General features: G+C 41.5%; 10 protein-coding genes across 11 annotated transcripts; 4 read left to right on the top strand and 6 right to left on the bottom strand.

Annotated features, from left to right (window-relative positions):
- Positions 1-3685: 3685 nt before the first annotated feature.
- Positions 3686-18615, bottom strand: LOC122129263 (E3 ubiquitin-protein ligase RBBP6-like). Its single transcript, XM_042704252.1, is given in 18 exon segments — positions 3686-6063; positions 6307-8250; positions 8341-8460; positions 8646-9065; positions 9149-9221; positions 9312-9426; positions 9514-9592; positions 9730-9853; positions 9856-10105; positions 10229-10332; positions 10446-10618; positions 11251-11393; positions 11574-11670; positions 11752-11840; positions 13922-13969; positions 16148-16184; positions 16351-16450; positions 17300-18615. Coding segments are annotated over 18 exon segments (5748 nt in total). The 5' UTR covers positions 17466-18615; the 3' UTR covers positions 3686-4397.
- Positions 18616-18723: 108 nt separating this feature from the next.
- flii (FLII actin remodeling protein) lies at positions 18724-33362 on the bottom strand. Its single transcript, XM_042704253.1, has 30 exons — positions 33212-33362; positions 32198-32308; positions 32044-32115; positions 31761-31841; positions 31398-31483; positions 31118-31279; positions 30919-31022; positions 30076-30251; positions 29707-29864; positions 29502-29586; positions 27445-27592; positions 27180-27313; positions 25539-25751; positions 25263-25442; positions 24676-24758; positions 24510-24584; positions 24311-24394; positions 23859-24030; positions 23643-23747; positions 23344-23535; positions 22851-23039; positions 22578-22717; positions 22043-22259; positions 21542-21696; positions 21221-21281; positions 20999-21127; positions 20762-20868; positions 20540-20645; positions 20143-20208; positions 18724-20020 (listed from the first exon to the last, which is right to left on the bottom strand). Exons 1-30 carry the CDS (start codon positions 33272-33274, stop codon positions 19886-19888), a joined length of 3789 nt encoding a protein of 1262 aa, XP_042560187.1. The 5' UTR covers positions 33275-33362; the 3' UTR covers positions 18724-19885.
- A 77-nt stretch (positions 33363-33439) lies between these two features.
- top3a (DNA topoisomerase III alpha) lies at positions 33440-41158 on the bottom strand. The gene is made up of 19 exons (XM_042704254.1): positions 40820-41158; positions 40612-40671; positions 40456-40529; positions 40287-40362; positions 40079-40187; positions 39778-39921; positions 39377-39547; positions 38855-38958; positions 38638-38712; positions 38425-38507; positions 38118-38325; positions 37799-37984; positions 37486-37615; positions 37058-37171; positions 36633-36798; positions 36274-36417; positions 35678-35800; positions 34624-35390; positions 33440-34138 (listed from the first exon to the last, which is right to left on the bottom strand). Exons 1-19 carry the CDS (start codon positions 41006-41008, stop codon positions 33987-33989), a joined length of 3075 nt encoding a protein of 1024 aa, XP_042560188.1. The 5' UTR covers positions 41009-41158; the 3' UTR covers positions 33440-33986.
- A 285-nt stretch (positions 41159-41443) lies between these two features.
- Positions 41444-47057, top strand: smcr8a (Smith-Magenis syndrome chromosome region, candidate 8a). Its single transcript, XM_042704255.1, has 2 exons — positions 41444-44326; positions 44529-47057. Exons 1-2 carry the CDS (start codon positions 42081-42083, stop codon positions 44980-44982), a joined length of 2700 nt encoding a protein of 899 aa, XP_042560189.1. The 5' UTR covers positions 41444-42080; the 3' UTR covers positions 44983-47057.
- Positions 47058-47123: 66 nt separating this feature from the next.
- On the bottom strand, positions 47124-53506 carry shmt1 (serine hydroxymethyltransferase 1 (soluble)). Of its 2 annotated transcripts, none has more exons than XM_042704256.1 (12): positions 53353-53506; positions 52350-52455; positions 52045-52190; positions 51671-51786; positions 51407-51567; positions 51206-51287; positions 50481-50693; positions 49636-49752; positions 49369-49491; positions 47951-48067; positions 47702-47812; positions 47124-47579 (listed from the first exon to the last, which is right to left on the bottom strand). In XM_042704256.1, exons 2-12 carry the CDS (start codon positions 52440-52442, stop codon positions 47407-47409), a joined length of 1452 nt encoding a protein of 483 aa, XP_042560190.1. In that variant the 5' UTR covers positions 52443-52455; positions 53353-53506; the 3' UTR covers positions 47124-47406. The 2 variants fall into 2 exon arrangements, with proteins under 2 accessions (XP_042560190.1, XP_042560191.1); XM_042704257.1 differs by having other exon boundaries at positions 52350-52447; positions 53353-53462.
- Positions 53507-56332: 2826 nt separating this feature from the next.
- On the bottom strand, positions 56333-61219 carry pdap1b (pdgfa associated protein 1b). The gene is made up of 6 exons (XM_042704258.1): positions 61054-61219; positions 60590-60681; positions 60407-60499; positions 60183-60301; positions 59842-59993; positions 56333-58058 (listed from the first exon to the last, which is right to left on the bottom strand). The coding sequence occupies exons 1-6, from the start codon at positions 61064-61066 to the stop codon at positions 58003-58005; spliced, it is 525 nt and encodes a 174-aa protein (XP_042560192.1). The 5' UTR covers positions 61067-61219; the 3' UTR covers positions 56333-58002.
- A 374-nt stretch (positions 61220-61593) lies between these two features.
- bud31 (BUD31 homolog) lies at positions 61594-62761 on the top strand. Its single transcript, XM_042704259.1, has 4 exons — positions 61594-61790; positions 61996-62118; positions 62207-62373; positions 62462-62761. The coding sequence occupies exons 1-4, from the start codon at positions 61697-61699 to the stop codon at positions 62510-62512; spliced, it is 435 nt and encodes a 144-aa protein (XP_042560193.1). The 5' UTR covers positions 61594-61696; the 3' UTR covers positions 62513-62761.
- Positions 62762-67410: 4649 nt separating this feature from the next.
- Positions 67411-70147, top strand: cpsf4 (cleavage and polyadenylation specific factor 4). Its single transcript, XM_042704250.1, has 8 exons — positions 67411-67793; positions 68098-68148; positions 68235-68387; positions 68473-68568; positions 68664-68757; positions 68864-68936; positions 69109-69273; positions 69391-70147. Exons 1-8 carry the CDS (start codon positions 67691-67693, stop codon positions 69457-69459), a joined length of 804 nt encoding a protein of 267 aa, XP_042560184.1. The 5' UTR covers positions 67411-67690; the 3' UTR covers positions 69460-70147.
- Positions 70148-70260: 113 nt separating this feature from the next.
- Positions 70261-71848, bottom strand: atp5mf (ATP synthase membrane subunit f). The gene is made up of 4 exons (XM_042704251.1): positions 71744-71848; positions 70733-70840; positions 70530-70646; positions 70261-70425 (listed from the first exon to the last, which is right to left on the bottom strand). Exons 1-4 carry the CDS (start codon positions 71757-71759, stop codon positions 70397-70399), a joined length of 270 nt encoding a protein of 89 aa, XP_042560185.1. The 5' UTR covers positions 71760-71848; the 3' UTR covers positions 70261-70396.
- Positions 71849-84801: 12953 nt separating this feature from the next.
- On the top strand, positions 84802-99344 carry slc29a4a (solute carrier family 29 member 4a). Its single transcript, XM_042704249.1, has 11 exons — positions 84802-84926; positions 87274-87552; positions 89321-89452; positions 89688-89801; positions 91309-91437; positions 91568-91642; positions 93147-93415; positions 95865-95991; positions 96851-97038; positions 98062-98302; positions 98559-99344. Exons 2-11 carry the CDS (start codon positions 87390-87392, stop codon positions 98690-98692), a joined length of 1572 nt encoding a protein of 523 aa, XP_042560183.1. The 5' UTR covers positions 84802-84926; positions 87274-87389; the 3' UTR covers positions 98693-99344.
- Positions 99345-124220: the final 24876 nt, after the last annotated feature.

Genomic DNA, 124220 nt, shown 5'->3' with positions numbered 1-124220 from the left:
TTTTCATGATAGATTAGTATGTACCACTGAATCAAACAGTAATATGGACACACACAACAATATATAAGATATTTTGTAAAGATGACACAATTTGATTCTGTCACACTGACCACACAGTCATATAAGTACCAAAGCTATTGCAACTATTCTCCACTGACGGGTGCCAAACGTAAACACAAACATAACCACGATGACATAATTTATGGAGCTGACCATAAAACAGTGATGGCACAACCTTCCCTCTCCGTTTATGGTCCTACCTGGTGGAACATCTCAGACAGTCATCCGTTAAAAACAACACAAAACAAGTAAACAAACGCAGAGAAAAAAAAGAGTTGTATGAGTTGTTGGATTGCAGTCTTCAAATACTAACACAGACAACGCAGCATCTCTACCCCTCCAGTAAGCAGGCATTTCCCATTATTTATCCATGTGATCACACCAAAACCACCACACTAGCCTACAATCAAAGCTCCAACCACATCCACAGCACAATACCAAACCCAAAGAGATGGCAAAATGTAAGGTGGGGGGGTGGTAGAGGGGATACAATGTCATACCCCTTATTTGTCCTTTGCAGCGACAGGGTCCCACAGTCTGTGCATTGGAAAGGTGCGTAAATGTCCTTACCTGGCAGGCAGCCGACCAGACAAGACTGGCAGAGTGGGGGCAGAGAGAAGGCAGGCTTCAGCTGACTAGCATACTCTGTCAGTCTCAGCATACAGGCAGTGGCACAGAGGAGTGCCCGATACGGCTGAAGGGGGAGGCTGGAAGCAGATGAAAATGTCGATAGGTGGGGAGCAAACATCCTGGGTGTCCTCTCCATTAAAGTGATGCTCTTCTTCTTTTTTTGTCTCTTATGAAACTGAAAGGAACATCTTTTACTTTAAATAGAGAAACATATAGGTCTTTTCAAATAAGGCAAGAATGGCTTAAAATAGGCAGCCTATTATGATGGAATACTATTTCCTTTAACATGGTAAACCCATGTTATGTAAAAGAACAGAATAATTGCCACGCTTTGGCCACCTTTACATGGAAAAATTAAGAGAACCATGCACACATATAATGGATATTTGAATTTAGACAAATGTACAGCTTGTAATTGAAAGTCGTAGCTACCCCTTGCCGACTCCGAATCCAAGTCTGTTCAGTGACATTTTCAGACTATCCGGGTTATGAAGACTACAGCATGTGCATGTAGGATAGCTGCCAACAGTCTAGGCGTTGCTCTCAGGTCACGGGCCCCTCAGTATCTAAGGTAATAAAGCTTAACCTATAAAACCCAAATTTCACCAGATTAAAGCACCACGTTTCGAAGCTGGTTATTAAATCCGTATATATAACGAACTTGAATTGAAGACAAAGAGAAAATAAAACCTTGAAGATAGCTAAAACCTTGCCAGGCTCACCATGCCAACGGTGGTTTCCTCAACAATCCAGCTATGATACTATGCTGCTTTAGGGGACAGGCTACTATGGAAAATGCCTAATCTATTTCCTAGATATTTCCTGAATGCAAGTTAGAACAGTGGTCAACTATTCGATGCATTTATAATTGTTGGTTAAAATGTCGGTCAAACGAAATTACGACTGCTTTATGTAGAATCGAAACATGTGCTGATATTGCCTAGTACATTAATGGCGCATTTCGATAATATTACTGATTTGTACAAAAACGAAAACTTGTTCTATACCGTTTTTAAAACGTCACTAAAAGCATGTCTGTGGTTTTCACCCTATCCAAGTGGTAGCCACACACCCTCTCGTGGTAAGAGGAAAAATGACCAGTCAAGTGACAGACTTCCACAGGATAGCGCTCAGAAAAGTTTAATTTTTTTTAAGGATTTTTAAGTTTAGTTTTACTTTTTGTAATTCTCTTCTTCAACTATGATGTTTCGTAAACCTTACATGTTGACTTGCTGTTAGTGTGTTCGTATTGCCGTTGTGGTGGTAACCTAGCTTATGTTTCAAGTGTTTCTGGGGTTTTATTACATGGCCGATTGACCTGGCTTAAACTAGTGTGAAGACTAATTTTGAAATAACTAGATCAACATTAAGGTTTCGTACATATGGTAGTCGAAAATGAAAATACTTTTGGAGTCATGATAAACAATAGCCTACCCCCCAGGGGAAAAAACACCTTAAATAGAGTATCAACATACAAGACGTCACGGTAATAATTGCCAACTATTATCCTTCAGATAAATGTTGTAGAACTAGGTCTAAGCATTTAAATATTCTTCACAACAAAATACCTACTGCACTTTTTAAAAAGTAGGCCACGGTACAATTACATTTATTTGAGCTGCAAACTAAATGATGTAACTGTAGGCTACTGTGATGCAACACATCACTGCTGGTGTTCATACTGACAAAATTACCACTTTCTGGAATTGTATTGGTTTAAAATTGCTCAACGCGCCATCTACTGTTTAAAGTCATCCTTAACCTTGCAGGACCGATGTTGACGTAGAATCGACCGTCTCGAATTCAACGCAAACTGATCAATTTACCCTATGTTTTTGCGACGCTGCATTTTCTTACCTATAAAGTTTCAGAAAGTTTATGCCAAAGTTATGCAGTGTCTCCAGCCACTGCCAGTGCTTAATGCCGCAGTCGTTTGGTGTCAGGTGTGTGATGGACTGACGACCACTGTAGTTAGCTTGGTATTACGAAAAAAATGTATTGACGTTCACTACATAGCTGGGTCTATAACCGTTATCTCATTAAAGGTTAAATTAACTACTCACATATTTTTTATGACTTGTATTCAGTTGTGGAACTGCAAACGGTGTTCAAACCTGATATTAAACTTAACGCACATTGTTGCGTCCAACTGTTTATTTATCCGTTAGCCTTGAAAAGACAGCATTTCAAAACAAGAGCCCGTTTCTAAATGTATGTATAGGTGAAGGGTAACTTGAGTGAATACAATCTCAAAATAGGCCAGGAATGCTCAACAAATTCTGAATGATCATGTGCTCTGTTCAGTTTCCTTTCCTTTGAGCAATAGTGCAGAATTACTCATGATTACTGTTTTGAATATATTCACAAGAACATGTGGTTTTGGGTTCAGTTTCAAGCCAAGACATTTTACTTCAATTAATTTCAGTAACATTCCAGCATGGATGAAATGGCCATTAGCATGGTTGTGAAAGTTCTCAGAAATTGTGCAATCAGGTGACGTGTCTAAAATGTTTTTATGTCTCCACTGCACTCCACTGTCTGGGATCTGTTTATTTTATTTTCTCACATTAATGTTTTTTTTAGAATATGTTGGGTTTAAGAGGGGTCATTCTGTTGACAAATCAATCTCACACACACACATTACATAATCCTGGAGGGACTGGTTTGGGACTTCTCTACTTCATGTAATCGGTGGTCCACCACCCTAGTGTGAGAGTCTCATTTGTAGTTGCTGATCGAGAATAATCCAGAGGAGTTTATGCACCCTTTCCTTTGCTCCTTACCCAATTTTTGTGGATACACTTTAATTCAACAAAAATATTGGCTTGTTTTTGGAAATACATTAATGCATACTTATTACTTTAACTCAATCTTTTCTCCTAGTAGTTTCAATTGATATCATTTGTTTAACCATTTTAGACAATTTTGGATGTAGACTCAAATGAAATTGGAGGCTCTATTGTGTAGTACATAAATAAATTGACACAAAGGGAAGTTTTAATTTGCTGCAAAAAAACTTTATTACCTTCAAAACTGAAAAAAAAGAAAGATCCCTCAAAAACATCAACAGCTAAATTAAATTAAATGTGAAGGCTATGTAAAATAAAATAATTTTTTGTTTTCAGAGTAGAGGAAATATTCACAGTGCAAAAATCAGCCCACACCCTTATCATTATGTGCCCGATGCGAAAAGATCACTATCCAGTTACGCAAGTATGAATGCATTCATAATGGCATAATTATGATACAATTTCTATTTCAAATAGACTATGCAAGATATGAGGTACAAAAGGGCAAGGATATCTGCTGCACCAAGGCAGTAACATTCATTTTTCACATCTCTAAAGTGCTTCCTCTACAACATATTGTTCTAAACGTTTGATGGTGTTTGGGATTGGAACCAAATTCATTGAAAATTGAGGAAAACAAAATAAATACATAAAACAAAATAAAAACAGTCATTTGTAGGGAGCCCTAGGTGTCTAAGAGAACGCATCATTCTTAATCATTCAAGTAGTAATCTTCTTAATAACTGCATTCAAGATGAGCATGGTCAAAGATTAAGTTGGTGATCCCCCAAGTCCTGAAAAAAATGTTGAGCAGAGCAGTAGTCCTTGCAAGAGGGAAAAATAGTCTGCATATTTACACCCACATTTAAGGGGGAAAAAAATTATGTTGATAATGTCCAAGGCTCAACCTGAATATTCTCATACAGATACTTTATCCTCCTTCTGGTCATCTGCTCTCTCTTTCTCATCTTTGTCTTTGTCCTTGCTCTTTTTAGACTTCTTTTTCTTATGCTTATGTTTCTGTCCCTTCTGCTCCAAGTCCAACTCGTTGTCGCCGTGCTTCTTATGCTTTTTGTGTTTCTTGTGTTTCTTATGCTTCTTCTTCTCTTTCTTCTCTTTCTCCTTCTTGTCCTTTTTCTTTTTGTTGTCCTGGCTGCCGGTGGAGCTTGCACTGCTGCTGCGTGCGTTGCTGCCGGCTGGGCTCTGGCTCTGACTGTGGCTGGGTGAGGCACTGCTGTCGCCGTCACGGTCTCTTCCCCTGGCCTCGGCCCTGCTCTCGGTGTCCGAGGCCTCGCTTTCACTCTCACTGTAGTCCGGCACAAAAGCCGCCTCGTCCGTTTCACGGCCTAGGTCGGACGGAAGACGTGCGGAGCGGGCCGACAGGGGCTTGACTTTGGGGTGGTCCCTCTCCACACGTGACGTGGCGGCACCTCTTCCACCATCAGCCCGGGCTTCGGGTGAAGACATCTTGTTTTCAGGGGTCCGGTGTCCACTGTGCTCCCGTTCCCGGTTGGGCCGACTGTCCACGTGCCTTGCGACCCCCTCTCTACTCACTGGACGCTCTGTTCTGTGTTCCTCAGGCGCGGCGCGCTTTGAATCAGGCGCACTCTGGTGCTGCCGTCTATCCGTCGGCTCAAAACTGTGAGCCTCATTGGTGGAGGGGCGCTTGGCCGCATCAGTGTGAGCCTCCCGATCCCTTCCTTTTGAAGTGGGAGGTGGGGACTCCCTCCTCCTAATGGGCTCTCTGGGCTTGCCGTCTTTGGGTTTGGTATCGGAGTGGTCCCTACCACTGGACCGGTGGTCAGGCCTGCGTTCAGCGGAGGAGGCAGTGCTGTGGTCCCTGCTGGTAAGCTTGCGGGAGGCTGGATCAGGCCTCTCTGACTGTCGGTCCCGGAAGGAAGACTGGGTAGAAGAGGATGAGCCCTTTTCACTGCCATGGTCACTGCTTCGCTCCTGGGTGCGTTCTCGGTCACCGTTGGACCCGACGGGTTTTCTTTTCTCTGAAGGCTCACGGTCAGAGGCAGGGCGCTCTCTCTCCCTCTCTCGCTCACGCCCTCGTTCCCAATCTTTCTCTCGCTCTCTTTCCCGCTCCCTGTCCCTTTCCCGTTCACGGTCTCTTTCCCGCTCTTTGTCTTTTTCCCTGTCTTTATCTTTGTCTTTGTCTTTTTCCCTCTCCCTTTCTTTCTCAGTTTCCTTTTTCTCCTCTCTCTCCTTGTCTGAAGGTGTGGAGTCTTTACCAGGCTTGACTTCCATCTGGCCTTCCTTAGAAGAGGTGGAAGCCTTCTCTGCAGGGGGAGATGCCTGATCATTTACCTTCACAGTGGTACTAGCGAGTGCCTTCTGTGGGGCATCCGATCCAGAATGGCTGCCATTGCGGTTCAATTCTGTTCCCTTGGACTCATCTTCCTCTGATTCGTAGTCTTCCTTCTCCCACTTGGAGCGTGGCACTTGGATCAAGACAATCTCATCCTCTGCAGCCGTGGTGCTATCATTGGTGTATTCTTCAAGGGTCTTGACTACAGTCTTTCTCAAATCAGCCTTCTCCTCCAGCCTCTTGATGGGACTACCTCCAGTTGAGCTAGTGCTGTGAATGACACACAAAACCTGATGTTAGGACAAAAAAAAAAATCTTTCCTCAAAATTAATTTTGTCTTTGTCTTAAAGTTCCAAGACACTATAGGATTCAAATTTGATTCAGCACATTTCAAGTCGTTTTTATATATCAGCAGAAAAGCAATGACTTCATAAGCTGTTGATTTAATAAGCAAATGACAAAGTAGTCATTCACAGAATTCAGATATATGATCATTTTTTTTTGTTTCCTTACCTTGTGTAGTCCACCAGGATTGAACCTGAGCCGTCAGTAGCCTGAACTCTTCGGCGCATCTTTCCCCTCGTCTTATCGGGTCGGCTCTTTGGGGCTTCATCTCTGTGTTCAGGCGAGGGCGCCGTGTCTGTGCTGATCCTTTTGCCAATCTCACGGTTGATCTTGATCTTTCTCAGAGGCCCTGGTTTAATGTCCATCAGAGGTGGGATAGCAGGCTTTAGCTTCTCTGGTGGCTTCTCAGTCTCTGCTTTAATTTTAGGTTTTGGGGACCCCTTGGCCATCTCAGGAACATCTACTCTTGGGGACTTAATCGTGGGCAAATCAAGCTCTTTCCCTGCACTTGAATCATCTTTTCTCCTCCTCTTTTCTTGCTTGATATCCGCTGCCTTGATAAATGGCTTCTCCTCAGTCTTGATGGCTTTTTCAACATCCCTCTTTGACTTAACCTCTTTGGTAAGACCTTTCTCTGGTTTAGCTGAGTCTTTTACCAGATCCTTCTTGGCTTTTGGTTCCTCTTTGACCTGTTTAGTCTCTTGATGGTGCTTTGCTTGTCTTGGCACTTTGCGAGCCAACATTGCCTTCTCTTCTTTCAGAGGGGTGGATGGCTTAATGGCCTCTGCCTTATGAGACAGGTCTTCCTTGGTTCGTTTGAAAGGAGGCTCAAGCGAAGAGGTCTTGGCATCACGCTCCGTGTCTACCTCCCTGTCTCTGGAGGACTTGGTAGTCTTTCCGCTTGTTTCTTTCTTTGAGGCACTGTTGTCAGCCTTACGCTTCACCTTCTCAACTTTTCCCTTTGTCTTCTCTTTCCTCTCCTTGTCTGAGGTGCTTTTGTAAGGAACTGCAGCGCCGTCCATGGGTTCGTCTCTGACTGGAGTGGCATCATCGCGACTGGAGGCCATCAGGGGACCATCCCCTTTGCGATCATCTTTTCTATTGTCGTCCATGGAGTCAGAGTGGCCAAACAGATCACAGTCGTCACCCTTCCTCTTCTTCCTGTGCTTCTTGTGTTTTAGGCCTTTGGGGTCGGCAGCTGAACTGCTGTTGGAAGGCTCTCTTTCTTTGGGTGCTTTTAGGGGATCTTTGCTACTGCTTCCTCTGCTGGGTCCAGGTCCAGGAATGCTCGGACCACCAGCTACTCCATATTTCTCAGCACACCTCTCCTGGTATGTGAGCGCTGGGTTGCGACTTCTAGAACTTCCACCGCTTCCATGGCTCTGGGGAGGGGGAGAATAGTCATCTCTACGCCCCCGTGTATAGGGAGAAGTGTCTCTTTGACGCATCAAGGGCAAACGCTCAGGGGTGTATGGCTCCCTGGTAACTAAGGGTGCCCGGCCTCGGGGCTCTCGGGGTTCTCGGGGTTCTCGGGGCTCTCTGGGTTCTCGGGGCTCTCGGGGCTGGTCAGCTGGGGCATTATGGTAGGACTTACCATACTTTTCATACCACTCACGATATTCCCTCTCCCACTGCTTATACCTTTCCCGCTCATAGGGGTCAGACATATCTACCTCTCGGCCGTAGAAGGCTTTGAGGTCAAATGGGACCGGGTCTCTGTACCGTCCTGTGAATTTGCGCTCACGGTCAAGGTCAAGGAGTGGGGGAGGACCCTGTTTCTTGTTTGGGCTGTGGCTCCTGTATGGAGGTGACCTGGAGCGTGAGCGGTAGGGTGCACTACTCACTGGCCCACTGTCTCGACCTTTGAAAGAGGGGGAACGGGATCGGGAGCGGCGGTAGCCATGTGATCGAGACCTGGAGCGATAGCTACGGCTACGGGCCCTTGCACGGCGGGGGTAAGGCGAACGGGAATAAGAGCGAGAGCGTGAACGAGAGCGGGAGCGGCTGATTGATCTCGAGTACGATCGAGACCTGGAACGGGACCGAGAGCGGGACTTTGAATAGCTGTAGGAAGAGCCGCTGTAGGATGAGCCTCTATAAGGAGACCTGGACCTGTGAAGAGAAGAAAGTGATCAAAATGTGTCCTATGATACTCGACAATCATAGCATAGCACACAATAATGCTTAAATTGACATACTAACCTAGAATAGGACCGTCTCCTCTCCTTTTGAATCTTTCTATATTCCAGCAGCTCCTTGGCAAAGTCGTTGGTGAATTTTTCCAATTTTGACTTCTCCCTGGTAGGGAATCGACATTGCGTACTATTCACCAAAAACAGGGACGAGAAAACTTGACGGTTAAAATACAGGAAAAGCATTTGCAACAACAAATCAACAAGCCAAGTCACGAAGGTCACAAAATAGAGATGAATTTCAGAAATTAATTTTAACTAAAGATATTTGACACATCACTCTTCATATGGCAGGTTCATTAAAAATGCACTCACTCCTCTTTAAGCCTACGCTGCTGCCTGTAGAACTCCTCCCTGGACAGGAATGGTGTTGGTGGCACAGGGTTGGCTACAGGAGGCTGGGTGCCAGGTGGCACCCAGGGAGCGACAACATTAGGCAAAGCTGGAGGATACCCAGGAGGGGGCACATTGAAACTGGGTGCAGGCTGCGGGCTGGCGTTGTACGGCAAGGAGTATGGCGGAGGGACCACATTTGGTGGCTGAGGGATGGGATGCTGTGGTGGGGCATAGAGGGCTGGAGGAGCAACCCCATACACATGAGGACCCACAGGAGGAGGCTGCAGTGGTGGCTGCTGATGATGCTGCGGTGGTGGCTGCTGCACAGGTGGGGGCTGCAGAGGTGGTCCCTGAGAGCGTGGGGGACGGTCACCGTGCATCCTTCCTCTGCCAGAAGAGCTGTAAGACATACAATGGATTAGCGTGATACTGGAATAATTTGCAGAGCGATAAAGTTATAAATAAATGACATCTTCACTTACGGATCCCATCCTGGTCGACCACTGGGTCTCGGACCACTAGATCTACCCGGTGGTCCTGGGTGGGGTGGGTGGCCTGTGAGAAGATCAGTGTTGAATGTCAGACTAATATTTCAAGTTCTTAATAATCATTATTATGTATGTATGGGCCGTGTTGTAATCTCACCTGATCTCTGCATAGAGTGGCCAAGCTGGTGTGGTGGTCCAAGCTGGTGTGGTTGACCAAGCTGGTGTGGTGGACCAAGCTGGTGTGGTGGTCCAAGCACTTGAACCTGGAATCCCTACAGACAGAACATGGGAGTTATCAATCAACAAGATCGAGTTAACAGAATCATCCTATACCAACATGGTGTAGTACAGACACTCACCTTCGGAATGAGAGGCGGTGGACCTGATTGATCTGTTGAGACAGTCACAGATGGGCCTGGTGCCGTAGGGTCTGACTCCCTGGAAAATGAAAAAATCCAATTACTTTCACAACGAAGTAAAAAAAAAAAAAGGAGAATAATTGTCAAGTCTACACAACCTAAACATTACTTATTGGCAAGACCGAAGTGGGTAAAGGAAGTCTGAACTATACTTACTTTGGTGCTTGGTTGTCCTCCAGCTTGACGGCACGCGGTGGAGAGGACACTGTTGGGCTGTAGCTGCCTGTTCTAGGTGGCGCGCTACTGCTCTCTAAGGGGTTGGTACTGGATGGAGGGGGGGGTCGGAAGCCTGCTGGGTGACAGCCGAGGGTGCGGGTGCAGTGGCCGCTGGTGGAGCTTGGGGAGGGGTAATAGCTGCTGCGGGCCGGGGCATGTTGGCCATCAGGGGGTCCTGCTGACGGGAGGCGGGGGGCCGGACAGCCTGGACGGGGCGCTGAAGACGGGGCTGGGGAGCCTGTGCCATGGCAGATGCCTGATTGGCCTTACGGATCCGCTTGGTGTAACCAGTCTCATTTTTGAAGTTGTTCACCGCCTAGCGAGGGAAAACGTGACAAGTCATGTAAAATGTTAATAATCTTACGTTTTTGCCGACCCAACTGTGAAAGATATTGATGATTTGATATATTCAGCTGCCTGATTCACTCAAGCGTCTTACTTGGCGTAAGAACTTGTTGGCAATTAAGGCATCTGGGGAGACGTCAGACTGGTTACAAGTAGGACACGTGTGCTCTTCTGACTCCAGCAAGGAAGTACGGATACCTGGCCGTAGCAGCAGCAGAGGAACACAAAAAGAGAAGTATTCAATCAATACATTAACAGAACACGCACAACCTTATCACGTGGTTAAGCAAAGCTGAACTGAGGGGACTCACAATCGTCACAGTAGCTGTTTCCGCAGCAGGGGATTACGACTGCATCGGTCATGAGGTCTTTGCAGAGGAGGCACAGCAGTTCATCAGGAACAGGGTCCTCTTCCTCTGAGGATGAGGACTGCTCCTGAGGGAGGAATGGAGGCTTCTCCTTCTTCCCAATAGCATAGGCCTCCCTAGAGTACAGTGACAGAAGAATGATTAAAAACAGACAGCTACAATTGTCTTGTACCTTGTACACAGATATCAATGCCCAGACTACAGGCAAATCGGATTTGTTTCTCAAAATCAGATCTTGAGACAAACTGACGCACTGTTATTTGCAAGTGATCAGATTGGATGCGTGTCAAGACATCACCAATCAATCTGCATGGGTTGCTGTGGTAACGACGACACTACATAGCATCGCACTCTCAAATAGAAGCAATGAAACCATATAAGTTTTTAGGCGCTCTGCTAGTAGCAGCAGGAATTCCACTATTCCAGTCACTCAGGATTTGACATTCAGTGACATTGTCATTGTGTGTCGCGTTGTGAGTCCAGACAGTAGACATCTGATTGGAAACCCTTTTCGAACCTCCAAATGTGGTGGATCAGATTTGCAAAAACAGATGTGCTTTTTTTGTTGTCCAAACAATCAAAAAAATCAATCTGGCCACAATCTGGATATGGCAAAAAAAAAAACTGATTTGGGTTGGCAATGTGAACAAGTTCTTAGATACACCCCCACTTCAGTGTTTTGTGGTATTTAAAATAAACATGAAAACATGAAATAACCAAAGGGGTCACAATTTAAATATTCTCTTACGCATCTATGGTGGGGATAGCATAGCGTCCTGTGTTGGTTAGCATAGCTCCCTTCATGCTCGGGTCATCCACCTCCATCATAAAGCTTCGAGGTATTCCTGTGCTCTTTTTGATCCTTTGTGGAGCCTCAAAGCTTTTGTCCTGCTGGCACAATGACAAGATAAATGATTACTTCCCAGGGTAAGCTGAAACATGGGACACACTGCAGCATTTAGGGGTAACACAGACATGGTTTAGAACATGCACAGCACTACCTAACTCAATATTACTGAGAGAGACAGGATGGTGACGAGATAAAAGGGAATGTAAAGAAAACCCACTTACCCCGTTTGTCGGACAGTTCCGTATGTAGTGTCCATTTTTCCCACATCTAAAACAGGTGTAGTTTGGAGGCGGAGGTCCCACAAGCTTCTTCATGTAACTGGTCGAACAAAGTTTATGTTATACTGTCTGCTTGTCATATGCAAACCAGTTGAACGTTTCTGAGAAAAAAAATACTTACTGTATAGGATCATAGTCATGATTGGACTGTGACATCATAGCTCTAATTTTGTCTTCCTCGGATGCATTCGCCTCAGCAAGATTGGCGGTCTGTTTAACAGGTAATGTTTTTATAGACAAAATGGTCATGGCATTAAGAATCTACAGGCACAGAAGCCCTGAAATGCACGCCTTGCATATCCTGTAAAGAGTAGCGGGTTGCCATTTCCATGAACGTTGCTCTCCAAAGGTAAGTGGATGGGGAGTACCTTAAGCCTTCAATTTGGTTTGTCAAAGACAGCAATCATGCATGTCAGTGTTGTCTGTTAGCCCGTTCAAACTAGCAGATTATGTGCACTTACATAAAGTTTCCATTAAAAGTACATCTTTGGTTAGTTACAACACCTACACTAGAGAGTAACTGTGGGGTTCAACAACTGCAACACTATAAGGAATGAGTGACAATTTTACATTAAGCCTAAAATGTGCTGTTTACAGACTTTTTTTGGCAAAGCCAATGGTGTGACAAAACGAAGGACCGCCATTGGTTGCATCCAAATGAACAGTTGGCACACTCATGTCAGGAATGCACACTTTCTTCATAAGGCACTCACTATGCTCATCCCACCCAGTATTGCCCAGGGTCTAAGAGATCTGGCATTTAACAGACTTCTGCAGACTTCCACGCATACATGAAAGGAGCAAAATGGTCAAGCTGTTTATTCACCAACACACCAAATAACTTATGTATAAAAATAAATAAATAATAATAATAAAAAAAAAATGTCATTACAGGAGCTTAAGTATGTATTGATAATTTTCCCCCAAAAGGTTCTACACTGAGCAAATAAAAATCACAATTGTTAAAAATACAAAATAAGCCCATGATGCAATGATGTTAGACATATCTATAATAAGTAACACAAATAATCCATTTCAATATGGCACTGATAGAAGGACAAGAGGACAGTGATGTGATCTAAAACGTCCATGATACAAAGCGAAAAGAAGTAGACGTCTGTCAAATGTATGCTGAATTATTCAGATAAAGTAAACATTTTGTTACGCAATCAAAATGATCAGTAGTGATGCAAGTCCTTTACGTAAGGCTCAACTTGGTCTTGGTAAAAAAAAAAAGATGGAGGAAAAAAATATAAAAATGCTCCGGAAAAAAAGTCTGCTTCACACCAAGAAATACAACTGTAGGGGCGAATCTCAAACATCTTGAAGGAGGGACAATGGAATAAAAATATACATATGAAAACGGGGGGGGGCGGGGGCAGGGGCAGGGGGCCGTTGGAATTAGAAAAATAAGCTCCCATCTTCTAGCCCCAGGACTTGGCTTGGTAAATGCAAGGCTTTAAGGGTACTCCCCTCCATAGCAGCAGGCACATGAGCTGACTCTTTACAGGACAAGGCATGCACAAAGGCAAAACACTGACTGATAATTAACACAGCATTTCAATGGAAACTGATCAGCAACAGGAGGCAACCCATTTTTCACCTGTTAAATGAGCAAATGTGGTCAAACTATTGGAGTTACTGTGGAATAAAATTATACACACTCTTGCTGATCAGTTTCCTTTTCACATTTACAGAGGCACAAACATTCTACGGGTGTGCTTTCAATCATTGTGAAATATTTTGTTAGTGAAGTTCCTTAAAAAGCACACCGGCACAGTTGGATGCATGATTACAACAGCTTGTAGCAGAAGAAATGGTTCCACATATTTCAACTTCAGTGCATAATTAGTCCAACATTTTGGCAAAAAGATGCCTTTATCATCTGATTTTAAGTTTGCTGCTACATTTCCTCCGCTACATTAGGCTTTGACCGGCACCTCTCTACTGCAGGTATACATTCACCCTACTTCAAGTCAAAGATATGGTCACTACAATGTTACCACATTACATGTTGAACCACACAAGTAGAGATTCGACACAAAAAACATTGTATGGAACACAGTGAATTGCCACACATATTGTTAACAGAACACTTTAGGGGGATATGCCCAACCATGAAACCTTTAAGCAAATTTCACAAATTGCAATTAGTATAAAATCAACACACAAATCAAAACAAAATTGATATTTTAGAAAATTAATTGAAATAACTCATGGGCAGACATATCCAAAAAATACTGCATTAGATAGAATTTTAAAGACAGTGACAAAGGACAGTGTTGGTATACCTTTGAGAGCTGGGCCAATGAAATGCTGCCAGGAGAATCATCAATCATCTGTTTGTGGAAAAATTAGAAGACAAAACAAGTTTACTGCTGCAATAAGGAACTAGGTTGAATGTCGCCCCACTAGCAGACACTGGCCATCCAAAACTGAGGCAGAAAAGAACACACTCTAAGAGGTATTCAAGTGACCTTAGCACCTAAAATGTAACAGTGGTATAGAGTGTGTATGTTACAGGAAAAAAAAAAAAAGGACAAAAAAAAACAGTTAACGTTGAAGACGAACACATATTTCTGTCTGGCAGAGAAACTACCTGAATTTTTCCAAACTCTTACTCTTCTATGGTCATACAGAGGCTGATTAATCAATGTTAAACATTACATTGGCATTAGTTAGGACCAGCTGCTTGATAAATACTGGAGTATCTAAACAGAACTTTCCATTGAACTGGTTACAAGAAAACTAACATGGTTGCCTGCCAGACATTATAGTGAATATGCTGCCAGATCAGATAAGGCTCTCACCAGTGAACACACAGGGCCTTGCAAGAGGTATCCAGTTATGTTACAGAGGTATTTTATTGACAAAAGTTGTGTTCATCATCATACACAGCACTGAAACCGATCAGCTTGTGTAAACAGTACACTTGTCAAATACCCATGGTACAAAAATCCATAGCTCAGCAAGTTATTAACTGCGATGCATCAGCTATGTGAGCAAGGTTATGTCAGTAAAAAAATCAGACCATCCCTTTATCAGGGATCAAGTATAAATGTCCCACAAGTAAACCAACAGTGCGACAACGGCAGATATATTAGTGGCATATGGTTTTGAAAAAAAACATATTTTGTTAAATTACAAGCACCCAGTCAAGTGCAGTTTTAAATCAAGAGCAAGAAAATGCAAATATAGACCACCCCTGCAATTAAAATTGTTGGCAAAATTCCTCTCAAATATGCAATATTTCAAAACTAAGGGGCTTGTGCTATATGTAAAATCCTATTTAAATCTTTTCAGAAAGAAGAAATGACTACCAAATCATTTAACTTCCACAATGTACCAAGACATACACATTTTCACAACATCTGCATTACTTATCAGTCAGGTCTACTGTCAGAATCAACGTCTAACTACAAGTGGTGTGCTTTGACACACAGTAATATAACACTACATGCACACAAACAAAATTATACCGGAGGATTAGGCATCTTCCTGATTCTAAAAGTATACCACACCCATATGCAGATCATTTAACATGTTAGTATGTGTCTTTGTCCAATGGTTAATAAGCACTACTGCTGCAAGATACAGAATAAAATCAGCATCCTTTAAGGACAAATAAATAGGGGAATTAAGATTATGAATGAACACATTTGAACAGGATTTAGGAAAAGAAGACACTAATTAATTATTTTTATGATGAACAACTAATGTTGGTCCTTTCCTATGAACTAAGAAATAAATGATTCCAGTTTCAAGTGTGATTTCGTGTTGAGAAAAAAAGATTGAATTTCAATCAATGCTTCAACAATAAGCGCACAATGCTTAGTCATCACCCTAGTTGTTTGAGATTAAGGAAACAACGTCAAGCGTTTTAGGAGGTGTGAGCCTTTGTTGCTCCTAATCCATTTAGCATACAGTTGAGAACAGAAACAGGCATATGAAAGATATTTGTCCCTTATCATAATCAAAGTCTTCAAACATGGAAAGTCAGACATTGAGCTATGTAATACAAAGAGAAATTAAAGGCAAAACACAACTTTTATTTAAAACGGGGGGGGGGGGGGGGGGGGGGAGAACTAAAAAAAATAAAGTTTTACAAATGTAGCACTTCAAAGACAGACAGACTGAACATGCCATGTTCAATAACCATCAGAATTTGAATGATCAAATACATAATTCTGTACAACAGAATTCAATTAAACCTGGGTTTCAATGTGAAATACAGTGCAATGACATGCACTTTAACACTTTACATATTACTGGATTATGTTCAAAAAATGATAAAAAACATCATTTCAAAACATTACAATGTTATAAAACCCTACCACCACACACCACATCGTGGTACTGGGTTAAAATGGGCTAAGTTTATACTGTCAATGAAACTAGTGTATTATTTGTTCAAGAACAACAGTGTGTGTGTGTGTGTGTATGTGTGTGTGTGTGTGTGCGCGTGTGTGTAAAGTGCAGTTTGTGAATTGAACAAAAGGGAGTGTTTTTTTACATACTGCTTTTGATGGTCCACTTGGAGGTTCTGATCGATCACTATGGTGAGAACAAACAAAAAAACAAATGACTAACTTTGCATTCATAAAGAGAAAAATATACCACAGCTTCCAGTAGCATTTTTAACACCACTTACAGTGAAGTGTTCGCAAAATACTTAATATGTGTGACATTATGAGGTAGGTGTGTTGACGTTTAAACTTACATAACAAAAGTTTTGCTTGTTGCTTTGACACCACCAATTGGGATTCGTCTAATGATGACTGAAGAATTTTTTGATATGAATGCTCCATCATCCGTGTACTCTGAAAAATAAGGATTTAATAAAAAAACAATTCAATATAGCTGTGAGATATGTAGTAAAGCAACATACAATTAGGCTGTTCTTAGTTAACGATAAGGTACATGAAGGTTTAACTACGATAAAAAACGACTGTTCATGATATGGAGAGGGCCACCTGTGTTACCATTACATTATAGCTGAAGCCACCTGTCAGGGCCTAACACCCAAAAGTATTTCTACTAGGGGTCTAGGAGTTCATTGGCGTTCGTTAGCAACCAGATTATAAAGTCTTGATAGTTCATATTAAACTGAACAAATGGAAAGCCATTGTGCACTGTCATCTCTATATGTTTTGTTTATATAGAACACGTGGCATTATTCAAGATCAAATCGAGTAACTGAGTTCTCAATCAAGATGACGTTTCATATTTAGCTAGCACACTCTGTAATGGCGGTCAGAGTATATTGCCTTGTCTGAACATAGCCAGTTAGCAAGCTAGCAGTAGCCATTACAGCTAGCTGGCAGAGCTAGTTCAGACTGATGTAACTACACCCACGTGCCATCACATTACCGCTGATTCAACCCTTTTTAAATGTCATTTTATTCACGGAAGGATAATGTGATCAGCTTATACCGACACCAATTAATGCAGCTAGCTAAATCCTGACACTTTGGAAGAAGATAGTCAACCTTTGCCATCAGAGGTTGCGTTGAGACCGAAAATGTAAATGTAGGTCCAAGCTGTTGTCACCATTAGCTAACGCTGGTTAGCCAAGTACAGGCTAGCGATGATGTCAATGGCAGCGTTAGCGAGCTTGTTTATGCCAAATGTAACAATTAGTTTATCATTTCTTTGATTCAGTATCTTACCTTCTTTCGTCTGCGCGTTGGTAATCTGTAAGTCGCAGTCAGCAGCCTTCAGTTTTTCCCGACCCATGATCTGTCTTTTCAAATCACTCAACGTGATATGAAGGCCATCAAATGTGACCGTGTCATAGTTAAGCTTTGATGAAAATTTGTAATGAACACACGACATGTTGGAAGAGTTCCTCGCTATCGATTTACCAAACAAAAACAGATGTCACTTATTTCCCGAAGATGGAGTTTGTTTGAATGGTCCTAATAACTTGCTAAACAACCTGCATTCAATGCTAAAAGCACACAAAACCTGTCGATTAGCTATGCAAGCTAATGCACTAGCAACCAACCCTTACGGGTTCCCCATTTCGCTAACTGCTAATCTCGGCCTCAAACATGGCCAAAATATGAGGGTGGCAAGGTAATGCTAGCTTGCTACCCGCAGTTAGCTCTCTACCCAGCCAACAATAAACAAAACTGGTGTAAAATCAACAAATGCAAAGAAAAATATTAGCGTGTGTATTCACCACTGATATGTTCAACTACCTATCTAACGCAATGGCCAAGACACCTTGTCATTTGTATCTTGGATAAATTCTTTTTCAGTTCGTCACAATCAATGCCATGACAACAAATTATCTTCCAGAAGCATTCGTGACCAAAGTCCATACGATGCTTTCAGGATGAAGCACCGCAAAGTAAAAATGTCCCAATTTTTTATACAATGAAATGTCGTTGCTCAACTGTCCGTCACGTTAACAGTTCCAAGAAAGCAATTGTAGAGAGCTCAGTTGGCGTCAGGTTTCGTTTAAAGTCCCTTGAACGAATGACAGAAAAGTCCAAATGGTCAATGACCAATAACCATGTATCGGTCACCAGGCAATCCAGTCCAATGATAATGCAACCGAAGTCCAGATATCCAACTTACACGCTCCTCGAAGAGAAAAATACAAAAAGATGTCACTGAAAAGGAAAGAACAGACGTGAAGTACTCGTTGATTTCACAAGGCCTCAAAATGGCCTCCTAGCTTACCAAAACAAAAAAAAAACGACGTACGCCAAGTTAACATTGGCTAGCAAGCTATTTAGCTAGCTGATTAGCTAGCAAGCGGACTGATTCACGTAGACAAAACAAAACGAACGCCTAGGGAACTTATTTTATTAAAATATATTTACAAAAGCAGCTGAACTCCTTTATTCCAACTGTTCAAACGTGAAATCGATTCCGCCATTCGTCTTCATCCCCAACGACAAAAATAACTCAGTTTAGTATCATTTGGGGTTTCCGCAACGGTCGCAGGGGCTACTTGTATGCGTAAAGGAGAGAAACTGCGCTTGCGCACAACATCGACGTATTCAAATCAATCCTATTTTAAAGATTGTTTGCCTTATTTGTTTGTACCACTAGAGAAGTAAATAAAATACTTGAAATCAAATATTTGAGAGAAAACTTTATTTCCATATAAAATACATAAATAGAGCATCTGCAGGTGGGTCTACAGGCAAGAAATATTTTACAGTGACAATGAAAGTACATAATCATTTAGAGGTCAAAGAGTGTGGGACAAAATTAGGCAGTTTACAGTGGCTTGTGAGCATATTTTGTGTCATTATATATATTTATAATATATATAAATTGTTGGTTAAAATATTAAATGCACACTAAAACTGTTACGTTTCTAAATAGCAGAAATATCTCTACATGTAATCTCTTGGCAAGACCACAACACTTCTGACTGTATTTTGGACATGATAAACTTGATAGTGGCAATTTCTTGAGGAATTTGTAGGGACAGCCAGCTTTTAAACGAGTTACAAAATGTTCCTTTTACAACAATATATATTGGGGAAGACAGCACCTTACAAACCTAGCTTTTTCATCTTCAGTCATTCTTGGCACAGTAAATTCCCCATACAGTGGCGTAAGCTCTTACATAATTGCTAGGACGGCATTCTTATGCAAAAGAACCAAAACCATATCAGCTGTCAATGGCACAAACCACGTAGAGGAATGCATGAACCAACAAAAACTGACAGGTTCTTTGTGCTTTTCATTCTACATAGGCATTGTCTTTCATGTGTCCATGGTATGGACTAAAGCCTCTGAATCATTTGTATTTGATATGGAACTCTTCAAATACTGAAAAATAAGAAAACGTTCAACAGAAATATATGCACAGTAGTTTGAACAAGCTAATCTGCCAACATAGAAGCATCCATACACATTTTCCATTTGTCATTATAAATTCTTTATGTACTTGTTTGTTAATGGATATGTGATGGGAAAAAAAAAAAAAAAAAAGAGTAATCCCTTGATGAAGATATCACTGAAAAATATATGAGTTATAACATATTGCATATGACCTCTGAAACGAACTCTAAGACCCTTCTCAAGCTAACCACCAAACACTTAAAAATAAATTCTATTGTTGAAATCCATAGCAAACGTACCATACATGTATACAAGCTTTGTAAGGAAAGGTGATGATAATATATTGCAGTGTCCTACGGAAACAGAGGGCTTCTTGCAGTGTAAATGTCTAAGGTTTGTGGAGCAAGGTGGCTGTAGGGTTGGCGGTAAAAGGCCTCATGAAGGCTCTATGCAAGAGCCGTCTTGAAGGTGCTCCAAGCATGGAAGCAACGCGTGAAGCAGTGAGGCTCATTGCCCTTGCGTACTAGTCTGAGCTTCCTCGGGGTCTCTGCCTCCTTGGACCTCATGTGCTGGATGTAGACCTGAAACAAAGGATTGGTAGATGAACATGTAATACTTCCAGTGTAGTTGTAAAGAGGACTTGTTTTCAGTGTAAACTACGGAAGATTAGCTCTGGTGATGCAACAATGTCATTTGGTTTTACCTGACAAGCTTTCAGACTTAGTTTGATTTCCACCTGGCTGGTTTGAGTGCCCACCCACATGTAAACCTGGGAGCAAACAAGAAACCCAAAATATTATTATTCACGTTAAAGCATTGAAATTAATACTATTATCATGCACCTTTTTTGTATTTACACTGAAAGAAACACAAAACAAACACACACACACACACACACACACACACACACACACACACACACACACACACAAACAAACAAACAGACAGATAGACTGAAAGGTAGATAAACAACATCTACTGCAAGCACACAGAGAGACATCTGGCACAAAACATCCTCTTTCTTAAGAAACTTTATGCAATGCAGAAGAATTCTCTAACAGCTACATTACACCCAGATAGACAGATAGACAGATCCTCACTTCTTTCCCATTGTCCAGAAGCATAATGTCATCATCAGCCAGGTCATCTTGACAAAAGTCTGAACACTTCTCGGATACAGCAAAGTAACCCTTTTCATTGGAACACCTAAAAAATGCAAGTAAACAAACTTAAAAAAATGAAAGCCAGTCCCTTTCTCTCAATTTCATTTAAAACCACAATCCCTGAATTATGAAAAAAGGGATTATGAATAAGATACCAACCTGAAGAGTCTAGCATATTTCATGTAGTCAGCGTCCTCATCATAAGGCTTTTGTGAGCCAATGCCAACCCAGAAGAAGTTTTCAGGCTCTTCTCCTTCGTTTATAACCTAGTAATGGTAATAATGGTGGCTGGTCAGCTCTGGTCTCCAACTTCTCTTTAAGATTTTCTATTCAATGTCTTTTTTAAACAGATGTTTCCTACATTCGATTTGCCATGCAAGCGATTATTTCTTTTACCTGCTTACTGTAGGTGTCATCAAACATGCAGTTCATGATGTCCTCAGCGAGTTTGGCTTCGTCTGGGTCTGCTGCTCGGCCCACCCACGTGTACACTATTCCCTGGTTGTCTGTGCTTTCAAAGGGCACCTACAGGATGGAGCACAAACAGCTATGGGACACTGGTCATGGTTTTGAAAAGCTACTTTCCATGTAACAGGGCAAAAGCACAAATCACGTTACCTTCAATATGAAGCAGAATTCCGAGTTGAGGTTACTTGAATCTGTGGCTATCTGAATCGTCCTGAAAGTCAAGAATAGGATATTAATATTGTCCATTCGTAACAGCGGGGAGGGAAAGTATGGCAAACATTTGCCCCTTCAACCAAGACTTCCACCACCAGATCAATTATTTTAGATACCTTTACTGCTAAACCTCCATTAGTAACTAACCAGTTCGTAACATTTGTTTTAAAAACCCCTTGTACACAAACACAGAACAAAACTGATGAAACATAGGTATTCCTCCTCTCAGCACTGACATAAGGAGTAGCTTATGGTTACCTAGTACACAGGGCACTGCCATTTGTCCTGATGTGGTACAGACTTGGCTGAACGTTGTCCACCTTCAACTTCCTCTTCCCTTTATGGATGATGAACTTCCTCTTAAAGTGGGAAAGAAACTTGAGGTTTTCTTGCTGCTGGGTCATTCTGACCACCTAGACCAGACAGAGATGTATATTATTACACCTGAAATGAACAAACCTATCTATGAAAGTCCACGAGTATTTTAATTTGTAATATTTTAGGATGATAAAGGCATTCAACTTTTGCTATGATGTGGAAAACCGTAAACTACTACCTAAACATTAAATTAAAGTGTTAAAGCACTAAACATTATAGCATATTTCAAACCCCTTATTCAAGGTTTGCACAAAGATTTGTCGTCAAAATAAATATATTACAATTGCAGCAGGAGGCTACATCAAAAAACACCTTTGTGCACAGGAAATAACATTAGCTGTTCGTGTGAATTTCTGATTGATCTAGCCACTGTATGAATACCTCAAGTTTGCCTGGAAACAAACTCTCAAATTTCTTCTGCAGGCTGAAGGTGAACGTCAGCCAACCCATGTTGGAGGCCTCCCTGCCCTGCCAGAAGTACACGACACACTGGAAGTCCTCCTCCGGCTGTTTCTCGTCGTCATCAGCATCCTCTCCCCCTTTCCCTCTGCCCTTTCCTTTCTCTGGATCATCCTCGTACTCGACAGGCACCCAGTACCTGAGCATCACAACAATCAAACATCAAATGACCAGTGACAAAATTTCAAGATTTTACAAGCCAGTGCAATGTCCAAATTATGCTATCAAAAAATGAAAATGTTGTTAGATGTTATGTTTTTATGCATTTTTTTGTCAGGACAACACAAATACACAAGAATACTGGAAAAAACTGTATTAAAGCATATTTTCTGAATCACCTGGTTGGTTTATTTTCTAGAATGTATTTTTGATGACCAAAAACTACATATTGTAACTTTAAGAAAGATTCTGCAAAACAGACAGCATGGGCAAGAGACCACACACCACCCATGCTTACCTGCACAGGAATACATAACAGTCCTGAGTATGGAAGTGACCAAACTCTTCCTCTGGCAAGCGGGCAAACTTCTTTCCTTCCAGAACAAATCCTTCCATTCCATCCAAATCTTCATTCCATTCTTCCATCATCTGCTCCGCCTGAGTGAAGAGGTAAGAGTTAAAACCAAAGCAAAACACCAACTGTCGGAATGTGTGTGGTGCAGATGGGATAGGATTAATGCGCTAAAATGTCAGAAACAGCACTACAGAATACTGGCCCTTGATTGGTTACCTCAGTGAGTGGCATAGGGGGTTGCCTGGGAAGGAAGAGGGCCGTCAGGTCTGCCTTCATCTGGTCCTTCTTCTCTGCATCCTTCTTCACCTTACCAGACAGGTTATCTTTCTGTTGGACGCTTTCAGCATTCCTAGTATAGTCCACCTTGAGCACATCATCCCAGTTCTTGAACTTGGACTTGAAGACCTTTTTTCAAATGGGGTTCAAGGCAACAAAAACATTCAGAATGAACCATGACAAAGAACTCAGTGACAGTGTTCCAGACAAAAACTGAAAAAATGACATTACAATGCACATAATGTCTTATGTTACTTGAACTGTTTAATTACAAAGCTTAACCAAAACATATTTTGCCTAAATACAACACACTTTTTTCATGTCTTATTGTGTGAACCCATGAAATAGTTGAAATGTACAGACAACATCTCATATCATTATAAATCCCAATGGAATGAGTTTATAATCTGGGTGTTCTTTCTGCAGGGTTTACCTGGAGCTCCGTCCCCTCCAGGTTGCGGGTGACCACAGCGTGTTTGGGCCGGTGCAGCATACTGCACAACTCCTGTCCCAGTTTCAGGGCAGCTGCTCTGACCAGCCTTGGAGACTTGCGTCCAATCCAGATGAACACATCAGACCAGCAATCCAGGATGTAGACCCCTTTGGTGTCCAAAAGGCTTTGAAGCTAGAGAAAAACAAGAGCAGAGTGGTTCAGGACAATTCCAAACAGAAACAGGGAGATATGCTTAACTACACCGACAGGAAACTATAGTCCAGTTAGTAGATGTTTACCAGTCTGAGCTCAGGAATGACATCCAGCTTGAGCTTGTTCTTGTGTTCCACAGACAGCTTGTAGTTGATCTGGGGAAGCTCCAAGTATCCCAGGCCCAGTCCAACCTAATAGAATAACAATTGTTTTAAATTAACCTAAGAGTTCACCAGAACTGAACTAGTTTCGCTGGACCAAAACAAGGTGTTAGTCCCAAGAGAAATAGCTGTAGTCCAAACCTTGTAAAGCTTGGGTCGAATTGGTGCAAAGTCATCGGGAACATGCTTCTTGATCTCCTCAGGTTGACCTCCAAGTGCTTCCCAGAACTCAGGGGGCTCTGAATTCTGCATTAATGATGTGATCTCAGCTTTGCTCTTTCTCTCATTCTTGTTGATCTTCTCTGCAAATAATCTGTTGGATACAGCAATGATATAACTTAACACTGATGGAAAACCAAGCAAAACTATTTGTTTCAGTGATTTGATGTGCTTATCTAGGCTTACTGTCTACAAAACGAGATGGACTTAATTGGTGGTTTAGATATTAGTGGTACATGGAAATCTGTTGTAGACAGGGGTGTATGATATTTTAGTAGTGTTTGCACTAGTATTATGGACCACTGTTGGTGGCAGTATTGAAGACCCTAGCACAGAAGAATTTTCATGGCACAAAGCTTAGTCCGGTGCCATACCTGGCTTTCGTGGTGCCACTGAGTGTGGCATTTGCACCTCTCCACACAAACAGTTCCAGACCACTGTCCATCAAGAAGACAAACCTGAGACACACAAAAGATAAGGCATGAGATATGCACCACAAGGACCTCAAAACCACCTTAGCCAAAGTACACTCTTATTTACAGAGGGGGGAATTAGAGACTGTCAGGGGCTTACCGTGGGTCAAGTGAAGATGCCTTAACGGGGACAGATTCCAATCTGATATTCTTCTTTCCATACACTCGGTACAGCCTGTAGTCAAAACAGAGATTAGGGTGAGCAACATTGGAGCCTGTTGTACACCTGTTCTATCTTAAGATTTCAAGCAACGTTTCCTCCTCACCTTGCTGGATACTGGTTGTCCTCAACTGTGTAGAATCCACTGGCAGTTCCTCCCTCAATGTATGAGATTTCATTCTCAAATACCTAAGGGTTACAAGCATACGTAAGAATTCAGTTTACTCAACCAAGACAGTAAATCACCCCAACGACCCATGAACGCCAGTTGGCTTTTTTAATTCAAAAATACTGCATTACTTGAACGCTCTACAGCCAGAAATAACAAGGCAAAACCCCATTCCATTACTCCCTGGGATATTGTACTAGAACGGTTGTCTCAAAAACTGAAGAAAACGTCATGATTCAAGAATGCACTATTTGTTAACATGATTTCATGAGCTTACTTTCCCTGTTGCAAATAGTTTAATTATTTTTAGTACTTGTAAAAAATTATCCCTTAAAAATGCTTCACAAATGGTGTTCCTGCTGGGGAATCAGGTGGCAATTTATAGTCAAGGTCCCTACAATACAAACTCCATTACACACTAAGACATTAACAAATCATCTGAAAAATAGCTAGAAGTACTCCTCCTTTAGGATTTACTGGTATTGTTACTGTAGTGAAATAGGGAGTCACTGTATTGCACTAACCGCACTGAACTCCTCACTCTCCTCTCCCATTTCCTCACGGATTGTCCTGCACTCCGCCCCCAGGTTGTTCCGCAGATTGACAGCGTGGATGGCAGCGCCTGCCTTTTTGTCCAAAGTAGCCTCCTGCCCAATCCAGTAGAAGATCTGCCAGTTCAACGCTCCATTGTCATCCAAACTTGTCTGGAAAATAAAGCAGAAAACATGAAAACATGTTTCCCATTTTGAGGAATAAATGATAAAGTAGGACTTTTTGTTTCTAATGGTGGTGGGTCCAACCTTGAGCACAATGTAGCAGTCAGCTTCATAGAACTTCCCCTGAAAGGCCTCTTCCACCTGCATGGGCACAAAGTTCTCAATCTGCCATACAGTAACACCTGGGATCTGGCCGACATCCTCTGTGAAGAACTCAGAATAGTCCAGAGAAGGCTTCTCCAGGTTCTTATCCCAGCGCTTCGTTTTCAGGTCAGCGTATTTCAGATCCCCGTTTTCCTGGCAAAGCACAAGAGACCAAGGTCAGACTTTAACAGAAATTAATTTGGCGTAGTTATGTTTTACACACAGACACACACATTAAACATGCTTGTTTCTTCATTCATACAAAAATAGTCCCATACTTTGTGAGCACATTTATTCCAGAATTAATCGCACAAGTCATCTACACTCCCTGAAAGATGAACAAATATGACCTTGGTGTTATACGTGCTGACCAACCACATTCTTAATATATATATATATATATATATATATATATATATATATATATATATTAGGGCTGTCAGCGTTAACGCGTTGATCTATGCGATTAATGCGGCCGCGATTAACGCGATAAAATATTTTAAGTTTAATTTATTTATTTTTTTTATCTTTATTTGGATAGTTATGAAGTTATGACAGGAAGCGATGCGGAGAAGAGGAGGGGAGAGGATTGGGAAATTACATCAGGCCAGACTTGAACCTGTGTCCCCTCGGGCAATGTAAGTAGGGGGCTTGGCCTACCAATAGCCCCCCTTGTTCAAAGTGGGGAATGACAGAAAAAGTTTGAGAACCACTGCGGTAGTTGAAGATGGAGAGAGCTGAGGGATTGTTGGGCGGAAAGTTTCTGTTTAATAGGCAAAATTACGGAACAATCGACAAAACTAAAGTTGTATGTAGCATTTGTCAAATTGAATTTAGCTATCACAGAAGCAGCTCGTCTTTAAGTTATCACCTTAATGCAAAGCACCCGACAGAAAGCAGTCCCAGGTTAGATGGTCGCCAACCCACACTCTATGACTTCTCTAGTAAAATAACTAGACCAGTCCGTGAAAAGGTTACCAACGCTTTAGCAGTGACTGTCGGACCATCAACATAGTTAAGGACGTTGGGCTGACTGAGGTGATTCAAATTGCTTCAGGAGACAACTCTTACGATTTACCGTCGAGGGGCACCATTGTGTCTCGCATACATTCCTTTTATGACGGCGAGAGAGCATGAAAAATTCAGCTCCTCGAGCAAGCTGCCACCGTCACCCTTACTGGTGACCACTGGACATCAGTCAGCAATGACAATTACTTGGGTGTCACAGCTCATTTGATTGACAATGTATGGAAATTGAGATCTTTTTCATTGGAAGTAAAAAAAAAAAAAAAAACAGACAAACAAACTTTTAATCGCGATTAATCTAGATTAATGAATTTCAAAATGTGAGATTAATTAGTTAATTTTTTTTAATCTATTGACAGCCCTAATATATATATATATATATATATATATAACTGTAGAGGCCTAATAAAGTGTACTTGCATCAGCAAAGTTCTACATCACCTTTCATATCTCAAGATACACAAAAGATAGACATATGCACTGTGTGTGTGTGTGTGTGTGTGTGTGTGTGTGTGTGTGTGTGTGTGTGTGTGTGTGTGTGTTGAATGTCCTCACCTCCATGGACTTGTTCTTTTCCTGGGCCACATCCGACATGCCCTTCAGCACCTGTTTGGCCTGGTCGTCCTGGGCCGAGTCCTTGCGTCGCCTCAGTCTCATCTTCCTGGCGAGGGGGTCTCTCTGATTTGTTCCTATATGACAGGAATAAGAGAGCAGCAGAGTCAGACAACTGGAAAAACGCTGTAAGGAGGAGAAAAACAAAAACAAGTCCTTAATTACGATAATCATAGCAGGGATGCACTGTACTGTGGGTAAACAATACCTCCTCCAGCAGCAGCCACAGTGGCAGGAGAGGCACCAGCCAAACGTAGCTGGTTCTGCAGGGAAAAGTCAATGTTGTACCACTCAGCTGTCCGATCCACTGGCTTTGGGGGCATAACCAGATTAGGATTCTCTCGAACATCCAGAACCTGCAAAACAAGTTTAAGTTAAATTACATACTCCATGGAACACAAGGAATGGAGTACTTCTAAACATCATTTTCCACTTTTTGTTTGCTTTAATGTAATATGCGGTATACAATTTAGGATGGGATAAACAACTTCATTCAAAATGACACTGGCATTTAGCATGTACAGTGGGGAAAATAAGTATTTGAACCCCTGCCGATTTAGCAAGTTTGGCCACTTGCAAAGAAATGTGTGATCTATAATTGTAATGGTAGGTGTATTTTAACAGTGAGAAATCGAATATCAACAAACAAATCCAGAAAACTGCATTTTATAACATTTATGACTTTATTTGTATTTGATGCAGAAAATAAGTATTTGAACCCCCAAGCAAACAGCAAGAATTCTGGCTCCCAATGACCAGTTATGTGCCCAAGAAGCACACAGATTAGTCCTCATTAGGCCTAACAAGGTACACCTGATCTCAACTGGTGACGTGTATAAAAGAAACCCGTCCAAAGAATCATACTTCACACCTTCAACCTCACCACCATGGGCAAGACCAAAGAGTTGACCAAGGACGTCAGAGATAAGATTGTAGACCTGCACAAGGCTGGAATGGGTTACAAAACCATCGGCAAGCAGCTTGGTGAGAAGCAGACAACTATTGGTGCGATTATTCGTAAATGGAAGCAACACCAAACAACTGTCCATCGCTCTAGGTCTGGGGCTCCATGCAAGATATCCCCTCATGCGGTATCGGTGATCATCCGAAAGGTGCAGAATAACCCCAGAACTACACAGGGGGAGCTTGTGAATGATCTCAAGGCAGCTGGGACCACAGTCACCAAGAAAACCATTGGCAACACACTACGCCGTAATGGTTTGAAGTACTGCAGAATTCGCAAGGTCCCCCTGCTCAAGGAAGCACATGTACAGGGCCGTCTGAAGTTTGCCAATGAACACTTGAATGATTCTAAGGAGGATTGGGAGACAGGATGTGGTCAGATGAGACCAAAATCAAGCTCTTTGGCATCAACTCGACTTGCCGCGTTTGGAGGGGGAAGAATGCTGAATATGACACCATCCCCACCGTCAAGCATGGAGGTGGAAACATTATGCTTTGGGGCTGTTTCTCTGCCAAGGGTACAGGACGACTCCACTGCATCGAGGGGACTATGGATGGGGCCATGTAATGTGGAATATTGGGCTTGAACCTCATTCCTTGATTCCCTCCCATTGAAAACGCAACCTTAAGGATTTGGAGAGGATCTGCAAAGAGGAGTGGACCAAAATCCCTCCTGAGATGTGTGTAAACCTGGTGACCAACTACAAGAAAAGTCTGACGTCTGTGCTTGCCAACAAGGGTTATTCCACCAAGTACTAAGTCATGTTTTGCTAAGGGTTCAAATACTTATTGTCTGCATCAAATGCAAATAAAGTCATAAATGTTATAAAATGCAGTTTTCTGGATTTTTTTGTTGATATTCTGTTTCTCACTGTTAAAATAAACCTACTATTACAATTATAGATCACTCATTTCTTTGCAAGTGGCCAAACTTGGGAAATCGGCAGGGGTTCAAATACTTATTTTCCCCACTGTATATATATATCCCTCACAATAATCTCACTTTCTATGCATACAATGCATTTAATTGGCTTTGTACCGGTACTCTGCACAATGACAATAAGGTTTAATTCAAAAAGGTAACATACAAAGAGCTCTCTTTCAAGCAGAAATAACACAACTCCCTCCCCTGAGATTTAATCAAGTCAGAGGTCAAATTGAGAGGTAGCAACAGCTCTTGATATTCATGAGGCAGGTGATCTAATTACTGGGCTAGAGAAGAAAAAAAAACACAGATATGGGCCACTAAGGTCTACCTCCAAGAGCCCTTAGAAACTGTTTCAGAGTCTATTTGATACTTACTTCTAATTCTGTGAGGAAATGGATAGCCTCTGGCAACGTCACAAGGCGATTCTTGTTCAACACAAGTTTCTTCAGCTTCCCACACCTATCGCAGACATCAGTGAAGTATCAGCACAGGAAAATACATCACGTTTAACTTACATTTAAAAAGTACATATGTTTAACGTCACAACATCTCCTCTGACAAACCATCTGAAACACACACCTGCATAAGCCTTCAGGTACGAGCTCCAAGTTATTATTAGCGGCCATGAATTCCACCAGGTTCGACAGCTTCCCAACTCCAGATGGCAAGCCATCAAAGTCAAGTTTATTAGAGTTCAAATACAGCTTCTTCAACTTGGCCAACTTACAGATGGCAGACTGTGAACAAAGCAGACAAAGAGAATAATCAACATCTCTGTTCAGCAAGTGGAATAGACTCTCAACAAACCTGACTTTGTTCACTTTGTATACATCAATAGTAGCCCTTACAGCATTGTAATCTGGCCACCACAACATTAATAACTGCAAATTATTTCTGACAAATAATAACCTGCTTCAAAAACACAAATCCATCAAGGACGGCTCTTACCGGAAGAGACGTGAGCTGATTTCTGGAGAGGTTCAGTGTCTCTAGCTGTGTCCACTGATCAATGCATAAGGAGAGCTCAGAAATCTGGTTGCTGCTCAGGTTAAGGCGCTTCAGACTGGCCAAGGTATACAGGCATTCTGGCACCCTGGTCAGATCATTACAGGACAGATCCACATCTGGAAAAAGAGGAGACACAGGAGTCACTGGCAGGTACCATATCTATTCTTCATGAAATGTAAGTGGAATGCCACCACTTATTCACTAATGACTACGCAGCTGTAGCATTCCAGTGGTCATCACCATAAGTGGGTTGGTCATAATGGTCCACTTTAGCGTATTCCCATTGTTCAATTGTGAACAATTCATCCAATCATTACAGATGTATGCAAATGTTGATAACCCAATCAGTCACTGCTGCTGTAATGCAATCTACAATCACTGGATGATCCAAAATTATAAACAAGGGTTAGAGATCAGTATTAAAAAGTCCTAATTCTTGAGCTCAGGTGGCAAAATGATAACCAACTCTGACCAGTAATGAGGATTACTTGAGAATGACTTGTAATCAGAGGACATTCCTATGAAACTATAAAGAGGCGACTTATATGTATGATAATTCTATTAGCTTGTGAAGGCCTGGTTACATGGAAATTACGGACAGTTTCATATATATCTTGGTGGGTTCTTGTCACAAGATCAGGTTCCTATTGCAACCACTGAGAAGAGTTATGATTCAGCAAATTTCAAAATAATGGTCAGCAGACTACTCTGAAGTTTTGCAAATGGGTGATGTTCCCCGTCTTCAGATCTCCAGACTCTGAAAAGAACGTAGCGGGCATGTACCTGCTAGATTAGCAAGGCCTTCTAAACTGGTGGGCATGTTACTTTGAGTGCGTTGCGTGTTTCTCAAATGTAGGGTTTGAAGAGCAACCATGGCTGGCAATTGTCTATTAATAAAAATAAGAAAAAGGGTCATTAACCAGGATAACATGTGCTTTTATAGCATTTAGAGTATGCTTGCATGCCAATAGCTCTTATTTACCTTAACTGGGCATGCATGAGAGGATTGTTGTTCAGTATCAATGTCTGTAAGTGAACCAAACGTCTCATCTGGGGAGGCAGGCTGTCTAATTTATTGTCACTTAGGTCCAGGTACAGCAGATCAGTTAGGTTAATGAACAGCTGGTTTGGTATGTTATCAACGCTAGAGTAGGGGGCAAAAAGAGGAGACATTTTAGTACATACATCAAAATACAGGCTAATTATGGCTGTAAGCATCCATCCATGTCTGTCGGATGTGATGTGATGTGGTTGAGGCTCACCCATTGTGACTGAGATTGAGAACCAGCATATTCCTGGAATTCTCCAGATCCCTTGGAATCTCAGTCAACTGGTTGTAGCTCAAGTCCTGTTGAGATAATAGAACAGCTTAATCCTTGGGCCCAGGCTCCAAACTAAACAGACCAATACACAGCACCTCTGTGATAAATGGACTGGGTAATACATCTAGCTATTCCTCCCCACGCACAGAAGCGTCCTGATAACATGAAATGAGTTACAGGATCAGATGGCGCCACAAGGGCAAAGAAAACAAGCAACTGAGAGGTTGCACACTTCACAGATCATGTGGTGTTCCTAATGGCAATCCTTAGATGCACTCAGGGAAAGGGGGAATGTTTACATACCAGTACTGAGAGTTCATCCAGCTGAAATATGTCGTCTGGAACTCCGGAGTTCTTTAGGTTGTTTGCTCTTGCCACAACCGCCTTGGGTGGCAAAAAAAAAGAAAGAAGAAGAACGTTTTTGCATTTACATTTAATAATCTATAGGTACATGAAAGCTTGGATTATGTCTCCACGAGATCACAAATTACATATGAAGTCTTGGTACCAGCATAAAACAGTACATTTGTTTTTGTAAACAAAATAATCTTTATGTAAGCTTAGACAAAATGTTTCTTTCTATTACCCTTAGGTTGGGAAGACTGGAGAGCTCTCCATGTAAGGTTGTCAGGCTGTTGTGACTCACTGATAAATGTTCCTAGAAAAAAAGAACCCAAACGCTACAAAAACAGTCAAGAAAATGGTCATACAGTAAAGATAGTTAAAAATAGTGTAATTACCAGTTTTTGGAGGGAGGCCAGCTCCTCTGGAAGATAGCAAAGTCCTGTTCTGTTTAACTTCAGCCATCGCAGGCTGGACATAGATTTGACATGCTCTGGAAAGTAGCCCCCCTGGAATCAAGATATCATGGTCATGGTGGAAAGAAACACAGGGGGGGCCAGTGGTGAAGTTATTGTGGCGGACATAAGACTAACCAATGCATTACCACATAAAAAGAAGTGATGTCATACGGCTTCCTGATTCATTTGTGGGTGTGCCTCTAAAGCAATGCTATTTCTTCTATTAACACAGATACAATTTACCGATTAGGACTTTGGCAGTATAATGGTAGTGTTGGAATCTGTTTAAAATGTACACCACACATACTACGAGTTGCATTACTACAAAAACTGAACATCCACCAGAGACAATATGAACACAACATACAGTCAGTTGGCTAACACCAACTTGAAAACATGTTGAGAAACGCACCAATTCACAGCTATAATGTTAAAAAGCCACAAACTCTTGGTACATAAACCTACTTTGTACCTCATCTCTAGCTTAGAGCATAGCTGATTATTCGAATTACAGAATTAATTTATAACAGCTGAGACAGGGGGGAATCAAAGCGCTAACGTCAGCTAACCAGCCAACTTTTGGTGAGCTGTGTCCGTCTTCGCCGACACTACGAGGCAGAAGCTAACACAATTCATGTTCCAATAACAGCAGTTGTTTATTTGGCTATATATCCTTAGATGGTCAAAGTTACTTTAAACTGAGAACACTTGTTTTGTCATGTCAAATTTTGACAGTGGATAGCTATCGCCCTGTATTGCTGCCAGCTAGCAAGAAAGCTAGGTTACATGTTTTCTGCTTACATTAGTCTAGCTCACGTTAGCCATCAAGCCAGGCACTGATCTGGCTAGCAAGCTAAGGCTAACTAACATTCACGAGAATACAAAACGTTACCCGACCTAAATACAACATGTTATTTTCTAACCAACCGTTATACATCGATATGAGTGCCTTACTTTAAAATCGTTCCCACTTAGGTCTACCCCCCTGATAAAAGGGAGAACTCCAGTAGCAGCCATGACGAATTCAGGTTGACAGACTTTCAGGTTATTTCTGGTCGTGTTCAAGAATTTGATCAGACCCTGCAAAGACAGCAGCTGCCGGAAAAGATACACCCGCTGTTCAAAATGGTACAGTCCGCTTCACCCAAAGTCCTATAATGATGTGACTCCACCTAATCGGACCGTTTGCAGTATATTATTGTTAGGACATACTATTTAGGGGTTGGCATTAACTTTAAGTTTCTGTGAAACAAGACGGCCTAAATGTTTTTTTTAATGCAAGTATATTTGCATTAATATAACTTCCTGAAACTACACAACATCGCCTCGACAGCTACACTTATTTTTCCCTTTTATTCAGTCCCTGTCCAAATGTAATCAATGTCCCAGTTCAAACATAGGCTTTTCAACATGTATAGGAACTTAATTGTGGATTTTGTGTTTCCTGGTGTCCACATCATTCATAAAGAAGCAGGGATATCATTGTGCCTACAGAAAATGTGCCAAAAAAACATCAAACACACTGACAAATTTATTTACATTTATTTACCAACTCAACTGATTTTTTTACTAAAAATACTGCTTGATAATTAAAAAAAAGAGTCAGAGTTTAATAACATAAGGATTCATAGGCACAGACTATAACCTTGATTTGAATTCAATATTCTGTCATCATTCATCATACTCTGCCATCATTTTTGATCATTTCTGAGGTTCCCCGCAGTCCTGTTTAATTGCCCTGTGGGCATGTTGTCCGTGTGTGTCCAGGCTGATGGCATATCCCACAAGTCCTTGGTCTCTTGGCTGCCGGAGCTTTTGTTGAGGAAGGTCCCGTCTTTCTCCCTCTTCTTTCTGTTTCTTCATTGTTGAAACCTCTTGAGACTGATAGAGAGATTGAGAAGAAGAAAAACAATACAATACATGCTGCAGTCAAATCATTTAGAAATGCAAAAACGTTCAGTATGATTTCATATTGATGTTTCTAACACATTGTAGAAGCAAACATTTTTCCACAAGAAATGCCAGAATTGTCATAAAGTAACAGAGAATTCTTTGAAATATATTTATATTTACAATCATATAATATTTATACAGCTGCGGAAAAAATTAAGAGACCACTTCAAAATTATCAGTTTCTCTGGTGTTACTATTTATTGGTAAGTGTTTGAGTAAAATTTAATTTTTTCTTGTATTCTTAAAACAAAAATGTAAATTTTACTCAAACACTTACCAATAAATAGTAAAACCAGAGAAACTGATCATTTTGAAGTGGTCTCTTAATTTTTTCCGCAGCTGTATGTATAAACAGTTCATAGGTCAGACAGATAAGTGTTTTTTATCAAGGGTTGAAAACATAAGCATCATACCTGGTGGGACGTTCTCGTCGGCCCACTGGAAGAACCCACACTGCTGCTCTCGCGGTTTCCCGCAGGTGTGAAACGTGCGCCCTTTATTGGGCCCATCCTTCATGACGCTTCTGGTGACAGCCGGTTCATTACAGTTACACATGGTCTCCCCTTCATTTCCACCAGCAGGCCCGCCGTTACCGAACCCTTGGTTTGTGTTACCAAACCCAAGGGATGGCCTGGGAGGTTGAGGGGTTTGTCGAGGAGGCTGGTTTCTCTCTGCGGTCTGCCCTGCCCCCTGGTCGTTCTGCTGGTCGGCCCACAAGAAGAAAGTACAGTTCCCAGTGTTGCACTTGTAGAACTGCCGACCCTGATTTGGACCTTCCTTGCGCACGGTAAGGAGAAGCGCATCCTGGCTGCAGTTGCACACCGTGGTGTTGTTGTGGGCAGCAGCAGGTGGCTGACTCGACCAGCCAGGTGCAGGAGGTGGAGCAGAGGGCCTGCCACTCTCAGATCGAGGCCTTGGGGCGGGTGGTCTACTGCTGTCAGCCCTGGGCCTCGCCGCTGGGTTTGCTCTGGTCTGACTCTGCTGGCGTGGGGCGGCGTTGTAACTGGATTGACTGCCTGGTCTTCCTCCTCCTCCTCCTCCTTCACCTCCACCTACCCCTGGCCTCAGGTACTTCAGATTCAGCACCTCTCTCAAAGTCTCATCACATCCACCGATGCAACCCACAAACTCTAAAGGCATCATGGGAGGTAGGCTTCCCCTCTTGAATTTCAACTTCAGCCTGCAAACACATATAACATATTGTTCTGTACAGTCTGATCAAATTCATAGACTCCATAGATTTTTATTGAATTATGACTGAAAATGAACTGCGATTTTATACAACTGATACATAACATCACAATTCATATTAATTCATAATTCAATTAATCATTTTGAACTGTACCCTACTTAATTTTGTTCTGTACACCTCTCTGAATAAGTCAGCTGAATGCATACAAGTAAACAGATATACAGTACATAAATAAATGTGAATATAAAGGTTTACACATAAATGTTAGCTCATACATGTGCACAGGATGAGGTTGGCATGTTGGACAAATACTGTCGTCTCGGCTGACCTCCAGCACAGACTCGGGGAACCACACAGCTGCCTTACAGGCCGGGTATCCCGTACACGACAGAAATTTCCTGCAAAAGGAAGTGATTGTGGGAGAGAGATAAATACATGCAGAATGTAAAGGGAAAACACAAAGGATCCCAATAGAGAATAGAGGGCAGTAACGTGACATTTCCAGGCTAATACAGCCTGTGCATATCAGAATACTCCTTTAGTCAAACAAAAAACCCTCGCAGAATCCAGTGTTGGGAAGCTGCTTTCGAAAGCTGAGCTTTGCATGCGACCAATTACTTCACACTGGAAGAAGTTGAATTACAGCCAAGTAGCCCTGGGGAGAAATCTTGCTTGGTTGACAAAAAAACTGCCAAAAAAACCTACTTAGAAAAGAGTTGGGGTATTGCACCAAGTAGGATTACCCAGTTAGCCAGGTAACCTAAAATTGCATTCAACAGCTTCTCTGAACAGTTGCTAATAAATAGCAATGATCAATTTGCACAGGCACTACACAAAGGTCAAGTTTTCACCCACTGAACTCTGGTCTTACATGGTGCTGTCCTTTTTCTGTCTCAAAACCATGTCTCGGTTACAGCTGGGGCACTTCCGCACTGGCATGGGAAACTCCATCGCCTGCTCCTGCTCTGTGTACTCCTGAGCCTGGCCTAGATAGTTGGACAGAGCCTCATCCAACCTGTCAGGACAAGGTAGTATATATATATAAGTCCTTATAGGCACACTGTGCATCCTATAATGCCTCTGGTAATAGCAAGAAGAAAAAAGAAAATCACTGACAGAAAAATGCACATCTTGAATTCACACACATTCATTATTTTAGATTAAATTTTTTTGAAAAAAAAAAAACATAATTATGGAGCCAAATAGATTATACATTGACAAATAACTCACTTCTTTGCCTTCCTTACAGACTCAATAAAGACAGCCTTGTATTTGGCCACATGGTGCGGCAGGACAGAGGCTTTATCCTTTCTCCCCTCAGAGACCAGTTTGAGGTCAGCTTCCAGCTCTGCTCTCAGGTCCGGCTTGGACATCTCATAGCCCATGGAGTTGTAACCTGCATGTTATGAATGAAATGCCATAAATCCGTTTACAAGGGAGGGGTAAAACACACTGACATAACAAAATGAGGTTACATGCTCTAATAAGAGGTATTTTGTAAAACAGTGTTTATCAAAGCTTTAAAACACTCTAATATTCAGTGTGACTATTTTCCATAGTATACAAAGCTGCAGAACTAACTACTATAGGGCTAGAAATAGTAATTCCTTATGTGTTTAAAAAAATAAACAATACACAGAAAATAAACTACTGACCCTCCACAAGGCCCATTCCAAGTTCTCCTGGGAGAAACCTCTGGTCTGCAGTCAGCCCAACGTACATTCGGCTCTTGATGGTCTCTATGTGGTCTGCATGTGTGGCATCGGTGCCTAGAAGATGAAGTCATTAACACCAAGGGTCTGTCACGTTATCCACACTTGGTCTGAATTTAAAGTCCGGAGTACTTTAGGTGCACATTTATGCACCTAGCATTTGTGTACACATACTCCATACCGTAAATGAACTAGAAAGCTGTGTTCTAGTTGTGCATTATCCACCCTTTGGCTAGAAGCTACTTAGGACACAAAATCCTATGCAAACAAATGGGAAGACTCTTGGATTCTTGAATTGACCCTCTACTTCACTACATCCAGAAACTGTCTGCATTCCATTTCCTTGTGATGTCAGAAGAGGCTGGTCATACCAATGCCATGTTTCTCCATGAGGGAAATAAGGTCAGCCTCCGTGAGCAGTTGTGGTGGGCTCGTCTGTCCGTCTACCATCTCTATGGCCGATGGCTGAAACTGAGACCCTCGTTCATAGACTGGGATTATCTAAGGCACAAACACACATACACACAGATGAATACAAACGTTGTGGTACAGGATTTCCATGAGCTCAGATGGCAGTCATTTATTTCAACTAACAATTCGTTTTTTTAGTTCACTTTATTTCTAACAGAATTAAAAAACGCTAGGGTCATAGACAGTCTCTCTGTTGACTGTGTGTTTATGTACCTTTGTATACCATTTATCATAGGGGTAAACATCCAGATAGTTCCTGGCAATGATCATAAGGCCACTTGCAGAGAATTTCTCTTCAGCTATGTCAATATCAACAATGGTTTCCTGTCCCTGGGCATCCTGGGAGCAACAAGCCAGGAAATGACGGACAATAAACTCGTACAGACGTTTTTCGTTGCCCTGTGGAAACAAAATAAAGGTGTTGCATAAAACAGAAAGTACAGTAAGACAAAGCTATCAAATTTGTGAGGATAAAACCAACACTGCCATTCATCGCCTACAGCAGCGATGATGTTTGATGCTGCATTGTCACCTGAAGGCCGCTTGTGTACTTGGTGGGGTGAATGGGGGGATGGGCTTGATCGGATTTGTTTCCGTTTCGTGGATTGGGCCCACTCCGGTCCAGGATGCCCTGTGCAAATCCCCCCCACTCATTATCCTGCGTCTGCTGCTCCACCAGGGAGGTCAAGTTGAGGTCTTTTGGGAAAATGTTGGTCTCAGTACGGGGATAGCTGATAAACCTGATGGGTGGGGAAAAAGCTTATTATTTATTATTATCCAGGACAAAATGGTTCATTGTAATCTTGCCCTTGGCTCTGTAAAACAAACAACAGACTTACCCTTGAGTGTAAAGTTTTTCTGCTATTTTCATGGTTTCTTTCGCACTGATCTTTAATTTGCGTGAAGCCAATTTCTCAAGTTCCTGAACAAATGCACATCAAAATCAAGCATGTATCTCCAAGAGGCTGTTCTTAAGTTATAGTTAATTTTTGAGCACTTACAACAGTGTCAAGAGGCTGTTCTAAAGTCATAGTTCATTTCTGAGCACTTACAACAGTGTCAAGAGGTTGTGGTCTCCATTTACTTTTGGGTTTACTTGTAACAGCAACCACCGTGGCTGTGGGTTCCTGGAACAAAAAAGAGAAAATGACACTCACCACGGTTGCCAAAACAATGTCATAATAATTGGAGTACATTCCAGTCACGCTATGTTTTCCTTTGGCTTTTTAGAAAACTAAAGTTATTCCATCAATATGTGGACAGACTAACCTCCATGCAAATCTGATAGAGCACAAGGCAGGCTGTATGGCTGAAGAGACGATGCCTTTTCCAACCGAATTCCACAGTTTCCTCCTCATTTGGTTCATGGACCACTGAAAAATATATAACCTTTCAGAGTAAGCGATGACCAAACAATGCATATAACCCCATATTTGGCTGTAAGAAAAGATGGAACTATCAGTCATTCCCAGAGAACAATTTATAATCCAAAGCAAGTTTCAAAGTGGAGTCACATGCATCTGTTTATGTAGTTACTCATACAAAACATTTTTTAAAACACAGATACAGAAAAGGAACATTTCTCCTTCAGCGGCAGTGTCTGGTCCCTGCCTGAACATAAACTGCTAATTAAATCGGTTTTCTTTCAGTCATGTCAACAAACATACTGCTAAAATAAATGAGCACATTGTATTCTCTCTTTGTTATAAGTGTCTGTTGGATGAAGGGCATACGCAAGACCATGCAAGGCATATGCAATTTACACCATGCATGTGGACAATGAAACTGTACCTTTGATCTTAAAGAAGGTCTCAGGAATGAATGCTTGGATGGATTTGAACCGCTCCACCACAAATCCCAGGGTAGGAAACTGGCAGCTTCCATAGCTGATGAGCTGATTGGCGAGAGATGCTGGGAAGATCTTCTGTAAACGTAGGGTCTGAAACCTTGTAAATGCCGCTCCTGGAAAAAAGATAATTAATTAATTTCACAGGATGTTTCAGATACTTAGATCCTTTGCAATCAAATAAATTGTATAAACTATACACATGCCTAAAATATTAACATTGTTAATATTAGAGATAACACATCTCTTAAATGACAGATATGTTTCAATGAGAACAATTATTAGCACAAAGGTGTGCTCTTCACTACTATTAAGCTTAACAACTTAACATACAAAAAAAAATTACCAATGCGCAAATCCAGCTCTTGTCTGACATCCACCGCATCACTGATGTTGTTATTTGGCTCTGTCAGTGTCTCACAAGCTCTCCTGATAGAGTTGGGTGTGATTTCAGAAAAACGGGCTCGAAACACTTGGATGTTTGGCTTGACTGTGAGAGAGTTGAGATAAAACATTAGACTTTGTATTGAAACCATTGTTTACACAAACACCACCACACACAACAGACAGTCAGTCAGACTACACTAGCTTAGAATTGAGGTCAGGCTTGCAGAACAAGCTTACATGGTACATGAAAAAACACTCACCTGCTTTGCAAACATCAATGACCTCAAAGCCAATGTTTTCTCCTTCTCTGTCACAATCTGTCCAGATGACAAGAGCCTGGCATTGTCGAATCTCTTTCTCTAGAGTCCTCTACATGTGAACACAATAGAGATCCATAAGAAAATACATTTGACACATTGCCTTTTGACATACGTGTTGTGTTTGTTTAAAATCTGAGTTGAGTTATACCTTTATTTGTACAAAGTTTTCAGGGCAATATTTTTCAACCTCTGCTTCAAATAACAGGACTGGATTACAACTGTGCCTGTAAGTTAATGTAGGAACAGTTTAATGTGGTTGTTGTTATCATTTCAACACTGTACCAAGTCACTAGCTGAAATACACTAAAACAGCTCACCATTTTTGAAAAGGAGTTTTGAATTCCAAACCAAGGAGATGTCCAGATACTGATGTCATCGTCACAGAGACATCCTGAAATTAACCAGTCAATCAGTCTCAGTTGAAACATGTTAAGTGACACAGAGGATGTTTGGTATTTAGAGGACAACCTTACCTGACCGAACAAGTTATACTCATACTCATATAACTTGTTGTACACAGATAATCCTTCTCTCTAAAAATTGATCAAGCACAAAAAGAGAAAATTGTTGCATGTTATGAACAAGGTAGAACATGATCAATAAACAGACAACGTTATATGAAGTCAACATGCCCTTCTTTGCCCTTATTATAGTGTCTATGACAGAGGGAGTATTACTTACCCTTCTTGCCCTTCCATTTGACATTATCTCAGCTATCCCCTTGGCTGCATCGTTCTTCTCAGCAACGCACAAAACTTTCTTAATCGGAGTTCGTCTTATCATGTTTTCTGACCCTTGCTGACAAAATCGTCTCTGTACTGACAGTCGTGTCACTTGAAGGAGTGATTTAGTGATAACATTGATGATCATACTTTACTTGCTGGCAGTGCAAGTAGTCACATTCTTAAAAGCAATTACAAGTATCTTAAAATCGCATGAAAACATGCCTTATGTGTATCAGAGAAAGCAATGTGGCTAGCTAGCTAAGTTACCTCTGTGTCCCAAAAGCTTCGGCAGTTAACACACTGACTGGCTACCACAAAAGGAAATAAAATCATGAGTTTCAAATACTTGACTTCACTTGATGCACTAGGAATTACAGACTGCAACTGTGAATTCAAGGTCGTCATATGACGTTTTTTTAAGTGCAATATCAGAGGGTAGCTCGCTAGCTAAGTGATCTGCTAACATAAACTTTACAAATTCGGCGCCTGTCAACAGATGTCGTAATTTCCTACCGTAAAGCTGTTAACGCGGCCGCAAAATTAACTCGTATATTTCTATTGTTGCTTCCTTTTTAGACGTAAAAATGTAATTAATGTGGGAAATGTGTAATTGTTTTTATGCTATTGTGAACACAGACGCGTCGATATTTCAGTAAAACGTAACATATTTCCATTTACTTCCTTGTTTAGACGCCGGACTAGTCACGTGAGAGTGAACCACTGCCCACTCGCTTTAAATATGGCTGATGTCGCTTGATGCTGGATTGATGTTGAGTTTGCATTATCACCACGGACTACATTTTCGGATAAGGTAGTTTTATTTTTCACGACTGGACGGCAAACATTATTGATGGGTTCATAATGTCTTCCATTCCTTGGATTTTTGAAAAGGTCAGAGTCATTGAAGCCAATTCTTAACACTAGCTGAATGTTACGTGTGGACAACCTTACTGACGTTAATTGCTCGTGTGACAGTATGTAGCTAGCTGGCTAGTTACTGAGTGAATACTTAAAAGACATGTCTTGGCATTCAAATGCAACGGACATGTCAGTATTTACGAATCCAATCTTAGCCCTTAGTCATCTATATCCTTATTTTAATTAATAATGCAACGTGACCGTCGCCCGACTGCTGTGTTGGTGTACACTATAGCATATACACCGAAGGAGCTGTAGACGTGCAATTCTCCTAATGTCGTTCCGCACACTGAGAAAACATGATCGGCTCACCAGACGTGGTGGCTTTTACCAAAGAAGATGACTTTGGAGAGCTCTTTCCGGATCCGTGCGTGCTCCCGGAGGAGTTTTCTGTGCCTTTGTTCACCCATGCTGCGAATCCGTGGACGAAGACCGCCTATGCTAAATTTTCCAAGGACTTCATCCTCATATCCGAGTTCTCTGAACAGGTTGGTCCACAACCTCTCCTCACCATTCCTGATGACTCAAAAGTATGTGGAACATTCGACCTCAATTATTTCTCACTGCGCATCATGTCCGTGGACTACCAAGCCTCATTTGTTGGGCACCCTCCTGGGTCCAGCTACCCAAAGCTCAATTTTGTGGAGGACTCTAAAGTGGTTCTGGGTGATTCAAAGGAGGGTGCCTTTGCCTATGTCCATCATCTGACCCTGTATGATCTGGAAGCACGAGGCTTTGTCAGGCCATTCTGCATAGCCTATATCTCCGCAGACGAGAGAAAGATTATGCAGCAGTTTCAGAAGCTCTCCTCTGAGTTTTCCAAAGCCTCAGAGTGTTTGAAAAGTGGGAACCGAAAAGCTTTTGCGAACGAGCTGCTGAAGAAACTGAAAGATCTGGAGTACACCCGGTCAGTGCTACACAAAGAGAGTGAGCTGCAGAAGATGAACAACGGCTGTTATTCCACACAGGCAATTGAGAAGGCAAATGAATTGGCAAATATGGAGAAGTCCATATATGAACACAAAGACCTGTTGAGGCAGATCACTTCCTACCCCAGCAGAAAGAGGAAAGACCCTGAATGTGTTGCGTATGAGCCAGAGAAACCCACCGACATGACCGATGTAAACCTTGCACTCTCCTCCACTCCTTCTGAACTTGAGGACAAGACAGTATCAGGGGACGAGGCCAACGATAGACTCTCCTACACTCCTCAGCTCATCAAGGCTAGATCTGCTAAATGTTTTGACAAGCGACTAAAAACGCTAGAGGAGCTTTGCGAAACAACTTTTTTCCAACATACCATGGAGCAACTGAAATTCATTGAAAGGTCTTTCAGAGGGGATCTGTGCTACATGTACACCAGCCAGATAGACAGGGCTCTCGTTAGGCGGCAGCAAATAACAAATTTTCTCTTTGAGGAGGAGGAGGACTGGCAAGAAGACGGACTCACGAAGCGGTTTGAAGCAGCTGGTCCCCCTGCAGTGAATCAACCACCCTCAGCGTCCGACATGTTGGCAGAACCGATGAGTCTGGAATCGTATTCGTCCTGCGTGGACACCATTCAAATAAAACCAGAGCCTGAATTTGTAGAGGGCCCCCCGGAGTCCAGCCCTTCTGATTTCACTCAGGAAACCTCTGAGGAAGCTGCTGACACAGAAACAAAAGGGAGCTTCAGTAGTGACCGAAGCATAGAGCCTGTAAGCCCAGGCAACCTACAGATGCAATATCAAGATACTGAAGTAGTGGGGATGAGCTCTAGCAGTGAAGAATGTACTACCCTAGCCGACAATGCATTTTTGGACCAGTGCGAAGCCGACCCTTCCAGTGCATTATATGAAACCCCCTCTGTTCAGACCGGGACAGACAGAGCTGTACATACATTTCCTTTATTGGAAAATGACTTGGACATGAATGCTACTGATGTGTACCAAACTGGGAGTGTTCAAGTGGACACAGCTTGCTGTATGGGGCAGGAGGGCTTCATCCATGAAGAGCCTTTGCCCAAGCCGCTCCGGGGCGGCTGTGGGGACATGGTGGTGAAACAGGAACCTCTGTCTTTGCTTCAGAGGGACCCTTCACTCCAGGGGGACTATGTTTTAGGTGAGCCTGCCTTGGAAAGCCCTTCCACAGCCCTGTCTCTCCCTGAGCTTAACTCGAACACGCTCTCTGAGGAGATGGCCAGGATTAATGTGGAGGACGCCTCTGACACTACCAGCTACATGAGCACCTCCACCAGTTCTGACAGGGCACCGTCACCATTCTGCCACGGGAACCCGGTCACCCTGAAACAGAAGAAGAGGGCAGGACAAAGTGCTCTGCGATTCATCCGGCAATACCCCTTTGCACAGCAAGCCATATTCTGCCTCCTGACCGGACGCACTCTCGTGGTGCTGGGAGCTGAGGAAGGCACGGTGAGAAAGCTGGTGAACGCTTTGTCTATTTTTGTGCCCAACCTTGGGAAATACGGAGAAACTGTACAGCCATGGCTCTCGACACCCTTTCAACTGACTGACCTACAAAGATGGAAGCTCATCGGCCTTCAGAGGTAGGCTATAAGGCTTAAATTATCAAAATGTTTAGAATAATCCTTATATTTCTTTAATTTCTTATGTTATGGTTGCACTGTTGTTAATAGGTCTCTAGGTAGGAAATATAAATAATGTTTGAGAACATGGATCACTGCTGTTCGTGATGTGATGTTTTTGCCATCTTGACCTCTGTAATTAAAGGCTTTGTCTCTGTTCTAGGATGGCCTCACCCACGGAGTCCAGCATTCTCCACTCTCTCATCCGCTACAGCCGCTACATAGGTATCCTTGACGCGGACAACAAAACGATGAGGTGCCCTCCGTACAAAGGCGCTCTACTCGGCCATATGGCAGACCACAGGACTCAGATCAAGAGGGGAAGCACTTACTTCCTCCACGTCCAGAGCATGCTGACCCAGCTCACCGCCAAGGCATTTCTTTTCACCTTCTGCCATCATTTTCACCTTCCCCTCAGCTCTGCTGAGGACGAAGAGTCCGTGGTGACGCACAGGACTAGCTTTTTGCATCATTTGGGCTACACTGAGGAAGAGAGCAAAATCGTGCACTTCCTCAGTGAGCTCATCAAACAGCATTACATTCAGGGGCCTTCCAAGGGAACCAGCCAATCAGTCTTACGTTTTAATTACACCACCAGCTATTTGTACAAAATCTAATTCTGAATGTGTCCTCTTGCTGGATTGAGATGCTTGTGTTTTTATCCCCCATCTGTTGAAATCGGGAGACCAAGCAATTGTCAACGTGATTTATTTCATCTGCGTCCCATTTTAAGATGGTTATCTTTACAGGCATTCCAGCAGAAATAAGGCTGCTTAAACCAGTCACTCACTGTTGCGATTTTGAGGATCTCTTCAATGTTGTCATAAGTGTGTTATTTGCAGACAGGTTGGTTCACACTAATGCTTTTAATGTGTTTGGCTTTCTGAGGGTTATGCAGTGAAGGCGATACAATTCTGTGCTTCAGATGCGACAGTTGATGTTTCACTGCACTCAGCGGGCGAAGTGACTGGCCCAGCATATTGCACTCACTTGTATTGAAAGCACAAGTGGATAAAGTCGTTTTTTTCACTCTGGATTAAGAGTGTAATCAGTGGAATTTACTTCTTGACTGACTGACATTGACTTCCTGTGCCAGTGAGAGGGACAAGGGTAATCTAATGGTATGATGATCTTGGCAAGCCTTTTAGAGAGGAAATGAAGTATGTTTTTGGAGTTAACCATGTTGACAACTGTCTGAATCAGCATAAGCTTTTGCCTTTTTCAACTACTCCTGACTGCTGTAATGAATATTTTATCTTGCTAAATTTAAAGGTTATGTTTTTTACAGCTTTTTCTTTTGAATGACCATTAAGTGAATTTATGCAGAGCAATGTTTTACAAATCACTATACTTAAGGGAGTGAAACTCCATTCATCAGCCTAAGATATTATTACAGTTGGCCTTAATTCTTCATACAGATAGACGGTATATGTCATCATCGGTATATGCAGATCCATTAATATTTTATTTTAAAAACAAATAGTTTTTACTACCCAAAAAATAACCCTTTAGTCATTATAGCTGTAGAATTTGCAAGCCTTTGAGTTTTCTTCCCTACATTATTTTATCCATCACGTCTCATTTTGAATCAGTACAAAACAATGCAGTACAACCAGATATGATGTTGAATCATAAGACACATTTACTGAGATTTACTGAGACACTGATCATTACGATCTCCATAGGTCTGTACAACCATTCCAAGGCACTGTGACATCACTTTCTGCTTTTTGATAGGATTGGATTAGTGACAAAAAGCAAAGGAGGCAGATAGACCCTCCTATCTCAGTGAACCTATCAGCCTCTCCTAAAGCCTGCTGGGGCTTTAAGCAAACAAAATAGGTTGAGTAACCAATTTGCCCTCTGTAACGTAATCAGGATACAAGGAACAGGAATGTTATGCATGAAGACAAAAACACATGAATATTGGATATCTGTTACACAAAATGTTGCATGTTTTGGGAAGTAACTTTTTAATGAAAGAAGTACATTCTCTGTACCTTACTGTTGTGAATATTCATCAAATCTAGCAACTGCTATTGAATTTGATATACACTGTTGTCCAAGAATTGTGTGTAAGTGATGTCGGCATGAGTACCCATATGGACTAATTGGTACATCATTATGCTGGATGTTTTGAGATGAAGATATTTCGTGAGGTATTCAATTTAGTTGTGGCCAGAATTCATGGCATTGTATGTAAATGTTTGCATTGGTAATGTTTCAACCATACCATGGCTGATTTCGTTTTTGGGTTTGTTTTGACATAAATATTACTGTGCTTGTATAATCCCAAATCAACTCAACAAATTTCACTAAGTGTTAAAAAGCAAGCATGTTTCTTATTGTTTTGCTGCCATTTGATCTTGACCTTTTCCCTTAAATCCTTCCATTCTTCATGCTGTTGCCTTGTATCCAAGTTGATGTTGGAAAATATTGTGACTTTGATTTGGAAATACTTGTGAAATGTGAGCCTTGTATTTGTCCAGTGCTGGTTAAATAGTTACTAATTTTGTCCCGGTCCACAGATGTCTATTCCACTGTGAAAGAATCAATACTATTTACCAACTTTTCATTAAAAACAACCCGATTTCCTGTGCTCAGGCAGTGATTTGTTAGGTATTGTCTGTTAATGCTGTTTATTCACAAAATGAAAACTTGCAATATAAAGATAATGAAAGTTATAACACAATTTAAAGTCAATGTCTGTATTTTTCATTTTGTTAAATAAAGGATTTTAGCTTAAAAAATAGTCAGGTTCAAAATATTTGCAGTGCTTTATTATCATATTCAGCAGGTTTGTTTCCATCCATCTGGCTCAGTTTACAATGTATGCAAACACTGGAAAAATGGATAGAGACTTCTTAACAATGAAAATACAAGATGCATGTCATCCAACTTGATAGAAAAGACTGGAAGTTTAACATCTGTGCAACATGCATAGTGCCTTTAAGTCATTATTATCTTGTAACGATTTCAAAAATAAAAAAAAAGGTAAATGCTATGCAGTCGAAAAACAAAACAAATTGACAGCAGAGTTTTCACAACTCTGGAAGTCCAGGCATGGGGAACTTGCCAGCAAAAGCCTCAACTTCTTCCCTTATCTCTTTCGCTTTCATTTGGTACTTCTCACTTTTGGCAAGCAGGTCCTTGAACTCCTTCAGAGTAGCCTTGGGGTTCATGCTCGCCTGGATCTCAATGGTGAGCTCAATACCTGAGGAAGGAAGGAAGAAATAAATAATCCATTTGTAAATGTTACATTAGCATTAGGAGGCTGGAGGGGGGTCTTCCTGCCCTCCCTCTTGAATATTTAATGCTCTCCCGTAATGAGCCTACCTCTGTGGATAAACTCGCCAACTTTGCAGAAATCGTCCTTTACCAACCCCCGGGAGGTGAGGGCTGGGGAGCCAAGTCGCAGGCCGCTGGGGCGCAGGGCACTTTTGTCTCCTTCATCATTAATAAATCACAAAGAGGAAGTCAGGAACACCACAGGGGTGATGGGAGCCATACGTGCAATCACATGCTTGTTACCAATTTACTGCGTTTTCTTCAATCCCTTTAGTCTTTTATTTTAAATGTCATCACCTGGGCATGTGTTTTTGTTGCAAGCAATAGCACACGCCTCCAGGACCTTCTCTGCCCTCCCTCCGTCACTGCCGTGGGGTCGAAGGTCGAGCAAGATAAGGTGATTGTCGGAGCCACCTGAGAGCAGAGGTTGAAATGAATGCCTGCTTCATTATTTCAAAAGATTAACATTAGTAAACAATCCAGCTGGCCTGGTGGAGGGAACAGATTGCTTTATTTAGTTAAGTGTGTACAGAAGCACACAAAGTGCTGCATTGTGTCCAAGTTTTTTTTAATCAATGTTGGATACCAAGTTTCAAACTCTTCCACCTAGTTAATATGCAACACACCAGTGCTTTCAATCGACAAACACGTGACTGAACATTGTGCAGCTCAGCCAAGCAATGAACGACGGGGAAACCAAAGATCTGTGAGCACTTTGTACGGCATGTCTTTATTAACGATTACTGCCCTCATGTGGTCATTGGGTGTGTGAGACAATTACACAATAGTGTAAGATTCATGATCAAGCAGCTGCTGTGACCACCAAAAGTTGGCCAGCAGAATATCCAAAATGGTAATCTTATCATGGTAACAAAGGAAAGGTCCCCACACTGGATTTGCACAGACACCTGGGGTCAGGAAGCAAACTGAGGTGTGAGTGACTGCAATTAATCATAGTATGGGAATGGGGGAGGCCATTGAGAATCATCTCATTTAGAGAAACCTGATTATTATACAGAACAGCAAAAGGTTGCCAGACCTATTTGCATTTGAAGCCTAGCTGATTTACATTAGAAGCCTAGGAGGTGTCTTAAAACAGTATATATGGCTAGAATTGGAGATGCTTGTTGATCAGATCTACACCGCTGAATCCGGAGTATGTGCCAAATGCTTCGTTACTGCACTTTACTGGAATAAAGACAGATTGCTGCATCAAACACAAAGAAACTTCCTTTTTCTTACAATAGTTTACACACAATGAATCTTGAGGAGAATATTACTTAATGCTACTCTGATTAATCGTAAATTGTGCAAAAAGGACCACAATAATCCATGCAAATATAAAAAAAAGAACAAGGAAAGGTTCTGCAGAAAGTTCAGAATGTTGAATCTTTTTCACTCCATAGAAACAATTCGCCCAAGTCCTCCTTTACATTCAGCCAGTTACTAAGACAGACTAGTCTGTTTACATTATCTGAGGACAGCCCAGCTCTCTTCTTGCGGATGATGTGGCCCAAGAGTGAGAACAACCCCTCAAGGCAGTGTGGTTGCCAGGGTTGACAGACCAAATGGATTTCCAGTAAAATATATTTACAAACATTATTTTCACATAAAATTGCAACACTGCAAAAAAGTGGTTTTACAGGAGTACTAAATATTACAAATTAATCTTATACAGAAGAATGTCATACCCAAAAGACAGAAATGGCACTCACCGGTCACAATCTTATAGCCCTTATTCATCAGCGTCGATCCCAATGCCCTGCAGTTCTCCAGCACCTGTTTCTGGTAGTCCTTGAACTCTGGAGTTAGGGCTTGTTTCAGTGCCACAGCAACTCCTAATAAATCCATCCAAAACACATAAAACAGAGACACACAAGGTACACATTAAAAATGCCTGATAAGACAAGGTCTGATAAGATCCCAGTCAGTAAAATAACTCATAATTAACATCATTAATATGTGATTGTGAGATTTCAAACCTGCAATGGCGTGGTTGTGGGGACCTCCCTGCAGCCCTGGGAACACTGCCTGGTTGATCGGGTTCTCCAGGTTGAACATGGTCTCCTTGCCAGTCTTTGGGTCCACACTGCGTACCCCTGAAATGGAATCATTTGACAGAGCCTCCTTAGTGAAGCAGAATTATATGATATAAGGTATACAGTCTGACCTCTCCCTGCTTGTAACTATACGGACAGTTCAACTAGATTGATAAGACAACTGTGACTCATTCTGATGACTCATGCTACCTGGACATGTATCAGGGCCTGGCTAGCTCTGCCAGGTCAGATGATGGGGTGAGGTGTGATGGTGAAAGACCTCAAACAGTCTATGATCCAAGGTTAGATTACTGCTGATGATGTATCAAACTGCAATGAATAATGCGTTTTCTAAATGTTTTTGCATTGTTGACCCTGTTAACTGGGATATTTAACAAATTATTGTTGAGTTTAAAAATATGTTTGAATCAATCTGATATCACCAGGAATAAACAGTTACCTGAGCATCTTTCCTCTTCAAAGGAAAGGCTTTGATATTAAAAAGAAAATAAATCAAGTTGGTATTTCAATTAGATTATGAGATACAGGGAGGCCTTGCCATTTAATGATGTGTGACACAAATCTTTCCTTGAACGTATGGGTGTCAATTTTCTCAATTCTGGAAATAAATCATCCTGGTTACATTACATTTTCCATTGAAAGAGTGTTCCAGACTGAAAGAAATTCCAGATTACCATAACATTGCAAAAATGGATATACTAATCCATGACTCCACGCCTCAAAGGAACACGCACTGAGAACAATGAGCGTACTTCAGCAATACTGACCCTTCCTAAAGAAGATGACTCCTGATCTGCAGCCTCTCAGGGTCTTGTGAGTGGTTGTGGACACAATGTCGCAGTATTCAAAGGGAGAGGGAACCACTCCGGCTGCAACCAGCCCACTAATGTGAGCCATGTCCCCCATCAGATACGCTCCGTTCTCATCTGCAATCTTTCTCATGCGCGCATAATCCAGGTTACGCGAGTAACAGCTTGTACCTGTATGGTGTGGAGCATAGTAATGTACATGACCACATATTCAGATATGCCATCATAACAACAAATAGGAACAACCACACATAATTCCTATCTGTTAAAGTTGGTATTCTATACCATCTGAGCCTGGTGAGGTGGGGGGCGACAGTGGTACAGGAGGTAAAGAAGTCGGTTAGTAATCAGAAGGTTGCTAGTTCGATTCCCTGTCGAAGCGTCCTTGAGCAAGACACTGAACCCCTGCTAATTGCTCCTGATGTGCAGTGTGCCATCAGTGTAAATGTAAAATGTGTATACATTGTAAGTCGCTTTGGATAAAAGCGTCTGCTAAATGACTAAATGTAAATGGTGAGATACATAATCAGCTATCTGACAAAGGTGTGTGAATTTCTCACTTAGATATACTTATTTGAACCATTTTTAAAAGTTATAAATCAATGAAGAGTAAATGGTTAAAACAAGTTAGATGTGTACAATGTAGCAAAGGCAGCAAAAACAAAGGACGACATAACACTTACCTGCAATGATCATTTTTGGATGAAAAAGGCGGGCATTTTCCTGCAGGCGGTCATAGTCAATGTAACCAGTATCCGGATTGACCTGAAGTAAACAGCGTTAAAAAAAACATTAGGAAATAAGCACGGTCATGATCCAACTCAATGGGGGTGATGACGGAGGATGATGGTTTGTGAATCAAAACAGAAATACACCACTCTTACCTTGTACGGCATAGACTCAAAGAATATGGAGGTTGCCGAAATCTTCTTTTTGTCGGTCATGAAACCATGTGTGAGGTGACCTCCGTCTGGGAGGTCAAGGCCCATGATTCTTCCGTGAGGCTCTACCAAGGCTGTGTATACAGCAAAGTTGGCCGGCGACCCTAAAGCATTTAAGGAAGTGGGCCAAACATGTTATTCTCACAGCGCTTATCTAGGCCAGTGTTGTCTTAGCAACCATACATAATCGAGTGGGGGGGGGCATACCTGAGTAAGGCTGAACGTTGACCCCCCATTTATCAGAGTCTAGGCCATAGACCTCCAAAAACCTCTTCTGACACAACAATTCCAGCTCATCAACATGCTCTGTGCCTCCATAATACCTGAAAAAAAATGACATGGGTGGATCAGTATTGCATAATCATGACACGCACAAGCCATCAGAATTGTTGCAGATGGATGTCATCAGACCAAGCCACTATCTAATTTTACAGAATGACCTTGGCCCTGCTTGCACTTGTTGAAATGATTTTGAGGTTCTTGGCCAAGACAAAGTAAAATGTGTCTTGTGCGTATCAGTCCCTGAAAAATGACAATTTATTAGAACACTGTGTGTCAATGCACATGACATTGTGCGTCACCTCTGGCCAGGGTAGCCTTCTGAGTATTTGTTGTTCATGCATGACCCCAGGGCTTCCAACACCGCCCGACTGGTGAAATTCTCTGAGGCGATGAGTTCTAGCCCGTAGATCTGCCTTCTCTTTTCCTTCTTGATGATGTCAAACACCTAAGGTCATGATATTCACATCATTATACACATACACAGATCAGATCAGATTCGATTAGATATTATTGTGGAGAATAAAGGTGCAAAGTGTTCATTGCATACACATTTCTTAACCTAGAAATGACAAGACAGGACAGGACAAGTGCATAAAAGCCCAACCTCGGGATCATTGGTACATAGCGGCTCCAGCATCATCCTGTTGTGAGACTCCCAGCTGTCACTGTCAATTTGGTTACCGTTGACACAATCCATGATTGCTGATGTGCTGAATTTCCATGAACACATGAGACAAATTGTCAGGAAACAAACAAACAGCACAAACAGCTTAAGCAATGTATTTTAAGATGTTTCGTTCATTTATAGGCCGCTAAACATTTGGGCTAAACAGCTACCTTTTTAAGGTTAAGTTAACTCAGAGAGTAACGTTCATTCCTGCAATTCATTCCATTCCATGTTAAACTGCACATTGGCGAGTTCCCTGGTAACTCGATTTGAGCTGCATGGCCAGATCCAAAATTCCGCCTCATCATAAACCAAATAAAAGTTTCGTGCAAAATCCTTTCATATGTCACTTATTAACGACGTTGGTGTTTTAACTTTGACGCTAACATGGCAAACCTTGGTGAGGAGACAACACAAAGGTCTGACTGAGTTAACCCATTAACTCACACCCATGATGCAGCTGGCCAGCTCGGCTGACCACTCGTGATATCCCTTAAGTGACAGAAATATACAATAAACTCTCTGCCGAGATAGCATACAACTAGGCAACTCCGTCTCATGTCATTTTCCCGCGAAAGGGTTCTTCCTGGGTTGCTTGAGTGTTTTTACGTTAGCTAAAACCTAACTATGAATTTTAAGCATGGTCGGACAACATGGTATGATGCAATTTTACATTCGATATCATTGCACTGGAGGACATCTGATATTGAACGTTATCGCTCGCTTTTTAGCATGAGGTTAAAGTTACAGTAAACGCGCTTACCTGACAACATACAATTGTTAACGTAAGCTAACATTAGCTAGTATGCAATTTTGAGGTTTGGCAAAAATATCGCTCAAAATAATACTGACCCATTGACATCGCACATGATAATATTTAACACGTTAACAAGAACAATCGACCGTCAGATTCAATTCGTATCAGGGCTCTGCAACATACCTTATCTTTCCTACTGTTCCCGCAGCGCCTGACTGACGTTATAATACCTTGTTCTATCGGTCTCGAATTGTAATATCAAGTCCGCGAAAACTATGGACCAATCATGGCGCACAAAGACGTCAGCTACCTTACCACATGTCGGAGGGAAAGTGAATACCTTCGCCCCTAGTGGTTGAAATTTTGAAATTGAATTTAGTTTCGTAAACGAACTATAACTCAAATCACGTGCTCGAACAAAAAGTCAAATCACGTAACCCTTGTCCTCATGTTTGTCCTTACGCCACCTGTCAGCTCTCCCTGTGCGCATCGGCCTGCTGCACATATACTGACCCAATGAATGGTTATCACCACGCGGTATGCATTGTTTGTTATTGCTAAAATTATTCAGCCAGCCAAGCAATTCAAATCGGCCTTCTGATCAGTTCGATGAGACGCGCAAGCCGCTGACGTCACCTATATGACATATTTATTTCCAGATAGCAAAAGGCCAGTGGACCACTGTTGGCTGACCTGGCGGTCCACTGGCCTTTTGCTCTTAAGTTTTCGGGCGGTACATTCATTTTTACCATCCTTTAATATTTTTATAGATGTTACCAGTGTGTCACATAAGTCATTTTTCACTTTGAGAGCCTTCTAGTGCCATGAACGGATATTTTAAATAGCCTATGCCTCGGATATGATTTAGAAATTCCAAGAGTAACATCTTAATATTCACACCCAGTTAAAACTAGAGATGATGGTGGTCCAAGAGCGGACCAGAAGTGGTACACAAATTCGAAACAATTCAAATAGTGGCTGAAAACAATGTATTTTGGTGTGTAGCAGGAGTGATGAGTGAATGACTGTGTACTTCCTTGTTGTTTTTATTATGTGGTGTCTTCCAGTATTCCATGTGCAAATGTTGATTATAGATTGGAGTGATTGGTGTTTAGAGTTGGTGAGTGCCCTAGTGTAATTCTCCTTGTGTTTTAGCATTGGAAAAAGAGACGCTCCAAGTATTGGTGGATCTGCCACCAGGAAAACAAACTACTTAGCCTGCCAGTGGTTTACTGATGATGTCTGGGATAAGCTTGCCACTCGCCAGAGAAGCGCAAAAGTGAGCCTAGGCACTTATGCAGCTGACCTGTGCCTTTACGCTCACCGGCTTTTGCCTCCCAGGGTTTGCAGCAGTTGAGGGAGCATACCTGCCTAAGCTCCCCCGGGTCTCTGGCTGTGGCCCTTGGCGAGGCCATTCGGGTGGTGCACATCATATGTTCTCCTGAGCCTAAACACCATGTGAGACAAGCTGAGCTGAGTAAGAGCGAGGAGGAGACAGAGGCCACCTGTCAAGCAGCAGGAAAGTCCCCACAGCGTCCAAAGCAGGGCCCCCAGCGAGCCAGCCAGAGGGATGCTACCGATATGGGGAGGCCGGGCATGTTGAACGCCATTGTCCAGCACAAGCACCCCCGTAATCCTGCTCTGAGTCAAACTAAAGCAGTGACACAGTGGGAGGACTGTTACCCTTGTCCGTCACCTAATCCTTTGTACTAGAACACCTGCGGTTTGGGCACCTGGGCCGGGCTCATGGACAGTGCGTAGATTGCATCCTGGAGGGCGTTTCCTGTCCAGCCTCCCTTATTTGACCCGGCATGCTACCCAGCATGGAGAAGTCAAGACCACCAGGCTGGGTAGCGACGAAGATGTGCAACGCCATGGTGACCAGAGAGAGAGCTCATATGAGAGGGACCTGCTGGCCAAGTGGAGGGCTGCGGTGGATGTATCCCAGGTGGAGCTCTGCCTGGGTGCTGAAACCATGGCTCTTCACACCACTTCACAACACCAAAGAGCCATCGACCAGAGGGGCTGCCTTCACCTCCACACCAGTCCATAGAGCATCGAAGCCACCCAAAGGCCAACCAGTTCCCGTGCTGCTGCCGTTCAATAGAGACCCCGCTCATGAGAGCAGAGACTGATCACCACAGTCCTCAACCAGGTCGTTGTGTTGAAGCCTTGCCCACCCTGGAGGAGCCTGCCCACTGCGGTTCCCAATCAGGTCGTCGTCAGAGAACAGCCCCTGCCAGCACTCCAGCAGAGAAACGGAGAACCACCACATCAACGTCAGACATGTCGGGGAAGCCAGAGCAGCCAGCGCTTTGTTTAAGACTCAGCTGCCATTTGTCCTTGACACAGACGCTAGTGATGTGGGCCCCGGAGTGCTGCTCCCTCAGGAGGGAGAGCACGGACAGGGAGAGCCACTTGCTCAGCCGCCTTGAACAAAACTACTGCATCTCCCGACAAAAGCTGCGTGCTTCATCCTGGGGATTTTCCACTTCAAACCCTACCTCTATAGAAGACAGTTCCTGCTGCATACCAACTACGCTTCGCTTACAGCATGCAGAACGAGCTGTTGTGTTAATGCTGGCAAGCTACTAGGGGGTAAACACGACATCCTGCAGCTGCTGGTGCCTCCCTGCCTGCGTGCCCGAGCCCTCCAGTTGGTCCATGGCTCGGTGGGGGCGGGCCACTGCAGCATTACCAAGACGCTCCATGAGCTCCGGTCCCGGTTTTACTTGCCAGGCTGTCGGCAGAACATGGAACTGCACATCCATCAGTGCGACGCCTGCACAGCAAAGTGGAATCCGACCAGGCTCTCACACGCTCCATTACAACAATACCAGGTGGAGGCACCAATAGAGCGTGTGGACGTGCTGAGCCCCAGCTCGGGCCCCAGAAAATCAATCCAAGATAGATGTAAAAAAGGACGTCTCATTTTGTTAAATGCTCTCAGTGGAACCTAGGAGCGAGAAGAGAGGACCTATAAGTGAGGAAACAGAGGAATGAAGTTGAGGAAACAATTGGAAAGAGTGATGTATGGCCTAATGTGGAAATTCCTCTTGCCTTTCTTAACATATGTCAGCCTATAATATAAAATGTGTAGTAGTAGTTTATGAACGAAAATAAATGATCAGTCAAACCAAGAAAACATCTTCATGAGCTTGAATTGTCGTAAAATATATCAACTTTAATGAAACATCGATGATTCGTGTTTAAAAAAATACATTCATGAGAACAGCAATATACCACAACTTGTGAGCAGGATTTGTTCATGGAGAATTCTCTATTCTCTTTGAACAGCTGTTAAAATAATTTATTTTCACACACTTAACACACTGTTTTTAAAAGGTTGGGTTATATGAATAATACTTGCTGGTGTGCAATCGTGTCTTTCTGTTGCACTATAATAACTTATTTTCTACTGTGCTGGTTGAAATTCATGTAATAACACATTTAACCTTATACCTTGTGATGTAAGGATTTGGCATAATAGACAAAGAAAATAATGATTAATAATGAAATTAAATGTAGACCTGTGTCAATGTAATTACAACTCATGACAACAATCCCCATTGTAATTTGTTGCCTCTCTAATGACAATTACATGCAGTAGAATTAATGTTTTGATGGATCATAAAGTCCTTAATTTCTTATATGCTGTATATACCAGGTATGTTAAAGGTGCAGTGTGGAGTATTTAGGGGGATCTATTAGCAGAAATGGAATAAGTAATCGTAATTATGTTTTCATTAATACCTGTAACTACAAATTGTTGTTTTCATTAGCTTAGAATGACTCCTTTATATTTCCAGAGGGAGCTGGTCCTCTCCCACAGAGTCCGCTATGTTTTTACAGTAGCCCAGACCAGAGAAACCAAAACAAAGACTCTAGAGACGGCCTTTCATATTTTTGTGGCACTTGAGCCACCATAGCTTCTCGTACATGCTTGTAACGAGAGGGGTATTCAGTGGTTTGCAATTCAGCAACTTCACCACTAGATGCCACTAAATCCTACACACTGTACCTTTATATAGCAACAGGTGTTGCTGTGTCATCAGTATTTGCGTGAGTGGGCACATTTCATTTCTCATGTATGTCTGTCCTTCCTTCCTCATTTCCTTCACATGTGTATTAGAGGGAGAGGCTAGGGCGTAAGGAAGGAAGGCAGGGAGGACTGACAAATAAGGGAAATGAGAATCACCCACAGAAGTCAATAGTGGACTACAAAGTGAGGACACATCCTCAAAGCTTGATTACCTACCTGATAACACCTATTTGTCTCTGATTTCATCAAACATATAATTAAACTGTAGCAACTGTTATTCTACTTAATTTTTAACTGCTGTCATCGAACTACAAACCCATTAAAACTCAGAGCAACATTTATTTGCCCCTCACTTCAACATATATATATTTTTTTTCATTGTCATACATCATTTTGGAGTGTCCAATGTTTTAGTACGTTCCACAGAGCATTGGTGAGATGTCAAAGATAAATGTAACCATGATTTCCTCAGTATAAGTAGAAATTACATGAACCTATGATACAGGCAAAGTAGCTCTTGGTTTAAATACACCAATAACAGTACTATTGATGCAGTGTTTCAATGAAACAGGGTATAAGTTAGCAACCTTAGTAAAAGTGCAGTAACAGAAAGGTTTGTAACAAACAGTTTTGTTTCTTACAATCATTTTTCTTTAAATATCTTACATATACTGTAACATTCATATACTAGAGTGGATAGCCTTGTTTTTTCTTTAAAAATAGTTAAGATTGTGAAATGCATATTCAGCATCAGTCCGCAACTGCATGAACATTGGCCTGTTCATTCATCACTATTTTAGGGATAAGGAATTCAGTCCTCTTCCTGCTCCTGCCACTGCTTCTTTTGCTGCAAGGAAGATGGAGAAGAAATGCATTTTAGTTACAACTGACTATTTTAGGCAGAGAGGAAAACTAGCAGAATCTATCTGAGAACTGAGATGTAACTGTCATTGCTGGTCATGAGTCTGAACAAACAAACAAAATGTGTCAAATGCATCATAATGTTTATAAACTGCATTAAACATATCTTACCATCTTTACTGCAATTGCAAAAATTGGATTTTCAAACACTGGTCAACAGGAGATCATGAACTAGTGTGCATATATAGTATACAGACGTGGACAAAATTGTTGGTACCCTTCCGTTAAAGGAAGAAAAAGCCACAATGGTCACTGAAATAACTTGAAACTGACAAAAGTAATAATAAATAAAAAAAATACTGAAAATGAACTAATGAAAATCAGACATTGCTTTTGAATTGTGGTTCAACATAATAATTTAAAAAAAAAAAACGAATTAAACTGTCCTGGACAAAAATGATGATACCCCTAGAAAAGATTTAAAATAATTTGACCATAAGGACATGTTAAACTAAGGTGTGTCCTCTAATTAGCATTACAGGCTTCTTCAAACTTGTAATCAGTCAGTCTGCCTATTTAAAGGGTGAAAAGTAGTCACTGTGGTGTTTGGCATCATGGTGTGTACCACACTGAACATGGACCACAGAAAGCTAAGGACAGAGTTGTCTCAGGAGATTAGAAAGAAAATTATAGACAAGCATGTTAAAGGTAAAGACTATAAGACCATCTCCAAGCAGCTTGATATTCCTGTGACTACAGTTGCACATATTATTCAGAAGTTTAAGGTCCAGGGGACTGTAGCCAACCTCCCTGGACGTGGCTGCGAGAGGAAAATTTATGACAAATTGAAGAGACGGATAATACGAATGGTAACCAAAGAGCCCAGAACAACTTCCAAAGAGATTAGAGGTGAACTCCAAGGTCAAGGTACATCAGTGCCAGATCGCACCATCAGTCGCTGTTTGAGCCAAAGTCGACCGAGGAGGACACCACTGTTGAAAGCAAATCATATAAAAGCGAAACTGGAATTTGCCAAAATGCATATTGACAAGCCACAGGGCTTCTGGGAGAATGTCCTTTGGACAGATGAGACAAAATTGGAGCTTGTCAGTTTCAAGTTATTTCAGTGACAATTGTGGGTTTTTCCTTCTTTAAATGAAGGGTACCAACAATTTTGTCCACGTTTGTATAAAGTTGGTATGCAAGGGGGTAGCGATGTACTTGAACGTCTGTTTTCTTATGGCTATGTGTAGGTGCTATCTGAAATGCAACATGTGCAAGTACCAGGCTTTGGATAAATTATGCTGACATTCCTTAAAACATATAATGTAAAATGATACACATTTCTATTATACATCAAATTATGTTTCTGTACCAGTGTCAAATCATAAAAAAACATCTGTATCTCAAGCACAGACTCTTGAGTACTACGACATGTTTATTGTACATCCTTTCATGTTTCTTTTTTATCGAAAAAGAATAACATGTTATCCTACCACTGGCATCTCCGTAACCAAACCCCTCAAGTATAAAAGATATGGGGCTTTCAATCCTATCATCGCTTCTTTTAGCACTTTTAGCACTTCTTTTTCCACCAAGAGGCATGTTTTCTGGAACTTTAAAACTTCTTTGAATAAATATTATTCACAGTGAAAATCATCTGGGTTGTTCAGAGCATCACTAGTCACTCACACCATGTTACCCATGTGCCTTTTCACTTCATTGCTAACAGGGAGGAAAGCTGCTTGTTGTGCCTTTGACAAACTCACCTTTCTTCTCCTCCTCTTTTTTCCGTGCAGCTTCTTCCCGCTGTTTCCGAATTATGGCAAGCCGAGCCAGGTCTGCTTTTGCCTGATCCGTCTTTCCCGCTAAATGCATTTTCATATACCTCTCTTTGGCTTGCTGCTTCTCTATTTCTTCCCTAAAACAAATGAAGAGAGAGAAATCTCAATATCTTGACATTTCCAATTCAACATAATGCATTGATATTAGCACAGCCAATAATACACAGCCTTCAACATAAAAAAAAAAGTGACTGGATTTCACTACTACCTTCTCATGGACACCTGGCTATCTTATCATTAAAATACCATCACTGTTAAGTTGTTACCTTTCTCTTCTTGAAAGTTGTGGTGGCCCTTCCAGCTCTATATCAGCCACTTTCTTTGTTTTCTGTGCCGCGCGGTTGGGGTTCTGGATTTCTATTAAGCCCTCTACGCCCTTTCTTTTCTACAAACAGAAATTAAAGTATACACAGGTTAACAACAGTTATCACATTCACACTCAGATGCACACATACACAAACCTTGTTTTGGAAAATCTAGCTCAACTAACCTGACTTCCTTCATCATCACTCTCTTCAGAGCCAGATCCCTGGAGTTTCTCCTCTGCCAAGTTATCATTTGATGCCCCTTCTTCTTCTTCTCTCTACACATCGGACTAAGTGTTAGTGTACATTTCTATTAATGTACATTTATCATATATGTATACATTGATCATATATAAACGTGTGTCGACCTTCTTTCTTTCTTTTTCAGCTTTCATCTGAGCATCAATCTCATCTGGACTTGTGTATGTCCTCATACGACCTTTATGGCCACCTTTCTTTCCTGAAATAGAATTATTTAAGACCCATTAAAAAATATCTTTACCGACTGTGATGGCTTAAAACAGGAGATGACATCTGATATGACAACAAGTAGCCTGTTATTGACCTATCAACATCCTGACAGACCGACTAACGTTTGGTCGGGTACATTCAATTTGTCGGATGTCTAAATCTGGATAAAAGGGAGTTTACTAAAAGTTACCCGACACTAAAATACTCTCTATATTGAAACTCTTTTTTATGACAAGTACTGGACAGCGATTACTGAGGTTCACATTCCTAAATACAGCAGTTTCATATCAACGAGATAGTAAGCTATGTTGTAAAACTATAACAGTGTCATTACACTCAAATATAACATGTCCTCCCTTACCTCCTTTCGGCATTTTGACGTAATACACGCGGACAGCCGACTTCACAAAACACGTCAACAAAAAACACCTTCCAAAACGCTCAAAATAGTCTGTTGCAAGCTAATCGCAACTCTCAGATGAACATGATCAGTTCGTGAAGCAACCTATCTGTTCTCCTTGTGAAAATAATGTCATGCAATAACCATACGATTACAATATCTGAAGGCTGTCTTTGTCTTTTTTAGGTTACGTCCAAATATTGCAATAAATGTAGAAAATAATTTTAGAAAAGACCAGATAAAATGCTTAAAAGGTATAATTGTATTAATATTATTCAGGCACTCAAAAAGACTCCTAACCTGATGCAATATGCCAATTCCAAGAGACAGAGCCTTTAAATAAATCCTGAAAAAGGACAAACCAGAGCTATTGTAAATATATACTACTGCAAAATAGTTAATTTATGCATTCGTATTTTTATATGTGACGCATTTTTTCAAGTTTTTACTTCTAGCATTACTCTGACGTATATTTCATGAGACACTAGGTGGGAAAAGTCCCAAAATATGTGACGTCAATACGATGTGACGTAAAAGCAGGCCCCTCGACAGTAGACCGTCAAAACTCTTGAGAATCGACGTGCTTTAAAAAAAGATAACAATAATGCCAAAAGTGAAAAGGAGCAGAAAGCCCCCTCCAGATGGGTGGGAGCTTATCGAGCCCACACTGGACGAGCTGGATCAAAAAATGAGAGAAGGTAAGACAGTCAGCTTGCGTCTTGTTTTTAACGTTAGCTATCGTGAGAGTAATATTAGCTGCGTTCTCAGTTAGCTAGCAAGTTAGCTATCGATATTTAGCTAGCTGATAGTAAATTAGCAATTCACAGGATTCTTTGTTTCAGCTAATTGACATTGTCAGCTTCAGTCCACAATCTCGGTAATATCCATTGTCTTTATTTCCAGCTGAAACGGAACCTCATGAAGGTAAACGGAAAGTTGAATCTCTCTGGCCAATATTCAGATTGCATCACCAGCGGAGCCGGTACATTTTCGACCTATTTTATAAAAGAAAGGCCATCAGTAGAGGTGAGTGTCTTGCTTTCTATGAAGCATATTTATGTTTTTTATTTGTGTTTAGACACAAGTGTAATTGTTCTGAATCATTTGTTTATAGAGCTGTACGAATATTGCATGAAGGAGGGGTATGCAGACAAGAACCTCATTGCTAAATGGAAGAAACAAGGTTATGAGAATCTGTGCTGTTTGCGTTGTATCCAAACACGGGACACCAACTTCGGAACGAACTGTATTTGCAGAGTTCCCAAAAGCAAACTTGAAGTGGTAAGTTTAGTTTTTTTTTAAACTTTTTTGAACGATTTATTAACAATTATTGTTCTGAGTAGTGACACTTTTTTTTGTTTTTTTTTAGGGACGAATCATCGAATGCACACATTGTGGATGCAGAGGCTGTTCTGGATGAATCTCAAGATGCCTTCAGTGGGACATCAGGGCTCGTTCTAGTTTGATTCGTTTGCCTGTAAAGATCCTTGCCCATACTTGGTTTTCCATTCCAGATTGTCATTCTGTAGTGTGTATTGTGATGGGTCGTGGTCATGCTTTTTTAAATATTTCATTTTCGTGAAATTATTGATGCTATTTTATTTTAATTACGCATTTATTCCCCATGCCACAGTGCATTGTCATTTGAAATAAAACTTTTGTTGTATTATTCCCTAGTGATTTTGTGAAGTTGTGAATAGTGGGACAACATGAGAGTATTGCAAGGTACCAGGGAGTGGGGGAAAAAGTCCATAGTGGAACCTCAACACACTGATCTCGGTTCTAGAGCCATACTTTCAAGTCTTTTGGAGTATGCTGGGGCATTCCCATTAATAGTGATGGCAATAGCTGTGAGTTTGTGAAACAATGACGTTCAAAGTATGGTAACTCCTACATCCCCTTTTAAACCAGCATTGAAATATTTCCCTGCTCAACATTCTCAAAAAAAAGGATCTTAAAAAAATTAGGGCTTAATTCTTAAATCCTGAAGTTTTCCTTAAAGGGCACTTTCTATGACAGCTGAAGTGGTCTGATGTTTACAAATCATAATACTCACAGTGACCACCATCAAATAGACTTTATGTGCTACATAGTAGTGCTAGCCCGGTGCATATTCATAACGCCAAGTTGATACATATTAAATATGCAATTTAAAGTAACACTATGGAGTTTCTGGAGCCGCGAGGTAGGGGGCTACTTTCTGCTGGACTATTCAGTAACTTATTTGCTGTCTTGCTTTGTCTTGTGTTGCACTTGCTTGAGGTTTGACTGTGTTAGGAAAGTCGTTGGCAAGCTAGCCAACATAGCAATCACAATAACATTACAAGGTAGCTGACGCGAGAGCACTTATTACTAGCATCAATGTCCAAGCGTGTTATAACAAGCTTGCTAACATCGCTAACAAGCTGTTTTGCTAGCGGCTAAACTTAGCGAAACTTGTTGAAATTTGCTTACTTTGTTTATGACAAACTAGCGAGTCAACAACTTTCCTAACACAGACAAACATCAAGCAAGTGCAACACAAGACAAAGCAAGACAGCAAATAAGTTACTGAATAATCCAGCAGAAAGTAGCCCCCTACCTGGCGTCTCCAGAAACTCTAAAGTGTTACTTTAACTGGAATTTTTGTGTTAAGAGAGTGTGCTCCATAAGCAACACACCATAATAATGTCTACGTTGATATTTACCAAGCCAAAGATCTAGGCAAGCCTTCAAAGGTGTAATTGGTTGGGCTTGAGAGTCATATTTGATTTAGGCTTTTCAGTGTTTGTGCTTTGTAGTGTTGTGAGTTTGAGAGAAGAACTGGGGGGTATTCGTCGTAGCTCGCTAAGCGGTTTAGCAAGCTAATTTTCAGACTAAGATAAAAAAAGCCCCTCTTTTTGGTTCGTGGAAGCAACTTTTGATAAATCACCATAGTTACATATCGATTAGCACTAACCTGCTCCAGGGCAGGCTAACTTAAGTGTAGCTGGATAAGCTTGCCACACCCCCGGAAAAAGGAGGGATCCCATTGACCAAGGACTGATATTAGAGTTAGAGTTCTTTGCGATCGCCAAGATCCATTATTCTTGTATGAGCGCTACCGATTCAGCCGACAAGGAATCATTCATTTACAAGACCTTCTCGAGTCATTTATTGCAAACACCACAGTCGAACATTGACTGTCTTGCGCTTTTTTGCGAGTGGTACATTTTTGTAGTGTCAGTGATGCGGAGAACAAAGCACTCATAAATATATGAGTGTTATTAGTACACCATAGCATATCATTATTGTAGAAAATGATTAAGGTGGACTCATGATAAGAATAGAGAGAAATACAGACAATTCATTTTCACTGCTTCAATTTATTGCATTTGTTATTAATACATTTAGTCATTTAACAGACGCTTTTATTCAAAGCGACTTCCAAGGAAATGTAAAACTACATTGATGAAGGAGGTGAGGGGATTTGAACTAGCAACCATGCAGATTCAAACCGGTAGAGGAAACCTCTGTACCAGTGGACACTTGCCGATAGGGAATCATACATATAGCTATGACCCTATAAACATCCCAACACAACTTGCTCTCACAGCGGTGGTGGTGTTGAATTTTGCCATGATTATGGTCTTGTATTCTTCATAAGCGTTCATGTTCATCTCCTACTCGCCAGCGGAGAAAAAAAGAGCCCTTTTCTTTGAGTTTAGAACCATTATACCGTTAGAAAATCATGGTTTTGGTGATCGACCTTTCCTGCCTTTTGAAGTAGGACGTGCACGCGCAAATGCCATGATAACTTTAGCCTGGTTGAAATTAACCACATGATTAGGATGCAGATCAGCCGTTAACGAACCGATATTTGCTGTTCTCAATCAGCTCGCTAATCTTAACGGGCTAAAAGGCCAATTGATTAACTTAGCTTCAATCCTACGACGAACGTACCCCTGGAGTAGCAGGGTGAAAACATTGAGACCATAATAGAACACACCATATATTCTATTATGAATGAGTTATGAATTAAATAGTGAAATGTGGTTTACTAATTGTGCTGTAAAATGGATCAAACAGATGAGATGACCTGTGACCTGTATAAGTATTTGTATTTGTTAACTGCAGGAGGTGTACCATCAGATGAAGATGCTAAATACCTTTAGCAGGGAGTACATTTAAATAGTTTAAAGGCAGGTTTTAGACAAAGACCATTATGTCCAGCCAACCTTCTTCTGCAAACAAAGCTATGAAAAAGAATTGGAACAAAGCGATTAGGAAGTATGTCCCTAACACCAATAAACACTGTGGCTACTGGATCACCTGGTTTGTAAGAACCACATCTCCTTCAGCAAGGGACCAAAGAAATATACTAGTGACAGAAACAGAAAATACACCCCTATGCCACCAACCACTTTGCCACCAATCAACTAAAAGCTCACACTTTCCCTGTGTCATCCTCTCGTGGACCATGATGCAGCACTGCATCTTCTAATGATTTGTGTTTTCATTGGCTGCCTTTGACTTATTCTACTGTGGCTGCAGTTGAAGATTTTGTGATTTTGGCGAAAATTCTGAGATTTGAGCTCAACAATCAAATTACACCCTCCCTTCCGTGCTTCTGAAGCAACATGTTGATGGGCTTGAATTGTTTATGGCACGGTCTGAGCCACTGTGTCCGCTTCCCATTTACAGAGTCAGGACTGGGTATACAAACACTAGAGTATTTTCTGAGCGCAAACACTGAGTGGACAGCTAGAAGACCATGAAGAACAATTGGCTGAATTTGACATAAAGCACAATGGATTAGAATCATGGAATGTTCCTTTAATCTGTCACATACTGACAATGTTGGCACTGAGATCATCAGTTTTAGCTATTGGAGTTCATACTTTGTGATGTGGGAGTCTGATGGTTCTCCACTGGAACCTTTCCCAGGAGGAGAACCCGTTTCGGAGGGTGCAATATTTGGTCTTTTCAGAGGAATCATCAATGTTTAACTCAAATGCTTACCTCCTCCATTTAACCACGCCCCTGCTGTATGATGTGTTGCCTATGTGTTGTGATTCCAGCTCAGTTTATTGGTTCGACATGTCCAGTGGAGGGGTCCCGAACCGTTAGGAATGTGCATGCTACAAAGAGACCATGTTGCAAGGACATCCCGAGGCATTAGTAGCGAGAGGAACGTCGGGAAATCTGTGCAGAAGAAACTCGACGGGATTGTGAGGCAATGGGGAACAGTCAGTGATTGGACAATCAAGCAAGATAGGGATCAAATCTGAAGTGATTGTACATGTGCGAAAATATGCACCGACTCGTGCACGCCATCACAGAAAGCGCGCTCAACCTGGCTTATGTCCGAACCTTTTTTTTATATGTAAATAAAAATATACAAACGGAGTTTGTTAACCGAGGTGTAGGTCTACGTTTTTAGTGCATAGGCTACCCAACGCACAACACATTGTAGGGCTATCTTTATGGGCTACCATCCTACTGATAGGCTATTCATTGTGTATGTTAAATTTATTTATCCAACATGCTTTCCCAGCACCAACACCTTTAACAAAAGCTAAGCCTGTGGCTCAAAAAACAGCTGTTCAGTGAGTGGAAGTGTATATTGCAGCCTCCTGTGAATTTTCGCAAAAATGGCGCGATGATCCCTCCCCTGTATTTTTTGTTTTGATACAGACACAAATAGTCAATCCACTCTAGCCTCGAGAAACAGGCAGACAGGCAAAGCAATTATTTATAAAGTGAATTGTCATAGCCTAGTTTTTTGTTTTGTTTTAATTAACATTGCGTTTACGCTGATACGCCTATTTTCATTCATTTGTCAATCCAATTTCACGATTAGTTTCTAGACTGGTTATTTAGATATGTAATCTACATTTTCCATTATGTCCCATTTCATACCAAGGCAGAAAATGGGCATAATGGGTATCTGCTTTCAGTTTGAACTTCCATGGTTTTAAGGTTAAGGGGGTGGCAGCTTCAAAATGTAGAATAGGTCTACTAAGTAGGCCCAGGCTACATTAGCTGGTTGGATTTACGTTTTAAATAAATGTTAGCTGCTACTTTTCCCAATATAATTCGTATTCTAATAGATCTAGACAAATACAAAATGCAAAGGAAATTTCATATTGGATATGAACAAGCATATCCCTAGATATCACAACTCTGGGTGGAAGGTTCAAATAAAGATACAGCTGTCTTGCAATTTTCCAATTAGGCTATACGATGAGTAAAGTGTAATCATATTAAATAAAAGTCAAAACTATTTTTTCACCTAGGATCAAGTAAAATTGCATTGAAATCGCTAATTCAGAGTTCGATTAAATTGGCTTTGAAACGTGAAGTTCAGAGGTCAGGGTTCACTGCGACACTAGAGAAGCAACAAGCCTATGGAAGATCGCTTGTTGGGTCAGGTGTTATTACAGTTTACTCCTTATTATCTTGCGTTTAGCTAGACTAAGGCTTCTAAAACAAAACAAATCATAATTTATATTGGGAAAGGCGAACTGTTTGCGAGATTTAATGTCGTAATTGATTAGCCAAATAGTGCAACACACTAAATAACACAATCACAAGCTAGCCCGACGGTTAAACAAGCTAGCTAGCGAAAACAGCCAAAATGCAGGAGTTGATAGCAAGTGCTGATCATTTCAAATTTGATCTGGAGTTTGCTGTTGAGCAACAGCTGGGTGCTCAACCGTTGCCATTTCCTGGAATGGACAGTAAGTATAAAGGTTAATTTGGTATAAAGTTACCCCAAGAGCACCTTAGCTAACATTAGCGTTAGCTGGTTAACGCATTCTTGGCTAGCCATAACAAAGATCTTGCATCCTACTATCTATTACGTTTGACAACTTTAAAATGACACCGGCCTCTGGGTGAATTATTGTGTTATCAATTAAATGTGAATTACTCTGTTAAGACACCACCCGTGTCTTTGACTTTAATAGCAGGGCTCTACAAGCTCGAGTATGCCACCATGCTCTCCTTCACAAGTGATTCATACTTTTCTGATTCTTTTTGCAGAATCTGGTGCTGCTGTGTGTGAGTTTTTTATGAGGGCATCTTGCATGAAGGGTAAGTTTTCCAGAAACAGCAGTTGTTTACAAGCATCAGAATCACAAATGTGTCAAAGCTAACGATGGTTATGGCACTTTGGATAGGTGGCATGTGTCCCTTCCGGCACATCAGTGGAGAAAAAACAGTGGTTTGTAAACACTGGCTTCGAGGGTTATGCAAGAAGGGGGACCAGTGCGAGTTCCTTCATGAGTATGACATGACCAAGATGCCCGAGTGCTATTTTTATTCAAAATTTGGTTAGTATCTCAGCATTCATTACGTTAATTGTGGCTCATTTTTCTCTGTGTTATGACTACTTAATGTGCCATTTCCCATAAACAGGGGAGTGTAGCAACAAAGAATGTCCCTTTTTACACATTGACCCTGAGTCCAAGATTAAAGACTGCCCATGGTATGACAGAGGATTCTGTAAACACGGTAAGTGTGACCATCATGTTATTTTTTATAAAGCCATGCTATGAAGAGGAGTTCCTGCAAATGTACGTTTATTTTTTTTTGTCCTGTCTGTTTAGGCCCAGATTGTAGACACAGACATACACGAAGGGTTATTTGTGTCAACTACCTTGTTGGCTTCTGTCCTGAGGGCAGGTCCTGCAAGTTCATGCAGTGAGTCATAATTTGCTGATTTAAAAAATTGCATTAGAATCATAAGTGGTGTTGGGGTACAGTGAAATTATGTGTTGTACTAAACTGTAAACATTTTACCTCTCAGCCCACGTTTTGAGTTGCCGATGGGTGCCTCTGAGCAACCTCCTTTGCCCCTGCAGTCTCAGACTCAGCAGAAGGTATGGCCTTTGCAATAATGGTCTTGCTTGATCCAAACTTCCAAAATGTACTTTTACAATATGTAAGAGCCTATGCCATGATGACAGTAAAGGATGGTTTGTTTTCTGTAGACTGTGATATAGTTATGGCAAATGTGTTTTTAACACTCTGGTTATGCTCTACTTGTTACAGACCATGCACCCCGGAAACAGGTCGTCATTGTCACTGATTCAGCTGACCAACACCAATTCTAACCACCAACAGAGGATGCCACACAATATAGGAGCAATGCATTCTCAAAACAATATGGGGGGAAACCGAGGTCCTCGCCCGTTAGACCAAGTCACCTGTTACAAGGTAAAAGATCAGTTTAGGATGGAATGGTTGTAAAACTAAAATCTGTAAAGCAGATATTTGAAGAAAATGTTAATACTTATATGTTTTTCTTTTGACACCTCACTTTTCCGTTTGCAGTGTGGAGAGAAAGGTCACTATGCCAACAAGTGTACAAAGGGACATCTGGCCTTCCTCAGTGGACAGTAGCTTTCTATGTGGACCTTTTCATCTCGATTTGAGCTGGAATCTCAGGGCCTTAAATGTGCCAGTCACAATGCATTCAGCCTTTGAAAACAAAGGTCTGGCCAGACTTTACAACTGCTCAGATCTTAAGGCGTTTGGACTTCACCTTGTTCAAGGAACAAGTATATTGTACAGCACAGTGATCTTTTTTCTACTCATGGAACTGGTGATGTTGGTTCACTATTGGAGGATGGTACATTTCTACTTGACCTTTCATTTCCTGGGTTGGAAACATCAAATGTAATGTGAAAGGGCTGTGGCAATTTGGAGCTCAAATAAACCTTTACCTTTCTGCCTTAAAAAATTGGAAACCAAATTATTACTCTCGTCATTAGATTGTAATATGACCAGGAAGAAGCTAGATATTCTGCATTTAAAAGTGTGCTGATCAGAAAGAGAAAAGGAACACAAGTATGGATCATATTAAGGTGTAATAGGACAAAATGGAACAAGATTGTATATGAAATGCGTGCTTGCAGGTGTACCATATATCATTTTCCCACCCCAATACACTGAACTTGCCGTTGTATTGCTCAATTCAATCCAAGACCGCTTCAGCGTGGCTGTTCCAGAGGTGGATACATGGCAACTTACTGATTTTTGTACACAAAATCGCCAGCATTTTCAACAATAAAAACAAACTGTTTTATTACACCCGAGTTAACTTAATTATTTCAAGGAAAAGTTGGGAGCACCACATATGGCTAATTTATTTTCCAGCAAATGAGATTCACTGGTGGTTTCCAAAGAGATACAGACTCGGCATTTACATTATTTAAATTTTATTCTTGGTCACAACTGTAATTTTGAACAGACAACGAAAAGCTGAAGAGGGTGGCGTGAATACACTGCTGCGGACATGGCCACTTCAGAGCCTTGTGGTCCCTGGTGTACTGGCTGTTCAGTGGTACTTCCTCCAACGATCATGCTCTACAGACAAAACAGATGTTTGGAGAAGAGCAGTTTAGAAACATGGCATCCACAACACCACTTTTTTCAAAACTTAAAGCTTAGTAATGAGCAATGCTACTTACTGATGTGATCATATTCCCAAACGTAGCTCAGCACGACATATCCAGTCAGGAGCATGGCAACGCCACCAATGCCACCCTTCTTCACATGGATGTACTTATTGAAGTATCTTTCATGTCCTGAGGCAGAATGACTTGAGTTAACACAGTAATATTTCAATACAAAAATTGCACTTTGATTTGGCTGTCAGGAGGACAAACATTACCTCTGCGGACTGCACCAACGAGTCCATTGGGAGTAAAGTCCCTAGTTCCAAGCCATGAGAAGATCTGCCCAAGTTTGACGTCCATAAGCCTCTTTTCGGCCAGGGCCACTAGAAGAGAGAAAATGCTCTTATTAACCTCAGTGATGTATAACGGTCTGACATTTAGAATATCACACAGCAAGCCACCCAATCTAAATCCAAGTATATCATTTCAGTATGGCTTTTCATGCAAAGAAAAAAAAAAAGGACGCCATTTTTACAAAAAAACATAAAACTATGCTTACATTTCATCTTGTACAGCTAACGTTAGCTACTGATCGGACTTGTATGGACCAAGTATTGGAACGTTAGCTAAAAAAAACTTTTCTTGAGGTCCTAGCTAGAAACAACTTCAGTAACGTCGGCTAACCTCTTAGCTAGCCAAAGCATTACGTAAATCCCATACAAGAACATTAGATAACATACATCTGTCGACGATTAAGGGACTGTTGTGGCTTAATTAAACGCAACCGACGCTAGACGCATTAAACAGATGAACGTTATCCTAGCCAGCTCGCTGAAAGCGCTAGTAGTGCTAGCGTACAGATGCCAGTTACAGAGCTCTACTTAGCCAACACTAGCCAGCTAATTAGCTTACGATAGCTGAATTTCGGACTAGAAATCGCAAAACGTGTTTACGAATAAACTACAGGTTCTAATTCAGATAGGGGCTGTTTATTTAGCCAACACTGTTTCCTTGAAAGTTAAATCATAACAGCAACTCAGCTATCTGATAATCAGTTCACTTTGTCCTGTGCCAGCTTGAATGACAGACAGGAAAGTCCTTGACTTGACTCGTAAGAGTAACATCTTTGAATTGAAGCACAATTGTCAAGGACAGAATACACGTCCACGACACCAATTTGCAAGAATGATAAACAACCTTTAGTATGTCTTGCGTAAGTTATATTTTAATAACGAAACTAGATGTAAGTGTAAAAGCAAGACCCATAAGGTTATTTGCACACCTACCTGCTTTGTCCGCCATCTTGCTAGGGTGACATACAAGCTTGAACCGCTGTGTATGTTGGGAATAAAATGGAGTGAGGGCATTATGGGACGGAAGAGAAAATGAAGGAGGAGCTCTATCTATGGCTGAAGTTAGGCTACAGTCATATGCCCTTCAAAGGAACCTATATTTAGGGTGGTTGACTGGTCTGAGTAATATATTCAATTCAAGCTAAGGCTACCCTATTTAGGAATTATGAAAAATAACATAGGCTACTTAGCAATTTTGGTCATTTTGGTGTTTTAATAGTATCACATTTCTTACAGAAAACTTCTGAAGACCACCGTGTATGTTTGAATCTCTAGTGACACCTAAATGTTACGTAGACTATATTGTGCAAAACTCATATGCATCGACCCATGGACACTTTAATGGCATCCAAAGCATTTTCAGTGAATACCCTACCTACACAATCTCACCAGATGGGGGAGATGTTCAATGGTAAAGACATCATGCTCATAGGTAAAGTAGCCTAACACATGCAACAATTTGGCACTTTTTGAAGTATGTTTTATAGGGAACTAGTTTTGGTATCATTTTCAAATTCATCCAGGCATGGGTTATATGTAGGTAGCCTATGTATAGAAATAGAAAAGCCTTTATTGTCATTGTATTTGAATACAACTAAATTTGGATTGCTGCTCCCGACAAGGGACAACATATAACACAACAACATATAACACAGCAATAGTACAAATAACACAACAATAGTACAAACACACAACAATGGTACAAATACACAACTATAGTACAGATGCTAGAAATAGTGCAAATGGCTAAGAAAATATATGTTGAGAGTTCATAGATTTCACGTACTTCCCTGAGGTGGTTTACAATAAATACAGTAACATTTTGTTTACAGTAACATTATGTGCGCTGTTGTTGGTTTTTGCAAGGTTTTTGCATAACTAGGTTCAACTTACTAGCATTGACTAAAACGTACTCCTATTTGTAAAATACTAAAACCCCAAACAGTTCTACAGCTATGAGAAGTCACCCAGCAATTATATAATCTATCATCAATGACATGAGGATGTAGGCCTGTCTGGCTGTGCAAGCAGTGTTGAGTGGTTTAGGTGATAACTTTGCAGACATGACTACACCTACTGTCATAACCAACCTAGATGAGTTATGGATTAGTTCGATTCATTTATCAGAAGGTTTAGATGTGGTTGTTCATCTTTATTTGGGGTTTGGTAAGGTTTGGGTTTGGGGTTTTAATACTACCTTTGAGCTGCTTTTAGAGATTTTGACAACATTTCAGGCTTTGCATTTCATGTGGCTGGCTATACGCTGTTGGATACAATGTTTCTATTTAGCAGAGTGGTATTAAGATAAGACTGTCATTCTCTGCAACTGAATGAAGGCAATTATTATTTATTTAGAATGCTATTACAGGCCTTAGATCAGACACAGTGGTTTGTAAAAGTATTCAACCCCCTTGAAAGTCAACACCATTTTCTAGTTTACTAAAGATACTTTTCCCAAAGATAATTTCCCAATCAGTATTTTCATTGCAAACACTTATGCTAATTGTAGTTATACACAGGAAAATGCAAGTACCCAACAACCTAACCTGACCAAAATAAAAACTGCCCAACCATAGACTCTGAGCTGCAGGATACAACAACAGTGCACAACTGTTCAGACAACTAATTTAAAGCTCCTTTGTGTGACCGCCCTCGAAAACCAAAGTCCAACCTCGCTCCCCACTTCCACTACCAGTGCCATATACTTTAGCTTCTTATCATATCTTCAAGGGGAATCGTTAAATCAATAAAGTAAACAATGCACTCGCACTTTATGTCATAGCAGTCACAACAATACACTGCGGAACTTGAAGATGTTTTCCGACATCATAAATCATATACAGTGGGGAAAATAAGTATTTGAACCCCTGCCGATTTTGCAAGTTTGGCCACTTGCAAAGAAATGTGTGATCTATAATTGTAATGGTAGGTGTATTTTAACAGTGAGAAATAGAATATCAACAAACAAATCCAGAAAACTGCATTTTATAACATTTATGACTTTATTTGTATTTGATGCAGAAAATAAGTATTTGAACCCCCAAGCAAACAGCAATAGTCAGAGATAAGTCAGAGATAAGATTGTAGACCTGCACAAGGCTGGAATGGGTAACAAAACCATCGGCATGCAGCTTGGTGAGAAGCAGACAACTATTGGTGCGATTATTCGTAAATGGAAGCAACACCAAACAACTGTCAATCGCTCTAGGTCTGGGGCTCCATGCAAGATATCCCCTCGTGCGGTATCGGTGATCATCCGAAAGGTGCAGAATAACCCCAGAACTACACAGGGGGAGCTTGTGAATGATCTCAAGGCAGCTGGGACCACAGTCACCAAGAAAACCATTGGCAACACACTACGCCGTAATGGTTTGAAGTACTGCAGAATTCGCAAGGTCCCCCGGCTGAAGGAAGCACATGTACAGGGCCGTCTGAAGTTTGCCAATGAACACTTGAATGATTCTAAGGAGGATTGGGAGACAGGATGTGGTCAGATGAGACCAAAATCAAGCTCTTTGGCATCAACTCGACTTACCGCGTTTGGAGGGGGAAGAATGCTGAATATGACCCCAAGAACACCATCCCCACCGTCAAGCATGGAGGTGGAAACATTATGCTTTGGGGCTGTTTCTCTGCCAAGGGTACAGGACGACTCCACTGCATCGAGGAGACTATGGATGGGGCCATGGAACGTGGAATATTGGGCTTGAACCTCATTCCCTCATTCCCTCCCATTGAAAACGCAACCTTAAAGATTTGGAGAGGATCTGCAAAGAGGAGTGCATCCCTCCTGAGATGTGTGTAAACCTGGTGACTAACTACAAGAAAAGTCTGACGTCTGTGCTATCCAACAAGGGTTATTCCACCAAGTACTAAGTCATGTTTTGCTAGGGGTTCAAATACTTATTTTCTGCATCAAATGCAAATTAAGTCATAAATGTTATAAAATGCAGTTTTCTGGATTTTTTGGTTGATATTCTGTTTCTCACTGTTAAAATACACCTACTATTACAATTATAGATCACACATTTCTTTGCAAGTGGCCAAACTTGCGAAATCGGCAGGGGTTCAAATACTTATTTTCCCCACTGTATGTATAAGGTAGAGCTAAATAAGATATTTGTCTACTATAAAAAACGTATTACAAACTAAAATATTCATATTCAGCATTCAACCGCTAAACATTAATACTTGGTAGAGAACACCTTTTATTTAGTTTTATGTCTTTTGAAGTGAGACAGTATCAGCTTTGTACATTGTTCTGCAGTGTTTTTTCCCATTCTTCTTGGTAGAATTCCAATAGAACATTTATGTTCATGGGTTGACGGTCCTGGACTGTACCAACGTCTCGGAACGTAATGCCACAGATTCTCAGTAGGATGTTGATCAGGGCTTTGACTGCGTTCTTCTATATTCACTTCACTGTTTTTGAGCCACTCCAGTGTTGCTCTAGCCTTGCGCCTTGGGTATTTGTCCTCCTACTGGTTAGGTAATCCCTCTCCCACACCTTCATTTTACAAAAAACTCCAACAGGTTTTCTAGTGATATTGTTAATATAATTTATTTCCATTCATTCTCTATTCAGTTTTAAAAACTTTCCCAGTTCCTGCAGATGAGAAATATCCCCACAGCATAATATTCCCATTGCTGTATTTCACGATTGGGATGGTACTTCTTGAGACGAGGCAGTGTTAGACTCACCACATGTAGTGCTTTGAAGATTGGCACAAAAGCCTATTGTGGTCTCATATCTTAAGCAACCTCCCTACATGCTTTAATGTGGATCTTCTAAATCAATGGATTCCTTGCCACCCACTATTGGAGCCCAGATTTATGGATAGGTCTTAAGGGATTGTGGACTCCTATACCTGCACTGGACTATGTGGCCTCCCTCAGCAGTTAATATCTTCCTCGGATGCTTCGTTTGGAAGACAAGCTTTTCTACAAAGCATCTGGGTGGTGTATGGCAATACCCAGTTTCATTGTATGGATCCATTGGTGCACAGTTGGACATCAAAACACTTGGATATTTTCTTGGAATATTTTCCTCACATAAGCATTCTTTTATACAGTATAACACCCAAGTTTTGTGCAGTCTTAGTTGGGGTCAAAGAAGATGAACCAAGCTGGATGTTAATATTTTGTGGGATAGCTCAGACTTTGAAAGATTGAGCTGAAGGAGTCAATCCCTTACACAAACTGAAATATCACTGAGGCATGCAGAAATTCAAGCTGATATTGTGGAGTCATCCGGGGGAAGGACATGTACAGTTGAGTATCATCTGCACAACAGTGATAGGAGAACCCATGGGAATGAATGATCTCATCTAAGGAAGTGGTGTAAATGGAAAAAAGGAGGGGTCCAAGTGCTGATCCCTGAGGTACACCAGTGGAGAGGTGGTGAGATTTCTGTTTTAATGATGTAGGAAAGTTTCCCGAACTGAGGGAAGCCATGCCTACATGCATGATAGCAGGTAGAATATTAGAAGATTTATCTAGAGAGCATCTACCCATCTAAAGATCAATATCACATATGCAGTTGCCAAGGCAAAGAAATTTGGTCTTGGTCTTTTACATTGGTAAGTTCTGCCTTAAAGGCACACTATGCAATGCTGGAGAAAGGTTGTTGATAATATAGTTCAACGGCCAATCATATTACACCCCTCCCTTCCGTATACTCCTGAAGCAATGTGTTGATTGGCTGGAATTGTGTATGGCTCGGTCCGAGACATTTTTTTGTGGTTCCCATATACAGACCCAGGGTCTAGGAGTTTTTTTGTGCACACATACAGAATGGACATCTAGAGGACTGTGGGGAGCAATTCACAGACTGTGACTGAAAAGTGTATTGTATTACAATTGCAGTCTGCACATTTAAATTATTTTAATAATTTTAATAAGTAAATGATCACTCTAGAGCTGCTTTGGACTCCATTTCCTAATTTGTCTATGAGTCTGTGAGTAGTAGTGAGAAGTATTTGAACTTAAAATATTTCAAGGTGTAGGTGAATTTCATGCTCTGATATCAGCCCTCTCACTCTTACCCCTCTTGGCAGCCTGATTCACTCACAGTGATACCCAGAAATCAGAAACATCTGCAGGGCAATACACAGGGAATTGTTTTAATTGAGGGAACCAAAATATATTAACTAATCAAAGCCTCCATGCAGCTCCCTAAGAGATTGCAATATGGCCTCCTCCCAAACCATACTGATTTTCTTCCTTTAATCTTGGCAGAGGAGAATAGGATCTATTTTTAAAAAGCATTTCAGCATTATTTATCAGAGTAATCTGTCTTGATGAAAGTAAACTAATGATTTATTCGGCTTAGTTGGCATCAGATCAATTTGCACATGGTTTACTGTGCCTGAGACAGTGCACAACTGTGTTTCATGACCACCTTCATTGTTTAATAGTATGTAAAGTCTGGATGTATTCAGCATATTTAAGATAACCACACATCAAATTGTCAGATTGCCGAGTATATGGAATGTCACACTTCAGTCACGATCACTTTGACGTATGCATAACTCAAACACTGAATGAGAAAAGGGCTCTGTGTGTGAACTAATGGATCTCATTAGAATGTATGAGAGACAGGCAGATGCCTGATTCTTATAGTTTGGATGTGCCAGACAGGAGGTCAGCGACTCAAGTGCTATTCATTACTTTGCTGAGCAGTTAAACTCGCAGGGAGAATGGCAAAATGGAGATTGTAATTAAGATGGAACCTTAGTAGAGGACCATGTCTTCGTCCCAGAAATCCCCAGTTCTCTGAAGTCATACCATATCTGACAACTTCTTCATTTAAAAATAACCATGTTATATCACAGACAACTCTGTTAGTCTTTATAGTGAGAAATAAAAACACACAGATAATCTTCTGCAACCTTTTCTATACAACCCAAACATCAGTAGACTCTAGAACAGATCTGCTAGGTGATGTTGTAATACAACAACAGACTCATACCATGATGATGATAAACCAAAGGAGCTCATAACAGCCATTAAATCACATCAGGAAGCATGCTGTAAGTTCACAGAGATCAGATCAAAAACCCTAATTGGCAAACAAGGCCATGTAACATTGTAGGCTATGATAGCATGAAGAATTGTTAAGGTGGAGGCCTTTGCTTTAATGTTGTCTTATCATCTCAAAGAGCAGGTGCCCACTTTGACATGACAGATGAAAGAACAGATTTCTCTGTTCTGCTGTCAAACAACAGTGAGATCTCTTCTGTACAGAGATCACATCAATGTATGACCTTCCTGTTTCTAGTCTCCATTTTGTTCCATCCCTCTCTGCATGGATGGCTTGCTGTCCTTAATGTCCTTTGGCATGAGTGTTTTTTTTTTGTGACATCTTTATACAGAGGATTTGTCTTTACACATTATAAGCAACAATATGGTAATCCACAGGCAATTAAAATGGTAGGCTATTTGGTGGTCTTTTCATAGGAAAACCCAGTAGCCATTTATTACATTTAGCATTATGTATTCATGAAAGGCTTTCCATACCCAAATAGTGAGAAGTGTTCAAATAACTTTGCCAGATTAATTACTTGTGGCTATCTTTTTGTATCTCGTCAATATTAAGCTCTTCACCCTCTCTCTAGCTCATTTCTCATTATGGTGTTGCCTGGTGACTGAACTTTGAAGACAAAAGAGGAAAAAACAATGGCGATGATAGCAATGGTAGGGACACAGTAAGCAGATTTTACTGTCTGGATTGAGAAAAAATAAAGCCGATTTGCTCCTTATGGATGTACTTTCTACAGTGTCAGAGACTGCAGTGGTTCTGTGAATACAATGGGTGCTGAAGCTAGCCCTTATCATTTCTCCTTGCAATCAGAGTCTGCGATTCTGGTGAAAGGGTGTGGATATTTGAGCTCAACAACCAATCAAATTACACCCCACCCTTCTGTGTTCCTGAAGCAATGTGTCCATTGGCTTGAATTGTTTATGGCTCGGTCCAAGCCACTATGTTTGTTTCCCATTTACGGAGCCAGGACTGTGTACAAACACTGGTGCACACAGAACAGACAGGTAGAGGATTGTGAGGAGTAATTTGCTGAATTTGACAGAAAGTGTATTGGATTAGAATTGCATTCTGCACTTTTCCAGCAAGTGGTCCAGCCCACTTCATTGCTCTTTCCGAGTGTCTTTCCTCGTTCTCTTATAATGTAGTCCAATATTTCAGTTCTTCCAACAGCAAAACATAATGGTTTAGAAAATCAAAAACCTTCAAAAATATTTTTTTTAACAACTACTGTATCTGGGAAAAAAAATGAAAACTAGTCAAGAACCACACACTTGGAAGAACCCGGACAAACAGTGAATACATTCACTATTTTTTGCTGGTTTTAAAATCAGTGGGGGGAAATGAGGTGTCTTCTTAATAGGATTCCTAACTTAGCTAGATGCTAACATGGAAAGGGGCTAACATGGGGAGTTCTGAATAACTGAGAAATCTTATTTTGCGAGAGCCCCTACATTTTTCAAGAACAGAAAACATTACTATTCAAGGCTTTAATATATCAAGATCAAGTCATTCACTAGACAAATTCCTGAATCCTAATACATTCAGATAAATGACTGAAATAGAGAAGAAGAGAATTGAAACAACATACAGTACGTTGCCTTTGGTCTGTAATCCATTGTGGATTAATCTGTGATCCACCACACCTGAATCATCTGATTATGATATCTTTGATTGCTGAATCAGGTATGTTTAGTTAATCGAGTAGCTTTGATGAGATCATTCATGTGAGGTAGGGCAGGGTTACTAAGAAAAGGAGAATTTGAAGTCACAGAACAGCTGAACTGCTTTGGCTTTCCTCTCACTCACCTGACCATTCTTTGGCTGTGAACAAACCAACATCTGAATGTGGAGGCCAACTCTATCCTTTTACAGAAACACAACAAATGGACGGAAAGCAGATGAAATGGGCTTTGAAGGTACGCTTAGCAAATTGTGGTTATACATCACTACTTTTGTACTCAGTCTTGAGACCTTGGGAGTCGCACTGTGTGACCAACCTTGTTAAACCCACATTTATTGACACACCAGCTAGCCAAGTGTTAAGAGATGCCTGAATGCTTTTCAGTGAATCAGTAGTTCCCTACATTTGACAGAACTTAAGTGGTACACCTTAGTCAAAGTATTATAATTTGACCTTCAAATTTCAAATTTGATATGATATGCGGTTATCAGCAATGGTTCGGCAATGTGTCACCTATCAACATCATTTCAGTTTGCATTATTATTAAAATAAACAGTTGCTGTTGAAAGATTTGTGGCATTTCTACCTTTTGAAAAACAGTTGGAATGTTAATCATAAATGTATTCATAAATGCACTGCCACCCTCTGAAGTAATAAGGACAGTCTTTTCCCATCTTACCTAGATGTCAAGCATTTTTTCCATCTTTTATTTCCTGTCTAACAGCACCACCACTGTATATCATGACAACACGCTGCCGGTTCCACCAATGAGCAATCTTCCCTGACTCAGAGCATTTTAGAGAACTCAGACGTGACTGTTGGATCTGTCATTTCTGTAAGGGCCTCTGCGGGGGGGGGGGGGGGGGGGGGGGGGGGTAATTAGGAACCTGTCTCCTTGACGGAGCAATACAGTGAGTGTCTTTTTTTTGTGTGTGTGTGGAATCAGAGCTCTGCATCCATGTATGGCTCTCAGGATGGAATGTTTTATGACAAAGCCCAGTCAGCTCAGTGTGCACACGAGCTAAAGCTCTCTCTGGGGAGATACATACCAGAGAGCAAATTAGATTCCTCCTGGATGAAAGAAACAACCAAACCAAGAATAGAATAATCTCAGCTTGTGTTTTGTTTTTATTTTTCATTTTTGTCTCTCGTTCCCCTGCTAACGCTTTCCATCTAACACAGTCACAAACCGTGGAGAAGAGTTTTTATAGTTTGCACTTACTCTGGCTTTGTTGAAAGGGATGTTCAGGTTATGTTGTAGTTTATGAAATTCATAGTTCTGTGTAGTGGTGTAAACACAACCCTCCAATATGCTACTAAAATAGCTTCCAGCAGATACGTATTCCTTCTCTAAGCCTGAAGGTAAGGTCATCACAGAACACTTACAGGTAAGACCACTGCATCCAGGACACCACACTGTGTATTGATTGGGAGTTTCACCTGGCTTGCACCAGCAAACAGGCTATTGACAGATTGTTCATTTCACAGTCCAATGCAGAGGGAGAAAAAGGTAACAATCAGTATGCAAAGCCACAGTCTGACGCCATGCTCCCCACGTCAGAGCTCCCTCAGGATAAATATAGACCCGGGTGTGTCTCAGCACTTTTAAGTCCAAGTGAACGGACCGACACATTTTCACCCCAACAGATCAAGGCCACTGTGCAGTCCTGTTCACAGATTCAGTTTCATTTCATACCCTATAGCTGTGACGGAGGGTTTTAAATGGTGTGGTGCAGCAGCTGAAACTGGTGCAACTTTGTCATATGAATAACATAAATGCAAATGCTATTTTTTTCTAGTATATGGGAAATCATTGGGAACCATGCTCGATACCCTTTAATGCAAATTAAGGTTGTTATTTGCAAAACATTTGAGGATAGACTGAAGAGATTTACTGCTGATCCACCCAATTTGTTTCGCCATCTCAGCATTCGTCTCACTACTGCGTTGTTCTCCTCATGCAGGGTAATGCACCACTGTAAGACACCACATCCTAGACACTTATCAATTGAGAATCAACAGTCATTTGTTCTGTTCCCATAACGCAATCAGCCAAAGTTCCCAAAATGCTGTTTTTATCTCAAAGCCATATCACTTTGACAGATAGCATGTCTGATTCAACCTAACCTTTTCTTCAACATTAAACAGAATACTTTAAATATCTGCTACAATACCAGTAAGTTATAATAGTATAATGTAATCAGGTTTGTCCCTGGCCTCTTCTCATTCACCTTTGCTCTCTATGACATAAATAAATCAAACCACAGAGAGTGAAACTGAAACTCTAGTCACTGTAAAAACGTTTAACAAAAATCCAAGGCTTTCTGTGGCACTATTTTGGTTTATAAAACCACGACCCAAAGATTTATTTAATTTGAGTTTGGGTGGAGTTATGAGAGCTGACAAAATACCTGTGATTGGCCAGATTTACAAACCCACTTTACCAAACAAAAATTGTAATGCACTAAATAAGTGTGTAGCGAACTTCTGTAGCCTTTTGCTCTCCAAGAACTGAAGACTAGAAAGCACTAGAAATTTCCATCTTGGCACACAGCTGCTTTTGATGTGTGTGATTGAAGCTAGTCTCACAGTGATGTTTCAGACATCCATCTTATATTTTTCACCTCTGCTTCAAGGCACAAATCAAAGCCGTTGCAGTCACTGAAGAGTCACCATGTGAACAGATGACGGTGTCAAATCAAAACATTTGCTAGCAAACCCCAGTTTATGACCTAATCTTTTCAGGGATTAAGGTGGTACAGAACGCTTGGATGTAGAGGCATTGGAATCACACCTTAATCGGAAGTCTTGCCCTGAGTTCTGAGGCAATATGTAACAAATCAAAACATAAATAACAACCAATCACATGTAATGACATGCAACAATTGAAACTGAAATGATTTGCAAGAGAATATACAAGCAGATTGAAAATAACTATGGAGAGACTTGTATTTGTAAAAGGTTGCTGTTCGGATTGAATCCACTGAATATCTGGTGGATTTGAATGGCAATGCCTGCACACCACATTGTACTTCTTGTGCCAAGAGATGTAAGCCTCTATAAGTCAGGGCTTTGCGGAGAGACAAAATATGCATAGACTGCTCCTGCCAATCATTTCTTCGTGTGACTCATAACAATGAGATGCTCTGAAAAGCTTTGAAACATGGGACGTGAATAAAGGAAAAAAAATATTGATCAATAAACAGTATGTTTGAACTTCAAAGTTTTTCACAGTAGGTAACCAAGCAAAAACATTTTTCATTTGACTGGAAAAAGGGAAAGTGATAAAGTGTTGTGACCTTTTTATGAATTCTTATAATGGAAATCGCCCACTGAGAAAATATCTAACCTTGAGGTAAAGTAGCATTTAAAAACAAACAGTATATGTCCAATCTTCATGAACATGAAAGGTAAAATAAACTGAACAATAGGCTATATCTTAACGATATCTTAATCGATTTTCTTCTCAGCGCCGTCTAAGAAACCATTTCTTTGGCATACCTCAATACAGTATTGCTGTTGGATGACACAAATTCATTCATTCACAATCTGTTGACCTACGCAGTTGGGGAAAAAAGACTGGATTCTAACCTCCATATGCAACGTACTGTAACTATGTGCCATCTGAAACTGCTATTCTCCTCTATTCATTTGACAGCAAGGGAAACTTGTCATGAAGAGGTTTATTGCTTTCCTTATGTCATCCCAGCACCATGGATATTCATATTTAAATTGACTATAAATTAATGAGGCAGTATGGCATAATTGAAACTACGATGTTGTACTTGTCCAGTCAGTAAAGCACTCTAAACACCCCCACCCCCACCCCCACCCCTCTCCCACACACACACACACCAAAAAGAAACCATATACAGACATAAAAAAAACAATTAACCTTTGTAATCAGCAACAAGAACTCAGTCGATGATGTGAGATATGATGAATCCAATAGTCCAAAAGAAATGGCAAACTCTAAGCAGTGGTGAAAGTAATTCAACACGATTTCATAGATCTGCTCTGTGCGAACAGATGTCTGACGTGGACATCTGAGAATTGTCTGAAATGCAAATAGAGTCATACTGTATTCATTTTCTCTCTAGTCAGTCCTCACTGAACACAGTGCGATGCTTTGATCATTGACCAAGCTTTTGTCATAGCTGTGTTTTGCAGGGTTTGGGAATTATAATTTATAAAGGGTGACAATGAATTGTATGCATGAAGGTGTATGGCAGTGAAAAAGCACAATGACCCAGCACCAAAAAGATTCAATAGTAGACCTATGTCACTTAGGACACTTATGATTAAACCAGAGGTGTCGATCAATATGGCATTTCTAACATAAATTTACATGTAATTCCCTTTATTCCATCTTTCCACTCTGAGAAGACATAATCATGAGACGGAAAGTCTAAGTTTCAAACTTCAAAAATGACAGGAATCAGGAGCTGTACCCACCTGAGATCTATTGCTTTCAAATGTGAAATGTATTCACCAGAGACTATGTCAGCTGATTGGTATAGAATTCTCCAGGAACTTGCTTTTCCTATTCAGAGAGCCTGAGAAATATTGGAGCATATGAACGAACCACTTCTAAATGGAAATATGAACACAATACAAACTTTTTACTGAGCTGACTTTCTAGTTAATCATATGCATACACTATTCTATTAAGACCACATTAAAACCCACATGGTTTACTTGGACTTTTGCAGTACCATAATTCAGGTCCATAATGACTCTACATCAAATACATTAAATCGAACATCGACCTTAGTTGCGTATATTGCACATCAATTTGCAACACACAAGAAAGCTTTTGTTGAACTGAAACAGCAGCTGTATTTGCTTATGTCACACAAATGTAGCCTACTGCTAAACAGGCTACAAAAGCAAGCATCATCATCTAGGCTACATGAAAGAACCATTATCATTTCTCTCTCACAATGACAGCCAACGATGATCGAGGACAGTAAGAAAAAACAATAATAGGTGACGACTGTTTTAACAACATTTACTGCTCACATATTTTTCTACAATTTGAACAAGACAAACCAAATGTGTCTGCTTTGTGAGAAGCCTAATGTGCAGGAAATACAGGTCTAGCGTCCGGGTCCCCTTTAAATCGCCGAAATGACATTAAGCAAGGCTTCTGGCAGCCTTCGCTGGAAGCAGAGATTGTTGATACGGTTTTGCTGTGTGGGAGGGAGGATGACAACGCGAGCGGCTGGTTCTGGATGTGTGTGTGCACCTTCTGGACCTCGTTGCCCGTCAATGGATTCGTCCCTGAAGTGCAACTGATGGTTAATGCAATATTTCCGTAGATGTTCTTCATGGAGTAACCTATAGCTTACATGCAGGACATCATACCTTTAGCGTTAAATATTTCGTCGAAGGTAAGAGATAACCTGTTGTGTTTTCCCTCTTTTCATGGGTGAACGGCATTATTTGAGACGTTTACATTTGGTTTACATGGACTATAGGCAATCTACCAGAGCAAACATCTTGCTTGTCTACATCTTATACTTTTATTATGCTAATACAAAGAAGGATTTCTGGAAATGCTATGTTGACAAGGGCAACGGCCATCCAGTTTTCGCATTTATCAGATGATAGCAGAATGTTATAGGCTATTGTTTGTCTTTTATTATACAGAAGCGCTGTAAAAAGTCTCAAGACAAAAAATATTCATGTTCAATTTCTAAATTGCGTGTATTACATGTTGTCTAATACCTTTGTGGCTGAATTTCAAAACAAAGCAAAGTGAAGTTTGTTAAACCACATGATGATTACATTCTACGCTGCAGTTATCAGATTCGTGTGAGATTTTAAGCGCCTCCAACCACTATGAGACACTGGAGAAATCGGTTTCACCTCAGTGTTGCTGTGCAGCTAATTACTATGAAAAATGTTAGGAAGTGAAATTGATTATCTCCCTCTCTAAACACCCGGTCTGGCCTGTCCTCAGTTATATTTATAACCTATTTCGAATATAAATTAATATTGTCAAATGGCATGCATGATCAAATGTCAAATGGCATGCATGTCAAATGGCATGCATGATCAAATACATTTCCTGAAATAACAATTTGGCACTGTTTGACTTAATGCATTCACAGGCTACCCAGCTGTTGGTGGCAATTGTAGTTTTCAGTGTGGACCGCCCCAAGCAGTCACCATTGCTGGGGAGGCGTGGGTCAGTGCCAGACTGTTATCCTATTTACTTTTCACAACATTGTTGACATGCAATAGCTTAGGCAAACAGCATGAGACACCAGATGACTGATGTGTGTGGCCAGACCAGGTTGAACTGGGGGTGAGCATGTTGTGCTGCTCTATGGCTTTTATGATTGCCTTGTTTTTTAAACTACATTATGTTTGATGAAGCAATATTTAAAGATCACAGTCATCCTATCATCGCTGTTATAGTATAGTACAGAAATCCGTCCAATCCTCCCTCCCATCGACACATGTATTGTTTTATAATCAGTGAACCGACTGCAATTATGTCAAAGCAGAATATAATAGTCTTAATATCTGGGGGAGCTCAACTATTCCCGTGGTAAAATACGTCACGGTGAGACAGAGATTTTAAACGAGATTTATTTCATCAGTGAATTTCAGTGAGACACAGCTTTTGCAACATAATCTCTCGATAAAAGGAGTCTCTATTTTAGTACCAGACAAATGAGAGAGAGACAAGTGAAACATGAAATAACGCGTCTAACCAAGCAGAAATGAGCCTGCGGGCAACCCTTCACATGCTTTGCAGGGCTAGTCCTATAACATTGGAGGCCAGAGTGATGTAACACATCACTTCCAAGGGACTATGTTGTCTCCCCTCTCTGACGGCCTGTAGGGTTTAATGTCTATTTGCTGACGAACACCCAGCAATCTAGCCATCTCTCAACCCATGTGAAGCCGGCAGATGCAATTAGGCTACCTAATTGTTACACCAAAAACGTTTTATTGAATTTCCCCTGACTATTGTTCAGAGGCCAAATTCATAACGATGCCCGGAGGGACTTCATTTATATTTATGAACCCTAGGGATCCTGGTTGGCTTCATATTATATGCATGTGCTTACAGTTCTGCAAAAATGCATATTCATGCAAATTTTAAACGGTGATGAAATGAACTTGGATAGAAAGTAGAGCACCTTCAGACGAGAGCTAGAGTGAGCTAGGCTGACAGACACACTCAGAATAATGAAGAAAGATACCTCTGCAAAACTGAGGCCCGCGTTTTATCCAGTGTACCGGTGGCAGGTGCCAGATTCTCTCTGAGTAGGCTATCCTCAAAAGAAAAAGAAAAAAAGAAAGGCAACTAAAACCTAAAATGGTATGTATAGACTTCTTCACTTGAGAACCCGGAACTGGCTAAAAAGCATTATTTTACAAGAACAGTATGGATAAGCTCTTTTTGTAATGGTTTGGAACATGGGCATGTATGTTCGAATCAACATGGCATTATGGATCCCATGGGTCACACAGCAGGCTGTGTTTGCATTGCTTTAAGGTGTTGTTCTGCATTTAATGATACAATCTCCAAAATTAATATAATCACAAACTGCCGTGAGACATCTTGTGAAACATGGCACCATCTTGAATCATGCAAACATTCTGGTGGCCAATAGATCACGCCACATAGTAACAGCAGCGCTAGTAGTTCCCTAAGTATGATCTCAAGAATATGGGAAAACGCATCAGTTCAACTCAGACACATACTTTGATCCTTCACAGATTGCTCCCAGACAGTTTTTCTAGCCGCTTCGTGTCCTTTTGGCACCTGGCAGCCTTAAGTCTGCCGAACGTCGCTGCAGTTGGTGACTGACCGGACCAGGGTCTGATCGCCAGGCATGGGCTCAAGGGGAACGGAGAGGCGTAAACACCACACGCCTGCACAGACCCCCGAGGGCAACGTTGTCATGAGCTTCAGCTTTGAGAGCTACCAGCTGGAGGAGGAGGACTGCCACACCAAAGACATATCGGAGAAAGGAGTCCTCGCTCTGTCCGAGCCTGGTGAGATGTGATCAGATCTTCATCAGATATACTGAAATGTTTGCAGTGTATCTATATATTTATATACCACCATACTATGGTGGACTGAGCAGTTCTTTAGGCCCTCTACAGACCTCCTAAGTGTGAAATGTTCACACACTAGACTTAATAATACATTTTTTTTATCATTTACCAGCAGGTGACATTTTATAGGGTTTACAAAATGCTTGACATGTGACTATGTGAAGGTGTGGGGCCTTCCTGAAGATAGATATGCTACAGAAGTTCTCAGTCTCTAAATACAGTAACAGTAGTAAATGTAGTTTGGGAATTTCTTGTAGTAATGTGTCTGTCTTTTGTTTACAGCAGCAGACATACTTAAACCCCTGTGTTGACAAAAGGCACTCTTATGTGGGCAGTCTTCACTTCACGGTCACCACAGACATTATGCCCGTACATTTCTTCTAATAGGTGTTCCTTAAGTCAAATCTACTGGCATATCACAAAAATGTGTTTATGTCAGAGACTGAGATGCACCACACCCCTCCCCTATTCCTCTTAAAGCTGTCTATGGACACAGAGTCCATTATCCCAGCTGAGAGGCAGTCACAGTATGTTAGTTTTGCATTTAAGTTCTCTACAATAGTAGCACAATTCCAACACATCTGTCAGTTTGGCTTTAAGCCTGGTTTATGTGTCTGATGAACCTACTTCTTCCCTGTCTCTACCGACGCAAGTATTTATGATAAATGAGAGGTTCAGTGTGTGTCCAGGGCTTGCTATCAGCTTGTAGGGTAGGGTGTTACTGTGATGCATAGCAATCACATTTAAAATGAGTTTGAAAGAATGAAGAATGACTTCACGAACACATAATAAAGATGAAGCTTTTTTTCATTCTAGAGCAAAATGCTCAATTGCTCGCTTGTTCTTATGCAGCTCAACCTCTAGAGACATACGAATATGGCTCTTGAATTCGTAACCACTCACACGTCAGTATAATTAGACCTGTTGTTGTGTCACTTAGCACACCGAAATGCCTTTAAAAGGCTGTATAGATACTCAGAACACATCTGAGAACAACTCTGTGTTGTTGAGAGCATAAGAGCATGAGAGTCTTTTTGCGCTTCACAATAATGCAATTCTTCTGAAACGCAAAAGTGTAAGGAGTGTATTTGCCAAAAACGTTTAATAGAAGCAGAGCTGATAATTCCCTTTGATTTCCATTTGTCATCTGCATTTTGCCTGTGGGTGGGGAGATGGTTGGAGTCTAACATGGTTGTAACGACCACTGATGTGATTCCAAGGGCTCACCGAAGGCTAATTGTGTTATTGTACACAGGCACTCCTCTCTCTGCATGTTGCCATGGACACGAAAGGTTACTTTAATCAAATCACCACGTACAAAACATGACATTTCTTTGTCAAAACCCTTTGTACACTCTTAGCACGTCCTGAATACAATTTTTGTCATTAAAATAGCATTACTGATCTGATGTTTTGATTGCCGTGGGTAAACTATGTGGGTAGTAGATGACAAACTGATGCCATAACAGGGTTTATGTAAGTTTGTTGGTCAAGGGATGAAATGATACGAACATCCCCTCATAATGATGCATTCGCATATTTCCTGACCAGAAATCCTCAGAGAAGTGCCATCATGTTAGCAGGGGGTGCGGAATGTTCTACACATCTATATGGATCCCAATGCTTTCATTATCAGCATTGACTGTAATATTTAACTGATGTTGTGTTGACATGGCCTTGAATTTGTGTGGTTGTGTTACCTAAGCTTTTGAGGAGCCAATTCCAGATGATCGTTACCATGGGATATACTTTGCCATGTTGCTGGCTGGAGTTGGCTTTCTTCTGCCTTACAACAGTTTTATCACCGATGTGGACTACCTACACCATAAGTTCGAAGGTACATCAGATTTCTACCGTATACTGCACAGCATGACAGATTACCTTTGTTATTCTCAGTCTAATTCTGTTGTGAGCTGCATTTTCTCTACAATTCTTCTCTCTGCCTGGGCACTTAACCTTTTCCTGATTTTGTGCAATTCAGCCGCAATTCAATGTAATTTCAAATCATGAAAAAGTCTGTTCTTAGCAGTGAAATGCCATGCCTGATGTATCTTTTATGTTGTCCTTTTAAGGCACATCCATTGTCTTTGACATGAGTCTGACGTACATCCTCATTGCCTTGGTGGCTGTGATACTGAACAATGTCCTGGTGGAGAGGCTGAGCCTGCACACCAGGATCACAGTGGGTGAGGGTGTTTGCTCATGCGCATTCACACACACACACACACACACGCACACACGCACACACACACACACACACACACACACACACACACACACACACAAACCCACAAATGTGAGAAGAGACAAATACAAAAAACGATAGAGAAAGAAAGACATATGCACACAACTGCACATACACACACACACACACACACACACACAAATACACACACAAATACACACACTAATCTACACCCAGGTAGACAGCAAGACAAAGAGAAAAACTGACACACAAACAGACCACCCCCCCCCACACACACACACACACACACACTAGCGATGATGGACGGGGTAAACATAGAGACAGGAGTGGGGGGTTGGCTGTGGCTGATTGACCTGAGAGAGAAGTGGCCTCCAGGGATTTCAGAGGCAGAGCACCACATGCACACAGACACACACACACGCACGCACACACACACACACACACACACACACACACACACACACACACACACACACACACACACACACACACACACACACACACACACACACACACACACAAACATACACACAAACACACACACAAACACACAGACTCACACAAGCAGCAACATCAGTCATCCCTTCTTCCTGACTGTGGTGCATCCTGTGTTTTTTTGGTGTGGGGGCTTTTTAATGAACACCCTGGGAAATAGATAAAAGAGCTGTTTAGCATATAAAAGACAGCATTTACCAGGGGTTACTGTAAAGAAACATTTCCTGTGTCACAGTGCACTCTTTTTTTATGTTAATTCTTTATTTTAACACACATACATTCGCTCAAAGACTACACTCAGACACACACAGAAAGACATACACACATTCAAAACACGTGTATACAACACACATGTGCACAAAACAAACACACACACACATACACACACACACACACACACACACACACACACACAAACACACACACTCTCTCACAAACACACACACAAGCAGGCTTCTCCTCTGTGTCTACCAGGCTGTGCTCTGCACATGTGTTCTGTATAATAAAGCAACGGTTGGGCAGGAATCCCAGTTATGAATCAAACACAGCTGTACCTGTTCTGCCTCGATAATATGTTCTGACATAAATAATCGCATTTGTGTATTGCACACTGTTTGACTGTGAAAATGCCAGAAATATAATTGGTGGATAAATACCATGCTGCTGTTTCTTGATGAGGGTAGAATGATCTGGCATCACTGACAAAATCAAGACCTAAAAATAACTGAAGGAGGTCTTATTAAAGAGGCCGTAAAATATAGGATTTCCTCCATGCAAAGGACTGTGGGAGTAGAAAGTTTCACTTTTTGTACAGTTGTGCCGTGATTACTCACAAAGTGAGCGCCCTCCAAACCACTCCAGTCCTGTCTCAGCGTGTGTGCTACTGCTTTCACTGGGTTGCCATGTGTTATATCCTTCAGAATGTGAATCATGGTGTGTATCAAAATAGCTGCTCTGTTTTATGGACGGGAGCAAATTGAATGTCATCCCAGGTTACATCTTTGCTCTGGGGCCGCTGCTGTTCGTCAGCATCTTTGATGTGTGGCTGGAGCAGTTCACCACAAAGCAGGCGTATGTCGTAAACTTGGTCTCCGTGGGTGTCGTGGCATTTGGATGTACAGGTATTATTTCTCCGCTTGCCTATTCATTTCTGCCTCTGGTTGTTATATGGATTGTTGTGTTATGCGGCTCAAAGTTGTCGTTTTATTCCCTTTTTTTATGACACTCTACTTGTCTTCTTCTCTTTCTCAGTGCAGCAGTCAAGTTTCTATGGCTACATGGGAATGCTTCCAAAGAGATACACACAAGGCGTTATGACAGGAGAAAGTAAGATAACAAGATTATACACAGTTGTCCCGTGTTTCACAGCACATATGACATGTCATGATACATTGGTAAGGCAAGTGTAGCTGCTTTAGTACACGGCATGGGTTGTTTGTTTACTCACGTTTTATATGGTGTCGAACTAGGCAAAGAACTATCCAAATACTGCCTTTTTTCAGAATTATAAGGTATAGAGATATAGGTAGATGTAGATATATGTAGTAATACAATACTCTGTATAACATTAAGCAATAACATAATAACTCACTTGAATATGTCACGTACAGCAATTCAACACACTTCACATCATTTATTAGTTATGAATAATTTGTCTGTGATTTCTCAAGCATTCGCTCAGTATTGCACTGTTGTAGTTTTTATCTGAAACACTGCAATGCTCAAAACAGTTCCCTGTCCACGGTTCTCTGTGACGCATAATTCCTCACATCAGGCCTCCAGCACTACAAGTTTGGGCTTGCTGGTTCTTATTATTATGATTTTTTGTATCCATCTGAAAGATCATGTTGAACAGTGTTGTCACTGAAGAGGGGAGGCGCAAAAATCTGAACCACCTGACCACACAGACTGTCATTTGACAATCCTGCCACTTTATAAATAGATTAAACACTCTTTGCTCTATATGCATTATTTATGTTTTTTTTTGTTTTTTTTTGCTAAGGCAACCATTATTCTCACGTGACAGACACACAAGACTCCAAAATGTTCTCATAGAAGAGCCTAAACAGTATGGCAAGGCAGCCGCAGAATACGATTATAAGATGATAAGATGTTGTGCCATAGTTAATCACTTATTGATTTAATGCAAGGATGAATAATAATGTCCTGTATATTATATGATGTTTTTATGTGTGCAAATTAATCAGTGACAGCAATATCTTCATACGACTTAATCTGTGGTAAACACATGAGTGCTGTTGAAGGGATGAAATAGACCAAAGATACAAAGTAAAGGAATGGACCAGAGCTTTTTTGTCTGACCCATGGTAGATGACAGTTTAAAGGTTCTGAATAAAATCTCCATGTTGAATCTCCAAATCTCCAAGCTCCTCTTTACAGCATTGTCTGTGAAATCATAGTCTTTCCAAAGTCCAGATAGACTCTAGATAAGATAGCGATAAGAGTAAAGACAACATAAATGCACCACCTGGACTTTAATAGCAGCCTATTGAGGACACAAGGAATCCACTTAAGCTACTAGACACTAGATAAGAATAGTGATAATACAACAGAAATACAACACAAAGCAACAATCATGGTTTGACCCCTCAGGCCCTCTGTAGTTTAGGTAACTTAGTTACATATGGTTTGTGGTTCCATTTCAAGGCCATATGACATTTAGAGTAAAGAGGTCTAGTAAGTGTCCCCAAGACCAGGAGTCAACATCCTAAGCATCATAGTGTTTGGACTTCCATTTCAGAATCCTCGTAAAAAGGCCACACTCTTTTCAGCACATGTTGGTAAACAAGCCTCAATTCTTTCTTTCCAGGTACCGCAGGGGTCATCATCTCCCTCAGCCGCATCTTCACCAAGCTGCTGATCAAGAATGAGAGGAAGAACACCATCATCTTCTTCCTCATCTCGATCTGCATGGAGCTCATGTGCTTCGTCCTACACCTGCTGGTGCGACGCACACACTTCGTCCGCCACTATACCAGCCTTGCCCGCCAAGGCCTCTGCCACCCCAAGGACCACACGCATCAGTCGGGCGCACAGTACCAGGTCCACCATGATGTCATTACAGAGGATGTAAGATTTGTAAGTTTATTCCCTCTTGCTGTGGGTTTTGGTTTAATAGTGTGCATGGGAATTGAAAGAAAGAGTGTGTGCCAGTGGTGTTGGGGAGTTGCAATGGGACATAAAAGTTTTTAACTTTCATTAACATTTAACTTTCTAATGGACGCAAGATTTCTAAATCAAGATCTTGAGAACCTGTGTCATTACAACTCGGCAACATCCATTTTCGTTTCAATGCAGGCTTTTTGCAGACTACAAAATACCCCAGAGCCCCTGAGGCTTTTAACATGAAGGACATTATAACTGTGAGTGTGGTGATATGACAAGGCTAGATTAATAATGCTGTAACTTTGTTGCAACACTGCTGTGGACAATGCTAACAACTGTAGCAAGCGCAGTGTAGCTTTCCCCAAAGGCATCGCTAACACATCTGCTAGTGCCTCTGCTGTCTCATCTGTCTCAGGCCCGTCAGTGATCTTCTCAAATATGCCTCTAAACATTGCCTTAATTACCACTGGTATTACTAATGATGTCTACAGTCAGCTAATACCATTTAATTAATCTTTCTCTAAGGTAAACAGAGTAAGTATTTCCTCACAGTTGGCATACAAGATACTGCTTGGTCATCTACTCAGCAGCAACACCTGGGAAACTGCATTTCCACCAGTAGTCCTGAGCCACAATGGAGTATCCACGTTCGAATCTTTCCTTTAGGCTGCCGAATAATGAAATAGATTTTGTATGGCCAGCTTGAATCAGTTGTTGGTTATCTCCTGGAAGTCGTTATCTCCAGCCAAACAGACATCAATAGGCCACAATAAATTTAATCAGAACTCTCTCTAAGCACTTATGAAGCCCGCAAGGGAGCGATATGTGCTTTTTTGTATAGAAAATGATTTGAAAACTACAGCAACAATGAAATTCATAAGGCTTGATGGAAACACTGTGCTTTGAAAACTATCAAAGAAAGATTTCAAGCAACATTGAGTTTTGGTCTAAACTTGGCGGGTAACATAGTGTTACTTTAAGCATTTGCACAAGTGCTTGACAAAAAATCTAAAAGATTTACTATAATATACAAAAAATATACACTTTAATATGGAAACACTGATTTTGCATTGTTCCTTTGCAGTGACATCATTATAGTCAGAAATGCATTGTTTTATAAAAGAAAGACTTTAGAAACTTTAGAAATGTATGTGGCTGCTTGTTCAGATTGCACCAACAAATGCATCTAAGATTGGGTTGTTCTAGAGGTTGCTATGGTGTATAGACTGTGGCTGACAAATAACACAAGGAGTCAAAGTGTGTGAATGAACCTACAAAGGAAAAGCATCTAAATCACATCTAAGCATTTAAAAGCATTGAAATGGGTGAATACCAGTTATTGCTGTGTACAGTTGTCTGTATAAATCTTTTGTCTTATGTTTTCATTTCTGACTTTTAATGCAGACTGCCCCCTCAAGCTTACTTCAGCTGTGAGATGCTTTTTTAATCAATCACGATGAACGTAAGAGAAGGGAGCAGAAGACCTTTCATTTGGCCCTATCTGTGTTTTGTGTTCTCCTTGAAAATCAGTCTGCTAATTTATTCCATTTCTGATGGCTCACTTCACTGGTGGGTCTGAATGACTCTAATTTGTCTCAGTGAAGGATCCCAAGTAAGCATGATATAGTGTCCACTTAGCCTGCGGCTGTTCACTTAAGATTTATTTTAGCACTCCACAGTGAAATAATATTTTTCCCTTCAAGGTCTAAATACTAAAGGCCATATTCCAAGATGGAAATGTGTTCCTATATTAGCTGAATGCTATAAAAGCGATGGCCTTGGGAACCTAGCACAGAGAAATGATCAATTGCACAAGGAGCTTATATGTGGTCACTTATGGTACCTGGTTTTCATCTAGAGCACTCATATATTTTGGTATGATATATATATGTTATATATTCTATATACCACAGGATATTTTTTTCTCCCTTTGTTTTGATTTTGGAACACTACCTTCACTGGGAGTGGCCAGTTTCTCCTGAGACATTTCTTTTTTGCATTGCTCCTGTTCAAGGCTACCTTAGGCCACACTCTTTTTTATTTCCAACCAATTAAAGAGAGTGCTTTTACTGGCCTAGGCAGGCACTTAATCAGCTAATGGGCTCTCTCCACATGCACCCCCCCCCCCCCGTTCCGTTCCCCCGAAAAGCGCAAGCTCATCAGAGTATCTATCATCATAGCTGAATCTTGGCCATAGTCTCTAACAAGGTTACGCCGACCTGTTCAGTTTTGGCATTGGCTTTGACATGCTTTTTTGTTGTCACGCCAAAATGTTTTTGAGCAAAAAAAAAAAAATGTTTATCAAGCATGACATCAAAAGCTAACTGACTGATTCCTCCAGTCCCCTCCATGGAACTGTATTCAATACAGGCAGGGCCCATGTGCCTCTCTGTCTCTCTCTCCCTCTCTCTCTTCCTTCAAGGGTAACGGTGCAGTGGGCGGCTCCCCCCCTGAGCAGTCCCATGAGGGAGAATATGCAGGGGGAAACACATATGTGAGATTTGGCGGCCCCAAAGCAAAAAGCAAGAGCAGCTGGCCGGGGTTAAAGGGTAAGAAAGCAAAATTACAGTTTGCTACAGCAGAGTGTCTCTTGACGGTTCGATTGCATGTGAACATTCTTATATAGGTGTAGTGTATATGTCCATATATGTAAAATATACATACAATATCCTGTGTTTAAACCACATTAACTCACATTTGCTGACATTAGCTTGACTCTGCCAGGCCATACCTCCTAAACTTAGTTTGTCAGTGGAATGATGTCTTGAAACACTCAAATGAGATGAAATTAACTTTGCAGATTTTCTGATCATTGTGCAGTGCAATGTGGTTTTAGCATGTAGTGCAATGCAAGGAGTAAGCAGTAATATTGCTGCTACATTAACTATGGTGGAAGAGGTTAGAAGACAGTGCAATCTGAGATCCATCCTAATAATATGAACCTTCTTTTGAGAGAGAATATGTTATGGCTCCTCTATGGCTTTGCTGAGCATGATGCTACCACTTTAAATGTGATTCCGTTTCTGCAAGTTACAAGGTGACTGAAGCCGTTTCAGTTTCAATTTGGATCAACTCGAATTAGCAACATTCTATTGACCTTTCCTATCAAGAATAACCCGACCACAGGGGTCATGGTAGGCTAAAGATTCGTGGTCAGGAGATGGCACTACTTAAAAATGCCCTTCAAAATAAAGACATACTCCACAAAAGGGGTGTTTATTGTGGGGAATTTCAGAGGAAACAAAAATACCTAATTATTTTCAACTAATTGATTTCAGCAAATCTTGACAATCTTCATGTTTACTATTCTATATTAAACGTGGTAAATGTAGTTTCTATATTTCATAGTATGTTGTGGTGGTATGTTTAGCAATTGAAATATAACCATAAACCGACTTTCTTTTGCAGATATGATCCTGCATCGCTATGTGGTGGCCCGTGTCATCTGGACCTATATGCTATCAATCGCCATCACATACTTCATCACCTTGTGCCTGTTTCCTGGTCTAGAGTCTGAGATCCGCAATCCCACTTTAGGGGAATGGCTGCCTATCCTCATCATGGCTGTCTTTAACATGGCCGACTTTGTTGGCAAAGTAAGACAACTGCAGAAAGAAGAACTGTCATACTTGTATACATGTACTAGTCCTCTGTATGTTTATAGGCAAGCGAATATTCATTTACACACGACTAAGGAAAAAAAACGTCCATACAATATAAAGTATGTGGAAATGAATAAGACCTGAGGTACTGTAGTCTGTGTCATAGTATGTATGCACATGATCATGCTAAGCACTGTAGTCTGTGTCATAGTATGTATGCACATGATCATGCTTAGCACTGTAGTCTTTGTCATAGTATGTATGACCAAAGTCACCAAGAGCCTGATCTGCTCTAAGTCTTTACATTTACAGATGGAGGAAGATCCTCGCTACTCACAGATAGTCTTACATACTCGCCTTGGCCGTGACTTATACAAATGATAGTAATCTCCTTGCCATCTACCCCCACCCACCCTCCCACACCCACACTCAGACCCCTAATTGGTCACATCAACGGGTATCAACTGAATTGTGCCACCAGACTCCACCTCCCCGCTACTGTGGAGCCACTGCAGCAATCAAGATAAATTGAAGCCTCTTGGAGTTGGCTGTAGTTCTCCCTCGTGTCTCTTTTGTTAGTTATGGCCGACAGGCTCAGGCGTTGGAGAGTTGGAGAGTTGGAGAGCTCTGTGGATGCTCTGCCGGTTCAGCCTTTCATTTGCGTGGGATTGTAAATGATTGTTTGGTCTTTTAGATCACCCCTGGATTTCGTTTATTTGTCTCTCTCTCTGTCTCTCTTTCTTCCTGTCTGCGTGTCTATCTTTATTATTACTTCTTCACTCACTACTAACACTTGAATTTTTATATGCCTGTCTGTCTGTCTATCTGTCTGTCCGTCTGTTTGTCCATCTGTCTGTCTGTCAGCATGTCCGTTTGTCTCCCCGTTTGTCTGTCTGTCCGTCCGTCTGTCTGTCTGTCTTGTCTATTTGTTAGTTGCATTACTCTCCTATAATGAAACCAAGCCACACCACAGCCAGAGTGGTAACATCCTGTAACCTGTATCTTCTCTCCTGGTAGATCCTGGCAGCTCTTCCCTACGAATGGAACGGAAGCCGCCTTCTGTTTTTCTCCTGCCTGCGTGTGGTCTTCATCCCCCTCTTCATCATGTGTGTATACCCCGTTCAGAGTCCCACCCTCGGCCACCCGGCCTGGCCCTGCATCTTCTCCCTGTTCATGGGCATCACTAATGGCTACTTTGGCAGCGTGCCCATGATCCAGGCAGCAGGCAAAGTGGCCCCTGAACAAAGGGAGCTAGCAGGTAGGAGTCGTAACACTTTGAAGACACATTAAAACCTCTACAATGGGACAGGTGTGTGTTTTGAATGGGGGTGTGCAACTGTGGTGGGTAGAGCAGATCTAGGTACATCCATATCTGTTTGAGGATGTTCACCATTCTGCTTGTCACACATTAACACACCCCTATTCAAAACACACACATGCACACACAAACACCTGTTCACATAAACAGACTCAGATTCTCTGCCTAAGTGTCTCTCAATGTCTCCTCCACACAGGTAACACGATGACTGTGTCCTACATGACCGGCTTGATGATGGGGTCCGTGGTGGCCTATGCGGCCTACAGCTTCACAGCCCAAGGGCCCGGGGCCCACCCAGCCACACGCTCTAACTTCACTCTGGGCTACTGACTTAATGGGGCTCAGTAAGACCTCTCTGCCAAAAACAAGTCTACAATGTCCATTCCATAAAACACTTCACAAGGTGGCAGTATGTATGCTTTGATGTAGCAAGAATCTCTGCAAAATACCACAGCCACACGCACCACAGGCTCTGGGCCTCGCTACCACTCAGATTTATACAGAATGTAGTCAGCGAAGCAGAGCAGGCCATAGACTTTGTAAAGATATAAATGTACATGCTGCATTGTGTTGCCTTTCACTGTAGTTCTGTTTCGCTATAAATCTACATGGCATAAGTGCGCCCCCTTGTGTCAAAACGGGTGATTTTCCTCTCTTGCTGTTAAATGTTTTGTTGGAGGATCCATAACGCTGTGAATTTTTTTTATTTGGGCCATTATTTAGCTGGTACTTAAGACCACAGATGACACAGATGGAGTATATGGGTTGAAAATATACTGGAAATTGATGGATGGTCTGCCAGCATTTTTGTTTTGTTGTTTTCTAAAAAAAAAAAGTCTTGAGTCTGAATGATCCACAAGGGGAAATGGTGTTTCCTGTAAGCTCTAAAGAATCTGTTAAATGGAGCCTGATTGATTTACCTCTTTGCTAATGCAAGTTGAATGTTTATTACTGTGAATAAAAGCTTTTTTTTTTATTTCTAGTTGGGTCTGATTGAATGATTTCGCATTTCACTTTTATCAGAAAATACCCAAATTGAGTCTTTAAATATCGAAAATTAATTTTGATGTACAAAGCGAAAGATGTTCACACACTCTTACAATGACTTTGAGGGAGATATCGTTTTTATTTCTGGCAGTGTTGAACCAATACATTGTCTTAACTATTTAAATGCATATACTGTATAGGGTGAAAAGTTCATATAAAATGATATTTATATACCTACCTGCTCTCATGATTAAATTTCATAAAGTGACAGAATTACCATTGGCATTAAACAGACTTGGTAAATAAATTCACTGTCCAAAACACATATAGTAACTCTTTGTGCAAACATATTGTATAACTTGAGACATTTTTATATTTTAGATAATGTTACATTTCGATCATATTAGTATTTTAGTATTACCCTTTTCATATGACCATGAAATAATATCTTAATTACCAGTATCATCATTACACATTAACCCTATACAGCAGGGGTTTTCAACCGGGGGTCCGTGGCCCCGTGGTGGTCCGCGAGGGCATTGCAGGGGGTCCGCGACATGAGCCTATGTTGATCAATTCACCATTGAATTTTTTTATTTTTATAAATTCGCTTTGATATTTCAACACATTTCCAGATCACTCTTGAATATCGTGAAAATATAGTGTTATAGGCAGAATATCTGTGCAGGGGGAGGGGGCGTGGCGGTGGCTAGCGATGTACCCTGTTAATTTCACATATTTAAGTGTTATAGGCAGAATATCTGTGCAGGGGGAGGGGGCGTGGCGGCGGCGGTTACAAACACGCACGCGCGTGCAGGCACATCAGTGGGCCGCAAATTACTTTCTGGTCAGAATGGTGGACAAAACCAGTTGAAAACCCCTGCTATACAGGACCCATTTAATGTTCTTCTCAAGGTGAGGTACAATCTGGTTGTAGGTCAGCACACTGTGTCCTAAATAATATCAGAGGAGACACAGCCATACTGACAAACCCTTATATTCAGAGTGCTGATATCTCCCTGGCCCCGGGCTCAGCTCTCTGACCCTAGTACTTCAAAAGAAGTGTGTAGTTTGCCCAGCCTGAAATTACACACTCAGATTATGCTGTCAAGCAGTTTGATGAAAAACGGAAAACCCTGAGGTTCCAGGTGTAATTCTCACAAGTTTTCTTTTTTTAATTACGCAAAGAATAGAGGAGTGCTCAGAGAAATGATTTCTGCTGCGATATCAGGCACACATGTATGATAATGTGCCTTTCATGTGTAGTTTAGTAGGGTACCATGCCATGCAGGTGTGTGTGATGAGTAGGTATGCGTGATTAAAGCTTACTGAGTGATCACACAGAATGTGAGGCGCTCAAGACCGAAACTCTTTGAGACAATCTGATACAGAAGCCTCAGTGTCAAGCACTGTGTCTCACCTGCAAGTGTGGGTGTTTGTTTTTAATCAAAGATGTATTTGTCATCACATCCTCATACTCCGCCAGAGGTTGTAGCACTGCCTTACGGACAACAGGTAGAGCTGTTGCACAGTGCAGTCTTTCATGAAGTCCACGAGAGCCAAGGATCATCTGAAGGATAGAATGAAAGTGTCGGATTTGATGTGGCTGTTTTTTGGAGGGAACTGCAGCCATCGCGATCACAATCACCTCACTGCAGCCATATGAGTGCCCAGGCGGTAGAGATTAGTGACGGATCACACGTTTGTTTTTATTCTTCTGAGAAACGAGGCAGTCGGACGGCGAGGGAATTTCGATTTGCCCACACACCCGCTCCTCTGAGGACATAAGGGAAAAGCAGTAATGAGGAGCCTAGCTGTCTTTATGAGCGGTGAAAATGTCCCTCCGGTTGGGGTACCAGGAGACTTGATTGCCCCATAATGAGGGATGTGGATGATGTATGTAGATTTTATTGTGTGTGAAGATATTACATTTGGTTTAATGGTCATTACGGATGACTGCATTTATGAAGGGAATTCAAATCAGAATTTGCCTCACAGGAGGTGAGAGATGTGGTGCTATTTAGTTAGTCTCAGAAAATGGACCGGAGTGATGTAACCTGGTGCAAGCCACCTGCACTGGTTAGATTACAGAGATGTTGGTTGCTTTTAATCAGAAATACCAACTGAACATACATTAGCCCTGAACTATGGTAACAATTAAATTAAATTCAGTTCAATTCAGTTTTATTTATATAGCACCAAAGCAATACAATTGTCTCAGGGCACTTCACAGAGCCCAGGGCCAGAACCCCCGTACAGCAAGCACAGGGGCAGGGAAAAACTCCCTGTTAATCAGGAAGGAACCTTAAGCAAGCAGATCCGTGGCACATAAGGGCACAACAAATCTATGAATCTAAAAAGCTAAAAAGCTATCTTATTAAGATGTAGCTACCGTATTCTTGTCCACTCAAGTCAAGTCTGAATCACCATAAATTAAGACATAGCAAAAACAAGAAAAAAAAACAAGAAAGATATTGATTTCCATAAATACTCTCCACCATATGCTCAGAATGGGTTAATCTCATTTGTAGGAAAATGTAAGAACAACAGGGAACAGACTGTGTTTGTCCTGTCTGCTCTGAGAGTGCTGAGCGGCCCTCCTCCACCGAGGGTTCATTTAATAATGTGGATAACAGATGCTGATGACAGCAACCCTGACAGAGCATTCCACCATCTCCCCGGAGACGCCCAGGAGTGTATCGACATGCTGTTGACACAGAGATGCATTTGAGCCAGGATCAGAGCTCATGACTGATCCATAACATTTCGCAGCCCACATCACTAGAGGCTGCTGGGAAGGGGGTGGGCCGGTGGACAACGGGTAACAAGAGTGCTGAGATGAAATGAACGAGACAGATCAACCTTTCATGAAATACATTAGTGCAGAGGAATGGCAAACAGCTGTAATGAGAGAACGTCGATTTGGTAGTTATTCTGAAACTTAAGAATCAATTTCAGGGCCCTTTGGAGGTTTAAGGCTGATTTGCCCTTAATTTGTTCAATTTATTCTTGGGTAATTTATTAATATTAGAGCTGGTAGTCTGGGGAGTGGCTATAGTCCAAATGAGTTATTCTCTCGACAGTCTGTGTGCACTGATACCAACATTATTGAGATGAATTTATGGGCAATCTAAGAACTGAGAGCCATTTTTCACACAAGCTACCAAAGGCCTATTTTACCAGCTACATCATCTTATTTCTCAGAGGGCCACAAAGAAGAACTACCGCCTGGATGGTTCAGGGGCAAATAGAGAAAAAGAGGGGGGGGGGGGGGGGGGGGGGGGGGTACAGGAACACAGATATACAAATACAGTGCAAGGGGAATAAATCAATTTACGTAACATACTTTCAAACTTAACAGAAATGACGGAAGCTAAAGAGGAAACTAAAGGCTTTGTGACAAGGGAAGATATGGTTTTATGATGCAACATTGCCTGGCATGTTATCTCAGCACATACAGCCAAGTGTTTGGCGTCAACATGGGCCCTGAACCACTGTCATCACATAAACTTCCAGAGAGTAATTTTTCAGGGGCTCAAAAAATAGTTATATTTGTGAGATACGAAATGAGAGGCTGTGTTACAGTACAAATCCGAGCGTACAGCATCACATATTTCACCATTCACATCTCATAATAAGCTCTGTGCGTGGGGTTTGAGGGCATGTGGCCATCCATATTTTGCTCCAGCTGAGACTTAATTAGCTAGTTTGATTGATAGGTTTAGTATGGTACAATCACTCATGCATATAGTACAGCTGAATACACCTGAAACCAACAAGACATCCTTCTGGATTTGGTTTCTTTCTTTCTTAATTACTACAAAACAACTCTTAACATTAGCCAACCTGTCAATACTCTTTTTAATTTGAGAGAAAATTAGATTTTTTTTATGGAGGGAGACTGAACAAATTATACCAAAGATAACAAGGTGACCTTATTAATAACGCAGAGGACCACGCCAGTTTTAATGCTGAGTTTGGTCAAAGTCGCTGTGCTAATTTTGGCCTTTGCCGCAGGAGGGTCTCCAGTGCATTTTGGTTTTTGCGCCGGTCATTTTTCACCGCGCTCTAGTTGTGATTTGTCCGGCCCAAGCGTTCTCCGCGTCGCCCGAGGAGATGGATCAGCCGTGGAGAGAGTGAAACAGGCCAGGATGTGTTGACCAACTCCCAATTTATCACTGAACTCAGTCTCATTCGCAGCAATATGGCAGTGTGGTGTGACGTCGACTAAGCTGACAATGCCTTTCCTGACGAAAGCTTCCATGTTTGAGCAATATCTGCCCGCGTATTTTCCCCGAGCTTTAAAAAGCAGAAAGACAATTTGGTCTGGTGTTTTTATAGACCTAAACACGCAAGATTCTGACCATGGTTGAATTGCGAATTCGACCGAGGTTGGTGGTAGGTAGTATTGACGGGTGTCGTTGGGCATTAACACGTTTGCCATGTCCAAATCCAGTGGCGTTTACCTGCTTGCTCTGATAAATCCTTGTGGCCGTGGACTTGGCAAAGAGTAAGCCTACTGCGAAATGCACAGGTAGTTAGGCTATATTCGCACTCACAGCGCCGAATACTTTCGGGGTGGGGGGGGGGGGGGGGGCATTACAATTGGCATTGCATTTACCTATTTTCTGACAAGAACGTTCACGTATGTTATTCTATTGCTCTGTTTGGCAGAGTGTTATTGTCCCTGCCAAGGATGGCACCAAGGTCATGGCCACAAACACTTGTCGATGCTATAACAACTGACATATTTCATGTCGGACATTTTGGAGAGTAGCCTCTAGCACAGGGGTGGGCAATTATTTTCCCCAAGGGGCCACATGAGATAGTGGGACTGTTGTGGAGGGCCGGACCAATAGGCTGAACTCAATTCTGCTCAATATAAGTTGTATCTCTTTATAAAAAAAACCCATTAAATTGTATGGTTTTGATTAACTGCTACTGGTAAGAGTAGATGTTGCATTTAGGCTATCAAAAAAATGTGGTGCAGGCATAGTAAAAACGCCAACATTATTTAATCAACATGTAATCAACATTCACCAAAACGATTTTGAAAATGAGCATGTTTGCAGTATTAAAGGTGTTCCCAGACGACCAATACACATGGCACACACACACACACGAGAGCAAGCTTGCAATGCAATAGTATAAGTATACAAATGAATAGTAATATAAATATTTATCAGCGCAAATGGTCGCAGGCACGCACGAATGTAGGCCTACGGAAATTAAAAAATATCCCGCTTATTATACGGTTACTTGCCAAAACAATAGAAGACATTTCTCCAAAATACCTCTTTTTAATGATTTAATGATTTAGTTCTTCACGCAAATGCGAAGCAACCCACCTTCTGACTTCAAGTTTCAATGACTTTTAGACGTGAAATGACCGGACTACTTGCGTTGCGGAATGATATGATAGATGTGAATTAAAAGCACAAAACCCGTTGCCAATGACACCAGTCATACATTTTTCGCAGCAGTGAATATAAAGAAATTACAGACCTGCGAACGTTGGGATGGCCCATTCAAATCAACGGAACTTTTTGGAACATTCTGAAGAGCCGTATAATAAGTACAGGTATTTCAAGCATTTCCTCCGCTTTGCGTCGGGCCTAACAACACCCTTGAACAGTACATTATTGACGATACAGTACTGCCTCTCGTACCTTATTGCTTAAGTATTTACGCTTGATTCCTAATTTACAATTGACCTCCGCGGGCCGCACAGGGACAGCCAACGGGCCGCAAATTGCCCTTGGGCCGCACTTTGCCCAGGTCTGCTCTAGCAAGAGCAGGTTTTAGACAATACACTCAATACACTGGCTATCGGTGAGACTATCAGATCTCTAGTCGGCTGAATCTTGAGAGGAACCCATGTCTGTCGTCCAGTTTCCAGGATGTGTAGTTGTAATACAACATTCTCCTGATTTTAAGTATTATTTATTTTGCTCTTAAGATTGATGAAATTCAGGTTATTCAGCTTCCTTACCACTAATTATTAAAAGTTGTACAAAATGGCTATGCATGGTTTTTCAGGTTTCATTAAAGTTGTAAAGTGGAGATCATTACAGCACACTCCAGAGGAGTGTCATTTCTTTCTTTGCTTAGGATCGGAGGCAGAGACTAGATACCAGGAATGAATCTACCTTCCAGCGAGGAGGCACCAATATTATGACTTATGTCCTGCCCTGAGTGTGCCCCATGCTGTTTCTCATACCGTTATCACTGTGATCGGCCACTGGGTGACAGGTCGGTGTCATCTGTCACAGCGTTACAGTAATCACACAGGGATAATATTTTAAGCTTCATTACGAGCTTGGATCTGTGACACATATCCCAAGCACTTCAACAGGCAAGCATTTGAGAAAGCAGTATTGCCATTCTTTAGTGCAAGGCACTTATTGTTTGAATCTACTCTTAATTGTTCTTTCTGAAGAACAGTCCATGGTAAGACCTTATAACAGCATTACTTCACTGTTTTAGGCAAATGACTGCTCTTTATTCTGGACAGTTTGATCAGTGAGATGTTTTCAAAATATTTAGCCATCTAATTCAGACCTGTCATTCTCAGAGATGACCAATAGGGGGAGGTAGCAGTCTTGTCGCTTAACTGACTTTAAAATGATGGTGTTTGATTTTCCCATTCTGTGAACCAGCATAATCCCTGTGACCCTCACCAGCGGCAAGCTTCTTCACCTCTGCGAGCAGCGCACACCAGGCAACATCAAGGCCCTCCTTTCTTTATGGAGAGTCTAGTCACATTTGGCCCATTCTAATCTGATCTGGCCATGAAGCCAACACGCTGATGTGGGTTTAATAAAATAGTTGATTCAAGCGGAATATGGCATTAAGATGCTTAGTCTGTGCTTTTGTTCCAGTTTCATAATGAACGGCAGGCTTATTCTTATTTCAACAATCAGAATGACAAGGAGGAAGAGGACACAGCTGGCCCAGTCCCTGCTAAGTGGAGGTAATGAGTGAGAGAGTGTTAATGGGACTGACATCTCCTCTGCAGGACTCTTAAAGGCTAGGGCACTTGAAAATGTGGTGCGCGCACACACACACACACACACACACACACACACACACATATCAGAGAGAGAGAGAGAGAGAGCAAGGAAAATAGAAAGAATTAATAAGTACAGAGACCCTGTATGTACAAGCACTTACCCTCAAATGTCTACATGAACATAAATGTGCATATACAGCACCTATAATGCACACACGTGTATATATATACAAATACAGCACCTATAATGCACACACATGTATACATATACATACATCCTATACATATACAACAAATCTGCATATAAATGTGTGCATATGCACACAAAGGGCAAATAGGTGTGTCATACATCTCTGAACCTTTCAAATCAATTTATGTATGTATTTATGTATCCATGCAGAGGAAATAATACTTGCAGATCACAGACTAATGCCTTTAAGTATCTACAAAGCTCAACAGCAGGTCTCAAAAAAGCCATCTTTTCCTTTTTGATGCCTGTCTTTCGTTTGGGCATTTTAAACATTTAGTCATTTAGTTCTCTCTATGTCTCCTTTTCTTCTCTCACTGATTTCATCATGTGTGGCAGAGTGATTGAAGAAGTCCATTTCAATTGTTCTCCCTCAAGTAATCGAAAAGAATCCATATGAGCTGTGTGGAAAAAGAGTCTAAAAAATAATGGACGCGAAAAGCAGTGCTTTTACGCCGTTTTACTTTGTGGTGACAGATGTAAATTTTTGGAGTATTGGCCTGTCAGCAAGCATTTCGAGTTGTTAGAGCCAGACAAAAAGGACTCCTGCTGCTTGTGTTTCGAGTCACTGTCAAAGCCTGTTTTCTCACCCGTGGATTAAAAGATAAACACAAACTAGAAAAGTTCTACTTTCAGCTGAAAATGTAAATAGGATTATATTTCAGTGTTAGAGGCAGTAGAATTTAAATCAAGCTTTAGAAAAATAATCATTCAGGTGGTGTTCATATCCGTTTCAAAAGAAAAGCCCCTTTATGCTAACAGTGAGACTACACTGATTTAGGATAGTGCTTTATAGAAACGCTTCGATTTCAATACCCCCCCGGCCTTCACTGAAGTTTATAGGCTTTGGTGAGGAATTAAGCTTATGAAGTTTCAAAAGGTTAGTTTTGGATTGGATTATGATTTGACTGAAAGAGACAGGGGGGGGGGGACAGATTAATATGACCTCAATTTGAAACGTGACTTGAATGTAGGATTGAGTTTCTGATCACAGAAGTAAGGATAGAGCGCCATTAGGGAGTCTAGTTGGCTGTTCTGTAAATTAGGCCAAAGGGAAGTGAGAGGCTTTTAAATAAGAAAGAAGATGACCAGGTCTTTCTTGCCACATCTCTAGTTTCTGGTATTGTATGGAAGAAGCATGACGCCTCTAACAATGTGTCAGGGCTGTGTCACCCAACTGCAGAAATGCAATATCCACCAAACAGTTGGAAAAGCACAGACAGGGTTGTTATGGTCAGGTCTATAGGGAGTTTCTTCTGAAAGCTTGAGACGGAATATGATAACCGGTGTCAGTTTTGTAAATGTCATGCATGACAATGTGGTATTGGCATGTGATCATATAATTCAGACTATTTGAAAGGGTATGGTTTCTTGCATACTGCTGGCCTCAGGAAGATCCTGCTATAGGGTGTGCTTATGTATTCATTAGAACCACATATTTAACATCAGGTTTTCCTGAGCAACTAAGCTGGAAATGTTCCTCTTCCTTTCCAACCCCTAGTCTTGTGGCAACGAGCTATGATGGTGGAAATACACTCTCTGTGCTCGAGTGTGCAATTTTGTTGTTGGGTAAATAAACAAACTGTGGATTTAAAAAGATATGCTTCCACTTCCACTGCATTATCACCACAATTAAGCAGATGGAGATAAACCCCGTCAAGAAGCCTCTAGCCTTTGATCTCCTCAATCGTTCCCCTACATGAGCGCCATATGGTTCCTGTTACTGGCAATAGACATCCAGAGGAACAATAACAAAGTCTCCTGGGTGGCTTGTTATGATGATAAGCAAGTGCAGTTGGTCTGTGGGTATTTTGTAACCTGTGACCTCCACATACTAGCGCCTCTCGGGGCCAAGTTGAGACCAGTTTCTCATCAGGCCATGGCGCTCTTGAAGTCCTCTTTTTTACTGGCAAACCGTCAGCATTCCTCTGTTTGAAAAGGCTGCTGGGAGGCCGAGGGTATTGTGTTGGGAGAGAGGGACGACAGTCAGATTTTATTGAAACCATAAACCTGTTGACGTCACTTCTGGTAAGCCAGCCATTCACGGGAAGTCTTTTTTTTTTATGAATCAAAGAGGGGCTGTAACTCTTCTCGGGGTCAGGCTTCACAGTTGAGCTAATGTGCGTTTTATTATTCTATAAACCTGTTTCGGCTTGCCCATTACCTGCCGGTCCCCTGTCAATACGATCCCTGAGGCATTCAGCCCTTCATATTTCTTCACACTAGTAATGGCTTAAAATGGACATCAATGGCTCTTGTAGAAATTCAAACCACATTCTTAGATGGGGGGGGTTGTTTGTCCATAGCGCGTTTGCGTAAACTGTTTATGAAACAGAGAGAGTGTCCTCTAAACATTTACCGCAGGAGAGGAAAAAAAATATTGTTCATGGCATTCACAAAGCCAGTTGTCCGGGACATGTGCTAACCACAGATTCTTTACAACGCTTTAGTCGTTTTAAACATTTACCCATAGTGGTTGATATTACAAAGGGCTTGATGAGTGTCATGTGATTTGGCAGCCAGCCCTGCTCCATAACCGACCACTCTTTGTACTATTCATTTATTTTCATTTGAAGGAGACAAGGACAGCTCACAATGATCACTGTTTTCAGCACTGGTAAATGTAAATGCACAATAAACGAATATAGTCAAAGCTAATTCTAAACACCAGTTGCAGCAGTGAGCTTACAGACATTTCAGTCAATATATTTTCACTGTTGATATTATTCCTTAACTGTATGCTGTTTTCTGTAGGGCCCGTAGAGGACTTGCCTACAGCAGGAAAAACAAGCCAGCTGCTCAGGAGATATTCAAGGCTGAGGTCCTTACGCACAATGCCCTTAACTCCGGGTGCAACCCGAGTCATATTTCCCTGAGCCTGCTTTACAGGATTCGTCCTGAGAGTGAGAAACAGCTTTAAGCAGCAATTTCACAAGGCTGAAATCCTCCCTGAGTGATGTGGAGGTTAGGCTCCAATATCCAACCTGCATTTACTGTCACTATAAAGAAGCCTCAAGGATGTCTGGGATTCCTATAAAAATAACATGCGGTGTTGCACAGCTCAAACAATCACAAATCTGGAAAATGGCTTAGCAACAAGGACACCATTGCAGGTTTTTCACGGTGAAAACAGAAACTGATTTAATCTGTGAGAAAATGTCTGACAGAGGTTCTTCTATATTTATTTTTTTATAAGGGCTTACCGAGGGCGAGATGGTTTTGCCTGCTCTCTCTCTCTATCTCTCCCCCCCCCACTCTCTAACGTTCTGTGTCCAGTCCTTTGAAAAGGCAGGCAGGACAGGCTAGGGCAGTGTGACCCAGATTTCAGGCAGCTGTTTTTCCGCTCAGGATACTGGGACACACCCGATAAAGCTAAACTGTAAAATAGATAGGCCACCTGGGAACAGGCACAAAAGAGCAAGACTTTAAATAAACTGTGATGGGATTTCAAACAACAGAAAAAGGTGATTGTCCATGGTCAAGGCACAGTTGTAAGATGTGCTAATGCGCAGTTCGGTGTTTGATAAACAGTGAGTAGAAGCACTGGGCAGTCATTGTGTGACCTCGAATGGTTTAGGCCTGTTGTTTATCAGAGTGACCTGGGGGAATTTGCCCTGCTGGAAAGTAAAAAACATCTGCCTCTCACCACCAACAGAGAGAGCACTTAAGCTCGTGTCTCACATGCACCAAGGACAGTTGTTCTTCCCATGCACAGCCACCAGAAATAGGCCAGAGACACAGGCAGAGGGCCCCAGAAGCATTTACCATTTGCTGGGAAAGTCCAGTTACAAATGTGGTTAATAAATACTTGTAACAATTGTTCCTCTATTCAAATAATAATAATAGTAATAATAATAATATTTTATTTACATAGTGCTTGTCTTATTTAACAGAGTTGGCTTTACAAAACATGCATAGAGTAGAGTGGTAGTGGTTGACTAGACATGGGGGAGAGAAGCATTCGGACATGACGAGTGCTATCTTGGTTGCTGTGGTTTTTTCATGTGTGTGACGGCTAGGCTGCACACACAGAGCACACACACACTGCGATTAGGTGATGTGTTACATTAGCGCAGACATGGAGGCGGTGCAGTCTGCTCAGGCCACAGAGGCCTGTCGCAAGATTCCAGTTACTAATTATCGCGCTCACATTTTGACTGGTTTTTCGGTTTTCAGCTCAACCCAGACCTCAAAAATGTGAAAGGAGTCCGTGTTGAAACAGGCCTAATGAGGTTTTCCGAGGGAAACTGTGAGAGTAATTACGTGGGCGCTGGCAATGGGGCTGCTGGGAATGGGAGGAGCGTCTAAAAATACACGGCCTAGGTGGCAGTGGTGACATGACAAGAGGAGCTCATCAACGCCACCGTGCCACATGTGAGGTGGAAGGCAGATGGGTAAACAGTGGCCTTTTTGTTTTCTCTGGCAAATGTGTGTGTCCCCGTGATGTCTGGACGCCTCTGTGGCAGGAGGGTGGGCGAACCTCGCCTCATTCTTCTTGGGGCTTTTGCACATTTGCCTCCCAGACTGACAATGGCAGCTGAATTTGGAATGGCCTTCACTATGTGGGAAATCTGATATCCTGTGATGTAACGACTCAAAGAGTGCCCAGGAGGGGGAATAAATTGTATATACTTGCAGGGAAAGGGGGCATTATTTAGTCCCTGGTTGGCCATGACTTCCTGCAGAGAGCTGTGGTTTCTGTGCCCACAAACGACATGTGTGTGTCACGGATGAAAGCAGGGGAGCAGCGTGAGAGCTTCCCCTGAGGGCCCCAAAGAGATATGGCTATGAGCACAACAAAACCACATGCATAGAAGTCAGTGGTGAGCATTGCACAGAGATAGAGAGAGAGAGATGGAAAGAGAGAGAGTGTGAGAGAGATGGAGAGAGAGACGGAGAGAGAGGGAGAGGGAGAGAGAGAGAGAGGGAGAGAGAGAGAGAAAGAGAAAGAGAGAGAAAGGCCGAGAGAGATTCATATCAAAATGGACTGTCTTCACTTGACAGTGTCTCTTCTTTTGTCTTGCCTGAGATCTCATGCAGATTTCCTTTTTGGGAGGGGAGGGGCATTGTTTAAGTGACATCAGTCATGCAGTCAATAAAGGCTCGTAATGTGATATGACAGTAATGCGATTCAAGTCATCATCGAATTAGGAGCAACAACAACAAAAAGTAAATCATCAAAAAATGAATGGGATGGAATTCAGTTCTGCTGCTCGAGGCATCTAATTTTCTCTCTTTTTAAATTACGCCTTAATTATATTCAATTCAATTATATTTCCTTTTCAATTATAATCTGCGCCCCTCCCGTTGCTCACTGAATGCGTTGCATTATGCAGTAGTCCAACGATATTTTTAGCGTTTTATATAACCTTTAAAAATGTCGGAGGAAATAATACCATACATATTTATCAGTGTATTGACACTTTCGGGGATGAATTATGTTGGTTGTTAACCAGCCTATTTGCTGAATGAAAGCCTCTCAACACCGTTGTAAACAAAAATAAAATATTGCACCTGAATTATGATCTATTGTATATGGAGGTGGGAGGTTTTTTTTCAAAGCTTGAAGCTTTTACACAGCTCTGAGCATCTCCCTCCTTTGTCCCTGCTCGAGAAAGATCAATAATGCAAAATGACACTTGTGAGATTTGGACCTTAAACCTTAAGCCTTCCATTTTCTGTGTGATTTATTTTTGCAGCATAAGCTGTCATCTTCCATCACTGGAGCCTTTATCACTAAATAAAAACCTGCCCAATAAATCTCTTGCGTCGTGGGTCATGGTATCGCTGTGCGCTTGTATTTGCACCGTGCAAAAGCAATCCTCCTCTTCATCTGACCAATTTATTCAAAGCATCAGACCATTATTTAACACACGCAGGGTCAGGTGACCTTTGTGGTGCAGGGGTCTAGGAGTTAATGGCCGGCAGTTGAGGCACCTCACATTATCTTTCCCAGAATTCAATGCTGGCTCTCTCATACCACCTCACCAAGAATTGTCCTGATATTGTCCTAGAACAATCTGTCCTTCCTGACGTACACACATTTTCCATTCCCGTTACTTTCCATTTGGATTCTCTTGGGATTGATCTTTGATTGATATTCTATACTCGGTCTTCTTTTGTGAAAATTAGAATTCACATGTGAAGAATGAAAAAAGGGGGGTGGGGATGATAGGGAATAATGTGGATGTCATCACATTGTGTAAAATGGGCATGTTGCAACACCTCGCTGCAGCCTCTGTAAGTACTGTGGCTTAAGGGGAAAGATCCTCTGTCTAAAACGAGACAAAAGATTGGCAGGGGGTTGATCAAGATGATTCAGATTGTGTATTTGTCTGGAACTTGTCCTGTTTGTTATATCAATGCTAGTTGTTTGAGTAGCATCAGCCATTGTTTAAACCAAGTGGAGTAACTGTGCTGTTGTCAAGTAACAGTGCATAACATTTCTTAATGTCTGCTTCTCGGAATTGTCACGCATTACAGCAAGAGATCATTTCGCTCTGCATGGGAGAGGAAGCAGATGTTAAGAGCTCAGATTTTCTTTTCTCACTTCTCAATTTTTGCCATCCAGCCAACCACACAGTTGGCATTTTATTTAGTACAGGGAACATCAATGTGGCAACAAAGGAATTTGTTGTGAAAATGTGATGAGTTCAGCTATCTGGTGGCTTACATTTGACTGTCTACTCACGTAGCAAATATGCATCCCTATGAAATGACAGATGAAATTACACCAGAAAACACATGCATACCCGTACATGCTGATGAGGCTGAAATGCACACACTTGTCTTTTGTAATCAGCTGAGTTGCTTACCAAGCTCCAGTGGTTGCACGGAACATTCTAGCAATCCTTGATTCATTTCTCCAAGAAGACTTGCAGTGCTGTAGGAATGCAGAGCTCATGCAAGTAGTGCCCTGAGAAACTCTCAAGTATCCTGATGAATGACAGAGTGAAAAAGGGCATTCAGGGAAGATGATTCTCGTGCAGGTTTATGGACACGAGGATCCAAAGCGTGCAACCACGCAACCGACATGAAGTAGCATAGCAGAGCACAGCAGAACACAATGCAGTAATGGAAGACATAAGAACAGACTAGAAAAGGCAGAAGGCACGGTCTAGCTTTGGTGTGTGTAGAATTATTTATTAGCATATATATATATCAATATTGTCATCATGTTCAATTGACTTGGACATTGAGAGAATATAGGCTTTAGAATTCTACCTCAATCTACCTTAAGGTTTCTTGAGCTACGTCATTGATCTGCATTCCTTATCATAACCTACACTCAGGTTTATGAAACCAAGGAGACAGGTTGATGACAAGGCTGCCTGACCATATTTGCATCAGGGTGGTACTTAGAGGCCCTTAGAGACATGGTATGTTCTTGTTTCATTCCACACTGTGAAATGGATCAAACATATCATTATGTACGAAATCACTCCCCCCTCCCTCATGTACTTTACGTGACCAGAAATCATAGTCACAAAAAAAAATGCAGTTGATTTCAAATAGCATCACAAGTCTAGTGGTTCAACTGTAAGGCAATTGGCAGGTCACCCACATGCTGATAGTCACGGCTACAAATCATCTCCCTAACCCTTCTGAGAAATGCAGTACAGATGACAAATGAACAGGAAGCAATTGGCTTCTCAGATCCTGTCATTCTCTGTGTCCTTCTAAGTCTTGGCTTTAGTCCAAATAGCATTTCGGTTTACTCACTGAACATACTGTATGTTATTATACCAAACAATCAACAGTGCAAAGGTGTATGTTTTGAGAAGAATTCTTATGCTTCCTGTCATTTTACCATGACTCTAGCTTAAGCATTTTGTATAGCTTTTGTAATCCTTTCAAACATCTGCCTCGCACACAATGCATTCATAAACAGTCTAAAATTACCTGTCACATCTCATGGCTTATGGCGGTATGATTTTCAGAGGTGTGAGGGTTCATGCTCACCAAATTTCCGTTCTGACGTGAGTTCGCCACCTACTGCATGCAGGGAGCCTGCAAATCTAACACATTACTGCAGCTCTGCTTCCTCCTTTTCAAGGATTGTGCTAATTGGCTCATCCGTAATGTTTGACATTAAATACTGTCAGGGAATTTTCTGACTTTCTGAACCTGAAATGTGTGGCTTACAAATGGGGCTCTTGCACAGATGCTCAGCCTTGGAGAGGGCTAGTCACATGAAAAAAATAAAATAAATAAAAGCCCACCTCTGTGTTACAGGTCACGTCTGCTGATGATCGAGAATGCCGTGGTTCATCTTTCTCTCCTCTGGCACTGGTGAGGTTGGAAACTTTACCTGGGCTCCATGGAGTCTCTGCCACACCACTCCTGCATAGATCTTGTGTCAAGAAACGAGCACATCAAACAAAATCACCCCCATTGTGCGCGACGGACGACAAAAGGGACAGTGAGACAAGATTGATGGCGTCGAACAATAAAACCCCAATGACTGTCATTTGTCCTTTTCCAATATGAAACACAATGGACCTTTGAGTACGAAATTATTTTGTCTAGAATGTCACAGAGCACTTTTGTACTTGGGGGGAATGACAAAGAAAGGAAAAGAATGGGTTGGTGACCTTCAGCTGGATTTGAAACCTAAAAGGTGTTGACATTATAAGATAATGCTGTTATAAATCTGCTGCAAACAAAACAAGGGTTCTCATATGTGTATGCACAGCTGACAGAGAACTATACAGTGCTAATCCTGGAACAGATGACACAGACACATGACTGTTTTATAGGAATGACATTTCAAATGTTTTCATACTCTATACAGGGAAAGATTCTGTGGAAAATACAGTTTTTGTGTCTCTCTATTAACGTCACCAGTCATCGCCATCACAACCACTAACATGTTTGGTATTCGACCATTAGGCAAAGTAAAGATTGGAGCGCTGCAATCAGATTCCATCACACCTTAATCAAATTTGGTGACTGAAATACCCTGATTAGATTCCAGCAAAGGCGTGCTGTGTAGATTGAATTTTGCTTGCAGCAATTCTGCACTATTCCCATACACTTTACTTCATCACAATGTCAAATCAATAGACTTTCACATCTCAACACTAGAGAATTATCCTGCATCATATCATGTTTTGAAACATGATAATAAATCTAAAAGTTAATTCAAACACAATGATGACATAATCTATGAATACGATTACTCCACCAAACTAGTATAAGAAAATATAGCTCAGCAGAGATCCTACCCATTCCTTATGTGCTTCACATTCAATTCAATTAAATACAATTTTATTTATATAGCGCCAAAACAATACAATTATCTCCAGGCGCTTAATTCCCACGGGAAGTAGTCTAGGTAGACTAGTTCAGACCCCGAGCTGAACAAGCTCAAACGTTGCACAGTGCAGCCTGGCAGAGCAGTGGTAGTGCCCATAATGCTGGGCTGTGTCCTGGGGGCTGGATGACTGCGGTGTGCGGATGAGCTTTGTGGCTCTGCCTCTTGCTGAGCGCCAGTGCTCAGAGACTGATTCTACACAGGCTCCTGACCCTCGCTCCCCTTCAAACGGGGGTGACTGACTGGGCTAATCTGTGAATGTGTTCCTCTAAATCCCAATCTTGCTGAAGTTGTCTTTGCCCCCGTTCTAAGTCGTTTTATGCTGGTGATACGGTACAGGGAAATCTGGCATGTTGGGCTTTTCCTGTTAAGACCGCAGCCGGCCAAACTTTTTTGGCGCCCAGAATTCAATTACAAAAATCTAAAAGCTTTAGAATTCTCTCTTAAATAACTGGTGTGGCGTGTTTTTAGTTTTTTGAGGATGGAATCGAACACCGTAGAGCAAATTGAACAGCTACAGCCACTTGGATTTCCTTTCCATTACAAATACATTAAAACACATGAATCAGAAATGGGCCTAGAAATCCTTTTTCCAGGGTTAAAAAGGGAGTGTATAATTAACTTTCCCACTAGATAAATTGTTTATTTCAGGAACCCAGTGGCATTTAGCATTTGAAATCATCCCCCCCCCCCCCTCCCACACACACACACACATACATACAAACACTTTGCTTCGGCTCTGAGCAGTACAAATGCCATTTGAAGAACTGAATCTCAATTAACGGTTTTTCTCAAGCCTTGTCTGGCCTCCCAGGAGGGAGGGTGACCCCTTCCCTCATCTACAGAAGCACTGTCACCACGCATTGAAAAACTTCTCATTATTCAAGCTGAACACATCAAAAAACTCCAAATTGTACATTGAGTTTTTTCTAGGTCATTGCCACGCCAAAAAAACTTCACATCTCTCAGCTCACATCAGTGGTGGCCTAATTATCTAATCCCTTTGTACACGGTGTGCACAAAGTGAGGCTTGTCCTGCTTTCCAGCTCAACAGCTTGTGATTCCTTTGAAGGAGTCGAAGATTTTCAGTGGAAGGGGCCTAGTGCATTGGACTATGTAGTCCTCCACATGTTGTGGCTTTGTGTCTGCAGAACATATGAGACACAGACGAAGTTAGCATGTTAAACCCCTGAGTCTTTAAGGAACAAAAACCATTCGCAGCTTTTGTAACAGTCTTTGAGATGTCTTGCCCTTAAAAGGTCTCTTGAACCGTTTCTGTGATAATGCTATGAACCAGGAGGGGACCTTTAATGAAGCCAGTGGTCCATCTACCCGGGAGAAGTGTAACCCTGTGGGGCCTGGTCTCGCACCCTGACTGGGCAGGGGGGTCGATGGAGGTGAAGGTGGATATGGCTGCTTAACACCTTCTCATATGGCAGATGGAGCCTTTTTCCCCTGACGGCTTCAATGACTCCGGGGTCGGGATGTGGACTTGAATTCTGCTGCGCTTGTGCTCCCTCTGAAATATCCCTGCCACCAGGAGTCCGAGGAGCACGCAGGCACACCGCTGGAGGTCAGAGAGGCGGACCTTCTACATGGGAGGGCAGCTTAAATGGCACCGCTGCGTAGGAAGAAGCCAAACCCTGAGGTCTGTTTATGTGGTGCGGTGCGGCTGCAACCGAAATACTCTGATGACCGAGGCAGTGCAACAGCATGTCTTTCTCTTTGAAAGGGCTCACATGATGGACTTAAGGGCTTGGGAAGGGATGAAGAATCCTTATTAATGAATGCTTATGAAAAAAAAAAAAAAATTCTTTATAAGTATTTAAGGAAGCAATCTGGGAATGGGGCAAGTTAAATGAAAAAGGGCTCGGGATGATTACATAACTTAGCTCCACAGCATCAAAAGGCCACTGGTGCTTTCCATTACACATGTTTTCATGAGAGAATTTTTGTTCCTATCGCTGAGCTTTGGAAACGGAGATTGATCGGACAACTGTGGGTTTAATCGTCAAACCTTTGAACAGTGATGTACTGCCCTCAAACAAACTACCGCTTCAGAACGTAATTAATTTCATCACAGTGCCATAAATTTCATGCACACAATCCATCACATTTCACAAAATTCTGCCATAGGTTATATCTAACCCAACCCAAACTGCTCCATCGTATTCATGAGTTACCCGACAAGATTTCTCCACAGAAGAAAAAGAAGACATAGTATCTATGGCTTCAAACTCACAAGCTGAAGCACTGCCCTTTACCAGTCGACAGCTCTAGCTCCTCACCTCGCCCCAGGTCTGAGAAGAGCCTGAGGTTGCCGCAAAGCCGGAGTTAATTAAAAATGTCAAACGTAACCCCCCTCCCCTCCCCCCTCCCGCCACTAGCACCACACACCCCAGTCCCACTCATTGGCAGCTTTCTCAATAGCCCTCTCGGTTTAGCCTGTGTTTAATTTTTTTCATTGAAATCAGTTTCATTTCCTGTCAGCATTCTCCTCTCGTTGCCTTTTTCGCTCTCTTTGTGTTCCCCCTGTGATTGAGTTCCACTGGAAACGTTTAAGCCAAAACAACATTCTTATTCATTTGATTCCAGACCAGAGACGGCTTAAGGATTTTACTGACGGATTTAGCATTGTCCTTCTATTAAAAACTGGATTAACTGAAAGAAATGGGGAAAAGAAACTGGTTTTATTACATCTCAGTGTATATTCTGAGTGTGGTTAATGAATATTTTATAGTGTACTGTCAGGAATAGTATAAATGTTTTTGACAGATGTGTCCTCGTAGAGTCTGTAAATAATAAAAATCAATCTGAACAGGTATAAATTCAGAACCCTGTTTTGAGCTATATTTAGTTTTTGCTGCTCACGTATTTGGTGTAATGAGGTATAAAGATCCATCTATCAATTTTTTTCTCCATGTCTTTATGTGTATGTACCTTATACAGGCAATTATACCTTATACGTGTAATTATGTGTGATGTTGAGTGTTCTGCACTTTCTTATTCACGAACACTGTGGGACAGCTGCCTATAAGCCTCATATTATTCACTGAGGGACCTGGTTATAGAGGGGTGGTGAAATGACCGAGGCAAAACAAAAGGCAAACAAACTCATGAATGAAAAAGCCATGAATATACACAACGGCAGTAAAGTGGGCCGGGCCGATCTGGCCGCGATGCTGGATATGTCCCACAGCACATTTGATTAAAGGCCCGTGACAGACAGCGCATGATGAATTGCACCCTGAGAGAAATAAAGTGTGTCATGAGACCCAGCCCCCTCCTCCTCCTCCTCTCTCTCGGAGATTAAACCTCGGCAGGCCACATCTTCCTGGGTGGGGCTTCGGTGCCATCGTGGGGCTCATGGCAACTTGTCCTGTCCCTCCTGTCAAGTCCAAGGGAGGTTGTCAGCTACTGCCATATGACTGAATTCATGGGGGGGGGGGGGGGGGGGGGGGGTAGCACCTCAGACTCCCCAGAGATCTGCACCAAGGACCCCTTTGAGAGGGCGGAGTCGGTGGGGGTGGGGGTGGGTGGGGATGAAGGAGGAGTACAGAGATCCATACATTTTGCATCCCACTGCTGCTACTTCACTTAAGTGCCTCAGATAAACAAGGTGGACTGAATTTGGCGTTAGTCGGGCGCGGGATGATTTGTGTCGCCATTTGGAGAATGGAGAAAAGGGCCTGCCTCTACTTCAAAAGGAGCTCTCCAGGCGTGTGATCTGGGCTTAGATATACAGAGGTATTTTTGACAGGAATAGCTGTCAGGGAGAGATACGGTTATCTCGATTTTATTTGGCCTATGGGGATGGTGTAAAGCACTGGTGTGATTACAATAGCAGGTATAGGATGTAAGGGATTAAATACAAAAGTTCTCCATTAAATAGAAACCTATCCAACCTATGTGACCCATGTGCATTCTTGTCACAGAATGTAGAAATACGTTTTTTTCACCCCTGTAAATCAACATAAATATCTATATTGTTTCCCCGTTTGTTATTTACGTTGTTTTACACAGTTGTCCCAGAAAGGTTAATCAAAGTCATTTTGACTTCCTTTTGTTCTTGAGAAGGCTCTCTTACAAATGTTTTAGTGAACAGTCTTTAAAAGTCTTTGAATATCTATTCCACGACTTGATAGATATACAGGAAGTTGGAAGGTAAGAAATAGATACACATCAATGAACTTCCTGAAGAACATCAGAGTACACATCCTTACATCCTATGCACCCCTTAACACATCCTTAACACTCACACCTGCAAGTTCTCTTGATTACATCTGGCTCATTGTGGTTTTCCAGTCCTTCTGTTCCCTCTCTCAGTTTATGTCACTTTGCACTGTTTGCATACGCAAGACACTTCACTGAACACTGTGCACAAATGAGTTGTGTGAACTTGAGACCTTAAATTTGAAGCATTGGGCCTGAAAACCACGGCATCAAGGTACATAAGAAAAAGGCAGGGTAACAAAACTGTGAAGTGAAAAACTAAGCAAAATCAAGATCATTCATCTAATGAGATCATTAAAAAAACAAGTTATGGGTTAAGCCTCCCTCCAGCAGGGTGCGCTGTTTTTCTCCAGGTTCTCCATTCTCACTGCTACAAGGGCTGCAGTATGGAGATCCTAATAATGACAAGCTTTATGCGTGCAGCTCACTGGGTCACACCTGGGCCTGCAGCAAAGACAGCCTGCAGGTGTCTCTGGAAAGGCCTTGATCTGGTGTAGATCTGTGCCAGATCTCAGCCAGATATGAGCCAGATGTGAGCCGAGACCGTTCTCAGAGAGAGATACGATCTGGAAACACTTCACTGACCGACTGACATGTGAAAGACCTAGTTCCCCCTGCCTGCGTGCGGTTTCTCAGACTCTGGAGCGACGTCCCCACCCCCTGATTGTAACATCCTCTACCACAAGCATATGTATATTTTCTCAGAAATCCATTGCATCACAATTCTTCCTTCCTGCCTTCTGTTTGAACTGAAAAAAACACACAGCAAAGTGCCGCTGCCAGCAGAGCAGCAAACCTTATTACTTAGTTACAACATGTTGTTGTTTGCTGCTGTACAAACAGTGTGGTAATTCACTTCCTATCAGTTGGAGACACTGTCCCTATACCCTATTGCATATCAAGTTTCACTTCCCAGGGACATCTGACAGGGGATACATAAAATGTAGCTTCAGTGTAAAATGCCTTGTGTAAAATGCCTCTCATGTTCAACCCAACAAACACTACATTTTTAACTGGAACATTTCCAACTAATTTCTACCCGGATTAGGGGTCTGAAGACAAGACCCTTAGATCAGTTAAATGTTTTCCTGCCAAAGACATCTGTTCAGGAATGCCCAAGCAGTTTGCCATTTCACAGACTGATCACTGGCATAATGAAGGCTGAGAGCAAGTGTCCTCTGTCTTATTTCGACATGGTGGGATTATCTGTGTCAGCTGTGGCCTGCTCTTCTGGAACACTCTCCTCTGAGTCACTCTGAATTGCTAGTGGTCTGCTTGGTTTGGTGGAAGAGCACAAGCCATTTCCTTTCATTAAGGGTTGATATATGATGTGTCATTCATCATCGTTAATTGAAGGGATTAGAACACATCAGTTTGCTGGCTGAATTTGGTTGGATGGGAAACTTTATCATGTGGTATGTGTTTGATTTTTCCTTCCTGTTGTTAGCATGTTATATTAAACTCCAAGGGAGTCAGTGGGCTCATAGAAATACGGGTGTTGCGTTTGTGAACTGTGATGTGGGGCTTCATCAGTATTAAGGAGAGAGACAGTAGATATATTCCCTTCTACTCTGGTCCCTTCTACACCTGATTTGGAATCCATGTGACTACTTAATTGCCCTGGTGATAGGGGTCTGTAAAATAAGCAGACTCATGGTTCACCATCTCAGTTGCATGTTGTGTCTGCTATTGCTCAATTTGAAGGTCTCTGGGGTTTGAAGCCCTCGATGGCACTCAGCACTTTGGCCTGTGGCCCTACTGGGCATTCAGGAGTGAAATTGATGGATGATGAGATGTGTCGAGCTGTTATAGTAGGGCTGTTTCTGTCTGCAAACCTGACTGGTAAGCAACACACAGAGGGATATTAGAATTTGGTTGTTGAAGCGTAGGCCCGCAGTGCATTCAACAATTCAGCTGTATGTGGGAGGCTTGCACCTTGATCTCTGAACGCACATCTCTGCCTCATGGGAGAGGAATTGGAAATGCTGTTGGCATGACAACACGTTTCGGTTTAAAACATCCTGAATCACACAATGCTAATGTAAAAACTTCAAACCTGGTTTTGATGTAACTTCATGTAAATCTGGATTTGGAAAGGGATACTATATATATTGTGTTGCGTAAGATGATTAATATGTATAATATGCATTAGATGAGGACTGAAAGAAGAAAACAAGAAAATTGCCTCAAAGAAGAAAATGATAGCATTTATTGACTTGTATGCAAGCAATCACTTCAGTTGTTGCACACAAGCTTACATGATGTAATCGTTCACTTTATAAGTCTGAGCATCTCTATACTGACTTATTTTTAAATTTAACTGTATTGGCATATTTATATATTAGCAAGTGTAAATACATGAGTCAGACTGCAAATAACTGAGATAACCCAGACTTAGTCAGCAGTGGTGTTGTCTTTAAAAATAAATTATAAGCTTAAAGTAAACAGACTGATGCAAAAATCGGCTTCTTTTCTCTCAAGGTTGCATCTTGTGAGTTTTTGTTAAAAAAGGGGAAAAGCCAGAGCAATTTTTAGGTGGATATTTAACCACAAATATGTAGTATTCAGTGGACCTCATCTGTGCATATCAAAGGTAGTATGGCTTGAAAAGAAGCCATGAAACTCCAAGCCATGAAATGATTGGCAAGGTCACATATTAACCAGATTTATCTCATTGTGAATGAAAATGCTGTTTGCCCACGTTTAGCATTACTTAATTTGTAATTGATGTGATGTAAGTTTAATTTCTTGTTGGCCCATTCAGCTATATCCTGCAAATGAATAGTAGATCTACAAAAAAGGTTTGCAAATGGCTGAGGTATGATCATTCGAATGTAAACAGTAAAAAGCAGACATGCTCTATTTTAAGATAACGTAGTGGACATAAATTCCTCATTGCTTTCTATAACACTACTGCTTTAATGATTTCAGCAGACCTGATGATATCAAAAAGTACTTTCTGTGGTCATACGTAAATACCTACATCTAACATTAGTGGACACATCTTTATCATGTGCAGTGCGATCTGAACCGTATGCGTAAGGTCTCGACATGTGCCACTTTTGAAGGGTGTGTGGTAGCTAGAAAAAGACGGACTGCGCCGTGTGAGCAGCTGATCATGTTTGAGAGGGGCGACGAATACCACACATCTATTATCTGCTGTTACGTTGTAGCCACCTTCGCTACAGATCCGCCTCCTTTCACACCCTACATAGGTAGCCTAGCTGTAACAGATATTTGGGTTTTGGTAATTAGATGCCGGATGTAGTCGGCCTACACTGTTGGACAAATAATTTATTTGCGCGAACAGTTTACTCCACAGTAAGATAAAACATTACCAGCACCTATTGTAGAAACTGTCCTCAAACTAGTTACTCTCCCACAACTGGTAAACAATCCTCTCGTGTTTCGGTTTATGAAAGCCGAAACCAGATCAAATTAGTCTAATTGATGGTGTATATCGAGGAACACGTTCATAGAGCCTATCATTATTTCAACGAATTGTAGGTTTAAATAGAACACAATTAAGACGCTCTTTGAATATATTTCTAAATATCTACTGATGAGTCTCCATTATATAGTCATGACCAAGGCAAGAATATGCTTTACACCTATATGGAGACCAGTAGGCACAAGTACACAAAGATATTTAGTAATACATACTTATAGTAACTTTTCCTAGACTTATTTGTGTAATTCAGATGCTAAAAACTCCTGACTCATTGCCTTAAATTTGCTGACAGCTATTTAGATATTGTTTTCTATGTATGTCTTATACCAGCATTAACCCATTGAAGCAGTTGTTTCGTCAATTTATGGTGGGCTTTGCCTTTAAGAGCCACTTTGCCAGTTTTACAGTTGTCAGAATCAATGCACAGTACTAGAAAATAAAGTTATAGCCATGTCTACATGTCTGTAAAACTGAGACGACCTAATGTTAATGAAGGCTAAGCTATGCACATGAGTTCATTATAAATTATTTCAAGCACAGTGAAAAAGCAGACGTCATTGAGCTAATTGAAAAGAAAAAAAAAATCTAACTAATCAAAATGAAACCCTTAGA

Source organism: Clupea harengus, unplaced genomic scaffold (assembly GCF_900700415.2).
Source record: "Clupea harengus unplaced genomic scaffold, Ch_v2.0.2, whole genome shotgun sequence".
NCBI lineage: Eukaryota > Metazoa > Chordata > Actinopteri > Clupeiformes > Clupeidae > Clupea > Clupea harengus.
The sequence above is the reverse complement of the archived record's forward strand: the minus strand, read 5'-3'. Positions and strand labels throughout refer to the sequence as shown.

What these genes read in the sequence shown, in the direction of transcription:
- bud31 (XM_042704259.1), top strand. Translation starts at nt 61,697, where the DNA reads ATGCCAAAAGTGAAAAGGAGCAGAAAGCCCCCTCCAGATGGGTGGGAG. An exon ending in GGATCAAAAAATGAGAGAAG is followed by an intron (nt 61,791 to 61,995) that starts GTAAGACAGTCA and finishes CTTTATTTCCAG; the next exon opens with CTGAAACGGAACCTCATGAA. An exon ending in AAGAAAGGCCATCAGTAGAG is followed by an intron (nt 62,119 to 62,206) that starts GTGAGTGTCTTG and finishes ATTTGTTTATAG; the next exon opens with AGCTGTACGAATATTGCATG.
- smcr8a (XM_042704255.1), top strand. Translation starts at nt 42,081, where the DNA reads ATGATCGGCTCACCAGACGTGGTGGCTTTTACCAAAGAAGATGACTTT. An exon ending in AAGCTCATCGGCCTTCAGAG is followed by an intron (nt 44,327 to 44,528) that starts GTAGGCTATAAG and finishes TCTCTGTTCTAG; the next exon opens with GATGGCCTCACCCACGGAGT.
- shmt1 (XM_042704256.1), bottom strand. Translation starts at nt 52,442, where the DNA reads ATGGATTGTGTCAACGGTAACCAAATTGACAGTGACAGCTGGGAGTCT. An exon ending in GGGCTATAAGATTGTGACCG is followed by an intron (nt 48,068 to 49,368) that starts GTGAGTGCCATT and finishes CTCTGCTCTCAG; the next exon opens with GTGGCTCCGACAATCACCTT. An exon ending in TGGCGAGTTTATCCACAGAG is followed by an intron (nt 47,580 to 47,701) that starts GTAGGCTCATTA and finishes TTCCTTCCTCAG; the next exon opens with GTATTGAGCTCACCATTGAG.
- slc29a4a (XM_042704249.1), top strand. Translation starts at nt 87,390, where the DNA reads ATGGGCTCAAGGGGAACGGAGAGGCGTAAACACCACACGCCTGCACAG. An exon ending in CGTGGCATTTGGATGTACAG is followed by an intron (nt 91,438 to 91,567) that starts GTATTATTTCTC and finishes TCTCTTTCTCAG; the next exon opens with TGCAGCAGTCAAGTTTCTAT. An exon ending in TTACAGAGGATGTAAGATTT is followed by an intron (nt 93,416 to 95,864) that starts GTAAGTTTATTC and finishes TCTTCCTTCAAG; the next exon opens with GGTAACGGTGCAGTGGGCGG.
- cpsf4 (XM_042704250.1), top strand. Translation starts at nt 67,691, where the DNA reads ATGCAGGAGTTGATAGCAAGTGCTGATCATTTCAAATTTGATCTGGAG. An exon ending in CTATTTTTATTCAAAATTTG is followed by an intron (nt 68,388 to 68,472) that starts GTTAGTATCTCA and finishes TCCCATAAACAG; the next exon opens with GGGAGTGTAGCAACAAAGAA. An exon ending in CAGAGGATTCTGTAAACACG is followed by an intron (nt 68,569 to 68,663) that starts GTAAGTGTGACC and finishes CTGTCTGTTTAG; the next exon opens with GCCCAGATTGTAGACACAGA.
- top3a (XM_042704254.1), bottom strand. Translation starts at nt 41,008, where the DNA reads ATGATCATCAATGTTATCACTAAATCACTCCTTCAAGTGACACGACTG. An exon ending in AGTATAACTTGTTCGGTCAG is followed by an intron (nt 40,530 to 40,611) that starts GTAAGGTTGTCC and finishes GGTTAATTTCAG; the next exon opens with GATGTCTCTGTGACGATGAC. An exon ending in GAAAAACTTTACACTCAAGG is followed by an intron (nt 38,326 to 38,424) that starts GTAAGTCTGTTG and finishes CCCACCCATCAG; the next exon opens with GTTTATCAGCTATCCCCGTA.
- atp5mf (XM_042704251.1), bottom strand. An exon ending in CGTTGGTGCAGTCCGCAGAG is followed by an intron (nt 70,647 to 70,732) that starts GTAATGTTTGTC and finishes ATTCTGCCTCAG; the next exon opens with GACATGAAAGATACTTCAAT. An exon ending in TTGGGAATATGATCACATCA is followed by an intron (nt 70,426 to 70,529) that starts GTAAGTAGCATT and finishes TTTTGTCTGTAG; the next exon opens with AGCATGATCGTTGGAGGAAG.
- flii (XM_042704253.1), bottom strand. Translation starts at nt 33,274, where the DNA reads ATGGCTGCTACTGGAGTTCTCCCTTTTATCAGGGGGGTAGACCTAAGT. An exon ending in TCATTCCTGAGCTCAGACTG is followed by an intron (nt 23,536 to 23,642) that starts GTAAACATCTAC and finishes GTTTTTCTCTAG; the next exon opens with CTTCAAAGCCTTTTGGACAC. An exon ending in TGTTATGTATTCCTGTGCAG is followed by an intron (nt 22,260 to 22,577) that starts GTAAGCATGGGT and finishes TGTGATGCTCAG; the next exon opens with GTACTGGGTGCCTGTCGAGT.
- pdap1b (XM_042704258.1), bottom strand. An exon ending in CTGAAAAAGAAAGAAAGAAG is followed by an intron (nt 60,500 to 60,589) that starts GTCGACACACGT and finishes TCCGATGTGTAG; the next exon opens with AGAGAAGAAGAAGAAGGGGC. An exon ending in GTGATGATGAAGGAAGTCAG is followed by an intron (nt 60,302 to 60,406) that starts GTTAGTTGAGCT and finishes TTCTGTTTGTAG; the next exon opens with AAAAGAAAGGGCGTAGAGGG.